The following is a 141,157-nucleotide window of genomic DNA, read 5'->3' on the forward strand; positions in this document are numbered from 1 at the left end:
GAACCATGTTGCAAAGAGTGTACAAGTGGTTTCGTGGAAGATGCGAGCCTTCATCAGTTCATATATTGTCACAGTGATGTTCTCAAATCGGGAAAATGCAGTGGCTATGACGAAAAACAGAGTCATGTACGTAGGTGGAAGATGCAATTGGTCTGACCTTTTTTTTTTGGAACTCCTTCAAAATCCCACCTTAAGGGGTGTGATTGTATGAGTCACATATATCAACTAAAAAAATTCAAAAAAGTTTCTTAAAATCATTCAAAGTAGCTCTTTAGAAAAAAAATGTAATACTTGGAATAACAGTAGATTTTAAGTGAGTTTTACAAATTATAGATTGAATAACAAGAGATTATGAATCATTTAGAATATTTTTACATAAATTTCAAGTTGAATAACATAGAACTTCAAAAGAGTTTTAAAATCATCAATTGAATAACAAGTAATTTTTGGAATGCTTTAAAATCTTCTAAAATATAAGTTCAATACCCCCTCAAAGATTTTCTGAAATAGTTTTTTCTTGTTTCCAATATTTTTTTACACTTCAGGATCTTTATAATAAAAATTATGAAAATTTAGTTGTATATATCTGGCTAAACACGTGCGTTTAGAATTTAACCATATTAAATAATTATGTAATACCGTTAACTGATGTTAAGTTGTTGATTGGAAGTCACCATATAACTAAAAGACAAAGTATTTTTATACCAACAATATTTAGATAAAATATTTTTTCTTCCAATAAAAAAGACAGGTTATATTAACACATCCAAAAAATAATATATAATGTATTTTTCTGTTTTTTTTTCCAATACAAAATGGAAAAAAAATAAGTTTGACGTTAAATACTGTGGAGTTCACTGAAAAATCTTTTTTTCAGCGTCCAATACGAATCTTAAACGTATGCACTATGCAACAATGTGCAAAAAGAATGAGAGACCTTTAAAATCTTCTCATTGACACATTACACTAAAGGTGTATTGAAACTAGAATTTTAGAAGATTTTAAGTTTTTGTTCAAATCACCTGTTATTGAAATTGAGATTTTAAAATATGTTACCAAATTCCATGTTATTGAAACTGAACTTGATGTAAAGTCATTCAAAATCACTTACAATCATTTGTTATTCAAGTATTTATAAGAATCAGATCAAATTCCATGTTATTCAAACTAAACAATGTATTTTTAAAAAAAATTCAGAAAATGGATTTTTATATCTTTTTAGTTGAAAACATAGCTGAGAAAATCACACCTGAAGGTGGGATTTGAAACAAAAATATTATTAACAAAAAAAATTGCAAAAATAATCATATCATTGGTTTCCGCTTTCCACTCTCACGTTCTCATTGTCAAACAAATCGTTTTTTTATTTATCAATCTTTCACAAAAAGCCAGGAATCATCTTTGAGAATTCTTTTGTTGGGATATGCTCCATCTTCTCTTTTCTCAAGCGAATAAGGCTTGCAAGTTCCATATTGGAAAACACAATTATGAAGTATGGAGAGAACCCTCTAGTTTTGCGTCTGCTATAAATAATCAAACATCAAAATGCTCTTACGCTAATAGAATGTTTGCTAAGTTGGTATTTTCACTTCTACAAATCTTCTAAAATCACTCACAATCAACGTTATTTGTTCAAATCTCACCAAATCACAAATAACAATGCACCAAAATATCTTAAAAACTCACTTGAATCTCTCAAAATTCAAAATTTTATAAACCCACCAAATCTTTTAAAATCATGGTTTGAATACGGGCTTTTGTTATTTAAGGCCCATAATGAAAATAAAAAGAAATAGTTAAAAAATAGTGAATTCAAATACTTCCTCTGTCCGCACCTTTTCACCGATTAGGAAATTAAAAGAGAGAGAGAGAAGAAGGAGCGTTGTTGTCTCACTCACATCGAGAAAAAATTAAGAACTCATCGCCGGAGATGACGAAGAAGCTAAATCTCCGATCAAAAGAGTCATCTCTCGGAGACGATGCTGAGAAACTCTACGAGAAGAAGATTCGAGATCTGGAGTCCGTGAACGAAGCTCTCAAGGTTTCCCCCCCCCCCCTACCATTTCTGTTTTTTAAAAATTTCTCGGTTTTTCAAATCTAGAATTGCTTCTTTTGAAACAGTGATTTCGCTTTGATATTCTCGTTTAATTCATGTATGATGTTCGTCGCTTCAGTTTCCAATTTTGCAGAGAAGTGTGAAATTTAGTGGTTGATGATAATGGGATTAGTTTGATCTGGAATCAGTAGTGCTATGATTTGATTACTCCTGAATTTTTTATATATCTGTGTGGATTCATCTTTAGAAATGACTTAGGTATACTAATGTTCTTTGCTTTGATGTGTAACTGATTATTTTTTTTCGATTTTGGCAGTGTGATGTGGAGGAGCTAAAGTCAAAACTGGCTGATGTATCGATTAGCTCTTCGGTTGGTACGTTACAGTCAAGCAGAGAGTTTTCTCAGAAGTCTATTGCTACGAAAGTGGAGGTGAAGGTTTATTTTTCAGGTTCCAGTTTATAAAGAAGGATACTTATGCTATACCATGTACATTTCTAACCTTAATACTTTGTACTAGGGTATGAGTTCAAGGAGTAAGTCAAATTTGCACTCTATGTGTTCAACGAAGAAGTATAAAACTGAGAGTTCTGTTAAGCTGTTTGATGGTGAAGTTCAGAAATTAAAAGCGCAAAAGGTAAAGCATCTTGTTGCAAATATTGTTTACGTTCAATGAAAAATTGCAGCAGTTTCTTTTTGGTTTTTTTTTTTACTTTTGTGAGTTGTGGCTATTCTTCAGGTTAAGTTGCACTGCAAAAACAAGCTAGACTCTATGCACTTCAGACAAGTGAAAGCTTCACTAGAAAAGGAAGTTTATCAGGTAAAGAGAGTAGTATTTCTTATTATCATACATTCTCTATGGTTTATGAGTGAATCTCAACTTATGAAATTGTAGATTCCAGATGGAATCTGGTTACCTGTCTTACTATACTTATCTATGATTGATAAAACGTTCTTGAAAACCTTTTCTTGATGGGTTTGGTCGACAATTGTGATTGCCTTATCTAGTTCCTTGTAACAACTCAGGCTTTTTAATTTAATAGTGCTTCTCTTCTAACAGCTCAAAAAAGAGCTAAGGAAAAGCGAGTTTGAGAAAAACGTCCTGTCAGCTTTAAACAATCGCCAGAAGCTGGTATGACTTTTGCTGATTGTACTGTTCTGTATGTATATTTCAGCAACCGTGGTTTACTGAGTCCATGTGGCTTGTTAATTGCTATATTCTTTTATTCAGATTTTGCAGCTGAAGAATACACATGCTTTGACAGCCCTGAATCGCCGAAAGTTGCTGCTCCAATCTAAAAAGATTTCTTCCAACAAAAATAAAGGTCAGATAACAGATAGATAGTATACATTCCTTTTTTTTCCTTTTATCTTTTGCTAAATTGTTTAGGTGTCTTCTTTCTAATATGCCAGGTCCATTAAAAGGAACAAGCTCTGGGATTCAGGTATGGATACCTTAGCCAATGTAACATCTTAGTTTCAACAAGAATTTAAGAACTTGGTTAAGTTTACATAGGCTTTCAACTGCACTATTTCTTGAATTTTTTATTTAGTATCTTTAGCATTTTGTACCTTACACTTCCACAGGAAGATATAGAGACTTGATATTCCATAATATATGTGGCTGTGTATTGATTTCTATAAGTTGGAACTCCAAATGGTTTCTGATTCTGGTTGTGCAGGAGGCTAGCAATCAACCGGGGCTACTAATGAAGTTGAATAAGCTCCATTCTGATTACGAACGCCAAATGAAAGAGTAAGCTTTCCATAGAAATTTTGTGGGATTTTCTTTCTTTTTGCTATTACAACTCTACGAAAAGAACACTGTATGTGGAGCCTAATAAAACTTCTTATTACTTCAGTAGCTGAAATTATGTGTTCTTAACTATTCTTATCAGAATGGCTGAAGAGGTCAAACGGTTCAGCTTAGAGGCCGGTGTGCTTAAGGCAGAATTTGAGGGAGAGCAAAGCTCATGGTAAGTTTGATCGTAGCTAAACTTTTGTTGTAGCTTAAGTTGTGTTTACTTACGTAATTGATTATCTTTGCTTCTCTTATTTAGCTCTGCGTCATGTGAAAACCAAATAAACCATACTCCAGTGGACTCAGAGCTGAAGGAACTCAAAGAGGAATTTAACAAATTGAGTACTCTGGTCAGCCAGATGGAAATGACCAAATCCCAATTCAGTGAAACAGATAAAGAAGTTCAGGTTATAAATCTGGAACTGAATATTTAGTTTATACCTACAAGCGAAGGCCAATTGTTCTGGTTTGTGGTCTGATTTATGTATTCTAATTGTTCATCAGGGTGAACCAGTTGAACGCTCTATTACCAGCAAGAATACCGACGATCAATCAACCTTGGAGCCATCTCAACCTGAAAATTCTGAGGAAACACTTTGCAAAAAGGACCAGAGCAAAGCAGAGGTGTGTTGCTCTTGCACTAAAAAATCTTTGTGCAAGACCAAAAGTTGCAAATGCAGGGCAAATGGAAGCGGATGTGGGGACTCTTGTGGCTGCTTAGCCTCCAAATGTAGCAACAGAGAAGAAGAAAATCTAAAACCAATGCAACCAGTAGATGCTAAGAAACCCGCTGGGATTAGCCATGACGACAAAGACGCAAACAAACAACCATTACGCGACATAGGGAATATACAAGTAAGCTTCTTCTTCTGTGAACCTCTAATTTTTATGGCAAACCTTTTTACATATTTTATTTAAATTCGGATTTTACAGGAAGCTGTGAAAGTTGGTAAGCTGAGGAAAGTGCAGAAACGGGTTTCTAAGAAATAATGAAAATCGCAAAAAAGGATATGAATGTAAACAGATAACTCTTCAAGAAGCTTAAAACGTTTATCTTTTGTTTTTTGCCAAACATGCTGCAGCAATATTATTTAAGAGTTGTAAAAGATAAAGTGTCAGACATCTGGACAAGAATGGATTATAAGATATCTGGTTGTTTTTCCAAAAAAAAAGTTTGAACACAAAAAAAAAATAAACTACACATGGCCAAATTCATACCCCAAGCTCAAAGTTTACTACATAGACATTATATTTACTAAACTATCACTTGTGATATATTAATGGACCATAAAGGAAGAAAAACATGTTTATATCATTAGCACGTAGAAAACACTCCTCAATTAAAAACTTTCACAGGTTGAGAATTTAGTTGTCATATGATTTGAAAATGTAATCGAACACTTTTGGTGTTGGTGTATGAAAACATTTAAAACCATCCCTTAGTGAACAATAAAATGACGAAAGGCGCCTAGATGATGCAAAATTGGGTTACGCCGGTTATCAAATAACATTTACACAATAATTTCAAAAAATAGTTCATGAGGGAGCACAATAACTAAGAAAAAGAAGAACGTCAGAACAAGAATAACAAATGCTTTGTTTCTCTTATTAACATGATGAAACTCTTTGATCTTGTGTTTGTTGTAGTGTATATATACAAGAGAGAACTATGCAAGTTTATAGAAAGAATACAAAGCTATGGTAACTCATATGAGTTTAGACACTTAAAAGTATATTTGTAACGAAACAAAACAAAAATGTATACTATGTACCAAGCCTAAGATTAAGTCGCCTTAACCAGATAGAGTGAAGCATCATATGCATCACATCGTAGGGTTTAGCTGGACGATTCAGCACGAAATGCTTCTTCACTTCTAACACTCTCTTATACATCTTCAAGTATCTAACGAGTGAGACACTCTGTAGAATGGTTTTGATCTCTGGTATCCTGGAAACAGGGATTTGTATTGAGAAGGAATCCCAATTAAGCACATCACTGAATGGTAATGAATAATTATCGGATATGATCACCGGTACACAACCAGCGTATATCGCCTCAACCTCTCTAGGGCTAGCGACCTCCCAACCACTCGGACACAGACAAAACTTGCTCATTCCCATTAATTTTGTATAGTCTTTTCCCGGGGGAAGATGGTCATAGACTTGGACTTCATTGTCCATTTCTTTCCAATGTTTAAATAAGATTTTTCGGATATCACCGTGACTTCTTCCAGCAAAAAATGCGAGAATAGATCGAACTCTCGGCGATATACCGAGAAAAGATGGACCCAATTTACCTTTAGGAAGGTAGATCTCTGGAATGGATACGTCCACATTAGGCCGGAATCCTTCTGAGGTGTTAGCATTGCAAAGTCCCCTTATAAATTTTTCAAATAACTTTGGATTCCCGTCGATCACGTCTGGTGCCTATATATATATATATATATATACACAAAAAAAAGTAATCACATTTCTATGCAAAATTATAAATAGATAATAGATTCTTGATTACATATTAATCAAATTACAATATTCAAGCAACTACGTGAAAACCAAAAATAATATATGATATCAGAGTTGGAGAGTTTCAGGCCAATTTCAATACGTAAATCGTTTCTCTAATTCGTTTCTTGTTTCGTTATGTATCTAACAAGATCATCGGGTATATAATATTCGTTGTGTTATGATACATGCATAAAATAACCATGTTAATTATTTTTTCATATTTATTATAAATAAAAAAATTGTGTAGTTGAATCATAGTTTACTATTTGATATATTTCATTAAATGTAGAATAACTTTAATATATAGAGATATGTATAATAAATTGACTTTATACATTTGATTATGATGTATATGGACTAACATATTGAAGATATATACATTATGTTGTATTTTTCTTAGTCTAGGGCACATACATCTGTGTTTATAATAACACTGTTGTAATAATTCTGTATGTCTTTGTAATAACTCTTTGATTTTAATGAAATTTCTTTTGCCAAAAGAAAAAAATTGAAAAGAAACTCATGATTCAGCACTAAAAATCTCAAAGGAGGTCTTTGATTATTTGAATTTAAGCCAAAAATATATACAACCGAACTTTTTTTTATAATTAATAAAATGAGAATATTAAAATATAATATACTTTAAATCATTCGATAAGAAAACAAAAAATTTAAATTTTATCATGGGATGTATTTTTTTTTTTTTTTTTTGTCATCATGGGATGTATTATACGGGTTACATCTTAGCCAAATTGGTTTTACTAATTACAAAAAACTATCTAAGATATTAATTTAAGATGTCAAATATTATTACTATGATACCATCAAGTCTCAACGGTGAAAAAGAAAAGCGAGAGAGTATATAAATATACGTACCCAGTCATGGCATGATACCATGAAATGATCGCCTCCCTGGCTTCTGTTCCAATAAGGATGCTTAGTGGCAACTACGTCAACGTAATCCTCTATAAGACGGTGTAGGCGCGTCCGCGAAAATCCTTCAACAGAGCGGATGGGCTTGTAGACGTAGTGGATAACCTTGGCGACACTAAACGGTACGAAGAAAACGTGAGCATTCTCCGGGCGATCGGCCCGAAAAGGGCTTCTACTCTTGGGGCCGTCCACGCACATTTCGTCCATGAATTGACCTTCTATGCCGTAAATGTCATTCACAGGGCCGTCATGGAAGAGTGGGACCTCTCCCTCTGTGTATGTCCACACCTTAAACCGATTCATCATTTCCGTGTGACTCCTGGTTTTTGTGCATACAAAAGTGTGACATCAATGTTTATTTTATACAAATGTAATTTAAAAAAAAACGTCAAGAAAGAACACGTACGCCACGTTGTTAGTCACTAAATATCTCATATTCTGATGCTACTTGTTTATAAAGAATCGCATTGTCTTTTATCGAATGAACCAACATCTCTTTATTTCAATTTTATATTAAAAAATTTAATCCATCTCAACGGATATAAACGGGCCAAATAAATGGGCAGGATCTAAACAGGTACAAAGTCTAAACAAACAGAGTATAAACGGGCAGGATATAAACGAGTCCAAAACGGGCAGGACTTAAATGGACAGAGTAGTCCCATTTTAACATCACTAATTAAAATCTTAATTTAATATGAAATTTGATTTAAAGAAGACAAAAACCTTTTTCACAAAGCTTTTTAACTAAAAAAGTTTATATGTTAAAAAGGTCATTTGAATCCTTATCGTATGAGTGGTTTGGTTGTGCAATATTTTTATTCAAATGTGAGGAAATACTTGTGGAAATAAACTCTCCCAAACACGAATTTCGAGACAATCCATTCACTTTTACTCTCCGGCGTCGGCGTAGCTCCGACTTACCGGCGTCGGAGGGCGATAAAAGCTGTTTCCCTCTGCTTCAATTTCTCTTCTTTTAGATCTCCTTTTGTTATCTTTTTCCCCTTTTTTCTAATCTTTTGGTACCTCTCTCAATCTCTCTTGGAAACCCCAAACCTGGGCAATTCATCAATCAAAGGTTGGATTTGGCTTCCGGCAAACCCATCCATCCTTCTTTTGTACCAAGTCTCCATAACCACGGATCTGAAATCCACTGAACAAATCAAATCACAAATCGAAATTCCGTTTTCACCTGGAAACTTCACCTCAGCTTCGTTGATGGCGGGAGAGCCTCTGCTTGTACCATCAGCTGCGCCTCACCGGGGGAAGATGTCGATGGCGCACGACGGTTTCTTTTCAGAACCACGGCTTTCGCATCTCCTTGGATCTCCGTTTCAACCCCATTTCCTTGCCAAAACTTGATTGGAGCACAACTGTTTCCTCCGGAGATGTATAGCTCATTGCATATCTTGTCAATTCCTCCGACCAGCCGCCGCGAATCGATCAGCTTGAGGACACCAAACGAAAACCCTAGGTTTTCCTTGGTGAACTTGAATTTCGAAGAAGGCTCATTAACAGTTTCTATCCTTAAGCCCACATCACAAAAATCCAGGTTCGCTCATTCACTTTGTTTGGCAAACACTAGCTCGTATCAAGGTCTAAGCTTTGGATATATTCTCTTAGGTAGCAGAACCCTATTGGGATATACACCAACTAGACTGCTAGTTTCGCTAAACCAATCCTTTAGACCCCTGGTATATGCACTTCATGTGTTATTTGTTTTGGCTCCAATGGTTCTAAAGTCGCTTGGCATTTCAGTCCTGAATTCTTATTGCCAACAACCTGATTGCGGTTATGATATTCTCTTAGTCATCAACCACCCTGTGTCAATACTAGCTAGCGAACCCAACCATCACTTAAAGATCAACAATTCTATAAGTTGTTCAATCCCGCCACCTTTAAAAACCAACACCCACCAATTGCCGGGAGCACTAAACCATTCATTGTATGTGTCATGTCGACTGCAAGCTTTGTGTGAAAGCCTTAACCTCCATAGTCAAGGCTGTTATGAGAGGGAGACTCCACCTGTTCTGCTACGGTTTGACACATATCTTTGGCACATCCGTCTGATAGCTTCATTGGAGAGTTTCTTTGCTCCCAAACACATGGAGCTCCATGTTATGGCCATTGTATTACCTCAAGAAGCATCTATTGCGCCGGTAGTTTGCTTAGCCATGACAACCTTATCATCTTCACCTAGTCATCGTTTGACAGGGACCATTTCGTCTATCACTGAACTTTCTGTGGAAGATTTATCGACAAACCATTACCTCTCATGTGATATTTTCTTCTTAGCTAGTGCCTCAAAACTTTTCTGGATCATTTGTCGATGTTTACTATCACTCTTTGTATGGTACTGGGGATTGACTTTCTTTTGCTTCTGTTTTAGAACTTGGATCCTTGTATCCTTCTCCTTGTACTTGGTTTTATGAGATTGAATCAAGTGTTTGACAAAAAAAAAAAAGAATCCTTTTCGTATGAAAGTAGTTGAATATATAAAAACTTCATTTTAGTTTTGTAAAATCCTTAATCTCAAAATTCAATTGCATTAAAACTCTTGGAACTGGAAAAAAAATAAAAATAATACTCACCGGGGTAGTAGTAAGAATAGAAGTCTTTTGCTTAAATTGAGGCATCTCACCGGAGCCGTTAAATAACACGAGTACGTTACGTAATTGTGTTTTCTTTGTCTTTATTGCAACTTTTATTAAATGCTGAGTTCTTTGATGAAGTCGATGCTTAAAATAGTTGGAAAAATAAAAATCCATGTGAAAATTCATAATTGTCAGCGGTATCACCTTTGACTAATAAATCTAAGTACTTTCAAATACTGTACTTGTAAATTACTAAATGGAGAAATTTATATATATATATGAATATATTTTAACTTTTGGTTAAAACTAGAAGAGAAGAATAGTGAAACTCAACTGATGAAAGGCGGCTGGGTTTTTGTAGAGGGAGCTAACATAATTTTGTGTTGAAGCTGCCTTCTTAATTGCTGCTCTTGCTTTTGCTAAATCTGATTCTATTTTATCCAACCCACTTCTCTTCTTCTGATCATACCAAACAGAAACAGTTTTGAAATATTATTAGAAAAAGAAGTTTTGATAGAAAAGTTTGTGAGGGTTGAAAATAAAAACTAAAAGAATAACTACATACCCTGATAATAACTTTTTTACTTGTAGGACTTGGAGACTTATTTTGGTTTTGTTGATCATCGTATAAAGAAGAAGGGGAGACTGAAGAAAGAGTAGTGTTTGTTGTGTTGCTCTCTCTAAGAAGAGGCAGTATTAGTGGAGAAGGAGAAGAGACTGGAGCAAAACTAGTGTTTGTTGTGTTGTCCTGTCCAAGAGGAGACAGAGAAGGAGGAAAAGAGACAGAGACAACAGAGAATTGGTTTCTGTAATCGATCAAGGGCTTATTATTAGTTGGCTTTGTGAAGACAAATAGTGAAACAGAAATAAGAATAAGAGATATGGAGAAAAGGGTTAACAGAGAAAGAGAGCATCTTCTTGATGATCTTGGAACAGCCATGGATATGTTTCTTTTGTTTTTTTATTCGTTTACTCACAAGAGGAAGACATAAGAGAATTTTGGAAGTGATATGAGGAGAAAGGAAGAAAAGTCATGAAAGATTCTTTGTTATGTCTTTATCATATATCATTAGTATGAGAAATGAGTATTTGCTTCACCAAGCAACTTGTTCTCTCTTTTATTTTTTTGATATTTAAAATTCAAATTGTTTTTTTTTTTTCTTTTTGTCACGTTTATTAAATAAAAGAAAATATATTTTTCTGTATTAAACAAGGAAAAAAACTGCTGTCGATAAAATAAATAAATAGATACTTTAATCTGCTAAATGGCAAAAATGACAATTTGAAATGTCTTTATCTGGAAATGAAACAGAATGATCAACATTATTTTTGTTTGACCAATGCTTATGCCATCTTATATTATTGAGTGGTTCTTAATAAATATATTTATTCTTAATATTTATATGGAGCTTATTCAATGATCAACAACACATTATTTTGTTTGAATCAAAAATATTTTTGGTCATTTGTTTAGTAGTAAACAAATTACAGGTAATGCGTTTAAGTTGTTTAAAATAATACCAGTAAACTTGATTCAGTAATACTGTGGGAGTGGGACAGAGAAGTTAGAAAAAGTTTTGTTTATCTCTTTAACGTCAGTTAGACACAAAGATTTATAATCCTACAATCAATGCGTTTGTCGAATTCATAACTACTGTATATATTTTTAAATTATACTATACAATATAATAATACAGTAACAGTATAGAGCTAAGTCATATTATACGTATGTATACTGCTAGTCTTTATCATTGTGACATTGCTTACCAAATTAATTTCAAGTCTTTTTTCTGGTAGATAAGAACAATATAATAATAAATTCGATTATGATTTAGTAAATCAGCCTATATAAGCAATACCTATGTATTGACTTTACTAATTTAATATAATTCTACTATGGCAAAAAGAACAACAATATTACTAAAGATATAATGGAGAGTAAAAACAATCAAACATGTAATATATAAGGTTGTAAATAAGTAAAATGCTCTTTCACGTTCATTTTTTAAAAAAAATTTGTCGTCAAAATAAATAACATGATATATTGTTCAAAGTATTCGCTAAATCTATGTTTTTCCCAACAAAAACATGTAAACATAAACTACTTTATTTATAATTTGTATGAACACTTAAGCAAGTAATAAACAATACACTAGAACCTCTATAAATTAATACTCTTTAAATTAATATTCGTTATAAATTAATAAATACTTTTGGTCCTGAGTTGGGCCGGTGTAAAAACTAACACATTTCAATAAAATAATAAAATAATAATTTTTTTGAAAACCCAATGTAAAAATATGGTCTCATCAATATTATAAATAAATAATTAAATAAACTAATATATATATATATATATATCTAAGTAAATCTAGTGAAATATATGACTATTGTTGTTTGCTTATTATTATACATGTATCATTTTTACATGGATTATCTAGTAAACTATTGGCATCCATCCTAGTATGATAGACAAAATTATTAATCAAATCATCAAGTTCATAAATCGTCAACTTCATAAATTAATATTTTATTAATTTATCAATAAATTAATAATTATTAATTTATCGATAAATTAAAACCTCTATAAATTAATAAAATTTCATGGTACCAATCTTATTAATTTATAGAGATTTTACTGTATATTGAAGAAAAAAAAGTTAATGAAGAATGTTACTCCCTTCACTATTATGATTCACACTAACAAAGTTAATTTAACATTACACATTTTAGGTTATATAATACAAGCATGCATTAATTAAACATTAGAGATTAAACACACCAAATTTAGTGACTTAAAAGTATTTGTATGTTAAAGACTTAAAAGTATTTGTATTGACGACATTTTAATGTTGGGTTAATCTTGAAGTAGCTTGAAGCTATTAAAGCAAAGGTTCATGAGATATCATGGGAGAGATTACGGAGACATCGAACACAATGATGGCGAAGATAACAGATGGATGCTCGGCAAAGCTAAAGGAAGGAAGTTCCTCTTCGATCAAGTGTCCTATGATAAACTCAGCTAACTACACGGTATGGGTCATGCATATGAAGATTCTACTCAAAGTTCACAAGGTCTGGGATATCATTGAAAATCCGATAGGAGATGCTGAGCAGAATGACATGGCCACAGCCTTGTTGTTCCAATCAATCCCGGAGGTACTTATTCTACAAGTAGGAGAGCTAGACTCGGCAAAGAAGGTGTGGGAAGCTATTAAAGCAAGACACATGGGGGCAGAACGTGTTAAGGAGGCAAGGTTACATACTTTGATGGCTGAGTTCGATCGTTTGAAGATGAAGGATACTGAAACAATAGATGACTTCGCTGGCAAGTTGTCCGAAATCTCCTCAAAGTCGGCATCAGTCGGAGAAGATATCGAGGAACCTAAACTTGTAAAGAAATTCTTAAAGAGTCTTCCCCGCATAAAGTATATACACATTGTCGCTTCTCTTGAGCAAGTGTTGGATCTAAAGAGCACTAGCTTTGAAGACATTGTAGGACGTCTCAAAACCTATGAAGAACGCATCGCTGAAGAAGAAGAGTCTCAAGAAGAACAAAGCAAACTGATGTACGCTAACATGGAACATCAGTCACCTCAGGAGCAGCGTGAGTTCACCGGTAAACATAGAGGCAGAGGAAGAGGAGGACGCTTCTATGGTAGAGGAAGAGGTCGAGGACGCTACAATGGAGGACGAGACACTTCAAGAATAAATTGTTATCGGTGTGATATGAGTGGCTACTTCGCATCGAACTGTCCCAATTGTTTGCTAAAACTTCAAGAAGCACAAGAAAGTGATAACAAGAGTACAAGAGAAGCGGATGAACTCATGATACACGAGGTAGTATACCTCAATGAAGAGATGGTTGTGCCAAACAAGTATGAAACGAATAGCTGAGAAGAAAATACATGGTACCTAGACAATGGAGCTAGCAACCGTATGACTGGGGACCAAAGGTATTTTTCTAAAATAGACACATCTATTCAAGGAAAAGTAAGGTTTGGTGATGACTCACGAATAAACATCAAAGGAAAGGGGTCGATTGAGTTTATTGATAGGAATGGAGATCTACGAACAATGACCGATGTGTATTTTATTTCGGGCTTGAAGAGTAACATTGTCAGCCTTGGTCAAGCCACTGAGTCCGGGTGTGACATACGAATGAAAGGAGACAAACTAACTATGCATGATCGAGATGGGAAGTTGCTGATCAAGGCAGTGAGATCAAGAAATCGCCTCTACAAGGTAACTATGGCGATTAAAGATCCAATGTGTTTCTATTCTATGACAACAAGTGATTCAAGTAGATGGCATGCGAGATTGGGTCATGTGAATTATGAGACGATGAAGTCCATATAACAAAAGGAGCTTGTAGAGGGAGTACCACATATTGTCATCGAAAAACAAATCTGTGGATCATGCTTGTTAGGAAAACAAACACGAAAAGTGTTCCCGCAAGCTACTACTTAACGAGCAGCTCAAGCACTTGAGTTGATCCACGGTGATTTGTGTGGTCCCATAACGCCGAGTACAATGGCTGGGAAGAAATATACTTTTGTTCTTATCGATGACTATTCAAGGTATATGTGGACAATTCTGTTGAAAGAAAAGAGTGAGGCTTTCAACAAGTTCAAGAGGTTCAAGAGCATGGTGGAGCAAGAAACAGGTTTAAACATTCAAACCGTCAGAACAGACAGAGGAGGTGAATTTGTATCACATGAATTTAATGATTTTTGTGCTAACTCCAGTATAAGACGACATCTTACAACCCCTTACACTCCACAACAAAACGTAGTTGTGGAGAGACGGAATAGGACGCTGATGGAGATGACTTGAAGCATTCTTAAGCATATGCGAGTTCCGAATTACTTGTGAGGGGAAGCTGTTAGGCACTCTACATACCTTTTAAACCGAATTGCTACAAGGGCACTCAAGGAACAAACTCCATATGAGATGGTTCGATCTAAGAAGCCCAATATCAACACCTTCGAGTGTTTGGCTGCGTCGGGTATGCAAAAACAGAGGTACCACACTTAAAGAAACTGGACGACAAAATGCGAATGTTAGTCACTTTGGGTACGAAAACAGGATCAAAGGCTTATAGGATGTACGATCCACAAAACCGGAAGATAGTGGTAAGTCGTGATGTTGTTTTTGATGAAACAAAGGTCTGGAACTGGAATCAAAACAGAGATGAGGAGAATAAAGCTGGAGAGTTTAAGATCAGTCTCGGAGTTTACGAAAAACCATGGTATTAAAAATGCAGAACAAGCCTGTAGTGAAGCAGAATTTGACAAAGCTGTTAGAACCACAAATAATGATATATCAGAGATTGTGGTTACAAGAGATGCTGGAAGTGTTGAAGCATATACCACCGAGAGTAGAGATGATGATAGTGAGGATGAGGACCAAGGAGTAATTGAGCTAAGACGATCACAAAGAGAGACACGTAGACCGAAGTATCTTAATGACTATGTGCTATTATCCGAGGAAGAAGGAGAACATTTGTTAATGTGTCTTAACAACGAACCATATAATTTTGGTGAGGCAAGAAATTCAGAAAACTGGATGCGTGCGTGCGAAGATGAGATCCAGTCGATTACAGAGAATTATACATGGGATCTTGTTGAGCTTCCACAAGGAGCAAAACCAATTGGATTAAAGTGGGTCTTCAAGCTTAAGAGGAACAATGACGGAAGCATTAATAAATACAAAGCTAGACTTGTTGCCAAGGGGTACGTACAAAGACATGGGATCGATTATGAAGATGTTTTTGCTCCGGTGGCAAGAATTGAGACAATACGACTTCTCATCAGTCTCTCAGCTGTGAACGGATGGGAAATCCATCACCTAGACTTAAAAAAGGCATTTCTTCATGGAGATCTAAAGGAGACTGTTTATGTGATGCAACCGGAGGGTTTTGTTGTAAAAGGAAGTGAAGACAAAGTCTATAGACTCAACAAAGCATTGTACGGACTGAAACAAGCTCCAAGGGCGTGTAATGATAAGTTGAATCGAGTTCTCAATGAGCTTCAGTTCAAACGATGTTCAAAGGAACCTACAGTCTATCGGAGAAAGGTGAATCAAGATATTCTTCTTGTTGCGGTTTATGTTGACGATCTCTTTGTGTCAGGAACCAATGTTGAGGCTATCGAAGGATTCAAGAAAGAGATGTCATCTAAATTTAAAATGAGTGATCTTGGTAAGTTGACTTATTATCTGGGTATTAAAGTATGTCAAAACAGAGATGGAGTAACTTTGAGTCAAAGACGATATGCATCTAAAATCTTGGAGGAAACTGGGATCTTAAAGTGTAACTTGACGCATACACCAATGGAGGCTGGTCTAAAATTTTCAAAAGCTTTGGACGAGAGAGACATTGATGCCACTATATATAGAAAGATTGTGGGATGTCTTCGCTATCTTCTCCATACTCGACCAGATTTTTCCTTTTGTGTAGGAGTACTAAGTCGATATATGCACAGTCCTAAGGAATCCCATGGAGCGGCAATGAAGCAATGTTTAAGGTATTTGCAGGGAACGATGACGCTAGGACTCAAGTTCACAAGATCCACCTCCACGGTTCCAAAACTGATTGGTTTTAGTGATAGCAATCATAATGTGGACTCAGATGATGGTAAGAGCACAACCGGCCATGTCTTCTACCTAGGAGGGAGTTTGATTTCTTGGTGTTCTCAGAAACAAGAGACAGTTGCTCTGTCATCATGTGAGGCTGAGTTTATGGCGGCTACAGAGGCGGCAAGACAAGCAATATGGTTACAAGACTTGCTTAGCGAGATCACCGAATTGCCGCGTGAAAAAGTTGTCATCATCAAAGAAAGAGCAGAAGATTGATTAAGTGTAGAAAATTTTGTGTATTAAAAACTAAAGATAGAGAGAATCGCAGGCGCGTGGACGAAACTCGCGGCGATTTTCTCTCGTAAACCTTTTCTTCTTCTGATCGCAACCTCTTGCAACGTCGATGGGGGTTCTCCGTCGATTCCAGCGACGTAGAGAGCCCCAAGGCTCATGGTGCTTCATCCGTAAACTGCAGCATCAACAAAAGTGAAGCTTGCAGATCAAAACCAAGGGAGCAGTGGAAGGGAGAAGTTTCCTCGACACACCGATGGTAAGAGCTCTATCAGCGGTGATGCGACGTGGAGTAGAAGAGGGAGATTCACGGCAAGGATCGAGAGAGTAAGGTGGTTAGATCCGAAGACTTGGAGATTATGGAGGCTTCTCACGGTTGTTGTTCGATGGGGGAGGTCGTCTATGGCTAGGAGGAGCTAAGCCACCGTTGAAGGATTTCAGATCTACTCCCTACCGCTTTTCTTCTCTCAAATATGAGCTTGAATCTCTTCGACAATCAAAGCTCGGATCTCTTCTTCCTCCTCAAAGCTGCTCTACGGTGGCGGGATGACAACGGATCTTGGATCACCATCTCCATTTGACTCACATCGTCTAGGTTCACCGGAGGTCCTGTTCCGATGAGCATCCGCAATATCATGGGCGGCGGCTTAAACTGAGTTCTTCAGTTGGGATTAGGGTTACAAAGCGACCGGATTCCGGTTCATTATTAGAAAAACCCGGGTCAGTTTTGATTTTCGGTTTTAATTGGTTTTATGTGTGTGGTTTAGGCCCTAAGGGGGTTATTGTAGATGGGTCTAAATCCGGAAATAGCCCATTGGGCATTTATTTATAATATTGAATACCCTTTAACAAAAAAAAAAAGTTGTCATCCGAATAGATAATGAATCAGCTATTTCTCTCACCAAGAACCCCGTATTCCATGGTCGAAGCAAACACATACACACAATGTACCATTTCATAAGAGAATATGTTGAGAATGGACAGATTGAAGTTGAGCATGTTCCTGGAGATAAGCAAAGGGCGGACATCTTAACAAAAACACTTGGAAGGATCAAACACAAAGAGATGAGGGATCTCATTGGATTGAAGGATATGCGTGAAGAAGACTTCAAGCTTAAGAGGGAAAATGTTGAGTTACGCTTGAAGTAGTTTGAAGTAGCTTGAAGCCCAAGAAAAGTATATTTAGTTTAAAAGTTAAATATACATATTTGTATTTTAGGAGATATCTAAAATAAGTTAATTTTCCTAGATTAAGAAATTTGTGTTGAGGGTTTTATATTTAAGGAGATGCAAGGGTTTGCATAAACTATGAGTTTAGAGAGATTGTGTTTGAGAGCTTAAAAAGTTTTTGAAAAAGTTTTCCTTTGAGATAAATAAAAAAAGTAATTCTTTATTTTGAGTTCTTGAACAATCTTTTTCTTATTCTATATTTAAAATAAAGAATGTGCGTGAAGTATTCTGAAGCAATATGTGGAAAAAGGAAACATGGAAAAAGGAAACACGATCTCCATACAATAAAAGTTTCTGGATCTTTTTACCCGATGCATCCTCTCCTCTTTTAAGATCCGATGTGAGTTGTGTACATGTATGTGTCAAAACGATAGCATTACTCTTAAGCTCAATCTCGGTCAATTTAACCTCACATTAAATGCCTAGATACATACCACTGTTTCATACTAAACATTTGAATCGATCCGGAGATGATATTGGACTGGCGAAGTCGAGTAATTTGGCTTCTCACGATCAAATGCAAGTAAGCTTTCCACCTCGAATGAGCTTTATATATTTTTTTAATAGGAATTATGGATCTTACAAAGACTCAATAGCTTAAAATGGTAAAAACATTTGACAAAAACTACAGTAAAACCTCTATAAATTAATAAACACTATAAATTAATAAATTTTGCTAGTCCCAAGTCGGGAAAAATAACAAAATTCGATAAGATAATAATTTTTTTGAAATCTCCATGTAAAATATGGTCCCAGTAATATCATAAATTAATAATTATGTAAATTTACATATATATATATATATTGATATAGTAAAGTATGTTACTCTTAAACCTCATATCTATAAAACAATAGTTATATTGTATCTTCAAACTATACTGATATAAAATATTTTATAACATTTCATAAAACAGGTAACACTTTTAAAAGTTTTCAATTTCTACATATGCATTATTTACATTTTGATAGTTTGATAGACTATTAAAATACGATAACTGATATTCTTATTCATAAATATGAGTATTTATGTCATGTGTATAAGTGCATTTGTCTATAATATTTGTAATTTATTTTCAATAATATTTTTTAATTATTTCAAATTCAATTCCAATACCATAAATTTACAATATTCTTTAATTTATAATATTTGTAATTTATTGTTAAAAATTTTCTATAATATTTGTAATTTCATAATCTTATTTTGCAAAGATTGTCTCAATTCATAATTTTAAAAAATTAAACAATTAAAAATATACCTACAAATTAATAATTATTAATTTACACTATAAAATAATTATTATTAATTTATAAAATATTTTGGTCCGAACATTATTAGTTTATAGAAGTTTTACTGTATTGAGGTCATTGGTTCAAATTTATTCTTGGGATGAAACCATATAATATGTTTTGATTACGGGTCTGAAAAGATATATATATATGGACCTCGATCCATAACTTCTTAGTTAAAATTATGGACATTATTTTTTTAGGACATACTCTCAAATGAAAATCAAATATAAATTGCTAATAATAATATTAACATTCCAAGAATAGTTACAAATTTTTGTGCCATAAAAACATAATCGGCCTACTTGTTTCAAACATGTAGCTATAGCCTATATTTATAGAAACTATAACAGTACAAGCCAATCATCTTAAGAATTAAAAAAAACCCGTGTGTTTTGTAGATATTCACCTACTAGTATTACCATATTCATTATCATACATGTGGTAACATTTTTCCTTACTCATGTCATAACCACAAACATTTTAAAATACATCTTACTGACATGACAAAAAGGAAATGAAACGTGAGGGTGGGGGGGGGGGGGGGGGGGGGGACCGATGACCAAAAAGGATTCACGTTATTTGGAAACTAAAAACCACACGAGTAATATTGAGGAAAATTCATTCTACTGTTAGGTAAGAAACATTCCATAAATTTTCTCCACACGAGTAATACTCACGTCGACCTTTTTATTGAATGTTTGAGGCTTTAACCAAGTTTCCGAAACATAAAATGTTGGTTGGGAATTAAACTCTCTTCCATTTGTTAAATTTTGGTTGTTTCTTCAAAATATGGAAGTATACCGGAGCATAAAAGCAGCTCGGATTTTATTTTCAGCTTTGTTTTGGTTGGAATATTTTGATTCAATAGTGTTGTTTAGAATATGAGTTATAGTCTAGAGAACGATAAAGTAAATCTAACTTCACATTTCGATGTATATATATATATATATATATATATATCAATACAATAAAACTAGAATGTGTTGCTCTCCTTTTCTAACACATCAGCCTCAACTTTGAAAGTGGTGTTGACACATCAATTAAAACAGTTAACCAATCAAAATATAAGGATTAATACAACTCATCATGTACTACCAATAGAAATTCAATTATGTTTTGCATGACAAAAAAAAAAAAAATTCAATTATGTTCCACGTTATACTACGTCTCTCACGTATTTTTCTTCAACTTTGAAGTTGGTATTGACACATCAATTAAAACAGTTAACCTATCAAAATATATCGATTAATACAATTCATCATGTACTGCCAATAGAAATTCAATTATGTTCCATGTCATACTGTGTCTCTCGCATATTTTTGTTTACAAGTCTACTATTTTAATTAAAACATATAAGACATACATGTCCAGCCCAGCCCACAAAGAAGCAATATTAATGTATATTTTTTCAAGTCCGTATATCTTCTCAAATAATTAAAAGAAAAAGACATAATAAATCTAAAGAAAAAAATTCACCCCTTCTAGCAACTGCCTATTTTTTGTTTTTTATTCGAATTCGAGTTAAGCAAAAGCTGAGATTGTAGATCATGTGAAAAAGAAAATGTGTTGTCATCTCCAAATCTAAGACTTTCTATGAGTTTTTTATTTATTTATCCTTGTGTTCGTGGTTTTGGGTAGAAGAGAAGTTTTGAGTTTTTCCGATTGAATCTCGTTATGAATTCGATATTCGCCTTGATTCGAGGGTATAAAGGAAATTTGACACTTTCGGTGTATTTCTTTGTTAGGTGATTGAAGATTACGAATGAAGTCAGCAGCTTTATAATGTAAACAAGTTCTGGCTTGTGAACATTGTCCAAAATGGTATGGAACTAAAGGATTTACCTTAATGTGTTTGCTTTAGATCTGTTACTTAGTTATTTTATGAACTAAACTGTAGTTTGATATCGAATTGAATATCCGAACTCATATTCATAGCATAGTTGCTTTTGTTTTGCTTTATCTGGTATTAAGTTTTTGGAAGGTTTGTTTTTGAGATTGTAGAATGCTAAACCAATGTACAAAAATTATGCTTGATAATAATTTTTGAACCACTAAAAAAACACTATATAACAATTATGTGATTAACTTTGTATAAACTACAAAAGTTTATCATAAATTTAAATTATATTAATAATACATCTCCCACAAAAGGTAAAGAAAATAAAATAGAATATACATTAGAGTTAGTTAGGCTATGTATACAATTAAGTATTTAAGTCTACCCGATTTAAATGTAAATATTTATAAGTCATTTTTTAAATTTGAGATTTCTCTATTTTTATTTTATTAATGCATTTTCTATTTTATCATTGTATAAACCATAGTTTTTACAGTTAATCCAATTTTTTTAATTATTATATTTTGATAATTCAATATATCTAAAAAAATTTATAAAAAGTATCACGTGGCGAAGCGCGGGTCTAACCGAGTATAAAATAATATTTGAATGTAGATCTAACTTTGCTATTTAAAAAAATTGTAAAACGATAAAGTAAATCTAACTTCGGTGTTTTAAAGGAGCCAACTCACTTCTTATTCTCAGTGTGTATATAGAGAATGTCATAATGTAGTTATGTTAATCGAGAATATATATGTACTATATATTCTTAACTGGTGTATAAGATGTGAGAAAATTAATAGAAACACAATGAGTCAATGATCATATGTCCATATGTATATAATGAAAGCATGAAGACTTTGGTTGCTACAAAGCTGGTCTGTAGGACTCTGGAAAAGAGGTTCACACAGATATCGAGACTCTTTGATTAGAGAACAAGTTATTATCATATCTATTAAGAAGATTTGGACTTATCCTTGTTTAGGAAAGAAGGTCATAGGTGATATCCTATATATTGTGTTATTGGGCAAACATGTTGTTTGGCCGTTGAAGAAGAATTTTAGAGAACTAAGCGAATAAGCTTTTAGGGTTCTTAGATATTTTGGTTAGATTAAGAATTGGTCAGTGACAAGTCGTGCTGACTGTGTGTCAATCTGATTAAACATATCTTGTAAGATTGTTTAAGTGATTCTTAATAAGAACAGAAGGTTTTTTCAATATTGGCTGCATCTTCGATTTTACAATTGGTATCAGAGCAGTCAACCAACGAGAGCTCTATACTCGCTACAGGTTGAGATTTTGGGATAATGATGCAGTCGGGTAATGAGTTGATGTTGCTTCAAAGGGCTGTGATCTTGGATGAACAAAGTTATGGTCGTTGGAAGGTCCGCATGGTTCAGTTGATCCGTAATCTACGTGAGGATGCTTGGACGGCTGTTGAAGAAGGTTGGGAGCCTCCATATGAGAAAACCGAAGCTGGTGACAAGATCACTAAACCTAAGGCACGCTGGACAGTGGAAGAAAAGAACTTGACTAAATACAATGCTAGGGCTCTTAATGCTATCTTTGGAGCTATTGATGATGATGAGTTTAAGCTTGTTCAAGGTTGTGAATCAGCTAAAGATGCTTGGGACATTCTGCAGAAGACTCATGAAGGAAACTTAAGTGTCAAAAGAACAAGATTAGTCCAACTTGCATCTCAATTTGAAATCTTAAGGATGGATCCAGAAGAGTCAATTTCACAGTTCAGTGCAAAATTGAGTGTTATTGCTAATGAAGCAAAGAATCTTGGTAAGATCTATAAAAATACCAAGCTGGTTAAGAAATTAATTAGATGTTTACCTTCTAAGTATGCAGCCCATAAAGCAGTTATGAGGGTATCTGGCAACACAGACACCTTGAAGTTTGAGGATCTTGTTGGTATGCTAAAATCAGAGGAGATAGAAGTTGATGAAGAACTGAGAATTCATGGTAAAGGAATTGCATTCAAGGCAGATGACAGGAGTGATCAGTTGCAAGAGATAAAAGATAGCATGTCCTTGATGGCAAGAAACTTTGGAAAAGCTCTCAAGCGTGTTGAAAAAGGACAGGGACGAGATTTATCTCGCTGGAATCGAAGTGATATAGAGAGGTCTTGTTCTAGGCCAAATAAATCTGAGAAAGAAAAAGCTGATCGGAGAAAAGAGATTTAGTGTCTTGAATGTGGTGGTTTTGGTCATTACAAATCTGAGTGTCCAATGGTTAAGCGCAAGGAGATGAAATGCTTTGAATCTAAAGGAATTGGACATTTAAAATCTGAATGTCCAAACATGGTGAAAGGAAATAATAAGGCATATGTTAGCTTTAGTGATTCAGAATCAGAGAGTGATGGGGATGAAAAAGAAGGAGGAATACTGAATCTTTTTGCATACAGTGCTAAGAGTGATGATATGGCTGATGAAAGCTCAAATGATGATGGTGAAGAGTCGATTTCAAAAGAGAGCTATTGTGTTTTGTACGACAACTGGGTCCAATTGTGCAACGAAAAATTGGTTCTTATAAAGGAAAAACTGTGTTTGGAAGCCAAAGTCAATATGCTTGAAGAAAATAATTCTGAAGGATTGATTGGTGAGGAACTTCCTTCTTTTGAGAAAGAAGTATTAGAAAAGAAACTGAAGGAACTTCAAGAAAAGTATGGTTTGGAAAAAGAAAAAGCAACAAGTCTAGAAAGAGAGCTGAATGAGAATCACAAGAAGATTAGGATGTTGAATAATGGTGGCAAGAAGCTTGATGAGATACTATCTATGGGAATTGTAGGATCTCAACATCAAGGTCTGGGTTATCACAAAGAGGAGACTGTTGAGCTGTTGTCTCGTGATAAATCAGTAAGCTTTGTTAGAAGCAATGTAAATCATGAAGTTGAGTCAAGTATTCTGGGAAAAGTGGTTCAACAGGAAGCCCATGTAGCACTAACCAGGAACACACAAGTTCAATCTATATCGGCTTCTGAACAAAAAGGTTGGACTAAATCCCAGCGAGGACGTAGGATTTATGAATGTTTTCATTGTGGTAAACCTGGTCATGTCAGATTTTTATGTTACAAGTTTAAGAACAATATCAAGGAGCTTTGGATGGCTAGGAAGTGCTTTATCGATCCATCTCACTTTTGCAAAGTCTGGGTTGCTAAAAAGGATCTTTACAGTAAGGTTTCTGAACATAATGAAAGACAATATAATCAAGTAATCCAGGAAACTGAGGAAATCAACCTATGTTGCAATCTCTCGAAGATAGTCACTGAAGATGATGTTGGGGTTGAACCTCAGGTTCTACAGAAGCATGTTGCAGAACCACCTGTACAAGAAAAAGTCACAACTGAATCAACTAGATCAAATAGTAATGATTGGAATGATGAATCATCAGGAGTCTTAGCTACATCAAAACAGTTGCAAGGTCATAAGAATCAGTCTGCTGCAGTTGCATTTGTTGAGCAAACCGTTCGTCATGTTCAGCTGAATTCTCAAGGAGTGTTGCAACATTGTTTTGTTTCAAAGGTTGAACCTAAGAACATTATAAAAGCTCTTGAGGATTATTTTTGGTACAATGCATGATAGGAAGCTTGTTGTGTCCCCCTGCATATATGTCTCCATCTTTGTTTTTATATGAATGTGCACTCACGCTGGGGGAGTATGATGAGATGATGATATTGGTGATGATGGTGATGTTGTAGCTGAATATGTGGTTGAGGCTTATGTTTTCGGAAGATTCTAGTACTATTCACATATGGAGCTTGAGTTGTCACATTCAGATAAAAAGGGGGAGAATGAAAGCATGAAGACTTTGGTTGCTACAAGGCTGGTCTGTAGGACTCTAGAAAAGAGGTTCACACGTAGAACCCGTAACGGATATTGAGACTCTTTGATTAGAGAACAAGTTATTATCATATCTATTAAGAAGATTTGGACTTATCCTTGTTTAGGAAAGTAGGTCATATGTGGTATCCTATATATTGTGTTATTGGGCAAACATGTTGTTTGACCGTTGAAGAAGAATTTTAGAGAACTAAGCGAATAAGCTTTTAGAGTTCTTAAGGATTTTGGTTAGATTAAAAATTGGTCAGTGACAAGTCGTGTTGACTGTGTGTAAATCTGATTAAACATATTTTCTAAGATTGTTTAAATGATTCTTAATAAGAAAAGAAAGTTTTTTCAATATTGGGTGTATCTTCGTTTTTACATATAACACATATAAAGTAGTTACGCTTAGAATGTAATTAGAAAACTGTGTCTTGTGTAGTCAAGCGAGTCTGTTACTTGTTCAACTATCTGTACAAGTTGTTGTAGTAGTTCCAGTCTTCCAGAGTGATATAAGAATTGTATTTTCTTCTACAGTCTTAGCAGTTGGAAGTTTGGTTTTTCCATTAATTGTTTGGCATGTAAAGATGGTATGGTCTCTTGGCATGTATTTTCAACCTCACCTCAGATGTGGCCGGAGCTCTATTGGTCGGTGGCGCTAGAGTTTCCGATACGGAAGAAAGAGAAAAAAATTACTATAAAAGAACATCGAAAAGTTTGGGTTTTTTTTTGGGTATTGGACAAGGTTACTACTAAGTTATTCAACCCACATATTACCACAAAAGAGACCAAGACAATATATTCGTAAGATTGACAGAAAAAAAAAAACAATCTTGTGAACTGCTTGTATATATTTAAACATGTGGAGTAAACATTTAACATCTTTAAATGATTACATAATGCTCGTAAATTAACAACTGCTACGTTGAGAGTTTAAATCCAACAAAAACCTTAAGATGAGGTATTTTAAGATCAAAGATATTTAAGTGGTAAAATTTTTACTCCAACAAAAACCTTAAGTATTAACCAGCCAAGATCGATGATGATCTTTTTGGGATCTTTTTCCATCAACTATTAATTGAGATACATGAACATTCATCTAGGGAAAAAACTAAGGAGATCAAAATTTACTTTCTAGACTATTAAAACTTATAAAATAATGGGAGATTTTCAAAAATACAATTTTTATGTCAATTTCAAAAATACCCTTTTATGGTGTTCATTTTCAAAAATACCTCTTTTTAATATATAAAATAACTAAATTCTAAACTCTAAATACCAAATACTAAACCATACCTCCTAAAAACTATACCCTAAATACAAAATAGAGAACCCAAACCTAAAATTTTTTTAAAAAATTAATTTAACATATTGTAATTGTGTAAAAGAGGGTAAAAATGAAAATGTTCAAAAAGGTATTTTTGAAAAAGGTATCTCAAAAAGGGTATTTCTAAAAATTCTCAAATCTAAACTCAATTATTTTAGAACTTTATTTGTAAAATATATTTTGTTTCTTTTTTTTGGGTAACACATATGATAGATATTCTAGCCACTCAATAAAAAACAATGTACGATTGGAAACTATTAAGGAAGCCTATAACATGAATTTTTTAATTTTTAAAAAAATTAAAATAATTTTTTGTTTTTGTTTTGAAAATTGTATCATTACAATTAAATGAATATGCATAATTAATGAATGTTATTAATATATCTCATATATGCCTAAAAGTTTGAATAAAAATATTATAACTTTACATTTCTTGAGATTCACATATGGAATTTACATAAGTGAATGAAAGCTTTTGACCAAATTTCTAGTCTAGATTTAAGTATAGTATAAAATTTATTATTTTCATTATATGGAATGTCAATAAAGTTATATATGTAATGTTATATCATATATATATATATATATGTATATAATACACACAAGACCAACACAATCAACTTTTGTAAGAATAAAAATACCATAGAGAAGAAAGGTAAATCAAATTACAAATATGCAAATACCATAACTTAAAAGTTTTATGTTGAAGAAGGCAACATAAAATTTTATACTATAATTTTCTTATGCGAAAAATAATATTGAATCTAACTTTCTTAAATGTTTTTTTTTTGTGAAATTAAAAGGTAATTTCTAAAGAGATTTTTTTCCTTATTTTCAGAAACATAATTAATGGCTACGAAGAAATTTTCAGCTACTATATTACCTTTGTTTATGATATATACTCTCGTGCTATTGCCCATAACATCAGGTATCCCAATTATTTATTACCTATTGATTTTAGTTTTTTTTTAAAAATTAGTTTTGAGATGTCCTTGGTAATTTAGTTAAAGTCAGTGAACACAAATTGTATTAGTATTGGTCATTTAATTTTCAAATACTATTTTATATATGTACTTATTCTTGCATTTTTTTTTTTTTTTAATCATACATAACAGGAAAACGGAAATGTCAGGATTGGAGATATGGATGTAGCAGCAGAGTTGCATGTAATGCAAAGTGCTTATCTCTCGGTTACAAAGGAGGAGACTGTGTAACATTTGCTTTTCCTGTTTGTTGCTGCAAAATCAATTTGGAATTTCAAGATGATTCTCCTACTTCTAGTCCGATCATGACAGATTAATATTCAATTACTATGTATTTTAAATTATATTAAAAAAACATATATTAAAATATCTTTTATTCATACTATTACCATTATCACATAATTATATTTTTTGCGGACATTTTTGGAATCACGGAAGTTTCAGCTTTCGACTCAATAATCATGATCCTAGTGTTTGACCATATGGGCCCAACTTGATGCAATTGCATGTGTGTTTGTAACACGTAGAATGACAAAAGGGATTCCGAACTTGTATTCTGATGGTTAGAGACAGCTTTTTTTCAATCAATAAAACATTTATAAATTCTCTCTTCATCGATCTTTGTATTAACACTAAACGAAATGTTCATTCATATACAAAGTCGAATGATTACCACAGAGCATTTGCAAAAATTAGATTTCCAAATGGCTGCGTTTAATAATTATACAGAGTTTGATCAGAGCTGTCATACCTGAAAGTGGACAGGCAGCTGTTTACTTCATGAGAGGAAAGGAAGCCGAAGCCGAATCCGAAGCCTTTTCCACCTGCTCCGAGACTGGGACGGATGCAGGCCTAGTATATGTTCCGGCATGAAGTCATGCCGGGTCAATATACCTACCACTGGAGGTCTCTGCAATACAAATTAACTACTTTCTTTAGTTACAAATTAACGAATTTGATACAAACTGAATATTCGACAACTGATGAACCAAAAAAACACAAGAACTATGGGATATATAGAGAATGAAGTGATGGTTCGAGAGCTGTTATTGATTCTTCAAACAAACCAATGCTTAAAATCCAAAAGACTCTAATCTGTTCTATCTCCTATCTATTTATACTCTGCCTTAATATGTATCGTGTCTTACGAACTAGTGCCCATCAGAAACTGATAAGGTGATGATAACGGTCAGGGAGGGAAAAGGAGAACCAAAATCACTTACATTGGAGGTTTTTGGTATGACCAGTAAGTGCCTTATCCCAACTTCACGGAAGAGGACAAGGGCCTTCGCAAGTGACATTGTCTCGACAACAGTGTAAGGCGAGGCATTAGAGAACGGATGTAAATCCAAATACATATTCAATTCTTCCTCGCTTAGTTCCACATCTTCTATTTTATCACCCCTCCCAGAACCCTTCTTAGCAAATTCACCAGCCTTGAACTGGGCAAGGGTATTGGAGTCACAAGCCACCGGACTAGACAAGAATACCCGTTTCTTTAGCAGAGTCAGAATATGAGCCCGGAGGATTAAACCGTATAGAACAGGAGCTGCAGCGAGTGGTGGCCCATCAATCACAGGGAAGCCATTGTGATTGGTGGTTTTGAGAACATGTAGAATAGTTTCGACTTTCTCGATGCCATTGAAGACTTGAAGTGGGCCTGTGACTACATCACCAACTAGAAGCTGCCTCATGTAAGGCTCTGCATGGCTATAGAGGTAGGGAAACCCTTTTAACTTCATGATGAGGTTATAGATGTTAGCATTGAAACCATCGGCAACTGTTTTTGAAATCAGAAGGACCACCATCATCATAGGTAGTAATAACAGATTGTTGGTCAGCTCTAGGAGAATAACACACGTGGAAACTGTCATCCTCATTGTTCCACCAAGAAAGGAGGCAGCACCCAGCACAGCAAACAGACCATGATTAAGATTTGAGTTTGAACCAAGCAGCATCCCTACAAACCGTCCATACGATGCTCCTGTTACGATAACGGGTACAAAGAGCCCTGCTGGAGCAACAATGCCATAGCTAAAGATACTGAGGAAGAAGCAGGTGACAAAAAATAGGAGAACTGAGAAATAATGAAACTCGAAGTCAGTGTTTTTGCTGAAAAGGTTTTTGATAGCATCATCATTTGTGTTGAAAATGAGGCTAGCTAGATCATTGTAGTGACCAGGGGGGCATTGGTATTTCTTGAAGTTGCCAGACCGGCCAATTGTAGGGCACTCTTCTAAGGCATCAGCAGGGCAAGGTTGGCATGATGCAAGAAATGGTAATCCAAAAAGTAGACAGGATGTGAAAATTGATATCGCACAAGCTAGGAGGATTTTCCAAGCAACCCCTTTCCTGGACAGAAAATGATGTTTGGCGATCAAGATTTTTATTTACTCTGTTGTCTGTGTTATAAATCTATCCAAAAAGATAGCTTACTCATATATGTAGTTGTAAGCCCGCAACACCTTATCCAGTAGAAAGTTGTAAAGGCTTCCTAGGATACCACCGACAACTCCAAGGAGAAGAACAGGAAGTACATCCCCCAAGTGATAAGACGCATTTTCTGAATAGACATCAAACATTATAAGGCCTCCTTTACCAAATAACCCGCATTTTCCACTTAAACACACATCGATTAGAGCCCTGAGGACAATTGCCACAACAGCCGTTGAAAAGAATATTCTCCATAAAAGTGCACTCCTCCACCTACAACGACACCCTAGCTTAATTAATCATTCACAAAATAACGGTGTGAAGGACAGATATAGTGACTAGAAAAACCAACGAGCCAATCAGTTCAACAACAATAATGGTAATTAATGAACTTAAGATAAAAAAAAAAACCCATTGAGCTCAAGAGAATAACTTGACACAACTTAACATACCAAGATGACATCTCCTCAAGGGCGAACAATACACCACCAACTGGAGCACGAAACGAGGCAGCAATACCAGCAGCTGACCCACAAGTGACAAGATCTCTTCGGTCTCTATCATTTTTAAAAAATCTGAGCCATCTCCAGTTCAGTCCATATCTTTTGGAGCCGCCCTGACCAAGTATAGATGCAACACAAGCACCAGTGTGCACCATAGGCCCTGCCTTACCAATGAGAAGAGACGCCGACACTGCAGATATGTTCCCAATGATCTGTACCCCAAGAAAAGAGCAATCAAAACACAAATATCTGACCCCATCTTGCGCAATTTACAAATCCTTACCTTAACGACCAAAGTGCGAAGTGAGAATATATCTGGAGCATCAACACCGTTCAAATAGGCCTTAACTTCTGGTATACCGGAACCTGCCGCGGCAGGCGCAACAAAAGCGGTGATGACCGACGCAAAGAGAGTAAGAACCAGGTTTGTAGCAGTGAAAACAACAAATCCCATACCGAACCTGTGAAACAATTTTCAACTCTCTTTCCATATAAAAACCAATCAATCAACATTGCAAGCAAAAACACAAATCGGAAAAGCAGAGTCCATTCACCTTCCGGCTATCATCATGTTAGAAGTAAAGACGAACTTAATACCGGCGAGATTCTCAACGGCGAGATTGTTAGCAAATCCGATGAGACTTACAATGATACCGATACAAAAACACAGCAGCCACTTCATAACCACGTATTGGAAAATCTCAACCTTACTACGACCTCTCCAATCTTGTTTGAAGAAATCATTCTCCGCGATCCTAAAATCGAAAGCGTAACGACCAAAATTAAAAGCTTAAGAAGAAGCAAAATTGAGAAAGAAGAAGCAACGGTGAGAGTGTTTTCGTACTCGTAATCGAGGCTTTCGATGGGACAGACGTCGGAGCCGACGATTGCGACTTGAGAAGTAGAGTTAGTAGCGCGGCGGAGGGAGGAAAGCAACGGAACGGCGACGGAGTCCTCCGTAGTGGAGTTCGACATATCGAAACTTCAACGATTGAACGATTCAACGGGAAAGTGAAGTTCACAGGATAGAGAGAATGATTGGAGGAAGATGATATTGAACTCTCTTTCACTGACAGTTACATGTGCTTCTTTGTTTTTACCCACTTTAACATTTTACAAAGATAAATAAAAAAAGTTGGGTCAAAATTTAAGAGTAAATTAAATATATGGTCCCAAAGAGGAAATACTGCCTAATTTTGGAAAACATATTTGAGAAATTAAATATTTTCATTGCACCTAAAAAGCTAAAAAGAAGGATGAGTAGAAGAAGAAACATGGAACATAAATTAAAATGCACAAAAAGTTCAATAAATATAAGAAAAAAATAAAGAATGCAAACAACAAAAAAATTACTACTTAAAATAAATGGAATAAACTATTAAAATGAACTTAACAACCAAGATTAATGTGTTTTTAAAAATCAATTTTAAAATAAAATAATTATAATTATTTTTCCAAATAATGTTGGGGCATTCTAAAAAATACCCTTTTTTCCATGCTCATTTTTTTAAAATACACTACTACATGTGACCAATTTCAAAACTACCATTTCTTTTGCAAACAATGGCCAAATACTCTTTCTTTCAGCGACATTAAAACAGTTTAGAATGACAAACTATCATTATTATCGAACGGATGATTTAAAAATCTACTTTAAAATCTATTGTTATTCAAAACAGTTTTGTGGATTTGAATTTTAATGATTTTTAGGATTCTAGAGGATTTGAGATTATTTGTTTAGTTAAAAATACATAAATCTAAATCTCATGGTTTTAGGTGGGATTTGAAAGAATTTTACAGAAAATCATATCACATTCCCTAAAATCTATCAAAATTCTAAATTTCATAAATCCCATAAAATTCTCCAAAATCATGGTTTGAATACACCCCCTACGATGCGTACGATGCACTCGTTGCCTTTCTACTTTTACTTTATTTTCACCTTTTATTGGCTCCCATATAATATATACTAGACTATAAATTGATTTTGTAGACATATTTTAATTACTATTTTTTAATACTCAAATTTTGATTAAAATCATTTGATTCAATTTATGAAATTCCAAATTTGGTTTTTCTTTTTGACCATGTTATAAACTATTATTTGACTTTCAAAGTTTTTTCTGTTTAGTTTTACAAATACAATTACAGAAATGTTGTTTTATTCTACCATGAATTTAAAATTTACATTCATTCTTCAAAACATTAACACATTTAAAATTTTAAAATATGATCAGTTTTTTTAAAAAGTTGAATTATATTATTACCAATAATAAAAAGTTATAGTAATTTTTTCTTATTTTCACATTTCATTCATTTAATATAAATTCATTTCTTTTTATTTAGTTTTCTATTAATTATAAGTAACTTAATTATGTACTAAATACAAAATTTAAGTCTATTTTAATGTTAAAAAATAATATTGTTTAGGTGAATGCTTGGAGAAGAGAAAAAAAACTAACTTTATTAATATGTAGTGATTAAAAAAATGTTAATAAAACTTAAGTTTATATTTATCAATACAATCAAACTTCCTTGTTTTTCACCAGAGTATGACAGCTCAACTTTTGTATTGAAGTACACATCAATTAAAACGAATATCCAATCAAATTAAAACAATTAATACACCTAAGCACAATATTTGGTGACTCGCAATATTAGCCAACTGGGTTTCCCGTGGAAGGAATAAAGTATTTTTCCGATTTGCGACAGTGACAAAGTTTTTTTATACCAGATCAGAAAACAATAAACAAAGAGTGATAAGTAAAAAAATCAAAGAGGTAGTTTTTCTTTGAGAAAAGAGTTTCAGTGACAAAGTTTGAGTCAAGCTTAGATCAATAAACTTAGTGTTGATCTACTTGTGCGATTCCAAATATATTGCCAAACACGTCAGCCGTTGTCGTGTCGTCAGGCCGTCATCTTCACCGTCTTCATTATCGAGAAAAACCGTCTGTATATAGGATCGAATAAAAAAGAAAAATAAAAAGTGGCCCATTAAAGAGTTTGGTTGTACTACAATTGGCCCAATTTTGTATTTTTTTAAAGACATAATTAATGGTAATCTAATTTTTTTAATCGGTTGTTAACTTCAAATCATTGATTATTTGTATTTGTAATAATATTATAGAATAACAAACAAATATTTTTCTTTATTTGTCATTGTTAAAATAATAAATCATTTATCAAAAACATTTTGATATATATATATATATATATGAAAAATGTTTCCAACACGTACCCGCTTCTTTAAATTTTCAAAAATATCACTTCTACGATTCCATACGCTTCCGCTTCCGTATACCCGCTTCTGATTCCATGTAGCTTAGGTGTGCAGTCATGACGTTGGTTGTGATCTTGAGGTTGTTAAAGTAGACTTGGGATTAGTTATTGAACCGGATTAATGAGATCGTAAATGGAGTTTTTTTTTAAAGTAAAAACTGGAGTTGTTATTACTAAATTGTTAGTTCGGTTTAGTTTAATATTGAAGTGAGCAAAGCTATTTTCCAAAATTTAGTTTAAAATATAAAATATGAATATGATGTGTCTACAAAATATGTGTTTTAAAAAATGTGTTTACAAAAAAGAATTATATTAAAATGGAGTTGTTTTTATTAAATTGCTATAGTTTAGTTTAATTATTGAACTGATCAGAGCTATCTTCCAAAATGCTCATGGTAACTTATTGAGGAACAAAAAGAATTTGGAGGAATAAGAATTAAAAAAAATGATCAGGAAAAGAAAAAATGATATAACACTAATGAGTAGGGAAATTTGTTCCTTATTAAATTTGAAGATGAACAATTTTCTTCTATGATTCTTAAAAAAATGAACTACTAGGAATAGTGTGGGGTCTACATGTTAAAATTAGGAAAATATTACTTCTAAATGGTAACAAAAATGAAAAAAAAACAAGGAACAACACATTCTATTCTAAAAATTAGTCACCAATTGGACCCTTTAGTTAAAAATATAAATCTGAATTTGATGTTTCTACATAACGTGTGTTCTTTAAAAAAAGTGTTTACAAAAAAAAAACTCTTTTAAAACATAATATGGTACATTGTTATGCTCATATATGTGGTTAGTGTTCTTCGAAAAATATCACGATGAAGCTATCTCAAATCCTAAATATCGAGGTTACATAAAAACATATAGGCTCAGTAACCAAAAGCTTTGTAGTCACTAAGAAATTTTTAACATATCAGAAAGAAATAGAAAAAAATAATTATCGATTGAAAAATATATTATATTTTTACATTTGCAACATTATCTTTCTCATTAGATATAAACATTGACAAATAGAGAACATAACTATAATTACAAAATTTAGCCATATAAATAAAAATTAATTCCGATAAGCAAAAGACACTACAATCTAAGTAATGGTAAAACATCAAATACTAAATTTTATTTAATTACTACAAATTATTTTTATAATAAGATAAACAAATTTAGAAAAATATTTCGCAATGTAGCGCCGATACTATCCTATATTTTATTTATTAAATTAGTTTACCATTTTTCAACTTTCTTTATAGTTGGTAAAGATCCTTATATTCAACACATTATACTTTCTTATCGGATTGAGATAATAAAATCTGTTTTATTATTTTTTTTTTTTTTGGACAAAAACTGTTTTATTTTATTATTTAAGAATTGCACAGATACGACCCTGGAAGAATTTCAATGCAACCCTTAGAAACTATTTTGTTCGATAAAGTGGACCCTTTATTTGTTTTATTCCACTACAGACCCAACCCTAATTCGTTTCATTCTCTCGTTTCTTCCCCGCAATTCTCATCTTCTCGCTCTCCTAACCCTAATTCCTGAGCTTCGAGATCCCCTTTTGATATTTTGGTAAAAACTATTCTCTCACTCACCTCTAATTGTTGCCTTGATTATTGAATTTTGTGGGATTCAACTGTTATACTTGTGTTCTTCTTTTTTCCATCAAAGTTTCATCCTTTGTGATGCAGACCCAATTTGCTGGTTGCTGATTCCTATTCAAAGACTGAAACTTTGAACCCTTTAGGCTTATACTTTGTCAAAGACTTAACTTTAACCCTTTAGGTTTATACTTTGTGATGCAGACCCAATTTGGTGGTTTCTGATTCCTATTCAAAGACTGAAACATTTACCCTCTAGGTTTATACTTTGTGATGCTGGTTCCTTAGTCAAAGACTGGAACTTTGAACCCTTTAGTAAAATGTTTCTTAGTGTTTAAAACATGTAGCCTTCTTTGCTCTACTTGAAAGGGGAGATTTTGATGAGTTTTTAGGTGAAGAAAGAGTGAAATATGCAGGTCAAATAGTAAATTAATTTGGATTAGTTCAGATTGTGCTAATCTGGTGTCATATTTGGCTTTTGCTGTGATTTGCTATTCTACTGTGTGCTCTTTACACGTTATCAAGTCTCAGTTGGTTCAAATTGATTTTGAGTTCTTAAGCATAGATGCATATCTTGTTTATATTTTAAGATTTGCACGCTTGACATTTACTGATTTACTACAATGAACATTTTGTCCTAGACTGATTTTTCTACCGCTCACACAGTTCAGTATAGCCAGTAGGACGTATGACGATACAGATTACTTGTGTATCTGATGTAACCTTTCTCTTCCGTTTTGAGTTCCTCAGGCTTCTTTTGTGGGTATGGGCAAAGGTAAGCTTATATTGATTTGTCAGTCTGGTGGCAAATTTGTGACTGATGATGATGGGACAATGACATATACTGGGGGAGAGGCAGAAGCGATAGATATTAATCATGAAACTACGTTTGATGATTTTAAGCTAAAACTGGCAAAGCTCTTGAATTTAGAATATAATTCTTTGTCCCTCAAGTATTTTCTCCCGGGAAACAGAAGAACTCTTATCACCATGAAACAAGAGAAGGACATGAAAAGAATGTATGATTTCCATCTGAGCTCAGTCACAGCAGAAGTTTTTATCACAGGACAAGAAGGTTTCCAGTCTGAAGCAGTTGTGTCACCTGTTACCAGGTATGCCCTCTTATGTAATCATGTTTCACGCAACTCTATATCTATTTTGCAGCTTTCTCTTTCAGTTTAATCTAACCTGACAGAGAGTGTAGTAGGCACCTAATGATGCATCAATTTTGTAGCATTTTAGGGATAACGTTTGCTATGTGATAATGTATTATCCCTCTAGTTTGAGAGCCGAGTAAATTTTAATGATTGCCATTTTGCTCAGGTCTCTGAAATGCTTGAGAGTTTTTTTTGACAGCATAACAAACTGTTTTTTTTTTTTTTAACATTCGTAAACTACAAAACTAAGAAGAGAAGATCTTCAGTGTTATTGTATGTTGATATCTACGAAACACCAAAATTTCTCATTAAAAACATTCTCCGATAGATAATTTAGGTTTTTGTCAAATCACTTCTGATCCAAAATGGAGTAGAATTAGACATTACTTTACATAAGATCTTAAATGTATGTACCATTATTTCGTTCTGCTGGTCTTTTGATCGTGGTTTCATTATCTATTTCTGTTTCTAATTGCAGGTCTTATAATATAGCAGTCGAAACAGAGACGACACCGGTGGAATATGGGAATGTAGCAAATGTACCTATCCAAATTGTCACAGGAGTACCTGAAGAAAACAACCTCGCTGATGTTAATTTTAGATCCAGAAAGGTCTGCCCCAGATTTACCTCTGAATCTAGTGGTCTTGTGGAGATTCCTGTAACATTATCCACCAATCCAGTGGTACCAGCTAAATCAACCTCAAAAAAATTCAAGAAAGGGAAGACGAGTCTTGTTTCCAATATCTCCAAAATGACTCCCAAAAGTTTGAAACAATCATTCATAGGTAGTAATCCTGGTACCAAAAGCTCCCCTCCAATGTCGCTAAATGTTGTTTGTGGTGTGACCACCAGTTCCCCTGTAAGTGTTAGTAAACGAAGACGTGTGATGGAAGAACCCAGCATTTTGGTTCAGGATGAGAATGTCACGGAGACAAGGAGACGATCCTTGAGAAATAGGGGAGAAGTTCGAAAGCCTGTAATAGAAACTGATGATGATGAATTTGTCTTTAGTGACGAAGATGATGATGACGACGATGTTGATGATAACGATGTTGATGATAACGATGTTGATGATGACGATGTTGATGATGACAAGGACTATGTGCAGGATATTGAGACCTATTACCCTGAAACTGAGGATCTTGAGAGAAATTATTCTATTGCTGATGCTAACGATGGTTCTGTAGAAAGCTTGGTAGCCTCATGGAAACGTTGTATTACCGGTGTGGGTCAGGGATTTGAGAGTGTCGTTGAATTTCGTGATGCTCTGCAGAAATATGCAGTTGCTTGTCGTTTTGGGTACAGGTTAAGGAAGAATGAATCAAATCGTGCATGTGGTGTTTGTTTAGTTGGAGGTTGTCCTTGGAAGATTTATGCATCATGGGTACCATCTGAAAGTGTGTTTAGGATTAAAAAATTTAATAGAAGACATACATGTGGGGGAGAATCTTGGAAATCTGCTCATCCTAAAAAGAATTGGGTAGTGAGTATCATTAAGGAGAGGTTGCAGGAGAACCCAAATCAGAAGACTAAGAACATTGCTGACTCGATTTTTCAAGATTTTGGTATTGAACTCAGTTATTGCACTATAAGACGAGGCATTGATGAAGCCAAAGGTGGACTTCATACATCATTCAAAGAGGCATATAAGCATTTACCTCATTTTGTGAATAAGGTAATTGAGGCAAACCCTGGAAGTATGGTTGATCTGGTGGTTGGTGAGGACAGAAGATTTCAGCGGCTTTTTCTGTCTTTCCAGTCTTGTATACATGGCTTTCAAACTGGTTGCCGTCCGCTTCTTTTCCTCGATGCCATTCCATTTAAGTCAAGGTATCATGAAATTTTGTTAACGGCTTCTGCCTTGGATGGAGATGATGGCGTGCTTCCAGTGGCATTAGCCCTTGTGGATGTGGAAACTGATGAAACCTGGCGCTGGTTTCTGGAACAGTTAAAGGTAGCTGTGCCCAGTTTACGAGCTCTTACTTTTGTCTCTGACCGAGAGAAAGGGCTAGCGAGTTCTGTGTTGGAAATTTTTGAGAATGCCCAACATGGTTATTCCATACATTACTTGATGGAGGATTTTATGAGAAGCCTAAGAGGTCCGTTTCTTGGAGATGGGAAGCCATCTTTGTCGTACTATTTACTAGCTGCAGCACGTGCTGATCGTCTTGATGGGTTTAAGGTTTACATCGAGCAAATAAAACGAGTGTCTCCTAGAGCTTATGATTGGGTGATGCAGATTGAATCAAAGCACTGGGCCAGTGCATTATTTGAAGGTGAACCATACAGTCATATTACGTCAGATGTGGGAGAGATCTACTCGAAATGGATTGAAGAAATTCAGGAAACTTCCATCGTCCAGAAGCTCGTGATGTTTGTCAATAAAATTGTGGAGTTGGTGAATGGTAGCCAAGAGAAGTCAAAACCGTGGTTCAGCCAACTAGTGCCATCTAAGGAGGAAAGTCTAGTGGAAGAATGCAAGAAAGCAAGCACGCTAAAAGTTTTCTTTTGTTCAGACACGCTTTTTGAGGTTCATGATGGGTCTGTTCAGCTTGTAGACATTAGTAACCAAACCTGCAGCTGTTTCGCGTGGAAGCCCACAGGCCTCCCTTGCCAGCATGCGATTGCTGTCCTAAACACAAAAGGAAGAAATCTATATGACTATTGTTCAAGTTTCTTTACAGTTGAGAGTTACCGTTTAACGTATTCACAAGCTCTAGGAGCAGTTGCGATTGACGAAGCTTTGGTGGAGACTGAAGGCAGCAGCAAAGAAGAGGATGAAGAAGTACTTCCTCCTCTGTTTTCCCGAGTTCAGGGAGTGGAGAAGAGAATCAAAGACCGGAAAAGAGGACGATCCGTGTGCTGTACAAAGTGTGGAGGAGTAGGACATAACAAGGCTACTTGCAAGGAGGATTGATCATCGACGGCCTGCTTCTGCTCACTACATTTGTACAGAGGTTTGCAATGTTCTTCATAGATTTTGTTGGAACTGCAATAACATCCTGTCAGTATCTCTCTCTCTCTGTCTCTCTCTTAGAGTATAAATTAATAAACTGAGAAAGTGTTCTACTCTGTGGTTAAGTATTGCTTTGGATACAATACCATTTTCTGGTCTTCTAACAGTTAGCTGTTTGACTGCGGCCACATTTTATGTAATCTTACTGAATCATATCTGGTGCCAAATCTCAAAACAGTCCGTTGCTTGCATCTGTTATTTTACATAAGACACATAAAGATCACAATGTAAACAGACATGCAGAACAATAAGCTCTGGCACGTAAATCACAGTCAGCTTTCAACATAGGCAGTCTCTAATGTATCAAACCATCTGCAGTGATGCTTTACAATGTAATTTGGTGTGCCTCATCCATAAACTGTGATATTACATGATCGTGTATCATAACTCTTGACGCATAATCTTCAAATAACTAATTCTGGTAATCCAAAATGCTTCCATCCCACCAGCCCAACTTCGTCTTTGACGTCAAGCGTGTACTTGTGTGGGAAAAATATCCTTCTTAGAAAGCTCTGTGCCTCTGTCCCTAGGAAGTAGTTTATATATCTTCCGTAAGTCTTTCATATGAACGCAACTTAATTGACCCGCTATAGTTGGATCAGATCATGTTTCAAACCCCGGAGAGAGTTTCATGTATGTTTCTTTGGATAAACCTCCATGTAAAAACACATCATGGTCGTCCATTTACTGGACTTCTCAACTCTTTGCCGCAGTTTCACTCAATAAAACGTGTATTGTAGACATTTCTTCCATTGGAACAAAGTTTTCTTGAACATACTCTTTTTTCCAAGTAACTAATCTAGCTTAATAATGTTTAAGGGATCTGTCAACGTTATTCTCCAAGTAATATTTTACATACAACTATACAATTCAATCATAACGTATGTACTACATACACACTACTAGCATATAACAAGAGAAAAAATCATGACATATTATCTAAGAAGTTGAAGTAGTCTTTTCATAATTCCATATTAATTTCAGTTGCCACCATCTTGCAGGGGTTTGAAGCTTGATAATGCAAACCTTGTGGAAGATTTCCTTAACACAGTTATACTGAATACATTATTGGCTAATCTAAAATCCCATGTTGGATATGGGTTTCACCCCTCCTTAGCACGCCTCCAACCCAGCCCATTCACGAAATAGTCAACTTAGCCTTTGGAGATATTGACTGACCAAGTCATTCCTACCAGGCCGACTAAGCTTCTAGAAGGCCCAATAAGGACGGATGGCCCATTTAACGACAGCCTACAAAGAAGTCGGTCACCACCTTTGCTCCAAGACAATACCACATTGATCCCGAGGCAGAAGGATGAAACGTCCCATCAATTATAAATACCGAGGGAGCTACGTGCAGAAGGGGACCAAGAAACAGAAGGCAGGAGTCTGGAGTCCGTCCGATTCTACTTTTAAACGTTATTAATCAAATTGAGAATACATAACTCTGTAATAGGTCGGTCGGCTTTTAAACAGACAACTTGTAATTCAACGATCTTTGACAATCTTAAATAAAGTTCTTTGTTTCGCCTTCTTTAATCATAACCATCGAGCTAGTGCAGTCACTCGTTCAACATCCCAGACGTAGACTGAAAGAATACATAATTCCAATTCCTTTCATACTCGAAATGGCATAAAACTTAGCGGGAAAAAAAAGTAACAACGTATTATAATCTTCCCTTATTTAATAACAAGTAATCAAGATTTGGTGAATGAATCTTCACACTTGAATCAAAAGCATAAGGCAACTTAGTGAATCAATTGGCAATCCCGTCAGCCACAACACTCTTGATATAATGCTTCTTAAGCTTTCTCCGTCGAATGTTATTTCCCCTGCGTATTAATTCCACTTAGCTCTGCATCTACACAGTTACTAATATTACTAAAGTGAGAATAAGAAAACTTACCAGTACTGGTTGTGTAACACAAATTCATCCGTTGCTACTTTCTTCCCATCATTATTGCGGTTCCAGTGGTATATGGCGTGTGTTCGGTTCTTTATCTCCAGAGTAGAGTGGCCGTAGCTAGCTTCTCGAAATGCGGAATAATCCGGCTGTGGTTCCCTAAACTTGAAACAAAAAGGTCACATTGTTCTCATTATCCAAAAATATAAATACTACACTACACATAACCTCATAAAATGACGAAGAATAGAACAAAAATGTTACGTTCCAAAATTGATGATGAACAAATAGAATAAAAAAAAGAACAAATACTAAAATTTGTTTTTATTTTATTTTAAAATAAATAGAAATTATGTTTATTAATAATATTTCAATCTTATAATACAATAATATTCATCTTTTTGCACAGTATATTGGCAGAAAATTATTTTTGATACAAAATTTCATGTAAAATTAATCTGAAGGCTTTATTTAAAAATTGTATGAATAGTAAAATAAATTTTAAAGACGTTTATATCGCAAATAAAAACTAAAGAATATTTTAAGTTATTCTTAAAATTTTTATTGTAGGTTAATATTAACTATAAATATTTAATATGATGTATTTAAAATTTAATTCAAAAATTTATTTTTAAATTAATGTAAAATTTATTTTATATATATATTAAAAGTAGTATTTTTTTTTGACTGATTGATTTAATATTCAATATAATTTAACAAATATTATTATTGTTTGGTCTCCAATTATTATTTTGTTTTTTTCTCTGCATTTTTTCCATTCATTCCTCAAAAATTGTTTATTTTGTTCAAAATTATTTTTTTTCATTCATTTTTCTTTTTTTTGTTCCTCTAATGGGCTGTAAAGCTGATCCAAGTAGAAATGTGATATGGCGAAAAGAATTGGGTATGTTTCTTTAAATTGGGCTTTATATATATATCATATTGGGCTTTATTACTTTGATTTAGTTAGTGAATTTTATAATCCCTTGTTTACCAAAAAAAGGTTAAATTGTGTCTACGAGTTTTTTCGAACTGATTTTGTAGCATTAAGGCAGATGTGGGATTAAGCTTGATTGGGTGGCGAAATCTCTTGTGAGAAGTTGAGATTTGTGCCAATTTAAAGAACTTTTTTTTTTTCGTCTGACAATTTTATCATTGTCTTACAATTGAAAAACTTTTTTCTGCTTTCGGGTTTGAGAGTTTCATCTCTTTGAGGACAGAGTAAACTCTGGAGTGAGCCATCTTGGTTATCTTGCACCAGGATTAGGCGGTCTCTGCATATTCCCGCATCTTTTCTGCTAAGCTGAGTGTCAGGAGAGTTCAGTTTCTGCTTTTCTGGATTAGTGATTGATTACTCGATTGATTATTCACTCTCGAGGCCGAGTTCAGTTTTTTTTTTTTTAATTAATATTAAAACTCCCAAATGGGCTGGGCCTTGGCATGTTACAATTCGGACCCAGTACAAAATTAGGGTTTACAGAAAAACGAAATAGAGCAGCCGCCGGCAAGAGGATCGGACCCTGTTGATCACCGGAAACAGAGAGTCAGCGCACCAATCTTGTTCCTGCGAGCCACCTGACCCTCCCGGTGTGTACAACTTCCGACAACCGACATCGACGTTGGCAGTTTCTGACATAGCAAACCGCCAAAACTCAGATCTATCCCCTCCTTTAAACCACCGACGGCTTCGATCTCCCTCGAGCAAGGACAACTTCAAACCGGTCTGGTGGACACACAATTCACGGCAATTGCAGAGGCTGACGGCTCACCCAGACCAACTGCAACCAGAATCCGCGACAGCCAACAAGATCCAAAAGGATCGAGCGCTATAGTCACAGCGAGCCGTTGAAACGGAGGAGCCGAGAAGCTCCGGCGTCCTCAAAACAGGGGCCCTTACACCAGATCTTCTTCTCCACTTACCGGAGCCATAACTACACCGAAGAGAGAGAACCACGCCACCACTGTCGGTAGAAGAGGACCCTTGCTCACTCTTGGATCTTCTTTGCAAAACCAACACCTGCAATTAAGCACATATTACAAAAGAAAAAAGTGGAAACAGGAGATCTACTTTTTTTGTGAACTTCTAAGGAGAGAGAAGAGAGAGAACGGAGGAACGATTGTCCGAGAAAAAAATTGTATACCACTTGAGTTCAGTTTCTTTCGCTCATTGTATCTGTTAAATTTTGGTTTTTGAAAAAGCTATTGAGATCTCTGACTGTGGGTTTTGATTTGGTAATGCTATTGAATCTCTGTTTAAGTTCTTATCGCTGTGATTGCCTTTTGCTCAAATTTCCACTTAAATTTAATATCAGGTTCTTGTCATTATTAGTTGGAACGCTATTCACAAGTTGTTGTTGTGGTTGAGGCTTGGCTCAGTCTAGAAATTGTCAGTTTGGGAAAGACAAATGAACGTATGTAATAGTAGATAGTAGTCTGTTTTGGGAGCTGTTCGGTTTATTCTTTTCATCTTGGTTTCGCAGGCAAAAGTCTTCACCTTGGTAGACCCAGCCAGTTAGTTCTTCATCTTCTTATTTCTAGCCTCACCAACCTTCTGAAGATCTCTGTCTTTTCCAGTTTCAAGAGGAACCAGTAAATTTATTCAATTCGCTAGCGTTGAAATCCCTTTCTCTATTCCAGTTTTACAGTGAGAGAGAGTAATGGCAGCTGGAGAAGAGGAAAGTTTGGTGGTTGTGAATGGAGATGAGGACATTCATGATTCCAGGGAAAAGTTTCTACTTAGATACTTTTTGCAAGAATGGGAGATTGTTAAATCCCTACTTGATGATATTGTTGCAAATGGCCGTGTCGTTGATCCTTCTTCTGTTCACATCATCCGCTCCATTGTAAGCTTGCTTCTTACTCTTTTAGCCTCAGCTTCTTCTTGTGTGACATCTTTGCCGACATTGTTTTTCTGTATCGTAGATGGACAAATACCAAGAGCAAGGTCAGCTAGTGGAACCCTACTTAGAGAGCATAGTTTCACCACTCATGTTAATCATTCGCTCTACAACACTTGAACTGGATCCGAGATCCCATGAAATTCTCGAAATTATCAAACCCGTATGCATCATTATCTACAGTTTAGTTACTGTATGTGGCTACAAAGCTGTAATCAAGTACTTTCCGCATCAAGTTTCCGATCTAGAACTCGCTGTGGCGCTTCTGGACAAGTGCCATAGCATGACTTCTGTTTCATCCTTGAGGCAAGAAAGCACTGGAGAAATGGAGGCCAAATGTGTTACTCTTTTGTGGCTTTCAATCCTTGTGTTGGTCCCATTTGATATTTCTTCTGTTGATACAAGCATTGTCAACGACAAGAGCTTTGGTGTGGACGACCTTGCTCCTCTGGTATTGAAGATTTTGGGTTTCTGTAAGGACTATCTGTGCACTGCTGGCCCTATGCGCAGGATTTCGGCGTTGCTCCTCTCTAAGCTTTTAACGCGTCCGGATATGCGAAAGGCATTTGCAAGGTCTGATCCTATCACCATAGCTTCAGTTTTGAGTTTTGTTTATGTGTTTGTTCTGGTCTGAACACTTGACTTCATCAACAAGATTGTTCGGATTACTCAAATCAACTACTTTTCTTTATTGCTTTGTGGCATTTCTGTTTCAGTTTTTTTGAGTGGACACATGAAGTTTTATCTTCTGAGGGAGATAGTGTTGTGAACAACTTTTGCTTGCTTAGTGTGATGGAGGCTCTGGCTGCCATTTTTAAGGTTTTTTTTTTCTTTAACCTGGAGTTATTCACTATGTTTTCAATAATGGTCCATATTCCACATGTTAAACATAGATATAGATGCTAGTAAAGTAAATATCCGATTCAATTTACATGTTTTTATTTTGTAGGGAATATTGCTGGTTTTGATTACTTAAGTTTTCGTATTTTGATCTGGGTTTTTATGTCTTAACATTGGCAGACTGCTAGCTGAGAAGTGTTGCTTGAAGCCCTTCCTGTCGTTTTGAAAGATGTGATTATGCTAAGCAAATCAAATGCAGCAACTAGAAGTCCTCTGCTTCGCAAGTATCTGATCAAGTTAACTCAGAGGATAGGGCTTGTTTGTCTTTCTCATCGCTCACCTTCCTGGCGCTATGTGGTAAAGACCTTTTAGCATGTATAAACAACCTTCATGGGCTTTAATATTTTCAAATTTCTGACTATGCCCGTAATTGTCATAATCTCATTCTCAAGATAGTCATCTGAAACTTGTTTGGAACTACCGTGCAGGCTCACACCGCCTCCCTTAATGAGAATATATCTACGAGTTCGACCCAAACGTTGGTGCCGCCTGATCATGTTGTCGCTGCCGTCTCCCAACCAGAAAGTGCAAATGACCAAGATGATGAATATATGGATGTTCCTGAAATCTTAGAACAAATAATTGAAATGCTACTCTCTGGTTTGACAGACACGGTACGTTTAGTGGGTGAGATTCTACTGTTAGGCTGATAACTACAGGTGGTTACATCTCAACTTATACAAGTAAATGACAACATGATAATCTGAGTAAAAGTATGATGCATGTACTAAGGTATAGACTGGAGTGACAGTTAACACTTAAAACAGATATTTTTTTCTTGGATGCTATATATTTGATGGCTTAGCTGCCAACCAGAATATTTCACATGTTACCACTTGCCAGTATTTACAAGCATTTTCCTTTTATATGTTTTTCTATTTTCTGAATTGTGTAGGACACCGTGGTTCGTTGGTCTGCTGCAAAGGGTATAGGTCGTGTAACTTCACGACTAACATCTGTTCTTTCTGAAGAAGTTCTTTCATCTGTACTGGAACTGTTTTCACCAAGAGAGGTACTCAAAATTATTAATGGATATCTCTGGCAGCATAACTTGCATGCTCGATACTCCAATTAAAACAGGCACTGTCTAACTGACAGTTATTGTGATTTTCATGATATTCAGGGAGATGGCTCATGGCATGGGGGTTGTTTGGCTTTAGCTGAACTCTCTCGTAGAGGGTTACTGTTGCCTAAAAGTTTCCCAAAAGTCGTCCAGTTATTGTGAAGGTCGTACTCTTTCCTTGGGTTACTGGGTTACTTATTTCTCTAGTCAATGCATACGAAGCCATCACGTCACTCACCCAAATTATGTAGAAGCTGTATGGATTTACATGTAAATGTCATTTGCAGGCACTCCATTATGATGTTCGTAGAGGTCCGCACAGTGTTGGATCTTATGTACGTGATGCAGCTGCCTATGTTTGTTGGGCATTTGGACGGGCCTATCTCTTTTTATTGATCCTGAAAACGATGACCTGTCTCTTTTTATTCTTATCAAGACTGAAGTGGTAACTACTTTACTGGAAGCTCTTGATGACTATTCAGTTGATAACGGAGGTGATGTTGGTTCTTGGGTTCGTGAAGCTGCAATCCATGGACTTGAGAAATGTACATATATGCTCTGTAAGAAGGTTGAAATGAACTCAACGGGTGATCATAACAATGATTCATCTTCTCTTTTTGATTCAAATCTCGCAAACCATTTGATTGGAGGTATTGTGAAGCAAGGAATGGAGAAAATGGATAAATTAAGAGAAGCCGCTGCAAAAGCTCTTCAAAGGATTTTGTATAACAAAACTGTTACTGTCCCTTTCATACCTCATAGAGAAGCACTGGAAGAAATTCTTCCCAACAAAGCAAACTTACAATGGGCAGTATGCAGATCCTGGAGCCTTGGGTTACTGGAAGCTAAAGATCTTACACAACCACAATCTAGAGAATCTGCGATCTGTGAGGACATCGTCTGGATACTCCAAGAGTACAAGAAATGTGACCGAGTTATCGTACCCTGTCTGAAGGTAAATAAACGATTAACCTCTATTTTCTATGTATTTAGATCTTTAACACTTTTCTTCTGACACAGACAATTCAAGAGCTCTTCTTGGACAGGATTTTTCGGAATCAAGAGGTTGATTCTACAGTTTTACTTGTTCCGATTAGATTTTGCCAAAGCTTATAAATTCCACGCAAAGCTTATGTGTCATTTGATTTCAGGCTTATACGCTGGGTTTCTACATGGGAGTAATGGATTCCTTAGCCATCGAACTAAGAGCTTCAAAGAAATTCGAAAAGGTAGAGACAGGCGTTGTAATACTTGGTTCTATTGCTTCTGTCTCCCAACCCATCAGCGCTCAAGCGTTCTCTCAGCTTCTACCGTTCCTTTCCCACCAATACCCAAAGGTCACTTCGCTGCATTGTCAAACTCTGTTTAGGAAATTCATGTTGGTTACATGACTTAATTGTGTTCACTTGATCCAGATTCGAAATACGGCGGCTTTACATGCCTATTTTGCGCTCCTTCAAAACAAAATCTTAGTACCGGAGGACAAGATTGAGAATGTGAAAGATATATATTGTCTCAGACTTGTTGGGATGCTGACATGGATTCAACCCAATCTCAGAGGTTAGCTTTGTGTGAATTGATTAGTTTAGATCATGGAATAGTGTTCAGGACCAAAAACAGAAGGGTGACTAGGGATATGATGACGACTTTGGACGAGAATGCGTCTTACTCAGCTTTAGTCGAGTCCTCTGGCTTCTCTGATTGATAAGTAAATGCATTGTCCTCGAGTGAATTTGAATACTATGTTTTCGTCTTGTTTTTCTGAGTAATGCAATTTAGCAATTAAGACCATCTCCAATGGTTTTCCCTATATTTATCTCTAAAATAAAGAAACTCTCTATATATATAGAAAATATAGCTTTATTCTACTGTGATATTCAAAATAATACAATAAGCTGAAAAAGAAATCACTAATCATATGGACAATGGACAGGTGGGTTCCTGAGAACAGTTATAAGCTCCTAAGATCTCAAATCATAACGCAACTTGGCTTTATCACAGTATCACAGTATGATTTAAGAAAACAATGTTAAAATGTAATCATACTTGTACATGTGTATCAGTTGGCTAGAAGAAAAATTGGGTATCAGTTTGGTGTAGCAAGAATTTTTTTTGTCAAGTTTTAGGCAGAATTTAGTGTAGGAAGATCGGTGATTAAACCCATTATTGTGAATAAATTTATTGTTAGGGTGTTTTTACCTAATTAAAAACACAAATATGTCCTATTTTTACTTCTTTTTTTTGTCATAAAATTGTCTCTACCATTAGGATTTACAATTTACCAATTGATTAACGTAATTTAAAGTATTTTTGATAGTTTCAAATAAGATTTTCTGACCAAATGCTACATGGAGGATTTGTTAATCCCATCTGCCTCAACCGAAGAATACAAAAATTAGAAATTAGAAGAAAAAAAAAAGATTAGAAATTGATCATACACGATCAAAGCTGCTACGCATCGTGAAGTTTGGGTTGAGATTATTTCTCAGCAAAAACTTATCAATTGAGAAGTTATGTAGTGGAAGAGGTTTCCTTAACACAATTATACTGAATACATTATTCGCTAATCTAAAATCCCAGACGTAGACTGAAAGAATACATAATTCCAATTCCTTCATACTCCAAATGGCATAAGACTTAGCGGGAAAGAAAAGTAACAACGTATTATAAGCTTCCCTTATTTAATAACAAGTAATCAAGATTTGGTGAATGAATCTTCACACTTGAATCAAAAGCATAAGGCAACTTAGTGAATCAATTGGCAATCCTGTCAGCCACAACACTCTTGATATAATGCTTCTTAAGCTTTCTCCGTCGAATATTATTTCCCCTGCGTATTATTTTCACTTAGCTCTGCATCTACACAGTTACTAAGATTACTAAAGTGAGAATAAGAAAACTTACCAGTACTGGTTGTGTAACACAAATTCATCCGTTGCTACTTTCTTCCCATCATCATTGCGGTTCCAGTGGTATATGGCGTGTGTTCGGTTCTTTATCTCCAGGGTAGAGTGGCCGTAGCTAGCTTCTCGAAATGCAGAATAGTCCGGCTGTGGTTCCCTAAACCTGAAGCAAAAAGGCCACACTGTTCTCATTATCCAAAAATATAAATACTACACATAACCATGCATAGGAGAGCCATTATTATCATTATGATCAGTTCTGAAGAAGTTCAGCGGCTCAACTTTTAGATATAGGTCTACTGTATGACTGAATGTCATGTTACTCACCTTGCCGCCAGACCTTCTTGATTTCCTCCATCTCCAACTGTGATATAAACTGGAGCCGATTTATCTGGAACTGGGAAACGATCTCCGCTTGACACGTTATACCGCACATTCGATATTCGGTACTGAGATGAATGACAAAACAAAAGATTTTACTAAACACTGAAGCACAAAATCTATGAGGAGTTTATGGTAACAAGCAAGTACCGATCTCTCGTAGGCATGAACATGCCCAGCAAAGATTACATCAACTTTGTGTTCGACAAACCACTTCTCAAAGGCTGCTCGCATGCTTTCACCCTCCATGAAGTGTGCTTCATTAGTGTTGTAAATTGGGACGTGCATCAGAACAATTAGCCAAGGAGTTTTCTCCCTGTCAACTCTTTTAAGCTCTTCACTAAGCCAGTGCCATTGCGGGGTATACTTCACTGCACAGCAATCAGAAAAAGTCATGCTTAACTACTCATTCATGTAAAAAAGATTTATTTCCTAAGTAACAGTTACAAGCAGGGATGTAACTGAGCAATTGAGATATTACCAAATGGCGAATAGCTGGAGAGGACAATGATGTGAGCTGATGCACGCCTAACAGCATACCAGAGAGGATTGCTACTTTTTGAGGCTAAGTAAGGCGTAGTGTAACGCTGAAGGTAGTTCTTGAAAGGTGTCACTTCCCCCTGTCAATGTTTTACATGTTTGAGAACTTTCAGGAGGAACAAAAACAGAATTCAAGCGCAACAATCTGAATAGTGAGAAGTTACGACTAGTAGCTATAACAAAAATTTCATGCTCCTATATGTTTAATCATATAAAAATTCATGTAACCAATTCTTTTATCTCTTTTAAGCTTCAGAGTACTTTCTTAAGCACCTGTAACAATTGATCTATGTCAGAGAAACTGTTAAAATGGAAGATTTGTAGCATTGGAACCACTCAACTTGTTGGTTCCATGGGTTCGAATTATAAGGATAACCTATATGTTACTTGGGTAGGTAGTAAGACAGCGCATGATGAATCAGTATTATACCATGTATGGCATGTAATCAACTTCATGATTTCCTGCAGACCAGAGCCACGGTTGATAAGCGGTACTATGCTCCACAAAACGACCCCAGCTGTCCCATCTCACACCAACGTCGTTATACTGATATCTGTCAGCATAAGAAAGATCTCCAAGAAATAAGACAGCTTGAGCTCCACTCTGCATATAGTGTTCCAGTGTGGATAACGAGTTGAATGTTTGGCCCATATCGCCTACAATTCGTAAGTTAAACTGAGTTTGGTTAGTACAGAGCCGGAGAAACAAGTCAAGTAACTCTCGTTGAAACACTAAATCAAGTTATCTCTGCAATGAATCTTAAAAAACAAAGTCTTGGAACAAGCACATATGCGTTTAGATTAATAGAAAGAAGATAAAGTAAATCTTTACAAAAAACGTGACATACCTATAATACCAAACTTGTAAGAAGCATCTGGATGCACATGTGGTGGTGTAACAAACCAAAACTCCCGAGAAGATTCACCACTTTCGATCTTGTAATAGTATTTTGTATCGTACTGACAACCAACATATATGGATTAGCATCATCCCAACAAATAACAGGTAGTGTATAGAATCATCATGTACACACTTTGCCACACAAAATGAATATTTAATATCATTTCCACAATAAGCAAAACCTTCTTGTATTGTTACCTCAAGGACAGGGACAAGGAAGTAATAATGTAATCTAACCACCAAATACATACTAAGATCACATAACTTCCTAAGGTAAAAAAAACATTGATATTAATTCCACTTTGTAAATGCATACTAGTGTTACAATACAACAGACAAACAACCATTACACAGTCCCATAGCCACCAAGTCATCTTGGAATAATTTTTTTACCTCAAGGCCAGATACAAGGCAGTGATGAACAAACCCAGATTTGTATTTGTAAAAGGTGTAGTTTGAGTATGTCCCTTCAGCAGTAAACTCATACTTCCCTTGAACCGTACCGTAATGTACTTTACCCGAACCAGGCTCATCAGGTGTCACCCATGAGACGATAACAGCTTTACCATCATAGTCACCTTGAGTTATATGCACTTGTTGTGGAGCATTATACCCTTTTGGTACTTTGAAAACATGATGGTCAAGTGGGATATCAACGGCGGGCCATTCGGATCGGATGAAGCTACTTGTGATTCCCGCATCTCCTCCGTAAAACAAGGCTGAGCTCAAGAACACAGAGAGTATCAGTAAATGATTCATCATCGCAATGAATCTCCCAAATCTCGACTCAGTTTTAACCTGTCGTAGACACAAAGGATTTGGATCTCTTAAGTTAAAATCGCAAATCTAATGCAAAAGCTGAAACCATAATAATAGATTTGGCAGATTCAGAATCAAACAAATCTATGAATCAATCTGAGATTGAATGAGTAATATATTAATACCTTTGGAAGTTGAACAAGACATTTGGTATTGATGAATAACCTCGTCAGATATATATGATTGGGAACTATTTGGAGAAGATGGATGATACATACGTGGAGCTTTCTAGCTGAGGCTAATGGATTGGGTTTTAAGCATTAAAAGCGCATAAAACGTAACCTTTTAACCAAGTTTTAATTTAATCCGTTAGAAATAGTTTGTGGTGTCAATAAGATTAGAGCAAGGGCATCGGCGTCGACATGGGCCGTCCCCAAAATTTTTGGTTTTTAAATAAACGAAAAATGGCCCATTAACGAAGAAACGTATCTACAAAGGGGACGTTTTTCGTTCATCGACTTGGCCACGTGGTTGTTTCTGATTGGAAGAAGAAATAGTCTAGGGTAAACACAAAACAATTTTTTAAGACAAACTTCGCGACTTCTCTCTTCTATCTCGACGGTGAGGCGATCTTCTGTATCTTCCGAAGGCGATCCGATCTTCTCACCGGAAGTCCTCGACGAATTCCCGTCTCGTTTATGGGATAAAAACAGAATGACAAATGTTATAAGATCATGCATAATACTCCATAATATGATTGTCGAAGATGAACGACATACATACAGTTACCGAAACATTGTTTCTGAATTTCAACAAGGAGAACATGTGGATCAAACATATACCGTTGGTGCCGCCGTTGTGGGTTCAAATATCAGCGGTACAATTACTCGTCAAACAAGAATTCGGGATAAACAAGCCCATGACCAACTAAAACAAGATCTGATTGAGCATATTTGGACTAATTTTGGACATCTTCCATATAATGAAGATTGATTTATAAATTTCTATGAGTTGAAAAAAATGTTTGTTTTTGTTTTGATGTTTTTATGTTTTATGTTATTAATTTTCTAATTGTATGTTTTTGTTTTTCAATTTTAAATTAATGTTTAAATTTTAAAAATATTATTATTTTATTCGGGGGACCAATTACAAATAGACACCAATGCTCTTACTAAAAATAAGAAACTTTCAAAATATTATTATTAAAATCGAGGGACCAAAAACTGTCCCCCACCAATGCCCTTGCTCTTAGTTTACTCTTGTCTGTAAAATTTTAGTAACAAGTTCTGAGTTTTTTCTTTTCTTTTCTTTTAAAACGTCTATGGGTATTTAAATTTTATTAATACTAGATATCAAACAAAGAACAAACCCCAGACACGTAAGTAGTATAACAGATTGTTGGAGAAAAATGAGCACTAAGTAAAACAACGAGTCATGAAACTTATTCGCTTAGAGTGCATCGATGACAAACTTAAGTAGCTGCAGCAATAATACATCAGAAGGGTCAATGAAGTTACGAACAAAACGACCTACAATGGATATGATATGATGATTATTACTCTTCTTCATCAGCATCTTCTTCATCAGCATCTTCTTCATCATCATCATCATCAACTTCTTCTTCTTCATCTTAATTGTTTTCTAGCCGGCGGATGCAAATATTCATTTTCATATTAACCATCTGACCCTGGAAATAGTAAGGGACCAACATGAAGTCCTTCTCTGGAGTTCGATAGCTCACTTTCTGAATCCTATCCATCTCCTCCACTTCAAACGTCATAGTTTTACCTCCAGACTTGTAAGAGAGATGATAGGAGAACTCCCCAACTCCTGGAGCAGAAGGTGCAATACAATTCACAGTCACGTAAAATCCTTGCGGCTCCTTAAAACAGTGAACCACAACCAAGGGACCATCTGCGGATTCCTGAAGGACTTATGTCCAGCCATGCGCCAGAGGAACGGCCACACATGAATTTATTCCATGAGTCGTCGTCTTCGTCGTAGTGGTTAGCATCGTAGTGACAATAGAGATCCTTGTACACGCCGCTGTAGTCACAGTCTGGTTCAGGACAATAACACGGAGCGAACCTGCATTTCTTCTCATGGGCTAACTCTTTCCCATAAGAGAACTTCTCAGTACAACCAAGTCTGGCGGTTTGGGCATGGCACAATGACAGCTTCAACAACTCTCTCCATTATCCTACATCGAAAGTTACCAATAGGTAAAGTGCAAGCAGGGCATTTGTTCCTCGCTTTAGTACAACAAGACGAACAAGCTATATGTCCATTGTCACACTGAGAAAGCAAAAGCAAAACTCACAAGTCAATGAAACTATAACACCAAAATACAAATCAAACTGGTAAATTCATATGTTATCTGGGAAAGAACAGTGACTGTAATCAGATTAACATCTAATAAGGCTTCTAATCTCACAAATATGCAACATTTATCACCAAATCATCATCCATAAACCCTAAATCACAATACAGTTTTTCAAAACTCACAAGTCAATGATACTATAACACCAAATACAAATCTAAAACTGGGAAGGAACAGTCATATCTATATACACTAGTAACCCACAATTTAGTGACTGTAATGATATTAACATCTATTAAGGCTTCTAATCTCACACATATGCAACATTTATCACCAAAATAATCATCCATAAACCCTAAATCACACTTACAATTTTTCAAAATTCTGAATCAAACCCAGAATAAGGAAGGAACAGTGGGATGAAGTAAGAAATTACAAAGACCTGAAAGATAGGAATCGTGAGTGCGTGACAACAAATGGGACAATCGAGGAGATCTAGCTCGAACATTGTCGCAGATCGCGTCACCTCATCTCCTCCTCCACCATTCTCGGCTTCTTCTTCAGCAACGGCGGGAGCTCGTTGTCTCTTACGGCGGCTGCTCGAAGCTTCTCCATCCATGGCTATTGGATTCGCTACTTCGTGGAGTAAACCTTAAATCTTCCCGCCGGAACGTTTTCCACGTAGAGACTGAATGTCTTATCTTATTGATGATTGCATGGACAATTATATACAAAGCTTTACAAAGTATCTATAGAAAGTCAATTATTCTTTACAGTAAATAAGAGAGAGATCTATGGGAGTGATTGAAGGGAGTAATCACAGGGATTAGCTGTTATGATTCTCCATAATATTCCAGAGGGTTTTAGGATCATAATTCAGAATCTGTGGTGACTGACTTGTGAACATTTTTGTTTCTACTAATAATAACTCTTTATTATTAATATTTACCCGTTTACTCATCATCATTTAGTCATATATATATATATATATATATATATTATATGCTTGATATCATATATATATGCTTGATATCATTAGTCATAACAGATTTTCCGATTAATCTGTTATCTATGGTTTTGAGATGAATGGGTGTGGATATCTTTTTTTTTTTGTTAATATGAGGATGTGTACTAATCACTGTAGACAAAATTATTGTTGCTATGAAAGGTTAATGTTGAGTTCTGTGACAGCTATGCTTGAAAAATTTCTTACTTTCTATGGACCTGTCGTGACAATTGATTCTAACACCTTGTCGCTTTGAATTCTCTAACATAAACCGACCATTACTTACCCTTCATAGAGATGCTCCATCTTTGTTTGATTTCACCATTGGTCAAGTGATTCTGGCTACTGGTATTAAGATAGATCACGTTACCAGTACCACCTCCACGTTATTTATACAAGTCACATGTGTTGTCTTTCGTGTTCTAAACCGACATTTGTTGCTTTCTCTTCTTTTATAAGGTTCTTTATCTCCTTTCTCCTTATCAAAGAGAAGGAGAGATTGGACGTTCTGGCGGTGCTGGTGTTGGGAAAACAGTGCTCATTAAGGAACTATTCAACAATGACGCCAAAGCTCATGGTATGTACTCTTGGTGTATATATATATAGTGTGCCCAGTGGTATTCCATACTTTTTTACTTACTAACTGGTTCTCCTACCGGTGAATATGTGGTTTCACCGTATTTGCTGGTGTGGGAGAAAGGACTTGTGAGAAGAAGAATATAATTGAAAAGAGGAACACGTAAGAAACGAGAAGAGAAGCTTAATTCATTGTTGATCTTTTTCATTTACTTTTGAAATGTCTTCAGCTTTCTTTTCCTTGAGATCTTTCTTCTCAATTATTTACTCATTTTCTTATGAAACTTTGTTTGTTTTTGTTGTATATTTCAAGTATGCTTACTTTCTAACAGTGATTTGTGCTTACTAGCTTTACGAGAAGGGCTGTTTAAATTTCTTAAAACAACTATTTTTCATTTTTAAATCACATTTCATAAACAAGTATGTAAAAAAAAAGGTGTGTTTTTGTTTTAGTACGTTTTACAAACGTAATTGTAAAATTAATACAGTTACTATTCATAATTGGAAAAAGAGGGTTTGTGAGATAGAGGCGGTAAGAGTTAGAAAATTTTTTGGGGTAGGGATATTTGGGTGTGATTACTAGTTTGCCCCTGATCAATTGTTTTGCGGAAGAAAGAGGAGAGAGGGAAGGAAGAGGAGAAATGGAATATGAGCCAGGTTCTCTCACTCTTTCTCTCTATTATTTTAAACATAACCCCTAAATTCTAATAACTAAAGAATTAGTTGTTGTAAATTTTTTTTTAATGTTTTAGATAAACAAAAATCTTTGTTTTTTCCTTTATTAGTTGATATGCATTTTGTTTGATTATTTTAAATATATTTTCATATATTATATTATCCGTACATATTATTAAGAGTACATATGTCTATACATATTTTCAAGTGTACATGAGTAATATATTTTATATATTATATTATTCGTACACATTATTAAGAGTACAAATGTCCGTACACATTATCAAGTGTACATATATAATATGTTTAATTCGTACACTATTTTAAGTATACAGACATTTGTATACTTAAAATAATGTACGAATAATATAATATATTTAAAAAAACTATTAAACAAAATTCATATCAAATTGTAAAGAAAAAAATATAGATTTTTTTTTTGTTTCTAAGAAGTTTTCTAAAAAAAAAGTTATATTAACAATTATTTGAAAAATTAAAAAAAAAAAGGAGAAAAGAGAAATAATGGCATGAAGGTAATTATGTATGTTAGGGGATGGCAAAAAAGAGAATCGAACAGTTGCAAATAGTGGTCAACTTGGTATTCTCCAATTGTAAATAGTAACTGTACTAGTATTACAATTATGTTTGTAAAATGTACTAAAACACCAAATAGCTAAAAAAAAGAGATAATAGGAAAAAACATACAGTTTAAACTTAATTTGAAAACTAATACGTTTACTATTTATAATTGGCAAAGTAGTACATTGACCACTGTTTGCGACTGTTTACAAGACTCACTAGCCCTCAAAAACATTTGATATTTACATAACTTGCCACTACTCCTCTTTTGTCATATTTTCTTGATTTTTCAAATAATTGTTAATATAATTTTTTTTGAAAACTTTTTCGATACAAAAAAATCTATATTTTTTTCTTCACAATTTGATATGAATTTTGTTTAATATTTTTTAAATATATTATATTATCCGTACATTATTTTTAAGTGTACATATGTCAGTATACCTTATTTAAGTGTACAGTTGTCTGTTCACATTATTAAATATACGGATTAAACAAATTACATCTGCACACTTGATAAATGTACAGATTAAACAAATTACATATGTACACTTGATAATGTGCACAGACATCTGCACTCTTAATAATATGTACAGACAACTGTACACTTAAATATTAAACAATCATTGTACATATTACATCTGTACACTTGATAATTTATACAGATACAAAATTTGTAAAAAATATTTAACATTATCAAATAAATTCATCAAACAAAATGCATATCAAATAATTGAGAAAAAAACATAGATTTTTTTCCTTCTTTTTTGTTTTCCCCTTCCATCTAAAACCCAAAATATTAGTCAATGAAATTTTTTTAAAAACCAGATTCCATATATAAAAAAAATTATTTTTATTTTTTTTTGTTGATGACCAAAAAAAAACATAGATTTTTTTTATATATGGAATCTGGTTTTAAAAAAAATTCATTGACTAATATTTTAGGTTTTAGATGGAAGGGGAAAACAAAAAAGAAGGAAAAAAAAAACTGAGCGAAAAAAAAAATCTCATTTTCTCTTCCCAACCGGGGTTAATTAGTAATCTTCACCAAAAACACTATGTCCTACCTTATTCTCTATCTCTATGGTCTTTTATCTCACACCCACTCTTCTTTCCAATTGTAAATAGTACATGTACTAGTTTTATAATTATGTTTTGAAAATGTACTAAAAATCTAACAAACTAAAAAAAAAACAGTCCTTCCAAATCCAAGTAGCTATTTTATGTTACATAGACAATCCAATTAAGCAATTCTATCAATAATAATAAGAAGAAGAAAAAAATCAATAAAAACACACATGGTATATGTCATTAAAAAAAATAAACTGTCAAAATTAAATAAAAATAATAACGAAACAACAAAACTAATAAAATGGACCTCCAATTCATCCTAGCAAACGCCAAAATTGATTAAATAAAACAAAACAACTAACAATAATAATGGTCCTCCAATACATCCTAATACAAGCAATTAAAAAATTGATTTTAATCTAAAATTTCAATACAATAATAAAACTAGCAACGCATAATAACAAAAACCTAAAACCAAAAATATTATCAATGAATATTATAAAAAAATATTAATAATGATTTTTTAATTATAAACACATATAAAATTATCTAAAAATAATAAAAATAAAAATAAAATACTCTACAACTAATATTTACATTGATAGCACTAGAGAAACATTATAATATGTCATTCATAGCTTTTTCACAAATGATATATTAGGCCACTGTTATCGTAGGTACCCCACATATGATAGCGCCAGATATATATGCTATGTTTGAATCTTCAACCATAGCAGCAGCTACATGCTTTGTTATCATGTTTTTCTAATTTTTTAAAATAATGTAATAAGTCATTTTTCATGCTATGTTAGGAATTTCTACTATAGCTATATTAAAACGATTTAGTTTATTTTGCAAAATTTATTTAAATTTATTTCTATATAGATTTCACATTTCATAAATCATCTATATATATAATATAAATATTTTAACCAAAAAATGTCATACATAAAATCATACCAACACTACAGGAAATTTGATTATTGATAGCACACGTTAAACGCTATCATAAACAAAGATAGCGTTGTGAAAAGTGATGTCATCCACCGCGATAGTTGATCTGACACTTTAGATAACTTTTTTAGGCATGCTATTGAATATTTATAAACAATAACGTTTTTTATATCCTCGATATTTAAGTATACAATAGCGATTATATTTCATTATTTAGTCTATTTATAACATTTTAATATTACTTTTTGTAGCATTCGTTTTCTGCTATTTGTTTGGATTCCTAAGCAAATATTTTTATTGAAATTTTTGTAAACAAAACGAAAAATACCTTCTGAAGAAGAAAACTTTTATAATAACATTAGTTTTCAATCCAACAAACCAACATAACCACCACACAATAGTTCAAGTTCCAACAGAAGGCATATAAACTTATAAGCTAGCCAACATAAACACCACACAATAGTTCAAGTTCCAACTAAGGCCCTAGTTTGTTTCTAACACAAGTGTGCTGAACTCAAGACCCTACAATCTTATCATTAGGCCATGCCACTGTTGTACCTAAAGCATCAGCAACACATTCCACTTCCGCATCTGGTCTCCATACTTTGGCTGTTCCAATCTTTATAATTTTAACCCATACCTTGCTAGCATTAGGTCCTAAGGGTTTACAGTGGACTGTGTCTTCCAGATTGGTTGAAGTGACTATACCTTCTGCAACGATCTCTCCTGAGTTTTCACAGTCCAACAACATGCAAGTCTTCTTCTTTCCATTTGATGAGCTGTTAGCGAAGCTGCAGCTTATACTCTACCACTCAGAACAAAATTATAGATCAACTCAAGATCACAATCATATAACATTTGACTAACTTAAAATTCAGTCACTGAAAATTATACCTTAGGTGATGATGCTTTCGGTGATGCTTGTCTTGAAGGTTGAGTAATGATGTGTGTAGAATTTCACTCCAAATCTTTTACCTAAAAAGACTACACGACGACTGAAAGTGCACAGTTAATCAATTGTAGTATTTTAGGATCGATCCCACAGAGAGTAATAGCAAGCACAAATTGAATTAAAAGGGAAAGAACTATGGCTAAGACTAAAGAAGAGATTGGGGTTTTGGTTTTCCTAATAACTATTGCAAATAAATAAAAGTAAATAAAAGCGGTTTAAAACTATAAGACTAAGGCGTTGGGCGTTTTGGGAGTCATCTTAGGGTTTTCATGGTTCTAAGCAATATTAGGTGCAAGATCTAACAAGTAAATACTAATTTTCGGTTTAGGTTCTCAACTACGAAATACTAATGAACTAACAAGCTATTCTCATAGAATGAAAGTCTAAAGTCTTCACACTCCGTTACTCAACTTTCGCAGGCAACGTCGCATGTCAACCAGCTAGTTAAACAAGTTCGATACATTCACCAAACTTCGCAACTCAACTTACGCAGGTTACGAGCAAGGCTTCAGTATAACACTAGTTCGGAGAAGTAGGATAACACGGTTAGCGCTCCCGTTCTCTAGATCAGTACTTGTTGATCAATCCAAGCATAAGAATTAAGATAAAGATGTCCCCAAATAACTCTAATATAAAACCAAAAATAAGATCTAACAACCTAATTGAAGCGAACCATGAATTCCCCTTGAATCACCCCATAGAACCCAACAAATAAAACTACTCGCTCATGATGCTAAGAAACGACATTGATATTATGTAGAACAGCATCAAAAATGAATCAATAAACAAAAGGGGGTTCAAAGTAAACTTCTCTATTTGTCACAAAAGTAACTTGATCCCAAAAGCAAAGTAAGTATGAAAGAAATAAGGAAGAGTAGAGATTTGGTGTCTTCGGCGATGGCTTCTAAGAGGAGGTGAGAGAGGACGAGCTTCGACGACGGTAGAAGAGTCTCTGGTCATCTCTAGGTCGGCTGCTAGTGGCGTGGATGAAGAACTTAGAGGCACAAAGGAAGCACACCTCAAAACCCTAGGTCTTAAGAGTATTTATAGGGTTTTGTTTAGGGTTAGGGTTTTGTAAGGGTAGAAACGTCTTCTCTTCTTAAGTGCAGGACAAGGGGCGGCGAAGGAGGATTCTGGACCGTGGAGGAGGCTGGGACTGGGCCGTGGTGATGATCGCTGGTCAGGCCTTGAATGATAGCCCATCGGCTGGTTGCTTCTCTTCACGTCGGTTTATAACACGTTTCGGTAAATCGGGCATAACTTCCGCATGAATGAATGGATTGACTTGATTCTACTTCGAGGAGAAAGAGGACTCTTCCAAATTTCCATAGACACCAAGCATGATATATTTTGAGTTGTGGAAAGTCTTCAAAAGTGGCCCGTACTGTAAAGCTCTGAAACTTTCCTATAACGTATTTTCCTTGCCTTTTGGTCCTTTTTGCTATAAAACCTTCTTGAAACCTAAAATACTTGATAATAGACATTAAAGCATTGAAATCATATCAAACTCTTCCTAAATGCATATGAAAACTATAGCTAATATGAGTAAAATAATGATGTTATCAAGTATCTTGTTCATTGGCCAGGCAATATAATCTTGAAGTACATGCTCCATCAAGTATATTTCAGTAGTTGGTCTCCACAAATAAGCATCTTTCTTAACCACCTTCTCAACCTTCACCACTGTAGCATTTCGACCAATAGGAATATCGTTGATCACTTCTTTAGGATCAGTAGACCACATTTGACCCTCAGCAACTATTTCATCCTCCTCCGCATTACAATCGTAGATGATGATCATGTCATGTACCTAAGTCAGTCATAAACAAATATATATCAGAACAGGGAATAATAATACAGTTTCAATAAAAATCAACCAAAATCAAAATTTTACCGATGATTCAAAAGTTTGGTTATCAGTTTCGGAATCAACCATCTTGATTTTATTAGCTGGCCATGCTATTTTGACTCCCACAGTTTGGGTAAGTGATCCAACAGTTTTAGTTGGCCTCCAAAGAGAAGCATTTTATACTAATACAGACCTAACAATGATAGCTGATGCATTAGAACCAATTGGAATATGAGCAACCTTGTACATTGGTTCAGACGAGCAGTACTCTCCTTCACCGACAACACATTCCTCTTTTGAGTACCAATCCAGTAGTTGACACATACGAACATCCTGTCTACAACTACTATCCAGCTCCGAGGTAGAAACATCATCAGGTTGTTCACAGAAGAAGTTGAATTTTAGAAGCATACATTGGAATCATCAAGCATTGGTTACCAATGTGAGTAAAAGATTAACTAACCTTCTTCCCTTTAGACAAGAAGTGAAGTTTATTTTCAAGATTTTCAACCTTGTTGACCAATTCCTTCTGCATCTCTAGCCTGAAGGAATGCTAGCTTTGTTGCAGTGGTCCCTTTGCACATCCCTCTAATCCTTCCAGGTTTGTCTCTTCCTAACACCTGGCTCACAGCATCCTCTCTAATGCTAGTGCTAGCTGTAGATGCCATTTCACTATCAAGAGATTTTATTTTTTTCTAACACAAATAGTGAAAACAGAGTTAGTATGAGTTCTATATAATAAATTACATATTTATAATCCCATGTCATTTACAACAGTATCCACAAATTCTGGTCTCACAGGTCTCCCATCTGAATGAGTGTGTCCTGCTACCCATACTTTGCTCCTTGACACTTTGCTTGGGTCTGAACTTTTTTTGTTCTGCAGGTAACAAAACCACATCAGCTATGTGAAAAATAACAGCAAAATTAACATCTACATACCATATCATCAGCTAGTCGATTCATTCCTTTACGGCTTGAGGTGTGTGGAATCTGCCCCTTCCTCAGTTCCCTGAATTTTTCACTTACAACCTATAAACAAGCCCATAATCAATAAAGATTCAAACAAACATATTCTATCATTACAGAGTTTGAAATACATAACCTGAAAATCTGCACTAGTCTTAGACTTCACCCATTTTTTCCAAGCTGCAACAAATTGGATGTTACTTGGTTTCATCTCCACAACCTCTTTCTTATTTAGTTTTCGTACTTTAGAGACAATCCTAGACTTAGAAGACCGCCAAGTATTATTCATCTCCATTAAAAGAGATTCTTTTTGCCACTCTTCAGTTAAATTGAACCTTGCCTACAATATTTGTGAAACAGTTTAAACAACCTGATGATTAGTACACCGACTCATATAAGAGGTAAATTAGCAAGAGTATTTAGGAAATACCTGAATTTGCTCCCACATCATGTGTTTTATTGAAGGATCCAAATATCTCCAGTCATAAAGAAGGACTGGCACATGCTCTCTTACCAAAATACCCATGAAGGATGAAAGCAAGACTGATCCTGGACCCACATGTGCACCAAGAGAATTCCATTCAACTTCAATTTTGTCTTCATGGTGTTTAGCAACTCCACGCATCTTAGTTGGCCCTCTTGTTCTCCTTTTCTTGGTTTCTTGAGCTTCTACAGCTGTTGATTACAAATTTTCTTCTAGATCAGCCTGCTGCTCTTCTTCCTCTCCATTGACCTGCCTATCTTTTTTACCTTCATTGTGATGCTCATCTTCTTCAACTTCATTGACCTGCCTATCTTCTTCTCTTTCTGATCCCATATTCTCTAAAATTTCTTCAACATTTTTCTGAACACTATCTTCTGCATTGTTTGAAGCCTAAACCATCCGGATGGACTTTACAGGGACTGCAGAGATGCCTAGCTGACGGTTACTGCGTCTAGGAATGATTTTATCCATTTTCTTCGACATTTTCATATACCTGAAACAGAACTGTAATAAAAATTAGTACATTATACTAATCCTAATCCAATTAATCCACTACTAAGACCCCTTCACAATCTTTTCTATCAAAGAAACTCTCATCATCAGAAGACTCGTTCCCAAAATCTTCATTTTGCGGAATGGATGGTGCAACTACAAACTCTTCTTCTGTCTCTAGCTCATGATACCCTCTTGGTGGCGCCCTCATCACTACATACCAACTTGAGGAGTTATCTCTAGAATAGAATACTTGTTTAGCTTGGGAGGCCAAAATATATGGATCTTGGAAGTAGGCAGATTGGTTGACATTGAGATTCACAAGTGGAAATCCTTCTTCTTCTTTTACACCATTTCCTTTGTTGGCCCACTTACACTTGAATATTGGAATCTGAAACATATGGTAATCTAGCATAATTATCTGTTGTATAACTCCATAGAACACAACCATGTCCGCCATCTGTCTATTATCTCTTGCACTAGCTCTACACATGCTAAAATCTTCATAAGTTACTCCACTGTTCTGAGTCTTGCGCATTACTTCCTCAGTGTGAAATCTATGCCCATTAATGACAAACCCCTTATAGGTTTGAGCTATATTCCTTGGTCCATGAGCTAACCATCTCAATTTCTCTGAATGATGTTATGAGTTACCAGGGATCTACATATCCACACAAAATATGTATAGTTATTTACTATATATACATAGGAATAAGAAAATAATATTGTGTATATATACAATATCTAACCTTATCTTTTACCCACTGTGAGAACCTCTCTGCATGTAATTTCCATAAAAGAGTTTCACTTTTACACATCTCACATCCATTGATTGCAATTCTTCAATGTGCATACTGTTATAAAATATCAGAAAGTTAGTTTTAAACATTAAACTTTCAAACTTAGTTGTTAAACTATAAGAAATAAGATGAGGCAAAAGAAAAACTTACTCTACATATGGACTCATCACTACCATGTTCATTAGAACATATCTATGGGCAATGTCTCTCTCTCTTTATCACTTAATACCACTTGAGCAGCCTTCTGGAATGGGCGTCCTTCAAGTATTCCCCCAAAGGACCCAATATCTTCATTACGGTTGATTTTTTCTTGCACCGGTACAGAATTTTGTAGAAACTCCATGCAAAATGCAATACACTCCCCAGCTAAATAACCTTCAGCCATACAAGCTTCTGGCCTTACATAGTTTTTTACATATGCTTTTAGTGTTTTCATTTACCTATACCTCAACCAAATACGAATATACTATGTTAGTAAACTATTGAAATACAACCTGAAAATTTTCAAAGTTAAAAGATGATTACCTTTCAAAGGAGTACATCCATCTGAAATGAACAGGTCCACCCAAACGTGCCTCCCTTGCTAGATGTATTGGAAGATGGTACATTATATCAAAAAGGGATGGAGGAAAATATCTTTTTAGTTGGCAAAAGGTCTTTACACACTCAGCCTCCAGTGATATTAGCTTTTCTGGATCAATAACTCGCTGACACAACCTCTTAAAGAAATTACATAGTCTAATCACTGCAATTCTAGGACCCTTTGGTAGTAATCCTCTCAAAGCAATTGGTAAGAGATTCTGGAGAAGCACATGATGATCATGTGACTTCAATCCACCAATCATAGGAGGATCCACTGAAACACAGTTGGATATATTTGCAGAATAACCATCAGGCCCTCTGAATGAACTTAACTTCTTGCAAAATGTTGTTTTCTCAGACTTGGACAGCCAATAAGCAGTTGGAGGCAAATAAGTCCTCTTCCCTTTTTCCTGTGTATGTAACTTCTGTCTAATCCCCATGTCTGCGAGATCTTTCCTTGCTTTCACCCCATCTTTTGACTTAACAGATTGCATCAACATAGCCAACATAGCATCAGAAACATTCTTCTCCACATGCATTACATCAATATTGTGACGAACCGGCATATCCTACCACAAAAGAAGAAGAATTCACTATAGGAAATGTGGGTATTAATAGCGGCTGTTAAACGCTATGAGTTTACGATTATAGCGTTTCCTAAAACGCTCTGAGATCGCCCGTTATAGTAGGTCATACACTTTTAATAGCGGATAGCCGGTTTGCTATAGTTAAATATACAACGATAACATTGTATACTGCGCAATTGTTAATATTTATAATAACATAATACAAATGTTATTAAAACTCATTAATTGGATTTTACCTATAGCAAAGATAGCAAATATTGTGTGTTATTAGTTTGTTTTGAAATTTTTTAAAATTTATTTATTAAAATGAATTACGAATTATTTATTATTTAAAATAATTAATTAATTTCGAATATTTGTAAAAAAAACCAATTTAATTAATACAAAATATTTAAATATATTTAAATGTTTAGATAATCATAACAGATTTTATTGTTTACAAAAACCACAAACACCTATCAATCTACCGCTAACAAACCTTCACAATCATCCCTAACATAAACACTATCATCATCACAAGCTTCATCATCCAAATCATCGACTTCTTGGACAGGCAAAGGTGCAACACCTAAATCCTCTTATGTTTCCAACTCATGATAGCCTCTAGGTGGTGCTCTCATAACAACATACCAATTTGAATTATCATCTTCCCTAGAATAGAAAACCTGTTTTGCTTGAGAAGGTAGAATGAATGGATCTTTCAAATAGGCTGTTTGGTTCATATGAAGGTTGACAAGAGTGAAACCATCTTCCTCCTTCACACCATTCCCTGTGTTGGCCCAATTGCATCTAAACAGCGGCACTTTGAACATGTGATAGTCCATAAGTAAAATCTCCTTTATCACTCCAAAATATGTAAGCATATCAGCGACTTGTCTCATATCTCGAGCACTTGATCTACACATGCTAAATGCTTCATAAGTTACTCCACTATTTTGTGTCTTCCGATTAACCGCATATGTGTGAAACCGTTGCCCATTAACGATAAATCCTTTATGTGCTAAAGCAACATTTCTTGGTCCAAATGCCAACCACCATATCTCCTTAGAATGACTATTTGTTGAGTCTGAATGAATCTGCCACAGTAAAATTCCATCCTTGATCATCAAGCTGAAGTACTAAAATGATAATCACGAATACCAGTCATCAAGATGCAACCTAAGCTAATCAGTCACTTAGCAAAACATGATCATGAAACTAACAATCTGTGCCAAGAAAACTAGTCATCCAGCTACAAGGTAAGCTAACCAGTCATTAATCAAAACATGATCATGAAGCTACCAATCTGTCCCAAGAAACCATTCATCAAGCTACAAGATAAGCTAGCAAACTGGTCCAAGAAGACCAGCCATCAAGCTACAAGATGAGCTAACCAGTCATCAAGCAAAACATTATCATGAAGCTAACAAGCTAATCAGTCAATTTAACAAGTTGTATAACAAATAATCAAGAAGACAAGTTGCATATGGAAACCTTTATTTTAAGCCATTGTGCAAACTGCTCAGTATGGTTTTTCCATAACAAAGTTTCATTTTTAGCACATCGAGCATCATTAGCTTGTAATTCTTCCAAATGCATCCTGATTTTACATTAAACAACAGTTTTGAGAATAAATTATAATAATAATTAGTAGATGAAACATAAAGGGTAACCTCTTACTCAATATAAGGATCCAAAGATGCCATGTTCATTAGCACATAGCGATGTGCAGTGTCTCTATCTTTATCTGATAGGGTAACTTCTATACTCTTCTGCAGAGGTCGACCTTCAACCACGCCTCTATCAGCCTCAGTATCTTCATTGCGATTAACTGTTTCTTGAACTGGTACTGAATCTTTAAGGAACTCTAAACAAAATGCAACGCATTCTCCAGCTAAATACCCCTCAGCCATGCATGCTTCTGGCCTTGCATGATTCTTAACAAAAGCCTTAAGTGTTTTCATGTACCTATAACTCAGTCAAGAAATGAATATTAGTTGAACATAATTGCAGGAAATACATATATTGAAGCAAATGAGTACATCAAACCTTTTGAAGGGATACATCCAGCGGAAGTGTACCGGTCCTCCCAAACGTGCCTCTTTTGATAGATGAATTGGAAGGTGGAACATGATATCAAAAAGGGATGGAGGGAAGAAGCGCTCCAGTTGACACATTGTTTCCACAAACTCTGTCTCCATTGTCATTAGTTTCTCCGGGTCGATGATACGTTGACACAACCTGTTGAAGTAACTGCATAATCTATTGATGGCAATCCTAGGAACCTTATGTAACAACCCTCTTAATGCAGCCAGTAACAAGTTCTGTATGAGGACATGATGATCATGCGACTTTAAACTACCTATATTTGGAGGGTTAACTGAAACACTATTCGCAATATTACCACAATAACCATCAGGACCTATAAACTTAGATAACCTGTGGCCGAAAATGGTCTTTTCTTTCTTGGATAACCAGTAGGCTGCTGGAGGTAAGTATGTTTTCTTTCTCCTGACCTCTGTGTGCAAGTGATTTCTGATTCCAATATCTTCTAAGTCTTTTCTTGCTTTCAAACCATCTTCTGACTTAGCACTTTGCATCAAGATAGCCAATATAGCATCCGACACATTTTTTTCTACGTGCATAACATCAATATTATGACGAACAGGCAAATCCTAACACATGAAGGAATAAACTGTCAGGCTAGCTTATTCAGATCCAACAATAAGAGAATATAGTAATGTAGTTCAAAGAATATTGATCTCTTCTTCCACCGCCATAGATCATTTGATTCTTCACACTCTTCTTGATCCACCTCATCATCTTCCAACTCAGTTCTTTTTCTTTTAATTTCCTTGTCTAGAGGTTTTCTAAAATCATTCCTAAAAGCTTGTAGTGTCTCATATATTTCAGCGCCTGTTTGTATCCTTTTAGCATTCCTTTCCTCAATAGTGTTGTCAAACCAAGCTTTTTTATATCTGTAATGATGGCCAGACGGTAGTCTCTTTCTATTCCCCATATAGACAAACTTACAGCTAAAATTTAGCCATCTGGAAGGTGTATCTTTTCCACATACATTGCAGGCTTGTTTCCCCTTCACTTTACATCCGGACAATGTTCCTAAGGCTGGATAGTCACTGATACTCCAAAGCAGCATGGCTGTAAGTGTGAAATTCTCTTTCGCAAATGAGTCGTAGATTTCAATACCCTCAACCCACAAATCTTTTAAATTGTCTATTAGTGGTGCCAAGTAAACATCTATGTTATTCCCAGGAGCTGTTGGACCAGGGATCAACAAAGTCAACATTATATTTTCAGCCTTCATACACATAGTCGGAGGTGTGTTATAGTTCACCAACAACATTGGCCATGTGCTGTGATTGGTGTTTTGCATGGAGAAAGGGTTCATCCCATCTGTAGAAATTCCAAGTCAAAGATTCCTTGGTTCAGCAGCAAAGTCTAGCCATGTAGCATTCACTTGTGCACATGATATAGAATCAACGGGGTGTCGCATTGTACCATCTTCAGTGCCATTGGTATAGTGCCACTGCAAATCTTCAGCCATCTTTTTTGATCTAAACATCCTCCTAAATCTGTGCTTGATTGGAAAATATCTAAGGACCTTTGTTGGAATCCCAACCTTCATCTCATTATTGTGCTTATCCTTCTCCCATCTTGAAACTTTGCATCTTGGACAGCTGTCTAACTTCTCAAACTCCTTCCTATATAGTATGCAATCATTCTTGCAAGCATGAATATTTTCGTATCTGAAACCAAATATCTTTAGCAGCTAAACTCTTCGGCAGTACATTGTCTTCAGGTAGCATATCCTGAATTAAATCCAACAGCTGATCAAAGTAGTTTTCTGACACACCACTCTTAACCTTGAATCTGTAAAGTCCCATAATTGTTGAAACCTTTGTGTATTTGATACAATCAGAGTAGAATGGAGTTTCATCTTCTCTTAACTTTTTCCTAAACTCAGTTTCCTCTACTGCTTCACCGTCGTTTGCCTCTAATGCTTCATCATCATTCCTCAGATTTGGTTCACCTTCACCCATAGAGAATGTTGTCTTAAACAAGTCAAATGCCTCTGTTTCGTGTTGAGGACCACTGTCTTCTGTAGACGCTCTTTTTTCACCATGAATACTCCAACAAGAAGTCTTTTACTTCTTATCCATACCCCTTATCACTAGATGCTCAACAATTTCATCTATCGACTGATTGCATACATTGCGGCAATCTCTACATGGGCATAGCATTTCAGATAGATTGCCCAATCTTCTTGCTGATGAATTGGCGAATTTCGTTGCTCGATGCTTTTCTTTGGCAGCGAAATCCACGTCTTATCCATTTGTTCACGATGGAGATGGATCCGTTCTGAAACGATTTGGTGAACACAAAGGAAGAGATGGGGAAGTTTTGGTAAACCCTAAAGATGAGTTGTGTTCTGTAAGCTTATCGAGACAGATCAACGGTGTATGTTTCACAAGATTGCAATCTTGGTGATTACTGCTCATTGGCTAACAATAATAACGGCTCAGATCAAAGTTAGCGAGACAGATCAACGGTGTAGGTTTCGCCTAGATTGCAATCTCGGTGATTACTGCTTATTTGCTAAGAACAATAAACGGGCCAGATCAAAGTTAGCAAGACAGATCAACAGTGTACATTAATTGCGTCTACAATAAGAAAGGACGGCTGAGATCATAGTCGGCGTTATCCAACGGTGTAGGATTCATCCTATAATCTGGGAGGTTAATTGTTTTTTCATTTTAAATACAAAAATAAGCATATAAAATAAATTATTTTAAAAAAATTTATCAAAATAAGGTTTTCAATGTTTCTGAATATTATTTCTTATAATTATAAATGTTATAATTAAGAACAATTAGTATAAATTAATATTCTAACACTAAGTTTTAGTTTAGGGTTTAGGGTATAGGGTTTAGGGTTTAGGGTTTAGACTTTGGAGTTTAGTGTTTATGTTTTATACTTTAGGATTTAGAAATTTAACTATAATGTTTGAAGTTTAGGGTTTTAATTTTATGTTTTTGAGTAGAGAGCACAAATGAAGCACAAAAATACAAATTTTTAGCAAACCGGTTTAGACATAACCGGTTTAATTTTGACATAATTGAAACCGGTTTAATTTAGAATCAATTGATGGGATGATGCTTATATCATCTTAAACCGGTTTGAACATAATTTAGACATCTCTAAACCGGTTTAATTTTCGAAATTTCCATCACCAGTTTAATTTAGACATCTCCAAATCGGATTAATTTTTGAAATCTCCAAACCGGTTTAATTTTTGAAATTTCCAAACTGGTTAAATTTTCGAAATCTCCATAACTGGTTTAATTAAGACATCTCCAAACCGGATTAATAAAGACATTTCCAGCACCGGTTTAATTAGCCATAATTTTTGAAATCTCCAAACCGGTTTAATTTTCGAAATCTCCAAACCGGTTTAATTTTCGAAATCACTAAACCGGTTAATTAGCAATGACCAGTTTAATTTTCGAAATTCCCAGCACTGGTCAAATTCCAACAATTGTTAATCAGTCATTAACCATAATAAAAATCCATTACAATTACAATACAAATTAAAATAAAAATTCCAACAATTGCAACATCATATCCCATCCATTCACACAAACTTTATTTTATCATTTGGCCATGCTACAATTGAACCTATTGCATCAGAAATGGTTTCAATCTCTGAATTTGGCCTCCACACCTTTGCTATACCAATCTTAGCCACTTCAACTGAGACCTTGCTTGCATTTGGACCTATGAGTACATGATGGCACGAGTCGTTCGGATCTGTTGAAACTACTCTTCATTCAGCTACCTTACGTCCAGAGTTGCTGCAATCTAAAAGATAACACTTCTGCTTTGGACTTCTGGTGGAACTATTGCTGCCTGGACTCTACAACTCAAAGCAAATAATAGAAGCAAGTTCCAACATCAATCAACAGACAAACAAATGAAATAACATACCTGGACTTTAGGTTGTGTTGCATCTGTAGTGGTTGCAGTCGTGACGTCAATCTTTAGGACTGGCCATGCAATTTTCTCGTTAATTGCATCACCAATTAAACTAGCTTCAGTAGTTGGCCTCCACAAATGAGCATTATCATTTAAAACCTTCACAACTTCAATACAAACAGCACTTGGACCTAGAGGTATATTGTTAACCTTCTCTTTGGAGTTAGTTGAGCACACAACACCTTCAGCAATAACCTCATCGTCTTCATTAGTCATATATTTTGCATCTTCGAGTTTCACTTTCCTTGTTTTGCTAAAATGTAAGAAGATAATGATTAGAGATATATCACTTCACCACAAGAAAAGAAGATTTGAAATGTAAGAAGATAAATGATTAGATATGTATCACTTTACCATGGATACATCTTCGGAAGCGACTGGATCCATATACAAAAGCACCTTGTCCATTGGCCAAGGTATTTTGCATCCCACAGTTTCTTCAAGATATAGCACATCTGTTGTAGGCCTCCAGAGAAAAGCTTCTAAACTTAGTGATGACTTAACAAGGACATCCATTGCATTAGGACCAATTGGTATACGACCAATTTTGTACATCGGTTCAGCAGAACATAATTCTCCTTCCCAACAACTACATCTCCTGATTGAATCCAATCCAATATTTGTACTCTAACTCCTTCTTTGGATCCACCAATACTCTCTGATGTTTCAGTATCACCATTACTTGTCTGAAATAGGGAAAAGGAATTCGTAAATGTCTTAAAACCATACCAATTGACCGAACAATAACGAAATGGATTCCCTTCTTTCCAGCTAAGTCTCGGACAATGCCCCTTAACTCTTCAATCTCACTTTTCATTTCTGCCATCTTTGCGTCTCCAGATTGCAGAAACGCTAGCTTAGTAGCTGTAATCCCTCTACCAAACCCCCTTACTCGTCCAGGTTTGTCTTTTCCCAAAATCTTGCTCACAGCATCTTCCTTTATGTTATCAATAGTTGATGTAGAGTCCATTTGACTATCAAGTGATTGTATTTGTTCCTGATACAAACATTTAAAGACAAGAAGACTCAGAGTGATTAACAAGTGATTGTTATCCATCAATTATACACAATATAACAAGTTCCAGAATTCTTACAATAGTCTCAGCAAATTGAGGCTTCACAGGTCTACCATCAGCATGAGTGTGTCCCGCAATCCATACCTTACTCCTCGTCACCTTACTTGAGTCTCTACTCTTTTTTTCTATATAAAGTACATACATATCTCAATACTATTTTATTCTAACAAGATATACAATATATATAGATATTTGACAACTATTTTACCATATCATCAGCTAAACGAAGCATTCCTTTGCGGTTGGTGGTGTGAGGAATCTGATTTTGTCTCATCTTCCTATACTTGCTACTTATTTCCTACATTATAAATATCATTTTTATTAAATCTATCAGACATGACATATAAACAAGAAAGTTACTTAGTTGTAGATAACTAACCGTGAAAGCTGAGTTAGTCTTGCTCCTAACCCAAGAGTTCCACACTTGAATCGATGGGATGTTGCTGGGTTTTAAATCTATTCTCTTAGCAGCAGTCTTCGCAGCACGTACTTTTGACAATAGCCTTGACTTCCAAGCCCTCCAGATATTTCCCATTTGCTTCAAAATAACAACTCTCTGCCATTCTTCTTGCAAGTTAAACATCTCCTGCATAACATACAACAAGCAAAGGTCAAACATGTTTCATATCTGTTCAACAAAAAATAGTTGCATATAAATGTATACCTGAATCTCTTCCCACATTGTTTGTTTAGTCACTGCGTCAACTTTCCTCCAATCACAAATTGTAACCGGAACGTGTTCCCTCACAAGGACACCAAGAAAAGATGATAATGTTATTGAACCAGGTCCAACAGGATCACCAAAGTCAGTGAAAGTAACTGAAACCTTTTCATTAGGATTTTCAGCCACTTTACGGATCTTTGTTGGTCCTCTTTTTTTTCTTTCTTTCACTCTTTCCTCCGGTACCTGAATTCCTTCATCAGTGTTGCTAGGAATCGCATTATCTTGACCATTGCCAACACCATCTTCTTCCATATTGGCAGCTTCTTCCATATTGGCAGCTTCTTCCATATTGGTAGCTTCTTCTTTATCCTCCTGTTGTTCCTGTCCAGTCAAACAAGCTTCTCCTTCTATCTCAGAATCTTCTTTCTCATCTTCAGACATTGCTTTCTCAGTCTGATCAGCATCTGGTGTTACATCTTTCTCATTACCCTTCTCAGAATCTTCTTTCTCATCATCAGACATTGCTTTCCCAGTCTGATCAGCTTCCGGTGTTACATCTTTGTCATTACCCTTCTCAGAATCTTCTTTCTCATCTTCAGACATTGCTTTCTCAATCTGATCAGCCTCCATTGATGATCGTGTTACATTGTCAACAGCATCATCTTGGGGTAATACAACTTCAACCACATCATCTTGCGGTGTAACATCTTCTACCTCATCATATTGAGCAGCCACTTTCTTCCTTCTAGTACTACTTCTCCTAGCCACTTTCTTTGCTTTTATTTTCTTATTCACCTTTAGTTTTGATGATGTAGCAACTTCTGGTGTTATCTCTTCTACCTCCAAGCCTTGATTACGTCTACTACGACGAGGACCAACTTGACCTCCTCCTCTTCTCTTTGCCATTTCTGAAATTGATAAATGAAGAACAGTTTCAATCAACATAAATTTGAAACCCAAAAATCATAATCAAAAAAGAAAATCAAAATTGAAACAAGAAATGTTCACCGAAACTGAAAATCAAAACCCAAAATCACAAACTTCCACATCAATGTTCACACAACCCAAGAATCGGAACCCCAAATGAAAATGGTTTTCCATTCCAACGAACAAATAAGCTACTATTGAATGAAAACATACCTATTGAAGATTCCAAGGAGATTGTGAGAAATCGAGTTGAGAGACTAAGAAGAAAAACTGACACAGTGAGAAATCGAGTGAGATAAAGTGTGAATTAGAGGGAGAGACTGAGAAAGCGAGTGAGATTGAGAGAAATTGAGTGAGAGTGATATCGAAAGAGATCCAGAACTTCTCGAGCTGATATGATTTTGGCTAAGGCAAAAAAATGAGAAATGACTAATCGGGTTTTCTTTTATTTTGCCTTAGCCAAAATTTTAGTTTTTTCCCTCTTACCATTTTCAATAGCGGGATAATAAAGATCTAGAACCAAAAAACTGTCCCGCAACACTTTCATTATACCGCTTAAATAATTTCATTATACCAAAACGCTATCTTTAAATCACGATTCAGTCAAACATAGCATAAACATACAAAACGCTATCTTATGGTGATATCAATACACACATTTCCTGTAGTGATTAGTTCAATATGATATGCAACTTTATAAAAATAATTGACAATTATTGAAATTTGAATTTATATACCTTCCAGTAAGGTAACTCAAACAGGATGGACCTTTTCTTCCACCTCCATTTAACACCGTCTTCATCAGATTCATCATTCGATAGTTCCTCATCTTCACTTATACCTTTTCTTTTCCTTTTCCCTTTTTTCTCTATGCATTTACCAAAATCATTTATGAAATCCTTAAGCATCTCACAGATTTCTACCCCAGTTTGAACTCTTCTTGCACTTCCTTTCTCTATTGTATTATCAAACCCCTTTCTTCTTTTGTACGGATGATCAGGTCTGAGCCTCTTTTTGTTGCCCAAATACACATGCTTACGGCTAAATTTTAACCATCTAGAAGGCATATCCTTTCCACACACAATACATGTCTGTTTCCCTTTGACTTTACATCCTGCCAATGACCCTAATGCTGGATAATCAGTTATACTCCACAGCAACATTGCTCTAGGTAGACAACATTGTTATTGCTCGGTGCAATTGGCCCGGGGATCAAAAGAGTGAGCATCATGTTCTCAGCCTTCATACACAATGTCGGATGCATGTTGTAGTTGACTAATAATACTGGCCATGTGCTATACTTCGTGTTCTGGATGGCAAAAGAATTTCCCATCAATGGAAAGGCCGAGGCAGAGGTTTCTTGGTTCAGCAGCAAACTCAGGCCATTTATCATTCACATTGTCCCAAGTTAATGAGTCAACTGGATGCTTCATTGTACCATATGTACTTGCATTATTGAAATGCCACCTCAACTCTTCAGCCATTCTTTTGGATCAATATATCCTCCTAAATTTATCTTTAATTGGAAAATACCTTAGAACATTTGCTGGAAGTCCCCTTCTTCTCTTCACCGATATTCTTATCCCTTTCCCATCTGGCGAGACTAAATCTTAGACAGGTTTCAATATCTGCGTATTGCTTCCTATATAGGATACAATCCTTCTTGCATGCATGTATCATGTCATATCCAAACCCAAATATTTTCAGAAACTTCTTCATCTCATCTGTTGATCTCGGTAACACATTGTCCTTAGGAAGCATATCATGAACCATTTTGAGCAACTGATCAAAATAGTTCTCCAACATACCGCCCTTCACTTTAATCCTGTAAAGCCCCATGATTGCAGATATCTTGGTGTAGTTGGGACAGATGGAATATAAAGGAGTTTCAGCATCTTGTAGCTTCTTTTTAAACTCAGATTCTTCTACACTATCAACATCATCATTCTGATCTTCACTGTGGCTATTGGGCTTTGAATCACTATCAAAGAAGGTTGTTCTAATCAAATCATAAGCTTCAAACTCAGAGCTTGGATCTTCATCTGGCTGAGCAAGTTTCCTATCACCATGAATGCGCCAACACAAATTCCTCTTGTATTTCTCATCCGTTCCCCTAATCACTAGATGATCAAACATTTCTATGTTCCTTGATGAGACAAATTCTGGCAATCTGTGCAGGGACATAACATAGAACTAGGATTACCCAAACTTGTTGTTACTGCATTCACAAAATTTCTAGCTCATATCTGATACTCAAGGCTAGCCCTGTAAGCAACAAACATTAAAAAGTTCAATAGCAATTTGTAACAAAGTTCATAAGCAATTAAACAGTCTTGTAAACTCCATACCTTGGCAGCCAAACCCAAGACTTCTCCATCATCGAACAAGACCAACAATACAGCTCCACATACACTCACATTAAACCGAAAGACATATCAACAACACATGAGAGAAAAAGCAAAGCTAAATTCGAAAACAATTACCCACCTTAGTTAGGGTTTCTGAGAAATCGACTGAGATAGATTGAGAAATCGAGTTGCTGTGAGCTCTAAATCGAGTGAGAGAGAGTATGAAATCGAGTGAACTCCTAGATTAGGGTTTCCACAGTGAAATCGAGTTGAGAGAGAGAGAGATGGAGTTGCATGAGAGACAAATCGAGTTGCGAGAGAGAGAGAAACCGATTAGAGATTGAGAAATTGAGTTGAGAAAGGGAGAAATCGAGTTGAGAGAGTAAGGAATCGAGTGAGAGCCAGAGAAATCGAGAGAGAGTTTGAGTGTCTCAGATCTGCCTTAGAGAAAAATTGAGAAAGAGAGAAGAGTGTCGACTCAGATCTATTTTGCTATAGGGAGAAAAACGAAATTTTCCCCCCTTTTTAATTTCAATAGCGGTTTACTAATTTTTTAGAACCAATTTGGCCCGCGTCAATTTTTTTGTTCCCGCTTTTAACCATTGGTAGCGTTTAAAAATAACTAAACGCTATCTGTAATACACGGTTAACTCAAAGAAAGCATAAACATCAAAAACGCTATCCTTTTGTGCTATCAATAATCAAATTTCCTGTAGTGCAAGTTTTATACTAATATCTTAAGTGCAGCCAAGTATTGAAACAAAATAAAACTAACATCCTAAGTGCCACCAACTAGATCTTCCATTGAACTCGTAACACCAACAACCGGATCTTCACGGCGCTAGCCACACCATCCTCTTCCTTCATCGCCTTAACTAACGATTGTACTTGTGTTCAAGGAAAAGCAAAGCTCTTTCATATTAAGTTAAGTCCTTAACTCAAGGCTAAAAATCTAAGAGAATTTGCAGATTATTAAACATTACCACACAACCTTATATGTATGGGCTTGTCACCAGCTTCAGGCCATTTCACAATTCTGCAGAAGCCTTTTCGCCTTCTAATCTCATTTTAAATCTCATGCCGATGGAGTAGTTATTCTTCACAGACTCCATATACTGATCAAACGGAAGAATAAACTCAGATGGGCTCATCCTGTATCAAACAAAACAGCAGTGCAAGAACATTTAGTAGAGCAATTCAGTGCCAAGAACCAGACAAATAGAGACAAGCCTTGATGATGAAACTGAACATCATGAACCAACAGGAAATCAAACAATTAACGATTCACCAATTGATGTTTCATAAACCAAACCAGTTAAACAAGTTTGATACTTACCTTTACTATCATCCATCTCTCAATGCAAAAACTTGTAACGTAGTTAAACGTTTAGACAAAACAAGAACAATCACACTAATGTACTAACTAACCATTCAAAATACTAACATGTCTTCCATTTCAATCTCCTTATCCTCCTTTTGAAAGAAGACACAAGCAATATGATTATAACTCTAAAAAAAAGGTTGAGATATTATGTATATCATATATATATAAGTACACACAAAATTTAGGAGAGACGACAATACACACCAAAGCTAAGAGTCAATAAAATCCTACAAACTTTTGGAGTAAGAAGCAGACATATTCAAAATCGAGAACTAAAGAATTTCTGACCTTGGTGAAGATCGATCTCAGAACCATTTTATAGACTATAGTCAAATGCCTTGAGCTTACTTGCAAACCATTAGATGTCTGCAAAAAAAAAAAACTCAAATCAACAAGGAAAAGACCTTAGATCTGGTTTCTCTCAAAGAAGAACAAAAAAGTCTTCGGAGTACCATCTCAAGCTCAAGCTTCAAGATCCTCCTTTTGAGCTTCAATTTCAAGCTCATCCTTTTGAGCTACAAGCTCCCCCTTCTCATGACACCTTCTTCTTCACATGAGTCTCTACTGCAAAATACTAACCATAATAAAAAAATCATTCACTCTCCAATGGAGGAGAGAAATTACAAAATTGCAGCAAATGAGTATACATACTCGAGTATTAAACCAATATATGAGACCAGATTTATGTATATCCTCCAAATCTATGAAGAAAGCAGCGTAAAGAAAATCTAAATCCGCTATCTATAGAGTCCCAATTCGAGATCTGAAAGCGTTTAAACTATAGTAACAATGAACCATGTGAGCCGGGATTTCGAGAGAACATAGAAGAAGAAAGAGAAGAAGAAGCAGAAATGGCTGTTGGATTGGCCACGAAATAAAACCCAACAGGGACTAGTGGAGCCGGCTATTGATAGACGAGGAGGAGAATCAGCGACGACATCAGCGACCAGGATTTTGAGATGAGAAGAGACACTTCTTATCCACATGGTGATGAAGATGAATCAAGAGGAAAGATTGATTTGTGTTCTGATGAGGCTGACGACCTAGGTTTTGATTTGGGGGATTTTTTTTTTTGTTCTTTCTATCGTATAGAAAAGTGTAAGTTTTTTTTTTATATTTGGAATGTGGGACATAAATTTTTTAGATCTAGGATACATGGCGGATAAGTGAATTTTTTCAGAAAGTATTGGCGGAATAAACGATTTTTGCTTTCGACTTAGTGATTTTTTTATCTTAGCTTTTATTTAGTGTTATAGTATAGTGATTAAAATAAAATATTGATCTTTCATAACAGTTCAGTAAAATGAGCTATCTTCGTGTGCTATTAATGTTGATATTTCTTGTAGTGATACAAACAATCCTGCGGTGTAGCGCAGGTACTATCCTAGTGTACAATAAAAGTACAAGGAGTTTCTCTCCAGACACATCAACATTTTGGTAAAATATGAAGCTGACACCTCATTTAAAAACTTAACCAATCAAAATATTTTAATCAATACACATCAGCTTTTCAACTTAACACATCATTTTTTTTAATTAAAAATATAATTTTTAATAGATAACCAATACAATCAAAACATATAATAAACTTCATCATTTAAAATTTGTGGATGACACATAAATTTTTAATTTGTAGAAAGAAGAACAAAAATATACAGTATATATATATATATATATATATATATAATTTTTTTCTACTGTTGATATAGCATTATTAATTTGGAACTTTCAAATTTTACTTCTAACGCATTGTTGATTCCAAGTATTACAAAGAAAAAAAAAGTGAAATCGATGATAGTAAAAATTTTATATAGACTATTTTAAGAGCTTTACTAGCGTAATGAAAATATAAATTCAAAGAAAAAAGGTATAAAAGCTGAAGTGAGCTCTTGAAGGTATGTAAACCTCTTTGAAAATGAAATCTAATGAAAACATAACAAATAAGAACACTTAGTTTAGTTTAAAGCATTTGAAAGCTAACATCTTGTTAAAAATATGTACCAACAGAGTTAAGAGAAATAATACACCTCATTTTTATACTAAAATATTAAAAAGTAGACAACATCTTTCATAATGAGTTCAATATGATTATTTCAGTTTTGTAAATTATAGTCTCACTCTATAATATTAAATTATTAATAGAATATATCAAAGTAGAAAACATGTTTATAAATAAAATTGTTGTATATATCTATATATAAAATTTATATTCTTACCTATATTTATAACCTGAGATTGCGTTGGAATAATAGTCAAATTAATCTATACTAGTATTTTTGCAGAAACTTGACAAAAAAATTCATCTCCATTGACTTTAGCATTCAATGCATTGACTTTAATATTAGTTACCAAAAATTTCAAAATTAATTATAGTTAAGTTTTAATAAAATAATGAAATCTTTCTACCTCATTCAAACATAAATATATGATTCCCGTTCATTTTTATTTGAATTTATGTTTAAATTATCTTGAATTATTCTATAATACATTTAGTTAATAAAAATTGATAGATTTGGAGGAAACCTTAGAAGTAAAATAGTTTCTCTCATTTTATTCATTAGCCTCTAGGCTTATATTTATACAAAAGATATAACTTGTCTAACAAGTTCATTACATATTCAATAATAGTAAATCTACTTATTTAGCAATAGGAGAATATTACACAAATATTAACTTTCCATTTAACTCGATCTCGTAATTTTTTCAGATCTCTAATAAAAATTGTGATTTTTTCCTGCACATGATGTAATACAAAAATTTTTAAAACGGACATATATTACTCAATAGATGAATAAAAATACGGGTACAATATCCCACATCACCTAAAAAATTGGAAAATGGTTCAAAATCCTACTATAAACAAGACCAAAATAATTCATAATACAAATGAGTAGAAATTTTGATTTATCAGACATTCAAACTTAAAAACTTTTATTTGGTTTATTCCCATTCTTTATTTTATAGATTTTTAAAAAGTTGAATATTATCAATATTTAAAACTTTTAAAAATTTAAATATTATAAATATTTATATTTTTTAGAAAGTTAAACTTTATAAAAAAATGTTAAAAATATTAGAAATAATTAAATGTTTATGAAGTTTTGAATATTATAAATATTTAAACTTTATAAGAAGTTTAAATATTATAAATATTTAAATGTTTATGAAGTTTCGAATATTATAAATATTTGAACTTTATAAGAAGTTTAAATATTATAAATATTTCAACTTTAAAAAAAGTTGAAAGACCATTAAAATATTAATAATATATTTAAAGTCTTACGAAACTTCAAATATGAGAAATACTCAACCGTAAGTATTATAAATAGTTAAACTTTATAAGAATTGTCAATCTTATAAAATGTAAATGGTTACAAACTTAATAAATAATGTATCAACTCAATCTAATATTTATGGTACTAAACAATAAATTTTAAAAATTAAAATGATATAGTGCGAGTTAAAATATCTCGGGACATAGTTATATAGCAGGACGGGTTTGGTCGACATTTATATAAATTTAAAATATCATTAATTTGGTGTTACACGAATAAAACATCATTTCATTATTTTGTTAACACTATCGGTATCAAAGAATATACATATCTGATTAAATTGATTAAATACATATTATTTAAAAAATAAACTATATTGAGGTAATATATGGTTTAAAATTTAAACCATAAAATATACAATTATTATATAATTATAACATATATAACCAACAAATATAATTTATAACGTTCAGATTGTGTTTTTTTGTATGTTATTAGACCTGAGTAATGGAATGGATTAATAACTTTAAAAGGTCCAAAGAAGAAGAGATATAACATTTTTAGAAAAATATTTTTATACTTAATAATCAATTGGTTTAAAATAAATTATTAAATTATTGTTAAAAAAATTATTATGATCTACTATATTAAATATTTCCTTTGCAATTTAAATTATTGTTGTGCATCTTAATTACTTTTAAATCTACATAATCTATAGTTTTTGAAGTATTTTAGTCCTAACGAAAGCATATATTATATAACCTAAAAATAAAAATACTAATCAAACCAATTCCGAACTAGAGCAAAGGCGATAAACAGAGCCCAGCATCTCGGCCTCCGCAAAAGCACACTTTGCTTGGGATAGAATTACCCAATTACGGAGCCCAGAGTTTTTGTCTCCACAATTATTTTACGTAGGACTACTTGATGTAAGCCGGGAGACGTCCTGCCTCTCTTAAAGTTTCGAATCAAAATAAAAATCAAAAATTTCTTTTTATGCAAAACATCTCGTATGTCAAAACATGACACTTTTATTTCAGTCCATCGCCATTACAAACACATTAATTGATGTCCTGAACTTAGGCACGACAAGCGGTGATCTCGCGAGCGTTCATCCTAAGACGGTTCGGCATAGGCCATAACAACTACAGTCCAGTTCTTTCCCATTCCTCAGAACGAGTTTCTAGTGCTCTGGTTTTCTTTTCGGCCTTGTCAAGGCAACCTATGGACTTCCTCCTCTTTGCCTCAATAAAACACTTGTTGCAATATGCAACCAGACAAGGTGGCCTCTCTGCCACTCCTCCAAGACCATTCTAGATCCAATCGCGCGGATGCGATTCGAGCAGCCTAAGCTTGGCCAACAAATCATATCGCATCCTTTCCACTACGATGAGGCGATTGCGATATTCTAGATGACGATTCTCAATCGCTGAAAATAAATTTTCCATGTCAGATCTTTCTTCGGGTCTAACTCGGGACATCAGTGTCCATGGAACTTGGATGCTCAGGTAGTAGGGCATCCCTTTCAATTGCTTCTGCATTCGAAAATGTTGGAACATCGTTTCCAACCCTGAATGGAGAACCGACACTACCAATCAACCCTCCTCACTGGTTCTATGCAACCCTCCTCTGCTCGAAAAAGTAATCCTATAAACAAAGGATGAAGCTGTGTTATATTGTTCCAAGGAGGATGGGTTTCCAATTTAAAGATTGGAAAAGATCAATCCCCTCCGTGATTGAAACTCAAATTTTCCAAAATTCAAGGGCATCTAAAGAAACAACAGGGGGCCACAAAGCGGGCAATGTTTTTACAAGGGCATGGCGCCCGGATAAAATAGGTCTGAAAAGAAAATTAACAAATGCAAAGGAAAAGGCCCTCTCTTAAGCTTCCGGGAGATCGGATAGGTCGGCCTCGAACACGTCAGCATTGGACCCGTCCGGATCTCTGACGGAGTCCGGAGCCGGAACTCCAGGGTGAAGAAGACCGAAGCAAAGTTGGTTTTGAGATCGCCATCCTCCACCTCAATAATGTCCAATGCTTGAACAATGTCATTGGCCTTCATATGGTTCTCCTCGATTTCGGCGATCTGCTCATCGGGGATGGACGCGCCTTTCTCCAGCAAGTACTTCACCGTTTCTTTAACCCCAAACGCTTGGTTGAGGACATCCTCCTTAGGGCAAACTACCATTTCTTGCTCGAACAAAAAGGCCTTCCACTTGTCCAGACGATGTTGAGCCATTTTTATTGTCCCCTCCACCCTAGCTAGTCGATCTTGACGCAGTGTCGGATCATGATTTGTTGTTTGTTGTTTTTACTCAATAAAAATTGTTTCAGGTGATGGATGCAAGAGCGTTGTGGATGAAAGAGCTTCAGAATCAAACCCATTCATCAAAAGAAAGTAGAGATAATATTCTTGAAGAAGACATTTCACCGTCAACTTCAAATTACTACAACCATGCTCCTCTTGAGTTTTTGTCTCCAAGAATATATGCTTTTGAACCTCCTTCAATCATGTATCGCGATTTCGAGCATGGGTCTGAATACGCTCAGTTCCGATAAAGCTGTTATTGATGAAAAACAAATACAGAAGAATGAAAAAAGTAGTGCAAGTCTTAGCCAAACACCTAAAGATGTTGTTGTTGATGATGACGATGATGATTGGCCAGAAGAAGAAGATTCAGCTAATTCTTGGGCTTCAATGTTCATAGTGAATGAGGATGATGTTTCTTTCAGTGATCTAGAAGGAGACGACAATATAAGTAGCTTAGCACTCAAGTCTAAGATTACATCAAAGGGCACAGACCAAAAAGAAACATGATACATCATCATCTGGCTTGTTGCTCTTCCCTGTCTCCACGAGATCGAAGCAAATAGAATTGAAAATAATGATGTGTGCTGAGTCAAATCGTGGAAAGTCATCTGAGTAAGATTTTTAAAGTATCTATTGTTATATATCTGAATTGGCGACTTGCTGCAGATTAGAGGATGGAGGGTTCTCCTGACTCTGGTCAACAATAACATGATCGTCGTCTAGAGTTTCAATGTCAACGAGCTCCTTTTAACCTGTCCCAATTCAGATTCTTCTGCGACTTCCGTTCCGGAGTTTGGATTTCAGATCGGTGATCGTGTTCCTAATGGAACTTGATGATTGAACCAGTGTGCTGGCAAAACTTGGGAAGTTGGTCCTAGCCCATGGCTTCCTCAACTCGTCATTGATTTATGAGATCCCACTCGCGGTTAATTTTTTCAAGGAGTATGTCTCTAACTTGACGATATCCACATGCCAATCTCATAGCTGATAAAGGGCAAGCTGCAAAAAAGTAAAGTCATATCAGGTCACAAAAGATATGTCCGATCTGGAGTAAACAGAGAATGAGACTATACCAGGTGAATTGTTCCACACTCTCCGCCTACCACACGCCGGATTTTTGAACGAATTATTGTCAACTCGGACTTAAAAGTAGCGATCATCCCAATCCTTGAAGTTGCTGACTTTTTCACCAATAAGGAAGTTATGGGCTGGTTTCATGTTGACCATCCAAGTTCCATTGACTTTTGACGACTTCAAATTCGTCAATTGCTCAAAGCAACTCCGATCTGAATTTTGGCTTTGGCTGCGATAGTGAGAGCCGCGACAAAGTTACATATGCTACCAGGGGTGAGTTGGCAGATCGCCACTTGCCGTCGATGAGTGTATAGAGTGAGCAGACTTGGAAGGGGAAACTAAAGGCGACATTGGTAGAAATAATCCTCATAAAGACAGATATATCCTTTTGGCGGATTCCAAGGGCGCTAATGATTCCCAGGGATTATGACAGACACGCTGCAGCTGTTAAGACCGCAGGATTTTAAAATAAAGTGCTAACATAAACATATGATGCAGAAACATTATACAAATACCAAAACAACCTAAAAGGTTTTACAAGCATCATACAGGTCTAAAAACAGAGAAAATAAAACTGAATCCTACAAATTGTCAACACACACCTCAATATGTGAAGAATATTCCATTAGTGAGGGGTAATGATATCATTTTTGTGCATATCTGGGTGTTTACCAATATCTAAGCTTTTTATGATGGTCGACCTTAAGTTCATCCTGAAATCCAAACTTTTTATGAAGTTCATCCTGAAGTTCAAGAAATATTTCCTGAATTTCGTGGATTCGTTCCTAAATTTTTGAGGAGTGTTGGTCGCTGGATGTTGGGTGCTGGTTTTTCAAGTTACAAGAACATGAGAAGGGATTACGCGAGCTATCTACAAAACTCAATATGGTGGCGTGTATGCTCCTTTTTTTTTGTTTTTTTTTTCCTTTCTAAATTTCTTGTAATCTTTCTTGAATGTTTGATTGCGAACATTTTTATATGCTTATCGATGAAAGTGTAGCTACCAATCCAAATATTTAATACAAACCTTCTTGAGTATGTTTTAAAACAAGTTTTATGGTGAAAACCATCCAAATTAGCTTTATTATCCAAAATCCCAATGAAAACAAACACCATATGAAAACATCATTTAATATATCTAAAGCTCCCATCTTGACCACTACAACATCACAAGTAAACAAACGCCACACATGGTGTTTATGAACCACCATTGATACATCTAAAACCCACATCTTCTCCAATATTGTATAAAAAGAACACACCCACTCGTAAACTTTTAACTCATCTCCAAAGAGTTAGAAAAGAGTATCTTTGTTCAAAAGAACCCATCACAAATTTGAATAATATTAATACTAAGAAACACACAAATTGAACAGCCAAAGTTAAAAATTTGGAATCTTTTTGGGAATAGGAAAAGATGAGATCTTTATGGTTACCCACATAAAAAAAAGAGGACTTAGAAGAGGATTCTCTTTCATAGTCTGAAAAGCAAAATTTCAAACTGCAACAATGGCTTTTCTGGGAAGAAACTTTCTTCCACAAAACTCATCACTTCCTCTCCTCCACCAATGTATTTCTCTTTTACAAAAACCCTCGACCACAACACTCGTGCTGCCGGCGAAACATCACCACCATTGTCTCTTTCTCGGGCCATTAGATTTTGAAGCTCTTCTTTGAATCCCAATCCATCGACACATTTCTCTCACATACCACCACACCAAAGTTCTCAATCGCAGATCTCACGGTATTACACGCCTCCATCATCCGCCGCACACCGCACAACGACGTCGTGTAAATCACAACACGATTTTCTCTCTCTTTGCAAAATCTCAGGGATTCCTTCTACATTCAGATCTAATGGTTTCAAAACCTCTTTATGTCCAGTGATGGATTCGTGGGTGGTGTTCAAATTGAGATCTGAGTACGGAATGAATCGTGTTGGTTGAGGCTGAGAAGAAACAAAATAAACTTGAATTTTATTAATTTATTAAGTTTATTTCAAAATTAATATATAAATTTGTGCTAGTTTTGAAACATTTGAAAACATGTGCTAATTGTAGAAGAAAATCTTAAAATGGTGCTATTTTATCAATTGTCCAATTTTTTTTTGGTTTTTACAGCTTGCTTTTATTGATAATAATTATAAAAAAAAAAAAAAAAATGTTTCCTACAACGTGCAGACTTCAAAATCTCCCACAAAGCTCCAAAGTCTTCTTCATCTCCAATGGCAGTAGAAGTCAGAATTTACCGCTCCATCATCTTCTCCAAATGATCTCTCAATCTCATTCTCATCATCTTCTTCTCACTCAATCATCTTCCTTCTCATCCGTCTTTCTCCCAAAGCCCATCACCAAACCTACTCACTCCCTCTCCTTTAACTCTCTCTCCTCAATGTTCCCTTCTCTCTCTCTCCGTCCACCTAACCCCACCACCACCGCCGTCTCCGTCTCCGACAACAACCCTCTTCCCAATTCCGATCCAATCCCTCCTCTCCGTATCGCCATTATCGGATTTGGCAACTACGGCCAATTCCTCGCCGAAACCCTAATTTCTCAAGGCCACATTCTCTTCGCTCACTCCCGATCCGATCACTCCTCCGCTGCTCGTCGTCTCGGCGTCTCGTACTTCCCCGATCTTCACGACCTTTGCGAACGTCACCCTGACGTTGTCTTACTCTGTACTTCAATCCTCTCCATCGAGAATGTCCTCAAAACGCTGCCGTTTCAGAGACTCCGTCGCAGCACTCTCTTCGTTGATGTTCTCTCTGTGAAAGAGTTCGCTAAGACTCTTCTTCTTCAATACTTACCTGAAGATTTCGATATCCTCTGTACGCATCCAATGTTTGGTCCTCAGAGTGTGAATTCGAATCACGGCTGGGGAGGTTTAAGGTTTGTGTATGATAAAGTTAGGATTGGGGAAGATGAATTGAGAGTGTCAAGGTGTGAGAGTTTTCTTGGGGTTTTTGAGAGAGAAGGTTGTAAGATGGTGGAGATGAGTTGTGCTGATCATGATAAGTTTGCTGCTGAGTCGCAGTTTATAACGCATACGCTTGGTCGGGTTTTGGGGATGTTGAGTTTGCAGTCTACGCCCATTAATACTAAAGGGTATGAGGCATTGCTTGACTTGACTGAGAATACTTGTGGGGATAGTTTTGATCTGTACTATGGGTTGTTTGTCTATAATAACAACTCCTTGGAGATGCTTGAGAGGATTGATTTAGCTTTCGAGGCATTGCGTAAGGAGCTTTTTAGTCGACTTCATGGTGTTGTGAGAAAGCAGTCTTTTGAATGTGAAGGTGAAACAAACAAAGTTCATGTTTTTCCAAATGGTTATGAAAATGATGCTTCTTTGGATTCGATGAGGTACACTGCTTCTTATGCTGTAGTTTTATTCCCACTTGGATTTGATTTCTTGTTGTGAAATCTCTATCAATTTGTGATCCTGCAGGTCAGAAGATGTGTCTCTCAAGTATGAATATAACCCCCAGCTCTCTGGCAGTGTTAATGACGGTTCGAGGCTCAAGATTGGTATTGTCGGGTTTGGCAATTTTGGACAGTTTCTAGCTAAAACAATGGTCAAGCAGGGTCACACGGTTTTAGCCTATTCCAGAACTAACTACACTGATGAAGCTGCAAAGCTGGGTGTCTCGTATTTCTCAGACCTTGATGATCTATTTGAAGAGCATCCTGAAGTTATTCTTCTCTGTACGTCTATCCTTTCGACTGAAAAAGTTCTCAAGTCACTCCCATTTCAGAGACTGAAGAGAAGCACCCTTTTTGTGGATGTGCTTTCCGTTAAAGAGTTCCCGAGGACTTTATTTATTCAAGTTCTCCCACAAGAATTTGATATTTTGTGCACACATCCCATGTTTGGACCAGAGAGTGGTAAAAATGGATGGAACGATCTTTCCTTTGTGTTTGATAAGGTTAGGATCGGAATGGATGATAGAAGAAAATCGAGGTGTGACAGTTTTCTTGATATATTTGCCCGTGAAGGGTGTTCTATGGTGGAGATGTCGTGTGCTGAACATGATTGGCATGCTGCTGGATCACAGTTCATCACACACACAGCGGGAAGGCTTCTGGAGAAGCTGAGCTTGGAATCTACTCCTGTCGATACGAAGGGTTATGAGACATTGCTAAAATTGGTGGAGAATACTGCTGGTGACAGCTTTGATCTTTACTATGGACTATTTTTATACAATCCTAATGCAATGGAACAGCTTGAGAGGTTTCATTTGGCTTTCGAATCATTGAAGAAACAGCTCTTTGGACGACTACATTCTCAACATTCTCATGAGCTAGCTATATCGCCTTCGCTAGAGCTGACTACGCTATAAAATAGCTTAAGTTAATGTTCTCTCAGTCCTGCTCCTTGACCACTAATTTTGTAATCCCATCTTCACGCATTACTGTTTTACTCAGAATATGGTGTTTGGGAGAAATCGTTTGGTCTTTGAAAGGCTTTGGTGTAAGTTTCTTTCTTTTTTTGTAGCTTTTTCTTATCCTTTAGTGTGTATTTTGTCCTCCATACGGGCTTCACGGTCTCAACCGGTTATAAATGAACAGAAATAAAATGCAAACAAAAGTTTTGGTTTTGGGTTTCGAAATTGTTTTACTTATTTTATTTGGTCCAAATACTTTGAACTTACAGATTTCAATGCCCATAGGTTTCTGAAAGAAAGGTACACTTGTTTCTTTTTCTCTAATCAAATAACTGAATGGAGGAACTGTCTTAAGTTCCATATGCAGCTACCTAAGCACATGCAGGTACAACAACACTCCGCATATGCACAAACACTATGGAATGTGGAGCTATTGTTATTGGCTCCGTTGAATTTATATGTATCGGCTCTATAGGAGGTAAGTCTCCCATTGAATTAACCTGAAGAGCATTTCCGTTGAGTAGCATAGTCTGACTATGTAAGTTTCCATCCTTTGCTGTCAAGTGATACTCTTCTCTTTGGATTTCCCCATTACTATCCGAAGGAAGTTGGGAAGTTTCTCTTTTATAAGACTTCATGTGCTTTGTATGTCTCAGACTGAAAGTATTATTTAACTCTACTTTCGCTACAACTGTCGTAGTGTTGTCAAGGTTCATCAGTAAAACTGTGATCCCTTTCTGCATGATGAAACTTTAGAAGTTAGATCAGAACTCATCGAGAATAATGCCATTTTTATTACTTGTATGGAAACTGGACTTACAGATTGTCTTGCACAATGGGTGTATGAACGTATCTTTTTGGTTCCGGAAAAACTTGTGAACAATGCCTTTCTTCCCATAAGTTGTCGCCAGATCAGAGCACTGCATGTCAACAAGTAACATGATTGGTAGTTAGTGTTAAGGCTGTAATACCAAATTCTTCTTCCCTTTGTTTTCTTTACTGACATACCAAATTCATCTTATTGTTATTTGTTTACCTGTAATAGTCTGGATTGGGTGTGAAATTAGTAGTATTTAGCAACCCATAGTTTCCTCCGATCAGAGACTGTCTACAATATGTTTTGGTATCATACACTGATGACATACCAAGCTGGTCCAAGTACCTACCATCGCACAACATTATCATTAGAAATGTTGAGTATATTGCTTATGATAAGCTTGTTTTTTTTGGCTGATTTTATCTATTTCTTACCAGAAACTATACACGAAAGCATTAGAGACAAGATTCCTCCCGCTGTTGTAGGCACCACCAGACTCACCAACCCATGACACGGCCTTGGTTGAGGATTTTTTTATTACGTTCTTGAGGCTGCGGAACGTTATCGCCTCTTGGTCCAGATACGAAGGGTTTAGAATCTTTTCTATCAGATGTTCATCGACCCCTAATCAATCAAAATGTAGTTTTCTTTCCATCAAAAGTTAAATAATGAACCTGCAGGCTATAAAAAGAGACTAGTTGAGTATGCAGGTTACCTGGACCGAGATCGTAGATGTGGTGTGTGGTAGCGTTGAGAGAGTTTTTTGTTTTGCTCAGGTATTCTGTGAACCAAGCAGCTTCAAAGAAGCCACCCGGGCCTATCACCAATGGCATGGGACTCATGTTCTTGTAAACCCGGTTCACAATGTTTCTTAGATTTATGGTGTCTATAGCATACTGATTGGCTGCAACTCGTGCACCAATACCACTTCCACACAACTCATTGCCTATTAAGAAAAAAAGGAAAAAGCAAAACCAGCGTGGTGCGTTTGAGAGAATTCGATCAGGCTTATGAATTCTCTATAGTGTTGTCAGATGACTTACCGAGCTCCCAACCGTCTACGGTGTGGTTATTCTGTGCTGTAAACCGGATAAAAGATTCAGCATTGGTGGAATCCCAGGCTCCTATGGCTTCACCGTTAGGTTTTATGGAACGCCCCGAGAGTGCATTCAGTCCAAAGATGACTTTAGCTCTGATTCAAACCACAAGTAGGTGAGGGAAGAAGATAGAGAGAGGGGAAAACAAAGTGGAAAGCAGAGAATGTGAAAATGTACCCAGTTTTACGGAAGAACGCATTGAGCTCGTCCCATCGACGCATAGGCAGACAGATAATTGAAGAGTTTTTAGTAAAAGGAAGACAAGGTTGCTGTTGATCTGGCGTCTCATATATCACCAAGTCTTGTAATGTTCCTCCTATTCTTATTTTCAATGGAGCAAATGCTGTGGAAATTGGGAACAAAGATCAAATCCTGACATAACAAATACTATAATATATCAGGAATGTGATGTGATTTACCTTTGATTGCATTTTGAAGAATAATGTTGTTCAAATCCTGCAAGAAAGATCAACATAACCCAGTTTCAGTACTTCGTACTAATCAATTGCTACCATTTTTTTTGTAATCAATTTTTAAAATTGAATATGATAAAAAAAAAAAAAAAAAAAAAAAAAGATAAGGAAATTGTTTTACTTGGCACATAACAGTTTTTGACTTTCATATTCCATAAATGGTAAAAAAAGATAAAATGGGTTTTTTAATTTTCTACAATTGGTAAATTATATTTGCCAAATGCAGAGTAACTAAGAAACTTTTAATGCATTCCTGCTACCACACCAACCCAAAAATACATACTGTATGTCTTTTTCTTTTTCTTTTTTGTTTTCTCAAAAACCCAAGTTGCATTGTTATCGTCGGCAAAAAAATAAAATAAACATGAAAATGAAAAACGAAAAACAAGAAAAAAAAAAAAAAAAAAGAAAAAGAAAAAACCAGATTGAGAATGGAAGCATGGTCCCAACTACAAGTGCCGTAGTCACATTTCTCCGGCGGCCACCAGTCCAAAGTGGCGCAAATGAAGTCTTCGTCTATAGTTCCCACGGCGGCTCTTCCGTACACAAACACCTTCCCATTCTCTTCCACGGTGGAGCTAACTGTATAGTCCAAGAACTGAAACACACAAAGGAACAAAACTATGAACCAGATTTGACGACAACCCATTTTTTATTTATAAGAGAATGAGATCTTATTTGGGTGTTTATATAATTTGTGGAAACGGAAGACAGACACACATACTGAAAAAAAAAATTATTTATTATTCTGTTCTTTTCTCCTTTTGTTGTTTGTATAAAGTATTACATAAAAATATAAAAATAAAAAGGTGAACTACTTAAAAGTATCTCTACCTGCACAACTTTAATAGATTGTTTCTTTTTTTTCTTGAAATAGAGTTTACTAACTTTAATATCTTGTTGCTTTTAAGTTACATGAATCTCTTAATTACATGCAAAAGCTTTCACGGACTAAACTCTTCATACAACCAAACTTAATGAATGAGAGTATCTATACTAACATTTTTTAAGTATATTTGGTAATATACCCTTTTAGTTATATAATAAATTACAAAGTTAATCTTTAGAAAGTTTTAGAAAATATAACTAAAATATGGGTATAAAATCGTAAACGAAATCAATTCTTAAAATATCTTTATTAATTTGTATCCTATTTATCTAAATTAATTTTGGTTTATATTTTTTTAACAACTTCTTTATTACGAAAATTAGTAAATATTACATATTAGTTCTTGCAATAGAAGGTTATGAATCTTACCATTGAAAATCTCAGAAATTTGCTTGTAGTCACGTCAAAAATAACTTTTCTGAAACCTTTACTCCAGCTGTGTTGCATTGCAATGAGAAGTGCTTTGTAATTCACTTTCTAATGGAGATGCAGTCAAAATTCCTACAGCTTGGCCTGCTCCAATGAATCCACCCATCTCATTTCGCATAATCCAACCAGCATTTGACTATCTAGTTTTAGTATTGAAGGAGCCATCATAATTGCACTTGATCCATCCATCAATCAGGAGGTTGTTGCCAGCTTGTGGTTGTTGATACATTTCCATTGGTTTGGCCATGAGTATTGATTCCGGTGTTTAGACTCTAAATATACTCTTATTCTTGTAGCCAGTCGTTAGCATCTGTTTTGGCCTTTAGTAACACTGAATGCCATGAAAATTTTCTTTGTTGGAAACGCAGATAATTCCTACTTGTCCATAATCTCCAGAGGATAAGAAGAGCAACCTAATGTAGTTGTTGATTGCTTGGGCAATGGTACTTGAGAGAATAATCTCCATTTTATCTTTTAGGGTAGCAGTGGTGGCCAACAAGATATTCAATGGTAATCCAGATGCTCGCCACACCAATTGCGCAAATGGACAATCAATCAGTGTGTGTTGTGTAGATTTCTCAGCTTGACAACATCTTCGACAGATTGAGTGAGTACCAATATGTCTTATCCGTAGATTCTCTCCAAAGGCGAGTGATCCCAACCGAATTTTTCAAAGGAAATGTTTGATTTTTGGAGTTGTGTATTGTTTCCAGAATTTTGACTTGAGAACTGGATTACCTGGTCGTGGTCGGACTTGTCGATCAGTGTAGAGCTGATTCTCCAGCCAATACGCCGATTTAACAGTGTATATCCCATTCGGCGTATAGTGCCAACCTAGTATGTCTTGAGAATTATGCTTACAGAGTTTAAGGGAGAGGATTAGATTGGCATCTTCTTCAACAACCCATTCGCTTATGAGTTCTTCATTCCACTGGCCAGTATCTGCGTGAATCCAATCTTTGACTAGAGAATAGTCATTTTGTTGACTGTTTGCTATGGGAGGTCTGAGAAGATGTAGTGGCAGCCATGGATCAATCAAGGCATTGATCGTTGAACCATCTCCAACAATAAATCGGATTCCTTGTTTGAGTAAATCTCGACCCTGGATGAGTGATTTCCGCACGAAGGATTCTTTTCGTTTTTTTGTTGCATTCAGTATGTTTGTATCACTGAAGTATCTTGCCTTTAACATATGAGCCAAATAACAGGTTGGGTGTTGAAGGATTCTCCAAGCTTGCTTCCCTAGTTATGCCAAATTAAAATGCTCAATGTTTCTGAACCCCATACCACCCTCTGATTTGGATCTTGTCATTCGATTCCATGCAAACGAGTGCATATTCTTTTTTGTATCGCTATCTCCCCACCAGAATTTTGACAGTACACAATTGATTTCTTCACATCTCTTTTGGGGAGTTGAAAATATTCATGGAGTAGACAGGTAAAGCAATTTCAACAGACTTGAGTAGTACTTCTTTTCCTCCTGCTGATAGGAATCTTTTATTTCACTCTTGTCTTGGCTTTGACTCTATCGGTGATGTATTGGAACATTTATGTTTTCTTACGAGTTACTTCTTCTGGTAGACCAAGGTATTTTTCTCCACCACCTTCGTTATGAATTCCCAAAATGTGTCGCATTCTTGTCTTTACATCTGGTTTGACCCGTGTACCGACTTATTCAAGTTGATCGCTTGCCCCATTCATATCTACTTAATATATTCTTCATAGCTTTAAATGATTTGTCATTGGCTAGCATGAAAAACAAAGAGTCATCAACAAAGAGTAGATGAGTAATTTTGGTTTATATTTATGTAATATTTACATTTAACATAACATTCCTAAAATATATATCTAAAATAAATTTCTGTTTTTCTTCAAAATAAAAATATATCTCCATTTTTTCTTTTAAAAATAAAGAACAATCATATTCTACAAAATCTGTTTCAAATTAACATTAAATTTCAACTTCAAAATATTATAATTAATAAAATGAAACCGGTTTTATCTTCTACACTAACAAATAAAATATTCATAATTTGGTAACCAAATAAGATATAAGTTATGTCACTTGGTAAAATTTAAAAAATGCTAAAAATTTAAATTACATAATTTTAATATTAAACTAAAATACCGTAAAAAGTTAATATATATATATATTTATATATGTGTAAAAGTAAATCCAAGTATGATATAATTATTATGTGGGAGGCTCATATTTAAAGGTTTTAATGCGAAAAATATATGACTGTATTTAGATGGAAAAAAACTCTACTACATATTTATATAGTGTATTATTTTCTTAATTCTCATTAGTTATATATATTCATAATTTCTATATCTTTTGTGAGTATTTTCTATTTTGGAATTTTTTTTTTTGCAATTCAAAAATAAAAAAAATATAAAGCATTCATTATCTTGATTTTTAGGCATTAGTGGGTTTAAATTATCGATTAAAATACATAAACAGAAAATATACAATTTTATTATACAATATAACCAAAGATAATTCATGAAATAAATATAGATTGAAGATAAAGATTTTTTTGTTGTCATCATGAAGATAAAGTTAAGAGAATTAGTGAACACAAATATATAGTTTACTTTTACCTTATATCTTTGAGGGTTTTCTTCTCTAAGGAACCAAATAAGCGTGGTTGATATATATTATTTAAGATATGTAAAAATTATCACTAAATTAGAGTAAAACTGTATCATGAATGTGGTACATGTAAAACTCGTGGATTTTTATGGTGGGAATAAAATTGTTCGTTGGGTAATTTATCAAGTAGATTTTTACGGTGTAAGTAGATATGTATAACATATTAAATAAAATAATAAAAAAAAAAGTAAAAGATTATCTTATTTTTGTGAAATACTTTTTAAATGAAGAAGTTATACATTCTACTTGGGGAATGATTGACGAACTTAGGTGGTAACGTGTGGTGTGGGGGTGGCAGGTGCACAACCATGAGCGGACTTTAGGTAGTACTGACATGCTCCGGTTAGTTGTTGTTACTCATTATCTATTTGACTCAAATTCATCTATATATACTATATATATATATAAATTTTAACTTGAAAACTTAGAACAAAATTATTGAAAATAGATAAACATATAACAACTAAATAACATCACGCCGCCGGCGAGAATTTCCACTTTCTCCCCTCTCTTCCTTTCTTCTCCCCGTTTCGATGTCGTCTAAGGACCCCCCAGATCCAACCGAGACGTTTCTACCTACCGCTGAGCTCCCAGATTTGAATCTAGTCCAATCAACTGACCCTCCGTCAGACTCTGCTGTTAAGAATCCGGTCTCATCTGATCTCCCTGATGCTCCTGCGCAAAAGGTTTCTCCTCCTGTAATCGACGATACTCCGCTACAATGGGCTGCGCGATTCGATCCAAGTCTTCGCAATCTCACCAAGGCAGTTCAACCTACCCTAACGGCAGACGGTACCCCTAGGGTGCGTGCGCCAGCCTCTGTCATTCTAAAAGCTTCAGACACCTGGAAGGATCACATCGTGGCTCACTTTCACGGTAATCATCCTCCAGCTGGCAAGATTTTTGTCGATCTAAATCCCATTTGGGGAAAAGAGGGGCGAATAAACATAAGGTGTCTTCCAAATGGGTTGGTGCTAATTTACATACCCTCTTCTGCTACTCGCAAATGGGTTCTTGAGGTTGGTTGTTGGCAAGCGGGTAATTGCTTGTTCACAGTCACCACTTGGTCTCCAACAGCTTCCCTCACCCCGATTAAACTCGTCTCTCTGCCAATATGGGTAATTCTAAAGGATGTTCCACCTCAACTCTACTCACTGCCAGGATTAAGTACCATCGCTTCAGGAATTGGAGAGCCTCTGCACACAGAGAAGCACCAGCTGCCTCCTCTGGCAGTCGATACAAGAATCAAAGTAGAGATTTTGCTTAAAAAGGAGCTACCTCAATCAGTGCTTGTGGAGGACGATGAGGGAAATGAGGTGAGGATTTGGGTTGAATATCCCCGTCTTCCGCATAAATGTGATTACTGCGGTGAGTTTGGTCACCTATACCATCGTTGTCCCTCTGCTCCAACTATTAACAATTCAGCTCCAAGCAATGCACCTCTGGCTCTCTCAATTACCAATCCAGCTCCAGCATTGGAAGGGACAGCTATTAAAAACCAGAAGGTCAGATCGGTGATAGAGACACCCGAGATGATAGATAAAGGAATTCCATCCCCACTTGATGCAGTTGAACCTTCGGTCACCACATCCTTGTCGAGGAGTAAATCAATGCCTCTGGCTCAGGCAAAACATGTCTACATCGATTCCCCTCCAGCAGATTCCTCAAATGAATGGAAGGTTGTCACTCGTAGATCAAAATCTCCAAAGAGGGTGGATGAAACTACTAAAGACACAGGAGTAAGTTTGAAATCGAGGGGTCCTGTTCAGGTTCATAATGGGAGCACTGCGGGACTGCCTGCTGTATTGGTAAATGCGAATAAGGCAGGTACATCCAGGAACCTTACTGCTAATCAGGCGAAGGCACTGAATGCAAAGACAAACAGGAACGTGAAAACCTCTAAGAATGGGAAGAACGCTAGTAGTGGACGACCTCCTTCAAAGGGTCGTTCCAACCATCATCCTTGAAAGCTAGGCTTTCAACCTTTTGCACACCTTTTTGATGATAATGAAGATTTTTTGCTATAATATACGTGGACTAAATACCACTCAAAGACAGCAGGAGCTCAGAAGTTGGGTTTTGTCTCAGAGACCTCTATTAGGAGGCATTTTGGAAACACACGTTCAGGAAGCAAATGCGGATTTCATTTTGGCAACTAACTTCCCTGGGTGGAGGTACGACTCCAGTTACTCGTCACAAGCAAGAAATGGAAGAATTTGGATTATCTGGGATCCCTCTATCAAGGTCTTCACATATAAGAAGACAGACCAGGTCATTTCTTGTGGTGTTTTTGATCCCTCAACAAATAATTCATTCTCTGTATCCTTCATCTATGCTCGGAACTCCATTACTGAGCATCGTGAGTTGTGGACAACGTTAGAGGAGATGCACCGATATAGTAGCCAGCAAAACCACCCTTGGCTTCTTCTCGGGGATTTCAATCAAATACTTCAGGCTCAGGATCATTATTCCCTTTATCCCTTCACTCTTCCGCTTCGAGGTATGACTGAATTCCAGAATTGCATTGATAATTGTGAACTCGTGGAGATGACAAGCAGAGGTGCTGCGCACACGTGGTACAACGAACAAGGATCCAATCCCATTACTCGTAAGCTGGATAGGGTGCTCTCAAATGAAGCTTGGTTGTCTGAATATCCACAATCTAATGCTCTGTTCGATGCGCCAGGAGGATCAGACCACTCACCTATCCTGGTCACTCTCTCAACGGATAATGAAAGAAGACTCATACCCTTCAAGTTCTACTCTTTTTTCACTACTCACCCGGAGTATGACACTCTGTTGGAAACTGCCTGGTCTCAGACGGTTATTAGGGGATCAGCCATGTTTGAACTTTGCCAAAAACTTAAGGCTGTCAAGATGGGTTGTAAGTCACTTAATCGAAGAAGCTTTAGCAACATTCAAGCAAGGACCTCAGAAGCTCATGACAGGCTCACTAATATTCAGAATCAAATTCTTACGTCACCATCACAAGCTCTTTTTCAGGAGGAGAAGGAGCTCCGGAAAAAATGGTTGTTCTTGTCGGCAGCGGAGGAGTCATTCTTGAAACAAAAATCGAGAATCAGATGGTATGCAAAGGGAGATTCTAACACCAGCTTCTTCCACAAATCTGTTAAAGCTCATCAGGCAAGGAACAAGATCTGCTCCCTTATAAATGACAGCAATGAAAGGATCTCAGATAATGCTCAGCTAAAAGATATGATAGAGGACTATTACAAGGAATTGCTTGGCACAAAAAATGAATGTGTTCAACCGTTATCAGTGGAAGCAATCCAAGAATTATCTCCTTACAGATGCTCGGATGATCTGGCGACTCAACTCAAGGCAATTCCCACACCAGATGAGGTCACCACAACCTTGTTCTCCTTGCCAAGGAACAAGGGTCCCGGTCCAGATGGCTTTACTGCAGATTTCTTTGTCAAGTCGTGGGCTAAGGTAGGACCAAGTGTAATTGACGCGGTCAGAGAATTCTTCATCACTGGTAAACTACTCAAGCAGGTGAATGCCACGATCATTGCTCTAATTCCCAAAAAGGTGACTTCAGAGAAACTTGGTGAGTTCCGACCTGTGTCATGTTGCAACACAATGTACAAGACAATATCACGTATCCTTGCAAGAAGATTGAAGCTCTTTACCAACCTAGCAGTTCAGAGGAACCAGTGTGCTTTTATAAAAGGCAGACTTCTGTGCGAGAATGTAATTCTAGCTGCTGAGTTAGTCACAGACTTCAACAAGAATGGACCGGTCACCAGAGGATGCCTCCAGATTGATATTTCAAAGGCTTTTGACAACATACATTGGGAGTTCCTGATTAATATCCTCAAAGCTTACAATCTCTCGGATGTGTTTGTTGGGTGGTTAGTAACTTGCTTCACTTCTCCATCCTTCTCGGTGGCTATGAATGGTGAACTCATAGGCTACTTCCCAGGCAAAAAAGGGCTCAGGCAGGGAGACTCCATCTCAGCACCCTTGTTTACTTTGGTCATGGATGTTTTATCGAAACAACTGGATATTGCGGCTTCTCAGGATCGGTTTAAACCCCATCCTTTGTGTATGGATCCTCTTATCACTCATCTCAGTTTTGCTGATGACCTCCTAGTCTTTTTTGATGGAACTGAAACCTCTCTGGTAGCAATTCTTGGAGTCCTGGAACAATTTAAACTAGTATCTGGGCTTGGGGTTAATCTCACAAAATCATGTCTCTTTCTTGATGGCAACGACAGGAATGATATCAGGGGGATAGCAATGCGACAGGGGTTAACTCATGGTTCTTTACCTGTCAAATACCTTGGCGTTCCCCTCATTACACAGAAACTCTCTCCAACGGACTATCAACCTCTTATAGATAGAGTCAAAAGCCGCATTTCGGGTTGGACTCATCGACATCTCTCATTCGCAGGCCATCTCCAACTACTTAAGTCAGTCATCAATAGCACCATCAATTTCTGGAATTCGATATTTCTACTTCCAAACAAGTGTCTTGAAGAGTTGGAGCAAATTTTCAGTTCCTTTTTGTGGAAGGGAGTGTCTGAGTCAGCCCGAGGAGCCAAGGTCTCTTGGGAGACAGTTTGCTCGCCTAAATCTTCAGGAGGACTGGGGCTCAAAAGACTAGTTGACTGGAATCAGATTTTTGGATTGAAGCTAATCTGGTTAATTTTTTCTCAGGCGGGTTCACTGTGGGTTTCCTGGGTTAAAAAATACCTAATAAGAGGAAGAAGTTTCTGGACAGCAGATTTCAGGTCTACAGGGAGTTGGATTTGGAGAAGACTTGTTAAATTAAGGGAATTGGCAAGGTCTTTTATCTGTTGTGAGATTGTCTCAGGCATGGGAGCTCTGTTCTGGCATGATAACTGGACAGGACTAGGTTCTCTGCTAGACATAGTGGGTGATTCAGGACCAAGGCTGTCTGGGATTGGTTTGTACGCTAAAGTGTCTGAAGCAGTATCAAACGGTCATTGGTCGAGTCCTCGAGGACGCAACCCAGCCATGCATCTGCTGAGATCCTGCCTCATCGCTCAGAATCTCCCCTCTGACGATATGGGAGTCGATATCTTCAGTTGGAAGCTCACATCTGACCAACCTGGTGGTACCTTCTCCTCAATGAAAACTTGGAAGCGGCTTCATCCTCATGGACCCTCGGTTTCATGGCACACTCAAATCTGGTTCAAGGAGAACATCCCAAAAATGGCATTTATGGCTTGGCTCACAACGCTTGACAGGCTTACAACAAGGGACCGGCTAAGGAGATGGAACCTGCAGGTACCTTCCACTTGTCTACTGTGTATTGCAGGGGAGGAGACTCGGGACCATCTATTCTTCCGCTGCCCCTACTCAAAAGTTTTATGGCTTGACTTCTTCGCTCATCTCCAACCCCAACCTCAGCTACCAAACTCGTTCAGCGGTTATCTACATTGGATTAAGTCTCCTACCACAAATAGGAAGCTTAATATCATTTGTAAACTGTTGTTTCAAGCTCTTCTCTACAATATCTGGATGCAACGAAATGCAAGACTCCATTCAGGCTCTTTTCTATCGGAGGCAAGGCTAAGAAAGGCCATTCAATTACAAATGAGAAGGAGTCTCACAGGATTGGATAGGGATGCGATCAATCCAATTCCCTCAGCCATCCAGGATACCTACCTTTACCTATGGTTCGAAAACTTCCAGCTCACATAACATAGCAAGACTGCTCCCGCAATCAAGCTCCCTCTACCTTTTAGCTTCATTTATAAATCGTTTTCCTCCTGAATGTGTGTGTTTTTTCCTGTCTTTTTACTTTGTAAAAGAACAATCTGGTTCCATATATATAAAACGGTATCTCTTTTTTTTAAAAAAAAAAAAAAAAAAAAAAAAAAACTAACCGGAGCATATTGGGTTTGTTACTTAACATGAGCATATTAGGTGAACGAAAAGAAAGTTGTTGATGATATTGACATTAGACTGGTTAACCAGATATGTTCTAGTTTTTTGGAATATATACGATACACTGAACAACTGAATGAGATGTATTATCATTTACCAATAGTCTACGTACCATATATCATATATTATAGAAATAGTATATGAAAACTTAAGATAAAATGGATAAGGAAAAACAAAATAAAAGATAAGATAAAACAAATTAAGCAAGAGCAATAAAAGATAAGCAAAAATATGGTTGTAATTCTTCTAATGTTTACTCTGATTCTACAACTCGGCTGCCTTGGCTACAAAAGCAGTTGCGTATTGATCTAGCTCGTTCATTTCAATATAATCATATTTCGACGGGAAGAAAGAAAGAAGCTTCTAATGCGATAATGGCCCGGGAATTGGAAAGTAAACTCTCTAGACTCTGCCAAGGTCTATCCCTTTGTTGTACAAGGGTTTTGTTTATATATGATGTGTTCCATGGCACGCACTGGATTTCACCCGGCTGATCCTCATCCCATTGCTTAACAGTTATCCCTCTATGGATTAGCTAGGATGTGGGGTTTGTTTAGTTTAATTAAGTGGTCCTATTACCCACAAAGTCTGCTTTGCATTGTTGTTGTACGTTAGAAAATAGCCATTCTAATACAGTAAAACTTTATGTTGGGGTTTTGTATACGGACCAATATGCTTTTTTGGATAGCATAAGCAAAATAGCACTCTGAGGAAAACCTTTTGGTCTTCTAGTTATCATATCTACTTTAAGATAAATTCGTGAACATATTCTTTGATTACAAATATAACTTTTCTCGAAATAGAACAAACACGCTAACAAAATCACTAGTTAAACGGAAACATATATGTGTCAATCAACCATTGCCCTCTCTGAATCACAACTAATTGAAATGCTGCTTTTAGTATGCATAAGGTTACACAGAGAGAGAGTGTGTGTATCATCATCCTACCGGAAAGCATTCCCAATCAAAACTATGAACACTACATCAGGTAACACCGACAATGGAGATATGTAGTAGTTCTTTTATGTACAGTCGCTGTTTTACTCTTACTCTTGTGATTCAATTAGGCGGTTTTCAAGAATCAGCTATCATCTTAGGTGATTCGCCTACAACTTGTTCTTCTTCCTTGTTTCTTCTTGCATCTTCTTCCACTGGGATCGCATTACAGTGGATTGTGTGTGACACTGGTTTCACTAGCTGGAACAGCCTACAATCCCCCACAAGCAGTTTACTTATAAAGCGGTGACTCGTGTTTCAACTTTCAACTAATGGTAATTAGCATGCAAGATGAAACATATGGTTACATTCTGATGTGGACATTTAATTGAGCAGGAAGAAAATTCACTTTGAAATTGGCCTTACGGGAAATAACATTACTTACGGATGCTTGCACAAGGTTGGGCACTGAACAGTCAGTGCGTACTTGCAAGTGGATAACTCAGTGATTGAAGTGACCATTGCCCTGGTTTCCGCGCATACAAACCTCACCTGCATAGAGCAATTTCAAGTATAATGAATCGTAAGGCAAATGAGTCCGAATGCAATGCAGGAAACTAAATTAGATACCTCGACTTCTCGGGGTGATCCAGTAAGATCACAGGTGGTCCCATTGGTGTATACATGAGAGTGATACCTACAACAACAACAACAACACCATAAGAGATTAGCTGAGATATATCTTTCTGCTGCTATAAAGGTTATGTAAAACCTCGGCTTATACCTCTGAGATGCATCAGTGGAAGCATCAGATACAGTTTGATTAAAAGCCGCAGTTGCCTCTGGGTCAAAAGTACCCAATAAAAACTCTTGAACAATCTGCGGTGGTTAGGATACAAGGGCCACAGGCATTACACAGTGAGTGATTGTAGGATTAAAGAAGAGAAACAAGTGATAAAAATAGAGAGAAATCAGAAAAGCAAACCTTTTCATCCTCAACGTGTAGCTGCCGTACATACCTCTGATGACAAAACTCATAAGACCACCAACCCTCTTGCTGCTCATATCCAGTGAATGATTAGTGTTATAGAAATTTGTTAATCAGTGTCAAAAGAAACCATTTTTATTAAAAATGCGCTTACCCTAATGAGACATTTTTCATTAAGTGATTGGAGCAATTCATCAGGAGTCCTTAGCTTCACCTGTTTGTGTGTATCCATCATCACAGTACTAATATTTTGCTGAGTAGAAGTCCATCCACTTGTTGCCTTTACCTCCTTTGGTAAGTAACATAAAAATCGACCCCCATGCTTATCCACCATAACCATAGATTCCAGATTCTCACCCTATTATAAAACAATACTATAGATCAAAACGACAGAGATTCTCAATGTTACAACTATATCTACTCATGTCAAAGTGCAAAAATAAGCTACAAATGGATCTAAACTGTGATTAAAAACACCAACGCTTATCCACCATAACCAATAGACTACAGATTAAGACCCTATAAACAACAATATTAGAGGATCAAAACGCCAAAATCAAAGGGGCCTCTATGTTACAACTATTTCTACTCATAGCAACTCAGTTCAAAGAGCAAAAAATAAGCTTCAAAACTATCTAACTAATACCCTCCCACACTTATCCACCAGAGCCATATATTCTAGATTATCACCCTGCAAAACAACAATATTAGAGAACCAAAATGCCAAATTCAGAGAAGGATCTCTATGTTACAACTTACAACTATCTCTACTCAACGTATCTAAGGTCAAAGTGAAAAAAACCCCTTCAAATCTATCTATATTATGATTAAAACGCCCACACTTATCCACCATAACCATAGATTCCAGATTATGACCCTACAAACAACAATATTAGAGAATCAAAACGCCAAAATCACAGAGGGATATCTATCTTACAACTACCTCCACTCAAAGTAACTCAGGTCAAAGTGCAAAAACAAGCTTCAAAAACTGTATAAATTGTGGTAAAAACGCCCAAGCTTATCCACCATAACCATAGATTTCAGATTATCACCATGTTAATAACAATAAAATGAGAATCATAACGCAAAATCACAAGGAAATCTATGTAACAACTATCTCTACTCACTATAACTAAGATCAAAATGCAATAAAAAAAAAAAAGCTTTGAAACTATCAAATATGTGACTACAACACAACGCCCATGATCCACCATACCATAACCATATATTCTCACTTAGTTAATAAAACGCCAAAGTCACAGCGAAACTCTATTCAAAAAATTAAGCTTGAAAATACAAATCTGAAGATTGAGTCATTACCGGGTGAAAAGGTGAATCTTGAGGAAGGAACTCAATCTTGTACTTTGGTTCACGATTGTTTCTGCTGAACGTTCCAACTAATACATGAAACATTTTTATTCATTACCTAAACTCGAATTTTGATCGGAAATGAAGAGAAGAGAGAAAGAGAGAGAGAGAGAGAGAGAGAGAGAGAGAGAGAGAGAGAGGAAGTGATAATAGACCTAGATGAGCAGGGAAGATCTGATCGGACAGGACATGAGAGCTTGAAGACAATGCAAGTATTACAAGACATAACAAGATTGGCGTGATTCTCATCTTCTTACACAGATTGTGAAGCGAATTAGCACCGGACGGTTACAGGCGACGGCGAAGTAAGACGATGAGATCGCTCATCGCTTGTTTTTATTAGCTGCGGCGATGTGACTAATAATAAGACGTCCACGCAGTTCATCCAATTAAATTCGACACGTAATGTTATATGACCCGACAAAAATGTAATTCCATCGGTTAACATTTTCGGAAAGAAATTCTATTAAACCAGAGGCGTATTTGTATTGCGTTCGTTAAAACCGGTTTAATCAACCTTATCCAATTTTTTTTTTTTTTAAAAGGGTATGGAAATGGAAATGAGTTTTGAATTTAAGTTAAAGATGGTTTTATGTTCTTATTATATTTTGAATTTAACAATATTACATCTTTTGTCATTATATGTAGTTTTCATGTATAACAAAAAATTTTTTTTTTTTTTTTGAGAAATTTGAGTAAGTTAACCAATGTAGTGATGATGGTAGACTTAATTATCTTAGATTTGTATAGTAAATATTCTATATATATGGTAGATCAACGTAGTATATTAAAATGTAGTCATTGTAGAGTAATTTAAAATAGATTTATTTAGTAGATTTAGTCCATTTGGTGACATGCTTAATTGTCAAAGATTTATGTGACAGATTTACAAGGGGAATACATTTTGGTAGACTTTGTACCATTTATAACAGAATTATGTGTCAAATTAATCTAATAAAGAGAGCTATGTGTTAGATTTTTTTAGTATGTAGAATTGGGTAAACAAATTTGTAGAGAAAATGCATTTTTCTCGAATCACAAAAGCCAACCCCGAAAAATTACTTTGATGGTCCAGAAAATTGGATGATTCACTTTGATTCTATGGAAGTAAACCAAAAATGTAATAAGATAATTAATATTTTATTTCTTATTTAGTAGACAATGTTATGTAGTATATGTAAAAAAATATTCATTTATGTAAAAGTTCCTCATCGTTTAGCCAATTAACACAGGCCAATTAACACAGACTAATGTGAAACATATGTTCAGCTTAGCTAAACTAGAACATATTCTAACATTTGTCAAAAACACTCTTGAAAATATCTACATATACGGTTCGATATCGTGGGCTCCGAGAAAGAACAAAGTGCATAAGATGCATCAAAATTCTTCTTTATAATTGGTATTTTAGAGATTTGAGCAACAATACGAGAAGAGTTTTGGTACTGCTTAAAACAAATGGGATTGTTGTCCATAGTTTTTCATTCAATTATAATGTTCTTTAAGACAAGTAATCGAAATTTCTCTTTTTTGACGAGCTAAGATTTAGCCAAATATAGGATAAAAAAAAGAGACGGGTTACAAATGATGGTCGAAACTGAGGCTAAAGAGACTGTCCAGACTAACGTAATTAATATGATATCAAATTGTGCAACTTCTACAATCGCTTATCAAATTAATACAAATTAATAAGGTTTGTTTCTCTAGTATCAGTTTTTGGTTTATAATTTAGAATAAAGTAATTTTACCTTAAAAATATAATTTGTATGGTGTGTATTTGTTAAACAGTTTATAATACAAAAACAACTAGATAGTAATCATTTGATAGTTAAGATAGTATTAATTTGATATCCGACAAAAAAACTCCACAAAAATCTCACTATTGATCCGAACAGCTCATATCGAACAAATTAATAAACTTATAAAAAATGTTTTTTTGCCGTGTTGCAGTACAAATTACCGATTAGTACCTAGTTGAATATCTACATTAGTGTTTTTAAATACAAAATTAAAATAAATCTTCATTTTCAGAAGAGTTACAATTTATGCCACTACTTTTATCTATGTATCCAAACAACTTTATAAATAATTATCTACAATTCATATAACCAAACACAATTAAAAGATTTTAACATTGCAAACCAATCAGAATTTAAAAATTAAAATTTTTGTATATAAATATCCAAATTATTATTTTAATAATTATATTTGGAAGATTTTGTTCAGATTTTAATTTATGATTTTAAATCTATATATTTTTTTCTACATATGTTGTGATTTGAATTTTTTAAAACAAAGATATATTACTCAATCTACGAAGAAAATTATGTATTTTAATGTTCCACATCGGCAGATTGGTAAAAATAAATTTATCTGTTTGATAAATTAACAAATTTTATTTTCTTACAATTAGAATACAATAATTAATATTTTCAATATTTCTCAAAATAATAATGCAAATATAACAAACAATTATAATATTATATATATGAAACAAATTAAAATACTATAATATTCTAAAATAATTAGTATTTAAAAATATATATGTAGATTTACCAAACAATCGATAAAATAAAATTTCTTTGTTTCACACTGACACATAAATTAAAACAATTCATTAAAACAATTAATTACACCTAAGCACAATATTTGGTGACTCACAATATTAGCCAACTGGTGTCCCGTGGAAAGAATAAAATATTTTTTTGATTTGCGACCGTGACAAAGTTTTTCATATCAGATCATAAAACAATAAACAAGGAGTGATTAGAAAAAAATAAAGAAGTAGGTTTTCTTTGAGAAAAGAGTTTCACTGACAAAGTTTGAGTCAAGCTTAGGTCAATAGACAAAGCTTAGGTCAAGCTTAGGTTAATAAACTTAGTGTTGATCTACTTGTGTGATTCCAAATATATTGCCAAACTCGTCAGCTGCTGTCGTGTCGTCAGGCCGTCATCTTCACCGTCTTCATTTTCGAGAAAAACTGTCGTCGATCCGCCGCTTTCATCTTAACACTGTCTCGACCTGTCTTCATTGTCTCGAGTCTCGACCAAGCTTCTCCGATCGGTTTGATTTTCTGTCACAAAATCTTTGTTTGGAAAGTGGATTTCGATAAAGAAGAGGAGATACATACAGTACATATGAATATGATAGGATCGAATAAAAAAGAAAAATAAAAGTGGCCCATTAAAGATTTTGGTTGTACTACAATTGGCCCAATTTTGTATTTTTTTAAAAGACATAGTTAATGGTATCTAACTTTTTTAATCGGTTGTTAACTTCAAATCTTGATCCATTGATTATTTGTATTTGTAATAATATTATAGAATAACAAACATATATTTTTCTTTATTTGTCAGTGTTAAAATAATAAATCGTTTATCAAAAACATTTTGATATATATATATATATATATATATGAAAAACATTTCCAACACGTATCCACTTCTTTAATTTTCAAAAATATCGCTTCTACGATTCCATACGCTTCCGCTTCCGCACACCCGCTTTCGATTCCATACAGCTTAGGTGTGCAGTCATGACGTTGGTTGTGATCTTGAGGTTATTAAACTAAACTTGGGATTAGTTATTGAACCGGATTCCTGAGATCGTAAATGGAGTTTTTTTTTAAAGTTAAAACTGGAGTTGTTATCACTAAATTGTTAGTTCGGTTTAGTTTAATTATTGAAGTGAGCAAAGCTATTTTCCAAAATTTAGTTTAAAATATAAAATATGAATTTGATGTGTCTATAAAATATGTGTTTTAAAAAATGTGTTTACAAAAAAAAATTATATTAAAATGGAGTTGTTATTATTAAATTGCTATGGTTTAGTTTAATTATTGAACTGATCAGAGCTATTTTCCAAAAGGCTCCTATTGGTAACTTACTAGGTACAGTCCCGTGCATATGCGCGGGTTGTTATATTAGTTATATTAATTCATTTTAGTTTATGTAATAATCATAAAACTATTAGAATTTTATGAGAAGATTTTTTAATAAAAATTTTAAAATAGTATTTCTGAAAAATGAGATTGAAGATGATGTATTTTTGAAATTCTCCGTAAAAATACATATCTAACAAACAAATTTTGTAAATGTCAATAATACACTTTATTAATTCAAATCATACAATATCAAGATATACCACTTATTTAAAAACTATTGTTAATGGTAAAAATATAAATTTACTATGATATTCAAAATTTACCTAAACCATTTAATAATTAAATTCCAAAATTATTTTTTAAGTATCAATTAAATATATTTTCTATAAAATCATATGAAATGCAATAAAAACATCCCAAAGATTAATTTACTTTTTAATCTTGTTTATATTCACCTTAGTTTAAGCTATATTGCTAGGTAAAATTCTAACGATTTATTCTTTATAGTAAAATTTTGGAAATGGAATATCAAATTGTGTTTTATATAGAAAATCATTAAATTACAAATTTTTGAATTAAAGAAAAATTATAATGATCTTTATACAATTATATTTTGGATCACAAGAACTAAATAAAATGATTACAAATTTTTTGGAGGTAAGAGAGAGTTAAAAAATTTATTTAATAATTCGATTAGAATAGTTTATTTTGTTAAAACATTGCATACTTTCAAAAATAAAATAAATATACATGAATGAAGATGATTTTTTTAGCTTCATTCCCTCATTGGGTTTTGATCGAAATTTAGTATTGTTGAATCTGCATCTATAATTGTTTTTTACAATCACCAAAAATTTATTATACATTTGTAATTAAAAATTAAAAAATAATCAGAAGAAAAAGAAGGAAGGAAGAAATACATATAAAAAACATTTGAACAAAATAAGATAAATATTACAAAATATATAATCACACTCTTATCATGAGTTATGAACCCATGCAAGAACATAAACAAAACAAAAAAAAAATATTTAGAATTTGAGATATGGTGGATGATGATGTGAGAATGGTTATTAATAGGATTTCAAGGGATGGAAGTTACATTTCTAAAATAATTTATTAGACATATGTAATTGAGAATTAAAAATAATAAGAAGACTAAGAAGGAAGGAAGAAATACATAAAAACAAAGAAATAAATTTTGAATAAAATAAGATAAATCTAATAAAATATATAATCACACTCTTACCATGAGTTTTGAATCCAAGCAAGAACATAAACAAAACAAAGAAAATATTTAGAATTTGACATATGGTGGATGATGATGTGAGAATGGTTATTTATAAGATTTCATGAGATGAAAGTTACATTTCTAAAATAATTTAATTAGAGGAGTTACAGTTATAATTTATAGTGTGTTTGAATGAAAATGAATGGAAAAATAGTCAATTCATATTTATGTCATTTCACTTACAATTTAGTAGTAAAGTGTGGATTTAAAGTATAAATTAATGTACATTATTATATTTTTACTTAATTAAAAAGAAATATTTTTTTTAGAAATTAAATGCTAAATGGACCAAGGAGAGAGTGAATAATTGTTTTTTGCAGCCACCAAAAATTTATAATACATATGTGATTGAAAATTAAAAATATAAGAAGACAAATAAAGAAGGAAAAATACCTAAAAACAAAGAAATAAATTTGAACAAAATATAAGAGAAATCTAAAAAAGTATATAATCACACTCTTACCATGAGTTTTGAACTCATGCAAGAACATAAACAAAACAAATAATATATAGAATATGAGATATGGTGGATGATGATGTGAGAATGATTATTTATAAGATTTCAAGGGATGTAAGTTACATTTCTAAAATAATTTATTATACATATGTAATTAAAAATTAAAAATAATAAAAATACAAAGAAGGAAGGAAGAAATACATAAAAACAAAAAAAAAATTGTACAATTATATAATCACATTCTTACTATGAGTTTTGAACCCATGCAAGAACATAAACAAAATTAAAAAAAAATATTTAGGATTCTAGATATGGTGGATGATATGTGAGAATGATTATTTATAAGATTCCAAGGGTTGAAAGTTACATTTATAATATAATTTAATTAGAGGAGTTACAATTATAATTTATAGTGTGTTGGAATGAAATGAATAGTCAAATAAAATAGTCAATTCATAATTTATGTAATTTCAGTTACAATTTAGTAGTAAAATATGGATTTAAAGTATAGATTAATGTACATTATTACATTTTTATTTAATTTAAAATAATTATTAATTTTTAAAAACTTAAATGCTAAATGGACCAATAAAGAGAGAGTGAAACCTTACTTTTATATATATGATTGAGGAAGAAAAAAACTTGGAGGAATAAGAATTTAAAAAAATGAGAAAAATGATAGAACACTAATGAGTAAGGAAATTTGTTCCTTATCAAATTTGAAGAGGAACCATTTTCTTCTATGATTCTAAAAAAATGAACTACTAGGAATAGTGTGGGGTCTACATGTTAAAATTTGGAAAATAAATTACTTGTAAATGGTAACAAAAATGAAAAAAAAAACAAGGAACAACACATTCTATTCTAAAAATTGGTCACCAATTGGACCATTTAGTTAAAAATATAAAGATGAATTTGATGTGTCTACATAACGTGTGTTCTTCAAAAAAAGTGTTTACAAAAAAAAATTCTATTAAAACATCATATGGTGCATTGTTATGCTCATATATGTGGTTGGTGTTCTTCGAAAAATATCAGGATCAAGCTATCTCAAATCCTAAATATCGAGGTTACACAAAAACATATAGGCTCAATAACCAAAAGCTTTGTAGTCACTAAGCAATTTTTAACATATCAGAAAGAAATAGAAAAAAATAATTATCGATTGAAAAATATATTATATTTTTACATTTGCAACATTATCTTTCTCATTAGATATAAACATTGACAAATAGAGAACATAACTATAATTCCAAAATTTAGCCATATAAATAAAAATTAATTCCGATAAGCAAAAAACATCTCCCGGTTTAGGTAAAGCTAGTTCTCCTGATTTTTGTCTGATATGGTTTTTTTATTTTGTAAACACTAATTTCTCAAATTCAAAACTCTTTGTCAATCTAATCTTTGCAATTAAGGTATTCATGGCCACGATGACTATAATTGTTCGAGCTTCTACATGTTTTTCGAGATGAAACATTATTAGACTCTGCGTTTCTCTCCCGTCAGCTGTCGAAGTCGAACATCTGAGATCTCTCCACTTCCGTGGTTATTAATTGCATCCTCGTATCTCAGTTGTTCGATTGTGATTTTTACATATAGGCCAAAGTCACGAGCTGTCTTTTTTGTTATTTTCACAAAAGGAGGATCACAAAGAATCCAACTTAATTATAGCTAATGGTCATGAATTCTATATAAGGCTGATTTATGAACATGCAATAATGTATATGTAAGTAAATTAGAAACGAAGTACAGTTATAAGAAGCTCCACATAGCTAGATAAAAATTTTAAATAAATAAAACAAAAATCGGAATTGTTTAGATAACATGTTAAGAAACAAACAAATTAAAGATGTTCAAAGAGTATATATTTCTCCAAGAATATAATGATTTCTAGTTGCCTCTTGTTCTGAAGGTGTGAATTTTCCATGGCCATCATACAATTGAGTTTCTAATTCGAGTTGCTATAATGAGAAAATAGACAAATTAAGAGTGATATCTCCTTATGAGTTAAAAAATTAAGCAAATATAAAGGGTGGTGAATTATTCCACACGGTCCCTATAATCTTTGTTCCCAATCATAGTTTGTTGATATGAGTGTTTTCACACGAAAATAAATATAAATAGTAAAAGAAAGTATAACTTACTTGTACATGTCAAGTATCTCGCCAAACCTGTTGTGTATGTTTTCCGGATGTGAAGGACTCGGGCTTGCACTCGCTAAGATGTCTTGTACCGCTTGACCTCATTAAGAAATGCAACTGATTGTGCCATTGCTATATAAAGGAGGAAGATAGTGTTTTCTTTGAAATGAGGTAATTGTTTACTTTGATGAGTTTATAGTAAAGTACTCAACCTAGGGTATCGAATATCGTAAATCTTGGAGGGCAAGTACAATCTTTGATATTGAATACGTTTAAGATTTTTTGGTAACCGATGATATAGGCATGATTGATATAGGAGGAGGATTTTTAGTTAATTATTTCTAGGAAAAAAAGGTAATAGTGGAGGATATAGAGGAATATACTTAAAATATGTTTTTTTGCGATTAATGATATTGATTGATAGTTGTTTTTGTAGATTTTAAGAGCATACGAAGACCTAACGGACACTTCCGAATCCAGTAATATACGTAAAGGCCCAATAAATGCAAAATCATGCTTCAACATTTAGGCCCAATTAACATTTGTAATGAACCACTCATCAACAGGTGGGTTAACGGATAAACGCGCGGACCCTTCAGTCAAACGGGTCTAATCCATAATTCCGATTTTCTATGACAGATTCACCGTTCTCAATTTCAATTAAGCTTCTCCTTCCTAAATAATTCAATGGCAATTTAAATAATTAAGTTAGATATTTTGGACATTTTTAATTTTATACTTCTCTTTTAATAATAAAAAAATGTTTTAACTAGGTTGACATCCGCGCTACGCCGCGAGATATTTTCTTAATTCGTTTATCTTATTATAAAAATAATTTGTAGTAATTAAATAAAATTTATTAGTAATCAAATTCAATGGTGGTTATGAGGGAGCAAGTACAACGACAAAGAGCTAATTACATCTGGTTTTAATTTTGGACTTTTCGATGTTTTTTATTTTCTTTTGATCAAGGTCTTTTCTTTTGGATGTCTTTCCTAATTATTTTCTTATATATACTTTTTTGATTAATTGAGTTTGGCTTCGTAAACAGGTTTTAATAAATATGTTTATTTTATTTTAATATTTTATTTAATAAACAAACATAGAATACATTAAATCAATTATAAATAACAACTTAAAAATTTAATGCTTATTTAATTGAGCGGGTTTAATTAATCATAAACTACTAATTATTAAACATGTGGTAGTTCAAAGATTTTTTAACAAATTAAAATTAGAGTATTTATAATGTAATGATATATCCTCTTTAAAATTATTTTCTTTATTTTTAATAATAGTTTTTAAAAAACAATTATTTAAAAGTATTTATACTAAATATAGTGGCTAATTCATAAATCCGCTAACATAACCGGTTTTAACAATTACACCAATGCTAAAACTATTAATTGAGTTACAAATTATATGTATATATAATGCTATATAATGCTAGGATGTTGGATTTTTATTTAAAAATTGTTAGAGGGGTAATTTCGTCTTTTCATTAAAGAAGAGGGGTATGTAGAATTAAAGTGGATGTGTAGAAAAGAATTCTTGGGATAGGAGTACAACATAATTAAATCTTTAATTTAATTCGGTTTAAATCATGTTATATTTGTTTTATTATTTTATTTATTTGTTTCAGTAAATAGTGAACCGAGCAAAACCGATGTTTGTGGGTAATTAGGTGAAAACTATGTTTCAAAGGAGATATAGATCTTGAACTATGGAGTATGAGAGATAAATTGAGAAATATTTTCTGGAAGATATATAGCACGTGATAATAGATTAAGCTCTATCTGGCTTGATATGATATTCTCTTGGAGAAATATATCGTTTTCCGTATATTTTCTTATTGGTTGAAATTTTATAAATGACATAATATTTATTGTTTATTAATGTTTGTGTTTTTATCCAGAAACTCTCATAGGACATGGAGTACCATTTAAATATCTATAACATCGTAATAAACCATATTTTAAGTTTAATTATACATTTCATCTTAATGCATAGAACTAAATATTTTATATCAAACACAATTAATAAATCATATCAAGTCTATATCTTAGTAAGAATTGAAAATACAAATAAAAATTAACAAAATATAATTCGCAATAAAACTGAATCAACATATTTAAGATATATTTGTTATGTTGTTATCTCATAAGTACTAATTTTAACTCATTTCATAATCAATTTTAAATAAGTGAAAGTTATAAATTAAAAACATATATAAAGATATATAGACATTACCATCAAATTAGTGAAGATTCATTCGTATAAATTATAATTTATTTCGTATTATCTTATGTTTTAAAATATGCATTACAAAAATACATTTGTTCAAATTATAAAATCAAACATAAAAAATATGAATAATATTCTTGAATCATTTTTAAAAAATGATACATATTAATATTTGAATTTTTTTTTAATCTAAAATAAATTTCATCGTTAGACATTCAGTTTAATAATCACTTTTAACTATCTATTTCATCGTAAAACCATAATTCACTTCTTCATGTATTAGAGTTAAAATTTTAATTAAAAAAACTAATATGAGCATCATATGAGATAATATGTATATTGGTTAGTTTTTTAAATTTAACAATAAACAATCAGTAAAAAAATCAGTTAACATCCACGAAAAGTTTGGAAATTCAAAAATATCCTAAATACTGTTATACTATATGTCGTAATTTCATAAGTAATACTTTTGTCAGTTTTCATCAATTAACCAAAAATTCATTCATACAAACTCAGTTTTTCTACTTTTCTTTCAGGTTTAATACTGAATCAACATATTTAAGACATATTTGTTATGTTGTTATCTCATAAGTACTAATTTTAACTCATTCCATAATCAATTTTAAATAAGTGAAAGTTATAAAATAAAAACATATATAAAGATATATAGACATTACCATCAAATTAGTGAAGATTCATTCCTATAAATTATAATATATTTCGTATTATCTTATGTTTTAACATATGCATTACAAAAATACATTCGTTCAAATTATAAAATCAAACATAAAAAATATGTATAATATTCTTGAATCAATTTTAAAAAAATGATATATATTAATATTTGAATTTTTTTAATCTAAAATAAATTTCATCGTTAGACATTCAGTTTAGTAATCACATTTAACTATCTATTTCATCGTAAAATCATAATTCACTTCTTCATGTATTAGAGTTAAAATTTTAATTAAAAAACTAATATGAGCATCATATGAGATAATATGTATATTGGTTAGTTTTTTAAATTTAACAATAAACAATCAGTAAAAAAATCAGTTAACATCTACAAAAAGTTTGGAAATTCAAAAATATCCTAAATACTATTCTACTATATGTCGTAATTTCATAAGTAATACTTTTGTCTGTTTTCATCAATTAACCAAAAATTCATTCCTACAAACTCAGTTTTTCTATTTTTCTTTCAGGTTTTTCATATTACTACATGCATTAAAATCTTTAAAATAAAACATGTAAAACTATACTAATACACATCATGTATTGAATTTTTTTTTAAGTTCATTACTCTTTCAAGGTTTGGTGTGCTTACTTACAATAAAAATTTATATTACAACGATAAATACAATTTATATTCGACTAAAATTATGTTATTCTTTTTAACTTTGTTATTCATTATTTATTGATTAATATACATGTTTAATTAGTTTCGTTTTTGTTAACACATGTCAAATTTTATTGAGAACACACGTACAATCTAATTATAAAGTATATTGAGCTTGTTAGTTTTCCTTTTTGATTAATTTTGTTAGTTTTCCTTTTTGATTTAGAAAAATAATTTTTTTATAATATAAACATATAAAATTCTGTAAATAAAATTAGACACGTGTCATGATCTAATCAATATATTTGACACGTGTCACTATCTTGTTAATGAGTAACTTTGACATTTTTTGAATATAAACATATAAAATTCTGTAAATAGGATTAGACACGTGTCGACATCTAATCAATATATTTGACACGTGTCACAATCTTGTTAATGAGTAATTTTGTCATCAAGGTTTATATAATAAGATATATATATATATATATATATATTATACAAACTACAAAATATAACGACATGACAAAAAAATACTATACAATAAAAATAAAATAAAACTAGAACACAAACAAAAATAAGAAAAAAAAACTAAATATATATCAAAAACACATTAAAAAATCATGTGGTGTACTGCAGGTTCAAACATAATTGATGTTTTGCTAATATCATACAGTTCACTAATACAACTCTGAAATAAAGAATAGCAAATGTTTTACATAATAAAATTGGCAAAAAAAAACCCGCACGTCCGTGCGGGTCGATCCCTAGTTAAAAGTAAAACAACATCACGTATATACAGTCACCGTATATACATCCGTATTAGCACCGTACACACAACCGTATTAAGTATTAACCCAAATCATATTTATTAAACGTATAACTAAAATCTGGTACAGTGATTTAAAACCATTGTACACTGTATGCCGTATGTGCGGTCGCCTAGAACTAAACACTAATTATACTAGACATAGTATTGGTATTTACTAATTTCTGATGGCATCTTTAATTATCGTATCTAGTAAATTACTAATCCACTACTATATTCTTTAACCCGCTTATAATTTTTATTAAGTCCTTCAAATGTTTTAGCTGTATTCCGTTACTCTTCTTCATAATCAGTCAAACATTTCTTTGAATCATTCTGTCATATCATTTATTTACCTTTTATAACCTTAACTAATTTGGTAAAATCACTATAAATAATATTTGCTTACCCTAAATAAGTCCCCTTGGCTCACCAAGTCAAAAGACTAATTTAATATCCAACTGGAAACAAAATTGAACCCCATTTTAATTGGAAATTTAAAATACTCCTAAAAATAGTATAATTTTTCAACTTTCTCCTCCGAAGTTTTGGTTTTAACAGTTCATTTCAATAAACCAGCCAAATATTTTGCGATCACTGTTTTGTTTTGGTTTTTTTTTTTTTTTTTTTTGCGTTTTTGTTTTCTTTCTTTTGCATTCTTGTTTATTCCTTCTCAATCACAACAACAAACTTCTCAAAAACATTGTTTTTTTTTTGTTGAAAATGGGAAGCGAACCAATGAGCCACTTGTCTCTTAAAAAGAAACTCAAATCAAGGTTTTGCATCGCCGGATGTTTTCGTACGACCAATCACCACCACGACATCCCTGACGACATGCCTTCATCTCCGACGACTCCCTCCGGCGCCGCGACGGAGAAATCTACTCAAAGCCCACGTGGTGGTGGAATCAAGACCAAATCTCCACGACTCACTCGGACGTTGTCCAAGTCGCATGAAAAGTGCCGGAGTCTGATCCACCGGATGGGCGGTGGTGTAAGCGGCGTTGGCGGCCACGGGAAGCACATCCGACGTCATACTGCAGACTTTCATTACGATCCGTCGAGCTATGCGCTTAACTTTGATAAAGGAGACGAGGGTGACAATATCAACCGCTTTCCTCTCCGCAACTTCTCGGCTAGGCTGCCTCGTTCGCCGCCTTCTTCGGCTAAGGCCGCCACGGATTCTTCTTTTACGGTTCAAAACCTTTTGCGGTAATGATTGAATTGAATCACACACACATTTCAATCTATCGAATAATATTTTAGCAATTGTAAATATTGAAAGTTCCATTTGACAATTAAAAAAATTTGTTGTTGATATAATGATAGTTGGATAGCTTTTTATTACTTAACATGCGCATGCCAATGCCAATGTTTTTTTTTTCCAATTTGTTTCTTGAACCCTTGTTCCACAATAGACAATATAGCAGTTATCAGTGATTCAGATTGGAAGAAGAATGGTACAGGAGGAAGTTTACCAATAATACTCGGTGCAATGCCAAAATAAGCATATCATTTATCCACGACATTTTCAACTCTCTGAGTTTAAAAACTAGATTCCGGGTGAAATGCGATACTAGACCAAAGATTCAAGAACCGAAACAATTCTAATCCAAAAGTGGCGTAGAATATACGATAACGATTTGAAACCATTCATGGAGGAAAGCCATGTAACCGAACATAACTATCTCTTGGAAAAAAGTTACTGCAACATCCACAGCAAAGAAGATGAGCACGCTTACCCGAGATGTCCACCACCACCATTAATGATTAAGGGTCATCTTAACATGCTTTGAGAAAACTAAAACCCGATGAAATTCCGTCTGGAATAGGCGGAGGTTTGAAACACTCTCATGCCTGGATGCCCTTTTTGTGTCTAACCTACACTCACTACGGCTTCACAATCTGCTAAGCGCAGGGGACATACTCGACATGAGTTGGCAAACATGTTCCAGTAGACTATGTCAGCTCTGCAACCTCCACTTAGTATAAGGACACATTGTTGCCCCTCATAGCTAACAATTTTAATTCTGTTTGTCTCACAGATACTAAGAATTCCACTAAAAAAAAAAAACCTGAATAATCGTTTCTCTACCCTCCTTGAGATGAACCCTTGAATATGTTGGTTTGTTCAACCTAAATCACTTTCTCATCAGATGATTACAACCACAACCTCAATGTTTTCTTAGTCTTTTAGCAAGCAGCAAAAAGACTTGAGAGTAGAATTGTATTAAAATGGTTGCCACATATATTATATATACTAGTAAGGCAGAGTTTAATTAAGAGAGTATTTTAGAAGCAGATTCATAGATTGTATAGAGGGTGACTATAAACACAACTTGACCCAAACATGTTGTAATATACAAAGTTTTAAGGCAGAGTTGGAGAGAGTGAAGGATTAGTGACCTTGAGCTCACCACAGCCACTAATGTAAACCGCCTTAAGAGGTCTATTCCACAAGGATCTTGCGTTTTGAGCTCTCTCGTCTCCAAGAAACTCTGCAAAATCATTAAACTGTCGAATGTTCTCCGACGGCTTATAAGTCGGAATCGAAGATATACTCGTCACCACATCTAACCCTGCAAGAGAGAAAACATGTTACCCCCACAAAAATCACAAACTCAATTCCTTACATTACAAAGATTTCATCAAAAAAAAAAGGGTTAACCTTGAAGCACGGTTCCGAAGACAATGTTACCGCCGTCGAGCTGCGGACACGGACCAGGACCAGTAGTGATTAAGAATTCAACATTCCTATAATCAGGATCGAGTCTGGTTTCATCATTTTCGGATAAGCAAAGAGAGACAACACCAGGACGAGCGTGTGGGAGGGAAAAAGCCTTGGAATTAACAACGTCAGTGTTCCGAGGCAAATCTCTGAGTAAAGATCCAAGCTCCGCCGAATATCGCCGTCCTTCCCCTTGTCTTCCGGCGAGAAAGTACTGACCAGGGAAGATTTTGTGAACTGGAGTGTTTTTGTAAGAAGAGGTACACATGCGTTTGAAAGTGGAGACGGTGATGACGGCCGTATAATCCGAGAGCGACGCGGCCGAGGGGAGTTGAATCGGAGCAAGGAGTGGTGGAGGAGAGTGTGGCGGAGGGATCTGAGCGGAAGTAGGTGGGACAGAGGGAGAAGTCTAGGAAGACGCGATCGGTGATTGTGATGTCAGGGGAAGGTGGTTTGGGTGGTGGTGGAGGAGGAGATACGGTGGCGATGGTGGTGGAGAGGAGGAGGTTACGACGGGACAGAATCGGAGGGATGAGAATGGATGGTGATGCCATGCTGGATGATCATTACGACAAATCGCCTCAAAATCTGAAAAAACAATACAATTACTTCGTTACTGTTGGTAGGCCTACTACGAGTTGGGATAAACGGGTCGAAGAGTCGGGTCGGTTTTTTCGGGTTCACGACTTTTCGATTTTTAAAAAATATGTTTGAAGATAACCGAAATTGTATAATTTTGATTTCGGTTCGGATTTCGGATAATTCGGTTATTAAAATTTCTACTGAACCAAACCTAAATTTCAATGGGTTGTCGAGAGAAAAAGAAAAAACAAACTTTGGGCCAGGCCCAGTACCATTTTTTTTCTCACAAATATTTTAACTTTTATATTATACAAAACTCAGTACAAACAAGCATGTTAGTGGAGCAGCCTCTTGATTAAAAATAGAAACTATTAACTATTACAAAAGAAAGCTAAATATAACCAAAAGAAGCTGATCTTGAAAAGCTTCGTCTTTTTCTGATCTTCATAAAGGTTTGGGCAGAAACTGTTAAACTATTGACTAAACGATTATAAACCAAAAAGAGATCATAATCTGTTGTAGGACACATATTCCTAACCTCCTTTCATAACCAATAATCATTTTCCAGGAACCAAAAAGTCACAACAGAATTTGAAGAGTGAAACTGCCTTTTCTTTGGAGGTTTATGGAATTCTCTTAATCAACACCCACAAACTTTTGTTTTTGATTTCCATAAGTAACCTTCAGATCTAAACGCAAAATTTTGCGCTTTGATGATTCACTAACCTCAAAACATCTTGGAATCTTGGGATTGATTTCTTCTTCAAAACTTGGAGTAATATTAGAATCTGTTGAAGATTGTTGCATCCCTAAGGCTGATTGAGGGAAGAATCGAAGCCTATCTGTGATTCCAAAACGGATTCTAACTCAGATGAAAGCTATTTAAAAAGTAGTATCTCCAGGTAAACTACTTCACCCAAAGATTGAGCTATTCTCCATAGGGAAGATGAATTCCACGAAACTGAACCCAAAGATCAATGGTTGTAAGGAAGTCAAAATTAGGAAAGTCTTCCCATCGTTGAGAAGTGACAGACCATTTGTTAAAGATCCTTGGTTCTCTTTGTTATACTGAGAATTAATCAATTTCAGATTGAAATACAAATTGAACATAAGTACCATTTAAAACTCTTCCATGGACTCGAGAAGCTAATCCCCAAGTTCTTGGTAATGAGTCAACAACAACATGAAGACTCTGCAAAGTAGGATTGAGAGGAAGAGCTATCAAACTGAGTCTGTTTTTAGCTATAGCCTCAACATAGGCCGTGTGAGGTATAAAGAGATATGGATCATCTTTGCCTAAACCATCAACCATGATTCAAGGGAAAGCAAAGTTTAAAAGGTAGAAGGTTTGGTTTGAAAAAAATACACAAATGAAAGAGGTTATTTTTATAAGATTAAAGAGAGAGAGAAAATGATATAAAAAGATGAAGGATTTAGAAAGTCAAGCATGATTGCATATAAGATAGGAAAATATCTACTGCAGTAAAAACATAAAGTCATGATGAAAAGAAAAGGGATAAGAATGGTTTACGTGGGAGGAAAGAAAAAAAAACTTCGTTATTAAATCTAGATTTTAAGCTAGCCAACAAAATTAATCATTCTACTTCAAAAGAATTAAATTGAATAATGTTTGTTGAACCAAAATCGACAAAAAAGCAACAGTAATGGAGATCAAACCTTCTAACTCGAAAGATGAATTAGACTCCGGACAAAGCTCTAATTATTTTTTCTCTCAGAATGAAAGAGAGATTTTAACGAGAAAAGAGAACCTTGTACTACATAAGGCTGAAATCAGTTACCTTGGATCACACTGTAAGCAATGAGGAATGCACTTTTATTTAATTCATTATTTGCTCACTCTATAACAATAATTATCTTCAATAATGTAGATGTAAAAAAAATTCATAAAATACACTCCATTATTTTCGGATGTATCTATCCATATGTTGTTGCATATGTTTTTTTGGTCCAGTAAACAGATGATATGTGTAAAGATTGCACCCTCTTTTTTTTCAAACCGTTGAAATGATCCACAACTTGTGAATCCACATCATTTTTTCCATTTCTCAACACCCTCATTGCATCAATTAAGCATTTGAATTTTATTTTCAACAACCCATTGTAAGACTATCAACAATGGTTTTAAGATTCAACACCCTCCACATCATATCTCTCTCTTCCACATCTTCTTCTCTCTCTTCCACCTAATTATTCAATATCCACTAAAATTTTACATCATACAATGGTTTGTTTAATAAAATTCAACACCCTACCTCACCCCTTTTTATTTCATTATTTTTAATTTCTTTTATGTTTTAGTTTTTCCAATTACGTATTTATAACGACTATCGCTTAAATTTTAATTAACGTAATTAAGAGTTAATTAGTTTTTATTTTTAGTTTTATTTAAAATTTTTTGTTCTTAATTAAGAAAATATAAATAGTAAAAAAAATAGAGAGAGTCATTATTAAAACAAATAAAATTACGAAAAACTTCAAATGCAATACAATACAATAAGAAAAACACAATACAATACAATAAGAAGCACACAATACAACCAATAAACACACATAATTAGTACAATAGACTCAACTCAAACACTTAAAAATCATTTTAATCATGAGACATTCCAAACCTTGCAATTCTTGATGCACACTTGAATCACGCAATTCAGATCTAGCACGTACATGATTTGCAAATGCAGGTAGCACCTCGGTCGAGAATGGCTGTGGTGTACATGTACTTGTACTAGACCCACTTGCTTCAGATTGATCATAATCGTTCCACCGTTGAATATATGTATCACGTTCATCCTCAACAATCATATTATGCAACATGATACATGAACTCATAATGATAGGTAGGTCATCTATGTCCCACATGCAAGCTTGTCCTTCCGACATCCCTCTTGAACTTCTGCAAATAACTTGTTTGGCTCACTTTGAGGAAGCCTAATCAATTTGACAAAAGTAGGATAAGAATGATATATACCGTCAGCTGGATAGTATGCCATATTATACAGACGTTGGTTCACCAAGAAGTTAACTCTTGGAGTATTTCCCTGTTCAACATCATCAAACACCCGTGAACGATCTAGAACGTTTATATCGTTCAATGTCCCTGGACATCCAAAAAAGGCATGCCAGATCCATAGATCATGTGATGCGACTGCTTCAAGAATAACAGTGGTTGTTCCCTTATCACCCCGAGTAAATTGTCCTTCCCACGCTGTAGGACAATTTTTCCATTCCCAGTGCATGCAATCAATACTCCCAATCATCCCTGGGAATCCTCGCATTTCACTAACATGCAAAATTCTCTGGAGGTCCTCTTGAGTTGGGGCTCTTAGATACTCTTTCTCGTAAAATTGTATGATTCCCTTACAGAATCGACGCAAGCACTCCAGATCTGTAGTACCTCCAATTTTGATGTACTCATCCACCGCATCGGCCGCCACACCATATGCTGTCATTTGCATGGTTGTGGTACATTTTGCTTATGGAGATATACCTTCTTTATTGGTTGCGTCAAATCGCTGGGTGAAGTAGTCGTCACTATTTGATAGGTCCCCAACGATGCGAAGGAAAAGATGTTTTCGCATTTGGAATCACCGACGAAACATTGTATCGTCGTATGTAGGTGCATTGGCAAAGTAGTCGTCAACCAGTCTTTGATTTGCCGCTACATGATCTCTCTTGAAGTATCTTCTCTTCATGCGAGGTGGGAAGTCTTCCTCTATTTTCTTTCGGCGCTCACTAAAATAGTTGAGGATATACCTATCTTCAATTTCAGACTGCCTTTTGTAAGTTTCGATATCAAAAGGAAATTTTGAAGGATCCATTGAGATTTCTTTAGTGAGATGAGATTTGTGGTATTGGTACATAAATGGAAGAATGAGTCCCCATTTATAAGAAAATGGAGCCAACAGATTGAGTGGCTGGAGGATAAGATTTTGGCATTAAAAGCCTAATTTCACGGATTACATGATGAAAAAGTCACGGGCACTCAACATCATTATTGAATCAAGTTGGGTGGGTGGAGGATAAGATCCTGACATTAAAAGCCAAAATTCATAGATTACATTGACGAAAAAGTCACAGGCACTCGACATCATTATTGAATCAAGTTGAGTGGGTGGAGGATAAGGTTCTGACATTAAAAGCCAAAATTCACGGATTACATTGACGAAAAAGTCACGGGAACTCGACAACATTATTGAATTAAGTTGAGTGGATGGAGGATACGATTCTAACATTAAAAGCCGAAATTCATGGATTACATTGACGAAATTATGAAAGCAGGAACATACAACAAACATTATTAAAGGAGAAATCGACAAACATTATTAAAGGAGAAAGCGACAAACAGACATTAATAAAGCATGGAGTGACATGATAGAGACAAGCATGGAGTGACATGATGCAGATAGCCACTTGTTACTACAATTATTCTCCAAATAATTCGTAGCTCAACTTCTGCATTAGCTTTCTCTCCTTGTCATTGAGACAGTTCTTTTCACTTAACTTCATCCACATCTTAGTATTCACAGCCCTAGTCTTTTCTTTCATCACTATGTTTGACTCCTCTTGCTTTCGAATTGCCTCCTCTTGCATCATGGATATATTGTCCAAGCGTTTCAACTCTTGCTCCTTGAGTTTTTTGTATACATTAAACTCTTCATTGACCACTTCCAAGACTGTTCCCTTACCTTTCTTTTTAGCTTTCTTAGCTGCATCCCTCCCCATTGGACGAGCACTGGATCCTACAGAGTTGGAGTCACTAGCATCACTGTCGTGAATTCTCTTAGATCCACTGCTTCTAGAGCCAGTATTTCCTCCTACCTTACTACAATTGCGTGGTTGATAACGAACATCGATCCATTGTTTCATTAAATTGAAATTACCATTACCACCATCTGTATATATTTCATGCGCTTTCGCCATTACATCTTGCTTCGACCACCCGCTTTGTTGCATACGCTTAGCATTATCGTAAGTGCCAATCCATTTTCCCAGTTTTGTGTTCACGTAGTTGTAGCGATTTCTACATGTAGTTGCACTACGTGGAGGATAAATGAGCAAAACTCATTACAATACTCAGCAATTTTATCCCAAAATGATTCGCTCTTTTGGTTTCTGCCAACAATGCTGTCTGTTCCATATTTGATCCACCCACTCAGTAGCACCAAGTTTTGCTCAGTGGTCCATTTGGAGCTTTTCCGGGGGCCAGATGTTGAATGGTCGATGCTTGGAGTAGATTGATTAACATCACTTGTACCACCAAGACCCATTTGCATTGAAAATTCGGGAAATTCAGTTGCTCCCGAGTCCGGAACAATTTCATTACCCACCGGAGTAGCAGAATAATGGGGTGGTTGAGATGGATATGACATCCCTGAGCCATAGTATGGATGATAGTTTGGAACAGCCTACGACATGAAGAAACTTGGTCGAAAACCATAATTTGGCATATTTGGAGGTTGGTTGGAATTTTGATTTTGATATGGATAATTGTTGGGATTTGTGTAGTTAAAAGGGTTATTAGAAGAATTTTGGGTGTTAGAAGAGTTATTGTTTGGATCCATTTTTTCAGAGAAGACTGAAAAAGATAAAACCAAGAATTTATGAGAAGTTAAATAGAAAATTATTGTGAAGAAGATGGTTTTTTTTTCTGTGTCCAAATCTAATTAAACATGTCTCTATTTATAGAATATGAAAAATGATGAATTTTGGTATAATTTTTTATTTTTTTAAAATGTAATATCATAAAAATAATTATCTTCAATAATGTAGATGTAAAAAAAAAACCAAATAAATATACTGCATTATTTTCAATAATGTATATCAACAATCAGAGATGTTTTTGCTGCTGGCTATAATACAAGACTGGAGAGTACATTTAGAGAAATCTGGTTCAAATAGAGGTGCTTCTCCCATAGCTCAAAGTGTTCATGATCATGCTTTAGTGCATTCTTATGTAGCCATTGGTTTCCCCACTTGGCTACATGAACTCTTTAATGATGATAGACTCTCCTCCTCTCTTTAAACTTTAGTTTCTTTCTCTCTTAGTGGCTAAAGCTATTAGAGCATATTTTTTGGAGGTTCAAGTTGATTTTGTTAAATCACTTTTACCTTAGTAACTTTTGATCAGTTTACAAAGTTACTTATTGTAATCCTTTCACTTATGAATGAAAAAACCAGATGACAAAAAAAAATAAAAAATAAATACTGTATTATTTTCGGATGTATCTATCTATATGTTATTGTGCAAATTTTGTTTGATCCAGTAAACACATGACACGTGTAAAGATTGCACCCTTACTTTTTTTTCAACCCGTTAAAATAATTCAACATTTGTGAATCCACGTCATTTTTTCCATTTCTTAACATGCCCATTGCATCAATTAAGGAGTTGAATTTTATCTTCAACAACCCCATTGTAAGTGGTCTAGACAACAGTCTAACAAGGTATCGATTTTTTAGCTAATAATAATTACTATTGTTCTTTCCATCTTTACAAGCATTTCACTATTTCAATATCATTCGAATACAAATTTGTTTTTTATTACATTTGTTCTAGTCAACACAAAGCATGACCTTTACACAAGTCTCGTAAAAATAAACAAACAATTTCTCTTTAGGCGATATATGAAAGATCGCAATTCTTATTTTTTCCTTTTTGTCTTTTCTTGCAAGAAACAATCTAAGTCGCTCAACAACTCCAAATTAGAATGTCTAAGAGATTTAGGCAATTGATATATAATCCAAACAACATGAAGATAATACATGAAACCAATAGAACAAAAAAAAGCTTGAATATCAATCAATATATATACAACAAAAATTAAACTAAAATTACATCCGAAAACGTGATTTATGTACAAATGTTATTGCAAAGCCTCCCTATATTTGACCATTACAACATTTGAATTAGGTTCCTCCGATATCCAATGAAATCCATGAAACCTCTCTAATCACACATCAAACATCATTTGTGACTCTCTTCGAAACAATCAAACAAAAACGACACAATCAAATGAATGGGAAGGAACTATTAGTTTATATATTCCCTTAAATGGGAGAATCAATATCAGACACGGTCGAAGAGAACGATGCGAGGGTAGAAATAGAGGAAGAGGACGAAAGCGACTGGAGGTTAGAGGAAGAAGAAGATGGGGCGAGATGCAGAGCCAAACTGTTTCCTTCACTCCAAGAACGTTGGATTGGGAACACAACGATCTCAGACCTTCCGTGACGACAAGGGGTCGATGAACCTCCACCGTGAAGCGCGCAGCCGCAATTCTTGTGGTATGGACGTCGCTGGATGGACGAGTTGCAGCTAGAGATGCAACCTTCGAAGATGTTGCGGAATATTCCGTCCATGGATCCGGCAGCCATCACGACAGTATCTTCTTGGTCTTTTGTTACGAAGGAGATATTTTAAAAATTTCCCCGACGTGAGTGAACGCGTTTGGATCGTTGACGAAGAGAGTTTTTTTTTTGTTGTTGTTGCCAAAAGATGAATTCTGATTTTTGGGGTTACTAGAGATTCTTTTTTTATAGCCATGCAGAAATAGTGGTTAAAGCGCCAAGAGGTGGCGATTGTACGTGAGAAGCGTGTGAATTGTGTGTTATTGCTCTCTTTTCGGGATCTTTTGACCAAACCACCTCTTCTTCTTCTTCTTTTTCTTTTTCTTTTGGAAGAACATTTTTCTCTATAAGAGAATTGTAGTAGGTAACCAAAATATAGGTGTAGTTTAAGTAGCTAGATCGACAAAAAAAGAAAAATAATCGGACAATCAATTTTCTAATTTGGGAAATGTACACGATGAAACGATCTTTGTTTGGTTTGGTTTCTTTTCTTATGAAGAATTTCCCTAACAGTTTACATAAAAAATAATATTTAACTTCGAGCCTTTTTAATTTTTTTGGAATAAATAATTGATGCAGTACTCATGCCATCTTTTTGCTCTAAAGCATATATTTTTTTACTGAAATATATAATATACAGAAATATGTAAATAATTTAACATATTCTTTATATATTAACTAGATGATACATGTTTCCATGCACTTGTTTTATTCATACGAGACGTTTTTATAAGCTTTTATAATTGTTTCTTCGTATGTATGTGGAGTATATTCTAAAGGTATAGAAAATTCTTCTGTACGCTATATTCGATTTTGTTGATGTGACTAATATGTTGCTTAAGTGAAGTCTCTTTACGAAAATCTAATTAGTCTCAAGATACTGTACTCTCTTGCAATTGCCATTATTTGAAACGTAAACTTTTGGTAGCTTTGGTTACCACTCTTCTTGTTTACCTTAGAATTTCTTGAAATCTAGCTCTAGCTTACAGTTCTTGATTTCATAGGTGTATTGCTGAATTTTTTATCTTTGTAAGATCGTCAACCTTATGTTTCTTCATTGCTTATAACCTTGTACGTATTATAAGTTCTATGTGATGTTCACATGTAAAGTACTAGGATGACTAGAAGTCTATGTAATAAAGTGTTCGAATTTCTTAAATAGTGACTTATGAAGCCTTGCATGGTCTTAAATCAGTGTCTTGGTTTAATATAAAACAGTCTTTTGTTCTCTGGTGAGAGATATTATGACTTCTTTAGATCATTTTTTTTTTTTTTTGCTTAGAATGTAAATATCAATATCATATAAAATGTAAAGTCGAGGTATTACAAGAGAGTAAGAACCTAGAGATTAAAGTAATCTTGGCAAAAAAGAAATAAAAACAAGATTACAATATGGAAGCACCGAAACAATCTGATCATCAACCAAGTCTCAATACCTCCGCACATACTTTTCAATATCATTTATAAGGAGGTCAAAAACATCATCTCAGCTCGACAGCACCGGAAGCGCTTCAGAAATCTGATGCAGCGATAGATTTAAAGAACTCTCTTAGAGTTTTCCCAATCTTATAATTTTGTTTTTATTCTTTTTGCCAAGGTTCAAGACCTGTTAGCTTTCCATTTTCAAATGTAAAAGCAAAACTTTTCATTTTAATTGATATTAACATTCTTAGCAAAAAAAAAGATTACAATATATTCTGAGTTCGGAAAACGAAACTCATCGTATCCACAAGAGCATGAGGTTGCGAAACCGCTTCAGATGTTTCCTCAAGGTTATGGTGTTGCGGATATCACGGTCAATCTTCTTGAAGATGATCGAAGGAGAGACTGACTGTGAGTTGTGGTAAACATTGTTCTGTTGCTTCCAGGTGACGACTGTGACTTCTTTAGATCATGTATGGGGAATATTTTATTAACACAATATTATTTTACAATTTCCATTCCCCAACTTTCGTCTTTAGAGCACAGCCATTTCGGTTAATCTTTAACCATGTCTCCAAGAGTATCTCCATCAAAAAATGTAATGAAAGTATCTTAAAACATATTTTATTCTTAATTTTGAATAAAAGTGAAATTAAGAACTTTTTAAGAAACTTTAATATTTCATAGGTCCATTGAAGGTTTTTAAATTTGAGATTCTTAAAAATATTTTTCTTTGTATTTGTAAGTGTGACATTTACCAAACAGTTCTTGTCAATTTAATGATGCAAATATCCGAAAGACTAAGAAAGATTGTGAGATAGTAACCAATCTGAAGCAAAAAGAATAAAAAGAAGGAACTCACCTCCAATAGACTCCAAATTGTATCGAGAAGAGCAAATTAGAGAGCTGGGATGATGAGTAAAGCATACACGATCTGTGCCATGTTTCTTATGGTATGTAATCTTGAGCTGTCAATGTTTTTATGCAAACATTATTGCTTGAGCCAACAGAAAATTTCATACTCCAGACAAGGATATACATGACAAGGGAACGAGAGAGGCAAGCAACCATCAACTAATCAAATCCAAATCAGCAAATTACATGACAAGGATATACAAGACATATAAAAGTTTTCACCTAAAACAATAATCTCCAGAAGTTTGTAACATAAGAAGAGGAAAAAAGCCAATACCTCGACGATGAAGCTGCTTGGAATGAATAAAATCCAAACACTCATTAATTTTGTTAGTCTCAAACTTGACAAAATGAAGTCTCCCACCAAGAACAGGATAGCTTCTCAAGTTGCCATTGGTTATACCCAATCTCTCCTTGATCGTCTTCTTACGCTTATCATCATCATTCGAGTAGTCCTCATGCCATGTATGCTTTACATTCAGCATTAACATCGAAATTTCCAAAAATCAAGATGGTCAATTACAATGAATCAAAGGTAAGATTTTTTTTTTTTTGTGATTAGAGAGAGAGCTAAAACAAGAGCTAAATGAGAGATATCATCAGACTGATTAGGCAACAAAATAGTGGGATCTCTCTCCTTGAGATTGCCCTGGATTTGAGCTTTGCTAAGATCGGATCACCAACAACTTCCTAATTCCCAAACACACCACAAAGAACCCCTTCCTCCTTCGATTTCCCAAACCAAGCAAAACCTCACCCAAAATAAAATTGCGATCGGATTGATGAACCGAGATCATCGATGGTGTCTCTTACGGTGGAGATGTGATGCCGTCGGTAAAATCCACTTTCAAACTGAATCACCGACTGAACTATCAATTCTATCGTTTTGTTGTTTTACGTGGAAATAGATACGAAAGTCAATCAATGGAGAGAGACGAGAGAGAGAGAATTAACAAAAATAAAAAATAAAAGGAAAATTTATTTTTATCCCACCCAATCAGAAACTGACACATCCAAATTTCTAAACATATCAAAAATATCTTAGGTATAACTAAATCTTACAAAAAAAAATTAAATTTAATCACACGTAATACTTTAGCAAGTCTTAAAGCAACTGCTTAAAGCCTTTGATGGAGATATTCTAGGTTTTTTAATAACAAAATGAATAAAAATTTAAAGTTTTAATCTCGATAATCCGAGACCTGTGTCTCTGCCCAGACAACAAATATATCTAACAGATACCTAGAGACACTCAACGTGTCAATAATCCATTGGTTTCGTTATGTTTTGGTTTTTTTTTTCCCCTTTTTCTTCACTTGCTCTTCTCTCTCTCGATAGTCGACGATACAAACAAGGAACAAACATAGATTTCTGCTTTGTGAATCGATTTATCAAAATCAATTCCTAGATTTCGTATAATCAAAATCGACGAGAACAAACCAATCGACGTTCTGATCAGAAATTGCAGCCTAAGGTACTGTAGGCGACAATGTTGTGATTTTCTCTAGATCAGGTAAGACCCAATCCCCATTGTTGTCTTGAAGACCTTTTCTAGACTTGTTGTGTCATTAAGAAAACAATCAAACAAGTAAATCATTGGGTTAGGGAAGGCAAGGATGGAAGCTCGCATCTCAGGGAACAAGAGAACCCATGGTGCCTCCATATAACGTATTGATCACTGGCTCAACGAAAGGTTTCATGTCAATTTACTCGGCTGTGTTAATCTTCACAAATTCGTTTAATTTAGAAGGGGGAAAAACATATCTTTTGAGTTCACGGAAGTGTAATCATCTCATTGTGAGTTGTGTTTGGTTGTAAATGGTGTTCAGGTATAGGATATGCATTAGCTAGAGAGTTTTTGAAAGCAGGCGACAATGTTGGGATTTGCTCTAGATCAGGTAAGAACCCATTCCCCATTGTTGTCTTGAAGACCTTTTCTAGACATGTGTTCGGTGATCAATAGGCAATGAATATGATGTTGACTCAATCTCGAGGTGGTCATATCTTCAATATTGATGGGGCTTGGAAATTCATTGAAGTTTCTTGTGTTAGAAGATCTTTCTTAGGCTCTCCTGTATGTAATATCTAATGGTCTTTCTTTCTTTTTTTTTTTACTAAAATGTTTGACAGGTTTGCTGCATATGGCGCAACTAAACGAAGTGTTGTTCACTTGACAAAGTCATTACAGGTATGCCAAAGTAAAGATACTATGTGATGAATTCCTCTGTTTTTTTCACCTCTCGTTATATGACTTTTCCAGTTGTTTCCGTCTTTTATAGGCAGAGTTGCAGACAAATAGGCAGATGCAAGATGTTAAAAATGTGGTGGTGCACAATCTCTACGACCATGTGGGTGTAGCCGAGCTGGTAAGCTACAAGACCGGACGTGGTAAGAAGTAGCCATTGATGACGTGGTAAGAAGTAGCCGGATGATGGAAGTAGCCATTGAGAAGTAGACCGGACGAGAAACCAACACAATCACCCCCATGTATAAGAAATATGGTGAAGAGAGCTTTGCAAACTGCAGGATTTGGCATCGGAGAGAGCTTTTGCTGATTTGTTATCTGCAACTCAGTTCTCCACTTAGTGATCATCAACTTCCTAAGGTGTTTCACTCTCCTATCTACAACTAGCTTTTGTGTGTTCAGTACTGGAGCTTTTAGGTGTCACTTGGAATCAAAACTCTAGTTTGAGATTTTTTTGTTTCTTGTTGTCAAAGAATCAAAAATGTAATATATTTGTGTTCCTTTATTCTTAAGACATTCATATGTAAAAGATGACCAATGGAGCAGAAAAAAATAAATAAAAGTTAGTGGGAGGTTTTAGATAAAATTATTATTAATTAATATTTAAGACACCAATTAGAGGAGACCGATGGGCATGCTCTTAGGCCATCATTAATGGGAGAACACCAAGGGTGTTCTTAGCCCAAAAAAATTATAAAGATAATGAATAGTGGTTTAGAACACTTTTTTTAGTTCTTGATGTAAACTGATCTAAGCCCAGTTCTTATTTGACGTGGCTTCATGTGATTGGACGAGATTTTATGGAAAAAAAAAATATTTCATTTATATAAGGAAGCAATTTAAATGTTAATTTATAAGTTTTTATAATTGTAATATGTTTAAGAATATTATATTAATTTATAAGTATACAATTGCTTTTATATAAGTAAGCAATTTCAATGTTAATTTATAAGTTTTTATAATTGTAATATGTTTAAGAATATTATATTAATTTATAAGTATACAATTGCTTTTATATAAGTAAGCAATTTAAATGTTAATTTATAAGTTTTTATAATTGTAGTATGTTTAAGAATATTATATTAATTTATAAGTATACAATTGCTTTTATATAAGTAAGCAATTTAAATGTTAATTTATAAGTTTTTATAATTGTAATATGTTTAAGAATATTATATTAATTTATAAGTATATAATTGCTTTTATATAAGTAAGCAATTTAAATGTTATTTTATAAGTTTTTATAATTGTAATATGTTTAAGAATATTATTTCACTATATCTTTATTCTAAGAACACCATAATTAGTTCTCCCATTTTTTTTACCTATGATCTTAACAACTGATCTAATATTATTTTCAATATATATTTAATCTAAGAACACAAAAAAAAGTTCTCCCATTAATGATGCCCTTAGACCATCAGTGGAGTAACCCACCATAGTTAATCTCATATTAATTAATTATATAATTAATATTAAATTAAGTAAAGTAACTTTAAGAGAAACTTAAACAAAATCACCCTATTACTAGAGAACCCAAAAGAAGGTTACTCAAGCATTTAAATAATATTTTTTTTAATTTATGTTGATTAATTATCAAATTTTAATTTATATAACCCTTACAAAAGCCATACTATCCTTACAAACATCAAAAGCCATACACTCCTTACAAACATCAAAAGCCATTTAGACATAACCCTTCACATCAACAAAACATCCCAAATCCGTGACATGTTCCACAACAAGACAGCTTCTTCTCTTCACGTGACTGTCCACAACTACATTTCATGAGAAACCTGAAACAAAAGAATACAAGTAGAGTTAATCACAACAAAACATACAGACATGAGAGACATAGAATGGTGACAACATGAGAAAGACACACAAGAGTTAAACATAACAAATCAAAAGAATTGAAACCTAAATGTTTGTCAACATTTGATCTACTAGTTTGTCTCTAAGTAGCACTTCAGCGGGTGTTAGTTCACTCTTGTTAACTAAGTTGTCTAGCAATCTCATCTTGCCGTGCCTCTCTTTAGCAGCTTGTTCTTGATCCTTCATTGTAATGATCTTATCTAACCTATGGACAGAACCATCCTCAACATCAATACTAACAGTCGGTGTCTTCCCTTTGTTCTTTGTAGCTTTAACACCCGGAGGCCTCTTCTCAGATCCATCATTGCTCGTAGTAGTAGTCTCAGATGCAAGCTTAGTCCACTTGTGGTTACATTCTTCTGTGATCCATTTCTGATCGTGCTTCAGCTCCCTCCAGCAATGTCCAAGCATAAATGGCTTCTTCATGTCGTTATTGTAAAGCTCATACGCCATTCTCATCACGTCATCTTCTGATTCTCCACTTTTCCTTCTTGTACTTGCTTGTGCATAACATCCCACAAACTTGTTGACTTGGTGGTTTATCTTGTTCCACCTAGCCTTACATTGTGAAGGCCCTCTTGCGTTTGAACCGGCTGATCCATCATTTGCTTTGTAATAGTCAGCAACTCGCTTCCAGAAACTAGTTAACCGCTGCTCATTACTTACAACTGGATCCTTGCTTGTGTTCAACCAAGCACTTATGAGGTTGACATCTTCCTCTGCTGTCCACCGCTTCCTACTTCCTCTGCCGCCGTCTTCTTCAGTCTCTTCAACTGTAACCTCTATATAATCTTCAGTTTCGGTTGTTGGGCTAAAGTTAAGAGGCTGAGAAGAGAATGTTGAGCTAAAATGAGGGGGCTGAGAAGAGAATGTTGAGGTAAAGTGGGGTGGCTAAGAAGAGAATGGGTTGCTAAATTGAATAGGATGAGAGGATTGAGTAGAATGTGGAGGGTTAGGATTATCAGAAACGTTGGGATCTATTTGAGAATTCAAAAGATCAACATAATTATCCGATGACAAACGATAAGGATTTCTAGGAGACATTGTTTGTGTTTAATGAAAGCTTATGTTTAACTAAAAAAGGATTGTAGATTGAGGGTTTATATTGTTTAACAATGAGGGTTTATATTGAACTCAAGGTTAGGTTAGCTTTTTAACTGAAAGTTAGATAAAAAAAAAGTTTTTTTGAGGTAAAAGGAAAATGAGTGTTTAGTTGACAAGAGATATACTTTTTAGTATATCTCTATGAGTAGACAACTGAATCACTTTTCAGTAAATCTACTTGTGTACAAATATTCCAAAAGTTGATGTTTAAAGTTGATGTTAAAGTTGATGTTTAAAGTGTAATTATGCTTTTTATTCAAACTAGAAACAAACAAGAACAAGAACAACAATCGGGTTTCCAAAATATTTTAAACACTTGAGCAAAAAAAAAGACAGGACACGGCAAAACATCCCAAATCATACCTTTTAGCACAATTATTTATAAAAAAACGTCAAACTAGAACAAGAACTCACAGCTTTATCAAAACAGAACAAGAACAATTAATATGTAAACCGAACTAGAACAAGAACTCACAGTTAGAACAAGAACAAGAACAATCTATAACAGAAAGATTAACAAAACAGAACAAGAACAACAAAACCAACTAATTCATCCCAATCACATCATAGTCAAAACCTAACAAAAACATATGATAGGTATAGGACCATACCTTATCAATTTTGACTGTCCAACCAGTAAACCACTTCATCAACACCACTCTTCATCATTTAACCGCTATATCCAGTTCATGAGAACCTCGCAGAAAACAAGACAATTTTGTTAAACATCAATAACACAAGTCATCAAGAACATCAAAAAATTACAAGAACATACAAAGCTATAACACAAAAGCTATAACACAAAACAGGAACATAATAAGCCACTCATTCATAAAAAGCTATCAGACAATAATCATTAATTAAACCGAAACCCTAAATCATACAAACAAATTTCAAAACCAAGATTAACATCAAATTAATCTCACAATCGATGCCTAATAAGTCAAATCGATAGCAAAGATTAACAATTCTAACAAGCAATCGAATTAATACAAAACCCTAACAATTAAAGACCATACGGAGATGAATTACAGAAACACAAAAAACATAGATCAAAAGACGAACCATATCTCTCCAATTCGTTAGACGGTGGACCTCGTCGGACATCCGCCGTTGTCCCACCACTCCTCCGCCATCGTTGTCCCACCCCTGTGGAACCTTCGCCGTCGCCAAATCGTGAGAACCGAAGTGATAAACCCTAATAGGCTGGGTTACGCCAATACAATCTCCAATCACCCTCCGTTTATCCCAAAATCATCGAGATTTAGCCGGATAAATCAACGATATGATGTTAATCGGTTGGTTTTTCCGATGACTGTCGATTCGCGATTTATCTCCCACGAACGAGAGAGAGGAGAAAGAAGAGAGAGAGAGGTCGAGAAAGAATGAAAAAAATGTGAGGAAAAAAAATACCTTTTATATTTATCAGTTTACCAATCACAATATGACACGTATCGTTGCTCAAGGGGTTGCTACCAAACCTTCCTATAGAATCGATCCTCAGCGTATTGGACTCAAATATTGGTTTTATAATATAATTTTGGGCCCCAAAATGAAGAGTAACCCACTAAATTACTGGAGTAATGATGCTCTTAGTAGCTCAATTTGGTGGAACTTAAAAATACTGTATCCTTCTTCTCGCACCATTTGCTTCGCGGGGATGTACGGATTGTACTATTTGTTTCCATTTTTTTTTAACCATCCGACCAATTCTATACATTTAAAATTCAAGATTGTAAACCTAAAAATTGTTATATTTAATAAATATTAGATGAATACCCGTGTTATGCGCGAGTTTCTGGCTTACCGTTTTTAAAACAGTTTTGTTACTAATTTATTTTTTATGTAAAAGTTACCTTTGTTTTTTTTTTTAATTGTGGAAATCTTGAAAAATATAATTTTACGTTGATTGTATTAATACTTCACATACGTTTTCTCATTTTGTAATTGAATTATTAGATACATGCATGAACAACTTTGTTTTGAGAGATTTAAACATTCTATAATTCTTGTCTAAAATTTCAAAAAAAAATTCTTAAGCACAAGAAACACAGAGTTTAAATAAAGAGTTTAAAAAAACACGGAGTTTAAATCTTAAGCATTCTATAATGTTTGATCTAAGGATGCATATTTTGTAACAAAGAGTTTTTTGGTTGAATGAATTTTACATTCATTCAAAAACAAAAGCTTAAGTATTTCAGATATATTCATAGTTAAGCTTCTCAACTAAATACTAGCATGAAACACTAACATTTTCTTTTATCAAGAATTGCAGTTTGACTAACTTTTTAATATATATAATTAAGATAGACATCTTCCTTTCATGTTAGCTCTTCAATTTCTTGAATATAATTATAGAATGTGATTTTTAATAAGAATTTCATTCAGTTTCATTTTTGACAACTTCTAAATACTAGAATATGAAAACCAACATTCATGAATTTATTCAACTATTTCCTCTTTGTCTCTGTATTTTTCTAAACCAACATTCTACAGTTTTATTCAACTATCTTCCATTTGATAGTGAACAAAACCCCAATCTTCTTTATACATAAAAAAAAAAATTTTTAGGGACAAACTTTCATGTATTTCTTTACAATAATAACCAATATCTCTATCACTGCTGCAACTCTTCAAACTATTGACAAAATTGTAACGCCTAAACCATATGTCCATACATTCATAGTTTACGCCAAGAGGAAGAAGTGGCTCTTTGATTCACTACCGATGCCTTTTTGTCTTTGGTGATGCATCTATTTCTTGGGACATGTTCTAAGACTCTCTAAATTTCTTATTTAAATATTGAAACTGTTTGTGATATAAAAAAAATAAAAGACATGGAAGATGTTTCATTATCCTTTTAAATTTAGGTATGTTTACTTTTAATGAGGATAGACTAGTGACACTCTCTTCACTGCTGATGTGTCACTCAAATAGAGAAAGTTGGCCATCTTTTATAGTATAAATTTAAATTCTTAGCCAAAAATAAACACACACATAATAATTGAGTTATCGAGAAATTATGCCCTAGGTGTTGTTTATCACTCTACTCATCACCAGTTTCCAGGGGCAGATCCATGAGAATTATTAGTATGGGGCACATATCTAATAATTAATAAATATGTGGCCAAAAATTATAATATATATGTAGCAAAAAGAGTAAAAAGGTAAAATATGGAGGGATCGAGCACCCCACCATCAAATATATTTAGAGGAATACATAACCAAATGATCAAGTAGATAATTGTATTAACAACATTTAATAAATAGTGTAAGGCACGTGCCCAACCTACTCTTAACGTACATCCGCCACTGCCAGTTTTTTTTTTTTTTGGTATCCATCATCACCAGTTTTCTTTTCAAGTAATCTCTCATAAGCTCCTTTTCTTTTGTTCTTTTACATGTTTGATCTTGTTGTTTAAGGCCTATTTTGTTTGAATAAACAATGTGATATTAGAATTTTGAAATAATGGTTATATGTTAAATTATGTGAATTAAGAAATTAATGTATTACGTTTTTGGGGATTTTCAAGCGTGATAACAGGATTTTCACCCAGGGTATCAATTCCCTATGCAGTTGTAGTACAAAGGGTTATCAATCCAAATGGTTGTTTATGCTAGTAGGAAGGATGCAAAGTTGGTTTTGATCTAACAATCCTAAAATAATGGAAGAAAAGAGTGTAAACAAAGAACCACACGATCTAAGCACTTGATGCAAGCATTCGAGTACAGGATCGGGTGGGATGATCGAGTGAGCAAATGAAGTATGAACAACTCGAGGGGTTACTCGAAGCAGGTGATCGTGTACCTGTTCGGGTAATGGATTGAGTGATTAATAAAAATGCAAGTAATTAAAACACGAAAGCTTCTAAGGATGGGGTAATCGAATCCTAAGTGTTCCTAACCAGTACATATGTCTTACATGCCTCAAACAAATATTTCCTAGACAATGAATCTCTAATATTTTGTTAAAACACTATCGTGATAGAAACAATCAACCTTGATCACTCCCCTACCCAATTCTCGTTGGAGAAACATGACCAAGCAGACAATAAGAACCGATTCATTATTGTCAGTAAACCCCTTACTCATCTAATCTCTTAGGCTAAGTGAGTAAACCTCTAGCATTGGTTGATTCAAGCATTTCATCTATACCTCTCGGTGGTAAAACACCTTAGATCTAATCTCACCCTCTCAGTTTGTTGGCAGCATTAAGAACACCAACCTAGAAGGGAATCTATTTAACATACACGATCAAGCTAAGACATCCTAACCGATCAAGGACACAAAATCATCTATCCCATCCCTAGAAACTTTACTACACTACTCAGATCTCATTGCAAGAAGAACAAAAGCATAAACGAATGAAAATTGCATTGTAATAAACGGTAGAGTAGAGAAGTAAGAGTACAAGATAGAAATCTAAAGAAATGATAAAAAGTTATGAGACAAATCCTAACAAAAAAATGGAAAATGTTTTGAGTCGCTTAGTTCTCTCACAGAAGCTCTTGCTATATGGTTTTTGGGTCTGCGGCGTGCTCGTTTGCGAGGAAGAGGAGGAGGGGTTTATATATGGAAACCCCTTTGACCTAGCTTCCCAGTCCTGCCTGAGGGTCTACACGATGGGGTACACGAGGATGAGGTCGAGTTCGTCCTCGGGTAGATCTTTGGGTTGTTCTTCATGCTCTTGGATCCTCCTCGATCGTATTGGGGTTCAGACTTGTTCTTCCAGCTCGATGGCTCCTTCGGGTACATGCTCGGGTTTGTCCTTGTTTTTCCCCATTTGAGGCTCTTAAGCACTTGTTTTCACCCAAAATATGCAAATGCAAAAATGCAACACCCTAAATGGCCTAAAAGTGAATTCCTACAGTTAATGACCTAAAAATGCTAAGTTAAGGGTATGAACAATGCAAAATATGGACAAAAAAGGATGCTAAAAACATGTAAATTAGAGAGTTATCAAAGCGCATGTTCCTTCTAATGCTCAATCACTATACACACTGAATATGGTCATCCAATGACCCAAACTCCATAAACTTTGCCACTCAGCCAAGTATCACCATATGACCAAGTATACAAAAAGAAATGGAGCAAAATCCTTAGGGCATCTCTAACACTACTATATTTTAGAGTCAAAACGCAACATTTGCTCCAACCACACTCTATATTTCATTTTATAATAGAGAAAATGATAGAATTGTTCTATATTTATAGCAATTCTATTATCAACTCATTTTTTTTTACACTAGCTCTATTTTAGATCTAGAAATAGAATGATACATTGGAAAAAACGATGCTCTATTTAGAGTTACTCTATTTCAGAGACACTATATCGAAGATGATCTTAATCCTTCCAATTATACGACTTGATTTTTGTGGTACTTACTTCATTCTCGGACCTTTAATCACGTAGGACCCCTTTTGGTGATCCATATCAAACATCACATATAACCCCTCTTGCAGTTTGTTCAAATACATTATGAAATTTCAAAATTGGTAATCTTTATTAAAATTCTACTTCGAAATCATATGAAATAGAATCTATCATTTATTCTTGTGTTTATTTTTTTTATTTCGTTTAATTCCTAAAACTATACGCAACCTAGGATATGATATTTGTAGGTATTGATTCATCATTTCAGATCATGCATTGATGCATCATGTTTCTGATGTTATTTTGAAACAAACACAACAGTTTTTGGCTTGTATAGTTACCGATAATATAAAAGCTATGTACATATTTTGTAACAAATTATGATTTGTTACAAAATTGCTTTCAAATTTTTTTTTTGCACCTATACGGTGGTAGCAAAGTAATCGTTGCGTGAAATCATAGCAAATTAGCTACAAATTTGCAACAATTTCAATTGTGTCAAATTGCTTCAAATTTGTCTAAGATACATTGTAACAGATTGTTACAACTTCCCACAAACTAAGTTCTTGCTAATAGTTACGGCGACTACAATTAGATTGTAACAAATTTTCTACAAATTGCCATTAATAAAACAGTGTCAATTTGCGTCAATTTTGTTTCAATATTATTGTGACATTTAGATTAAACACCACATTCTCTTATTCCTTTATATATATATATATATAATATACATCATTTGATAATAAATTAACTTACAAAAATATTGATTCGATAGCTTTAAGGTTCTAACGGTTTTATAAACATAGGTTTGTTTTTTGTAATTTTTCTTTTGAATAACTAAAAGTTTTAAGTCCACATTTTTTCTTGATTTAATGAAAATTTTTCAAATAGATGTATTTTTAAAAAT

The 141,157-nt window shown here is 34.7% G+C and overlaps 13 protein-coding genes, 4 long non-coding RNA genes and 9 pseudogenes across 28 annotated transcripts; 11 read left to right on the plus strand and 15 right to left on the minus strand.

Annotated features, from left to right (window-relative positions):
• The first annotated feature begins 1,792 nt into the window (after positions 1-1,792).
• Positions 1,793-5,051, plus strand: LOC104720457 (kinesin-like protein KIN-4C). Its single transcript, XM_087468849.1, has 12 exons — positions 1,793-2,041; positions 2,373-2,486; positions 2,575-2,691; positions 2,794-2,874; positions 3,115-3,186; positions 3,286-3,379; positions 3,468-3,499; positions 3,737-3,810; positions 3,953-4,030; positions 4,115-4,262; positions 4,360-4,710; positions 4,789-5,051. The coding sequence occupies exons 1-12, from the start codon at positions 1,931-1,933 to the stop codon at positions 4,843-4,845; spliced, it is 1,329 nt and encodes a 442-aa protein (XP_087324975.1). The 5' UTR covers positions 1,793-1,930; the 3' UTR covers positions 4,846-5,051.
• A 387-nt stretch (positions 5,052-5,438) lies between these two features.
• On the minus strand, positions 5,439-11,025 carry LOC104719221 (xylogalacturonan beta-1,3-xylosyltransferase). 5 transcript variants are annotated; one of them, XM_010437084.3, is made up of 4 exons: positions 10,453-11,025; positions 10,222-10,346; positions 7,237-7,612; positions 5,439-6,282 (listed from the first exon to the last, which is right to left on the minus strand). In XM_010437084.3, the coding sequence occupies exons 1-4, from the start codon at positions 10,825-10,827 to the stop codon at positions 5,620-5,622; spliced, it is 1,539 nt and encodes a 512-aa protein (XP_010435386.1). In that variant the 5' UTR covers positions 10,828-11,025; the 3' UTR covers positions 5,439-5,619. The 5 variants fall into 5 exon arrangements, with proteins under 5 accessions (XP_010435386.1, XP_010435387.1, XP_087326841.1 ...); XM_010437085.3 differs by having other exon boundaries at positions 10,222-10,343; positions 10,453-10,953; XM_087470715.1 differs by having other exon boundaries at positions 9,885-10,346; positions 10,453-10,864.
• Positions 11,026-12,827: 1,802 nt separating this feature from the next.
• LOC147936270 (uncharacterized) lies at positions 12,828-13,784 on the plus strand. The gene has a single exon (XM_087468659.1). It carries the CDS (start codon positions 12,828-12,830, stop codon positions 13,782-13,784), a length of 957 nt encoding a protein of 318 aa, XP_087324785.1.
• Positions 13,785-22,424: 8,640 nt separating this feature from the next.
• On the plus strand, positions 22,425-24,701 carry LOC147936271 (uncharacterized; annotated as a pseudogene).
• A 2,164-nt stretch (positions 24,702-26,865) lies between these two features.
• LOC109127044 (defensin-like protein 82) lies at positions 26,866-27,639 on the plus strand. The gene is made up of 3 exons (XM_087470718.1): positions 26,866-26,926; positions 27,110-27,199; positions 27,387-27,639. Exons 2-3 carry the CDS (start codon positions 27,121-27,123, stop codon positions 27,569-27,571), a joined length of 264 nt encoding a protein of 87 aa, XP_087326844.1. The 5' UTR covers positions 26,866-26,926; positions 27,110-27,120; the 3' UTR covers positions 27,572-27,639.
• Positions 27,271-31,293, minus strand: LOC104719222 (putative chloride channel-like protein CLC-g). The gene is made up of 7 exons (XM_010437086.3): positions 31,035-31,293; positions 30,745-30,945; positions 30,474-30,651; positions 30,140-30,402; positions 29,691-29,960; positions 28,478-29,606; positions 27,271-28,164 (listed from the first exon to the last, which is right to left on the minus strand). Exons 1-7 carry the CDS (start codon positions 31,163-31,165, stop codon positions 28,033-28,035), a joined length of 2,304 nt encoding a protein of 767 aa, XP_010435388.2. The 5' UTR covers positions 31,166-31,293; the 3' UTR covers positions 27,271-28,032.
• Positions 31,294-34,813: 3,520 nt separating this feature from the next.
• LOC147936272 (uncharacterized) lies at positions 34,814-39,441 on the plus strand. Its single transcript, XM_087470717.1, has 3 exons — positions 34,814-35,047; positions 35,827-36,188; positions 36,712-39,441. The coding sequence occupies exons 2-3, from the start codon at positions 35,842-35,844 to the stop codon at positions 39,149-39,151; spliced, it is 2,787 nt and encodes a 928-aa protein (XP_087326843.1). The 5' UTR covers positions 34,814-35,047; positions 35,827-35,841; the 3' UTR covers positions 39,152-39,441.
• A 1,462-nt stretch (positions 39,442-40,903) lies between these two features.
• On the minus strand, positions 40,904-41,322 carry LOC147936273 (uncharacterized). The gene is made up of 2 exons (XR_015569292.1): positions 41,158-41,322; positions 40,904-41,083 (listed from the first exon to the last, which is right to left on the minus strand). It is a non-coding gene; the product is annotated as an uncharacterized LOC147936273 (long non-coding RNA).
• Positions 41,323-42,543: 1,221 nt separating this feature from the next.
• On the plus strand, positions 42,544-47,805 carry LOC104720458 (tubulin-folding cofactor D-like; annotated as a pseudogene). Its single transcript, XR_015569291.1, has 12 exons — positions 42,544-43,302; positions 43,635-43,997; positions 44,077-44,624; positions 44,768-44,870; positions 45,072-45,248; positions 45,380-45,565; positions 45,847-45,963; positions 46,075-46,178; positions 46,302-46,969; positions 47,035-47,079; positions 47,166-47,351; positions 47,430-47,805. The product of XR_015569291.1 is annotated as a tubulin-folding cofactor D-like (transcript).
• A 725-nt stretch (positions 47,806-48,530) lies between these two features.
• LOC104719223 (bifunctional purple acid phosphatase 26) lies at positions 48,531-51,875 on the minus strand. Its single transcript, XM_010437087.3, has 9 exons — positions 51,684-51,875; positions 51,133-51,537; positions 50,687-50,798; positions 50,269-50,495; positions 49,780-49,918; positions 49,449-49,669; positions 49,245-49,366; positions 48,919-49,080; positions 48,531-48,844 (listed from the first exon to the last, which is right to left on the minus strand). The coding sequence occupies exons 2-9, from the start codon at positions 51,499-51,501 to the stop codon at positions 48,769-48,771; spliced, it is 1,428 nt and encodes a 475-aa protein (XP_010435389.2). The 5' UTR covers positions 51,502-51,537; positions 51,684-51,875; the 3' UTR covers positions 48,531-48,768.
• Positions 51,876-52,996: 1,121 nt separating this feature from the next.
• LOC104720459 (E3 ubiquitin-protein ligase SINA-like 2) lies at positions 52,997-54,475 on the minus strand (annotated as a pseudogene). Its single transcript, XR_015569087.1, has 2 exons — positions 54,261-54,475; positions 52,997-53,793 (listed from the first exon to the last, which is right to left on the minus strand). The product of XR_015569087.1 is annotated as an E3 ubiquitin-protein ligase SINA-like 2 (transcript).
• Positions 54,476-55,266: 791 nt separating this feature from the next.
• LOC104719224 (uncharacterized) lies at positions 55,267-55,788 on the plus strand. The gene is made up of 2 exons (XR_756572.3): positions 55,267-55,401; positions 55,525-55,788. It is a non-coding gene; the product is annotated as an uncharacterized LOC104719224 (long non-coding RNA).
• A 6,198-nt stretch (positions 55,789-61,986) lies between these two features.
• Positions 61,987-63,266, minus strand: LOC147936274 (uncharacterized). Its single transcript, XM_087468661.1, has 6 exons — positions 63,200-63,266; positions 62,880-62,998; positions 62,586-62,789; positions 62,423-62,512; positions 62,253-62,360; positions 61,987-62,175 (listed from the first exon to the last, which is right to left on the minus strand). Exons 1-6 carry the CDS (start codon positions 63,264-63,266, stop codon positions 61,987-61,989), a joined length of 777 nt encoding a protein of 258 aa, XP_087324787.1.
• Positions 63,267-63,477: 211 nt separating this feature from the next.
• LOC147936275 (uncharacterized) lies at positions 63,478-65,373 on the minus strand (annotated as a pseudogene).
• Positions 65,374-65,852: 479 nt separating this feature from the next.
• Positions 65,853-76,471, minus strand: LOC104720460 (uncharacterized; annotated as a pseudogene).
• Positions 71,023-74,073, minus strand: LOC109127045 (uncharacterized; annotated as a pseudogene). The gene is made up of 9 exons (XR_015569293.1): positions 73,737-74,073; positions 73,168-73,643; positions 72,883-73,089; positions 72,701-72,801; positions 72,522-72,618; positions 72,212-72,424; positions 71,782-72,113; positions 71,356-71,680; positions 71,023-71,308 (listed from the first exon to the last, which is right to left on the minus strand). The product of XR_015569293.1 is annotated as an uncharacterized LOC109127045 (transcript).
• A 6,693-nt stretch (positions 76,472-83,164) lies between the features above and the next one.
• Positions 83,165-83,977, plus strand: LOC147936276 (uncharacterized; annotated as a pseudogene).
• A 2,592-nt stretch (positions 83,978-86,569) lies between these two features.
• On the plus strand, positions 86,570-89,096 carry LOC104719228 (arogenate dehydrogenase 1, chloroplastic). Its single transcript, XM_010437091.3, has 2 exons — positions 86,570-87,849; positions 87,935-89,096. Exons 1-2 carry the CDS (start codon positions 86,648-86,650, stop codon positions 88,824-88,826), a joined length of 2,094 nt encoding a protein of 697 aa, XP_010435393.2. The 5' UTR covers positions 86,570-86,647; the 3' UTR covers positions 88,827-89,096.
• Positions 89,082-92,104, minus strand: LOC104723958 (heparanase-like protein 3). The gene is made up of 9 exons (XM_087470719.1): positions 91,680-92,104; positions 91,205-91,241; positions 90,963-91,128; positions 90,732-90,880; positions 90,404-90,634; positions 90,123-90,312; positions 89,908-90,033; positions 89,692-89,791; positions 89,082-89,608 (listed from the first exon to the last, which is right to left on the minus strand). Exons 1-9 carry the CDS (start codon positions 91,905-91,907, stop codon positions 89,243-89,245), a joined length of 1,593 nt encoding a protein of 530 aa, XP_087326845.1. The 5' UTR covers positions 91,908-92,104; the 3' UTR covers positions 89,082-89,242.
• A 9,775-nt stretch (positions 92,105-101,879) lies between these two features.
• Positions 101,880-104,921, minus strand: LOC104719229 (protein OS-9 homolog). 2 transcript variants are annotated; one of them, XM_010437092.3, is made up of 8 exons: positions 104,625-104,921; positions 104,422-104,498; positions 103,253-103,456; positions 103,096-103,167; positions 102,895-102,989; positions 102,741-102,807; positions 102,556-102,662; positions 101,880-102,381 (listed from the first exon to the last, which is right to left on the minus strand). In XM_010437092.3, the coding sequence occupies exons 1-8, from the start codon at positions 104,716-104,718 to the stop codon at positions 102,249-102,251; spliced, it is 849 nt and encodes a 282-aa protein (XP_010435394.1). In that variant the 5' UTR covers positions 104,719-104,921; the 3' UTR covers positions 101,880-102,248. The 2 variants fall into 2 exon arrangements, with proteins under 2 accessions (XP_010435394.1, XP_087325421.1); XM_087469295.1 differs by having other exon boundaries at positions 101,880-102,439; positions 104,625-104,864.
• Positions 104,922-117,222: 12,301 nt separating this feature from the next.
• Positions 117,223-117,979, plus strand: LOC104719230 (uncharacterized). The gene has a single exon (XM_010437095.2). The coding sequence runs from the start codon at positions 117,359-117,361 to the stop codon at positions 117,848-117,850; it is 492 nt and encodes a 163-aa protein (XP_010435397.1). The 5' UTR covers positions 117,223-117,358; the 3' UTR covers positions 117,851-117,979.
• An 880-nt stretch (positions 117,980-118,859) lies between these two features.
• Positions 118,860-119,978, minus strand: LOC104719232 (peptidyl-prolyl cis-trans isomerase CYP28, chloroplastic-like; annotated as a pseudogene). The gene is made up of 2 exons (XR_015569294.1): positions 119,303-119,978; positions 118,860-119,213 (listed from the first exon to the last, which is right to left on the minus strand). The product of XR_015569294.1 is annotated as a peptidyl-prolyl cis-trans isomerase CYP28, chloroplastic-like (transcript).
• Positions 119,979-124,390: 4,412 nt separating this feature from the next.
• On the minus strand, positions 124,391-125,529 carry LOC104720464 (uncharacterized; annotated as a pseudogene).
• A 1,211-nt stretch (positions 125,530-126,740) lies between these two features.
• LOC104719235 (uncharacterized) lies at positions 126,741-127,484 on the minus strand. Its single transcript, XM_010437099.3, has one exon. It carries the CDS (start codon positions 127,340-127,342, stop codon positions 127,016-127,018), a length of 327 nt encoding a protein of 108 aa, XP_010435401.1. The 5' UTR covers positions 127,343-127,484; the 3' UTR covers positions 126,741-127,015.
• A 1,459-nt stretch (positions 127,485-128,943) lies between these two features.
• Positions 128,944-130,588, minus strand: LOC109127002 (uncharacterized). Of its 2 annotated transcripts, XR_015569312.1 has the most exons (3): positions 129,930-130,588; positions 129,600-129,705; positions 128,944-129,321 (listed from the first exon to the last, which is right to left on the minus strand). It is a non-coding gene; the product is annotated as an uncharacterized LOC109127002 (long non-coding RNA). The 2 variants fall into 2 exon arrangements; XR_002033702.2 differs by lacking the exon at positions 128,944-129,321 and having other exon boundaries at positions 129,452-129,705.
• Positions 130,573-132,483, plus strand: LOC104719236 (uncharacterized). 2 transcript variants are annotated; one of them, XR_756574.3, is made up of 5 exons: positions 130,573-131,165; positions 131,258-131,345; positions 131,482-131,550; positions 131,783-131,840; positions 131,932-132,483. It is a non-coding gene; the product is annotated as an uncharacterized LOC104719236 (long non-coding RNA). The 2 variants fall into 2 exon arrangements; XR_002033640.2 differs by having other exon boundaries at positions 130,805-131,165; positions 131,263-131,345.
• The last annotated feature ends 8,674 nt before the right edge of the window (positions 132,484-141,157 follow it).

This window comes from Camelina sativa, chromosome 10 (assembly GCF_030686135.1).
Source record: "Camelina sativa cultivar CO46 ecotype springtype chromosome 10, ASM3068613v1".
Taxonomy (NCBI): Eukaryota; Viridiplantae; Streptophyta; class Magnoliopsida; order Brassicales; family Brassicaceae; genus Camelina; species Camelina sativa.

What these genes read in the sequence shown, in the direction of transcription:
- LOC147936270 (XM_087468659.1), top strand. Translation starts at nt 12,828, where the DNA reads ATGGCGAAGATAACAGATGGATGCTCGGCAAAGCTAAAGGAAGGAAGT.
- LOC104719235 (XM_010437099.3), bottom strand. Translation starts at nt 127,342, where the DNA reads ATGGCTGCCGGATCCATGGACGGAATATTCCGCAACATCTTCGAAGGT.
- LOC104723958 (XM_087470719.1), bottom strand. Translation starts at nt 91,907, where the DNA reads ATGGGTTGTCGTCAAATCTGGTTCATAGTTTTGTTCCTTTGTGTGTTT. An exon ending in GCTTTCGTGTATAGTTTCTG is followed by an intron (nt 90,034 to 90,122) that starts GTAAGAAATAGA and finishes GTGCGATGGTAG; the next exon opens with GTACTTGGACCAGCTTGGTA. An exon ending in CCCATTGTGCAAGACAATCT is followed by an intron (nt 89,609 to 89,691) that starts GTAAGTCCAGTT and finishes TTCATCATGCAG; the next exon opens with AAAGGGATCACAGTTTTACT.
- LOC109127044 (XM_087470718.1), top strand. Translation starts at nt 27,121, where the DNA reads ATGGCTACGAAGAAATTTTCAGCTACTATATTACCTTTGTTTATGATA. An exon ending in GCTATTGCCCATAACATCAG is followed by an intron (nt 27,200 to 27,386) that starts GTATCCCAATTA and finishes CATACATAACAG; the next exon opens with GAAAACGGAAATGTCAGGAT.
- LOC104720457 (XM_087468849.1), top strand. Translation starts at nt 1,931, where the DNA reads ATGACGAAGAAGCTAAATCTCCGATCAAAAGAGTCATCTCTCGGAGAC. An exon ending in CCGTGAACGAAGCTCTCAAG is followed by an intron (nt 2,042 to 2,372) that starts GTTTCCCCCCCC and finishes CGATTTTGGCAG; the next exon opens with TGTGATGTGGAGGAGCTAAA. An exon ending in AAACAGATAAAGAAGTTCAG is followed by an intron (nt 4,263 to 4,359) that starts GTTATAAATCTG and finishes ATTGTTCATCAG; the next exon opens with GGTGAACCAGTTGAACGCTC.
- LOC104719229 (XM_010437092.3), bottom strand. Translation starts at nt 104,718, where the DNA reads ATGAGAATCACGCCAATCTTGTTATGTCTTGTAATACTTGCATTGTCT. An exon ending in AAGATTCACCTTTTCACCCG is followed by an intron (nt 103,457 to 104,421) that starts GTAATGACTCAA and finishes GTTTTATAATAG; the next exon opens with GGTGAGAATCTGGAATCTAT. An exon ending in CCAACCTTGTGCAAGCATCC is followed by an intron (nt 102,382 to 102,555) that starts GTAAGTAATGTT and finishes GGGGGATTGTAG; the next exon opens with GCTGTTCCAGCTAGTGAAAC.
- LOC104719222 (XM_010437086.3), bottom strand. Translation starts at nt 31,165, where the DNA reads ATGTCGAACTCCACTACGGAGGACTCCGTCGCCGTTCCGTTGCTTTCC. An exon ending in TTCGCACTTTGGTCGTTAAG is followed by an intron (nt 30,403 to 30,473) that starts GTAAGGATTTGT and finishes CTTGGGGTACAG; the next exon opens with ATCATTGGGAACATATCTGC. An exon ending in GCTTACAACTACATATATGA is followed by an intron (nt 29,607 to 29,690) that starts GTAAGCTATCTT and finishes TTTTCTGTCCAG; the next exon opens with GAAAGGGGTTGCTTGGAAAA.
- LOC147936272 (XM_087470717.1), top strand. Translation starts at nt 35,842, where the DNA reads ATGGGCAAAGGTAAGCTTATATTGATTTGTCAGTCTGGTGGCAAATTT. An exon ending in GTTGTGTCACCTGTTACCAG is followed by an intron (nt 36,189 to 36,711) that starts GTATGCCCTCTT and finishes TTCTAATTGCAG; the next exon opens with GTCTTATAATATAGCAGTCG.
- LOC104719223 (XM_010437087.3), bottom strand. Translation starts at nt 51,501, where the DNA reads ATGATGAATCATTTACTGATACTCTCTGTGTTCTTGAGCTCAGCCTTG. An exon ending in GCCTTGTATCTGGCCTTGAG is followed by an intron (nt 50,799 to 51,132) that starts GTAAAAAAATTA and finishes GTTGGTTGTCAG; the next exon opens with TACGATACAAAATACTATTA. An exon ending in TTACAAGTTTGGTATTATAG is followed by an intron (nt 50,496 to 50,686) that starts GTATGTCACGTT and finishes TACGAATTGTAG; the next exon opens with GCGATATGGGCCAAACATTC.
- LOC104719230 (XM_010437095.2), top strand. Translation starts at nt 117,359, where the DNA reads ATGGGAAGCGAACCAATGAGCCACTTGTCTCTTAAAAAGAAACTCAAA.
- LOC104719228 (XM_010437091.3), top strand. Translation starts at nt 86,648, where the DNA reads ATGTTTCCTACAACGTGCAGACTTCAAAATCTCCCACAAAGCTCCAAA. An exon ending in GCTTCTTTGGATTCGATGAG is followed by an intron (nt 87,850 to 87,934) that starts GTACACTGCTTC and finishes GTGATCCTGCAG; the next exon opens with GTCAGAAGATGTGTCTCTCA.
- LOC147936274 (XM_087468661.1), bottom strand. Translation starts at nt 63,266, where the DNA reads ATGGGATCAGAAAGAGAAGAAGATAGGCAGGTCAATGAAGTTGAAGAA. An exon ending in TGATGTGGGAGCAAATTCAG is followed by an intron (nt 62,790 to 62,879) that starts GTATTTCCTAAA and finishes CAAATATTGTAG; the next exon opens with GCAAGGTTCAATTTAACTGA. An exon ending in CAGAATTTGTGGATACTGTT is followed by an intron (nt 62,176 to 62,252) that starts GTAAATGACATG and finishes TATTTGTGTTAG; the next exon opens with AAAAAAATAAAATCTCTTGA.
- LOC104719221 (XM_010437084.3), bottom strand. Translation starts at nt 10,827, where the DNA reads ATGGCTGTTCCAAGATCATCAAGAAGATGCTCTCTTTCTCTGTTAACC. An exon ending in GTAAAAAAGTTATTATCAGG is followed by an intron (nt 10,347 to 10,452) that starts GTATGTAGTTAT and finishes TGGTATGATCAG; the next exon opens with AAGAAGAGAAGTGGGTTGGA. An exon ending in AACCCAGCCGCCTTTCATCA is followed by an intron (nt 7,613 to 10,221) that starts GTTGAGTTTCAC and finishes CACAAAAACCAG; the next exon opens with GAGTCACACGGAAATGATGA.